The sequence below is a fragment of the Emys orbicularis genome, chromosome 22 (genome assembly GCF_028017835.1).
Source record: "Emys orbicularis isolate rEmyOrb1 chromosome 22, rEmyOrb1.hap1, whole genome shotgun sequence".
NCBI lineage: Eukaryota > Metazoa > Chordata > Testudines > Emydidae > Emys > Emys orbicularis.
This window is the reverse complement of record NC_088704.1, coordinates 17,724,792-17,867,336: the sequence shown is the minus strand read 5'-3', so window position 1 is coordinate 17,867,336 and position 142,545 is coordinate 17,724,792. Positions and strand designations below refer to the sequence as shown.

The following is a 142,545-nucleotide window of genomic DNA, read 5'->3' as shown; positions in this document are numbered from 1 at the left end:
GTGCAAAAAACATAACTAAACACCACGATCGAGTCCAATCTCAGGACACAGGGGGACACGTCCCTGGAGCAGCAACCAGTCCTGGGGCTGCTCGGAGTGAGATTAATGCACGTTTTAGCTGGAAAAAGCGTGGGTAAACTGCAGGAGTTTGTGTGTGTATGTGCAGCACGTTCCCTCCCCCTTCCTTCCCCCGCACCGCTCCCTGCACAACTCCAGGGGCAACAGCAGCAAGCGCCTGCCCTCTGCAGCACGGAGATTGGAGGAGGGAAATGAGCAGGGGGATCTAGCCCCGGCCGGGAACAAGGGGATTTTGCAGTTGCATGGGGCTTTAAACAAGTCACACACCGAAAGCACTAGCAAGAGCATGGGAGGCAGAGCCAGCGTTACACAAACTTCTTCCTCATCTCTGGCAGGGCTAGGAGGCTGCTTCCCTGAGATGAAACATGTTGGGTTACTACATCCATAGGCATGAAGCGTCTCTTAGAAGACTCCGGACCGTGATTGCCCCAGGGCTGAGCTCTCAGATGGCAAGAGCTCTCTAGGGTCATTGAAAGACACAGTTCAAACTGCTCCTGCAAACTCTTGGGGCCCCCTCTTTGCTATTAAAGGGGGTTGACCCAGTAGAGCAGTATGCTGGGGGGACATTGTCCAAGATGCAGTTGGGAAGTTTGGTCCTCACTGGCTCTCTTCTCAGGGCAAACTCGGATGTCAGGTATGAAAGTCCACGTTTTCTCTGCCGCACCTCTCCTCCGCTGGGCTGTTTGGCTGTCGGAAGAAGAGAAGAAACACTATGGAGGAAACGTTTTAAAGAACATGTATCGTTAAGCACTAGAAGGCAGGAAGGAACAGAATATCCAGATACTTTATTCCGATATTTTTCCAAACCGAAGGATGTACTGGGGAGAAGGTTTTTCTATATTCCTGCTTGTACCATTCAATACTAATATTTTATATAGAAAGCAAGAGAGGGAAGTAAAACAACAGCCCTGAAGGGACTGAGGAGAATATCTATCCATCCATCCATATGTGTCTGAAGTGTGTGTATAGATAAGTATTATATATTAAAATGAGCAAAGGAGGACATATGTAGGACTAACGTAGCTTTCGATTTTCTTTCTATTCCCCCCTCCCTCCCTACATTTGGATTGTCATTCTCTGCAGCTAATGCATACTGGGAAAGAAAACACCTAAATTTACACTCTAATGCTTAACTGTGTTGCTTTGGCTGCTTTTAAAAAGATCTTGAAAGCTGTTTATGATGGGGGGAGAAATCAAAACATTCTTTTATGTAATCTACAGGGTAAGATTTCGCATCAGTTAATACATCTGGGTATGGAATAAACACAGATTTACATCTTTCAGACGTTCCATTTTTCTATATTTTTCCTTGTCTTATATATGCTTGCCTACCTACCTGCATTTAGAACTCTTTAGATTCTGCTTCTCTCCAAGGCTAGACAGTTACCATCTACTTATTTTACTAGTAAAACAGGCACACAGTTACAATTATATCTCCTAAGAACACATCTGTTACAATATCAAAGAACAATAAATAAGTTATCTAGTAAAAATGCATACATGTGTAAGAAGATTATTGGCATCATGTTCTCTAAAAGGATAAATGCTGCTATGAACTGTTCTTTTAATAGACAATTTCCTGTATAAAACCTTAAAATACACAATAGAGAGGAGCCCTCTAAAGGAATCGTTGTTGAAAGAATAGAGTTGTGTTTCTTTGTGCACCAACTACACTCAGAACAGCTAACCCCTTTTGGGCACCCTCGACCCAGTTAAAATAAGCTTTGTTGACTGTGGTTGGGCCACTAATGGAAGTACAGCACTTACACATAGGAAATTGTTTACTTGTATCTCTTAATTCTTCTGGCTATTTCTTTTTCCCATTTCTCCTGCCTCCAAAATGCACCACTGTTGCAGCACCTTCATGACTCTATAGCCAAAACAGGAAGGGCCACATTAATCCCTGTCATAAACCACTGATCTCTCAATAGCTTCAATGGAGTTGCACCACGGATGTATTTGGCTACATCATTTCAGCGTTCAGGTCTTTTAAACCAAGCTCTAATGCTACAAACTGATCTCTAGGAGTGGACCCTTGCTTATGTTCAGAGCCCATTAATTGCATTTGGGATCTAGATGGGGGTAATGGTCCACTGGCAGAGATCAGAGTACAGGATGAGGGCTTTAAACTGTAGAACGTATCCTGTGTGTTTGCAAGCAGCTTACTAATATCACCCTGAATAAGTAAAATATTTTACAAGTGAGTAAGTGCTTTTATCATTAGAATAAGGCAATTAGATTTTGTGCCTGGGATGAAAAATTCTCATGACAAATTTTGCAAGGCTGATTTAGCAGCCAGTGTACGTCTATGCCTTGAAGAAGAAAAGTCCTGATCTAAGTCCCATTCCTGCAAAACTCTAAGCGCGTGCAAAACTTTATTCATGTGAGTAGTTTTAATTGAGTTAATGGGGCCTTGTACTTTGTATAACTATGATTTTGAAGAAGGGCAGATACCAGCTCATACAGACTGCTGTTTAGTCACAGTTCCACACAAATTCTTACTTAGGCAGATGAGATTTTTGAGTATATTTTTCCCCACTCAGCATTAATAATGCCTATTAGAAGTAGGGGAAGCATGGAAACTAGAATAATTATTTATAATACATTTTATTGCTACAATACCCAACACAATATCCTAGGCCCTTTACTGTTAATGACAGATTAAATGACTTAAAAGATAGAAGATTAAAACACATAAAATCAGCATAAAACCACAGTATAAAATAAAAGTAAGCCCCCAAATCTCTCTCATCTAATCCTCTAGAAAATAATTAAAGTTTTCTCTTAGCCACTGGGTTGGAGCTGTCACATATTCTTACAAAGATGGCCCATGACACAATCTTTTTTAAGCAGTTTTGTCACCCTACTAAATTGCTACCTCTTCTCAAACTCTGTGGCAGCAAGCACCAACTGTTATGATAATATCCATTGTATGGATTTGACCTTGTATGCAGAATTCAGATGGCTCAGAGATTGTATCAGATTAAGATATACTCCACCCAAACTGTGACTTCCAGTTTGGAGTCTCATAGGGCTCCCCTTTCATGGTTACTTGTTACTGTGTATGTAAAGCCACTTGAGAATTGATAGAAGAATTTAGTCTGAAATATTACTAGTATGTTGCTCATACCCAGAGCTACACTTCCATCCCATCAGGTGACTATTCTACTGCCTGATTGAGACTGCAGAATAGATGTGAGCTTGTTGGTTGAAGCTCAGCCCTTGTAAGAGTGATGTATTACATCTGGACACTCTTGGAAGAAACATCTGGATGATCTTGTTTATTTAGTGTCTGCTTTCTCTGAAGCAGGTGAACAGAGTTCACAACTTGGAAGCCATTTTTCACCAAAAGCTGAATGGGGAAAACCCATATTTCAGCAATGTTCATGATTTTTCATCTGCAAATTGCAGCCTTTTCCTGACCATAATGATCCATGCCTTTGGGACTGCTACTGTAAAGTGCGGAGTCTGTGCTCAAATAAAGGAGATGATATAGGAGAAATGCATCCAATAATCGTATAAGAAAATCATCATAGACCTCTATGATCTGAAAATTTCAAGAGTATATCTAGAAGAGGTCATGCTGTTTAAATTTTTTTAAGTTGCATCTGTATTATCATATACTCCTAATGGATCATTTTCAAAGAATGACAGGTGATTTTACTGCCATCACTCAGGCAGGCATGTCTAATTGTCTGATAAAATTTCTAGAGGCAAAAATGCACCACACAGATAATTAGTTTCATTCTCCCACGACTCTACATGAACAGCTAGTGAAAGACTCTGTTGTGGCAAGTCTCCAAATGTCTCTAGATATATAAAATTACACACACTCCTATTTTTATATATGAGGAGATATCAATAACAATCTCACAAGAGGAATATTTAGATCATTTTGGATGCTACACAGGGCTCATCCCTAATTCTGTAGTCAGGTCCCATCAACAATAATTCTGTATTCTATCTACCAGTACTTCAGCTACTATGGATGTTTCCTCCACCAGGAAGATGGGTGAGAAATCTTAAGAAATAAGCAATGTGGCAAGAGCCTGAACAATAGATGTTTTTTCTCTTTGAAAACAAGTGGTCAGGATATTGAATGATTAAACCAAAATGATTTCATTAGGTGAGGATTCTGCATGATGGAGCTATAAAGCTTATACCAAAATAATCAAGGATTAGATATAAAGGTATCTATCAGCTCTAAGTTGCTGAACTGTTGGCCCCTGCCTTCATTCTGTCAGCCTTGATTTCCTGCCTGTCCACTTCTCCCATACCATTCTCATGGCCTGGGAAAACTCCTTAACACAATTGTAGTTGTCATGTTATCCTCCTTAAAACCCACCTCTGCTGTGAGGCCTATAAATCACCATGTCTGCCTGGCTTGGTTAGGCAAGTGGGACACTAAAACTTTCATTGTCAAACCCTGTTTATTTTATTTCCTCCCTCTCCCACCATTTGTCCACCTGCGGCATCCTGTCTGACACCTAGACTGTAAGCTCTTGGGCAGGGTCTGTCATCTTTGTTGTTTGTCTGTACAGTGCCTTAACACAATGGGGTCCTGATCCTTGACTGGGGTTCTTAGAAGTTACAGTAATAAAATAATTAATAATAAAGATATCTTTTCCCACTGACATTATACATTGGGCTTGTTTCCCTGAAGAATACAACACAATTTCATTTTGTAAAGGATCAAACAAACTTCACCCTTAAACACTGTAGTTATCTTTGAAAAGAGACCTCTGTATTTAAGCTCCAAACTAGTTCCGAGGACCAAACTCATGGTCATGCAGGAAAAAGCAAGAGAAAGTTCAATATATAGGAGACTGGCTTGTGAGGTTGAGTGACATTTTCCTGCCGTGGAGTAATTCTCTATGTCCTTATGGCCTGCAGTAACAAAAGAAACTAGTGATGAGGATGACTTCTAGGAAGAAGAATGCAGAAAGTAAATGTCTGTCCCAGAAGAGTGGCAATAGGGTATCGAATCTTTCACTTCTAGGTCACCAGCTGGAACTGAACTCAGGCTGGTGAAGTCATTATCAACGGAAGGCTGTTTCGTGACCCATGTGTTGAACCCCACTGTATGCCCCCTTTCTAGCAGCCTCAGCAAAGAGGCCACTGCCAAGGAGTGAATGATTATGGGAGGGGCACACTAGCAGGTGGCAACATGTGGGAAGCTAGTACTGCCACTGCCCATGCTGAACCTGTTGTGTGGATAGCAGACTTCAGTCTTTAGGGCTTCGAATCCTGCACTTTTCTACAGTCTAAATTAATTAAAAACTTTTCACTGGGGACTGAACAGTGCATTGGGCAAGGCTGTCAAGGAGGAAGGGGGGGGGGGTACTGCCCCATTACTATTCCCCCAACTCCAGGGGGAATTGCCTAAATGTCAATATAGCTGGAGCTAGCTTAGCTTTCCTGCAGAGACCCTCCGTGCTGTGGTTATCCTCTATCCCCCTCACCTTTGGGATTCCAAAGGGACTGTGCTACCAGGGAAATAGAAGGGAGCAGAGAGCTCAGGAGCCAGTGTGGAAACCCAGGGATGATCTCTGCTCAAATAGCACCACTTCCAGAGAAACTTGGGGGACTGTAATGGAGTCAGCACCCACCTCTCGTGAGCACCCCCCTGGTCGAGTGCGTGTGCCTGCAGTTCCTCACTTTGTGGTAACGGGGTTGCAACTGCCTCTCGCAAGTGCCCACCCCCACCCCCTGGTCAATGCTTTCTTCAGCAGATCTTTAGTGACTGAGCCCTCCAGTCAAGTCAGACCCACAGTCTGTAGGTAGAACAAAAACCCCTTCTGGGCTATACAGTCTTTACTTTGTCCGGGCCCTGGTATGGGCCGTACCCCCAGGGCTTCCTCCCTGGAGACACTGTCTTCCTGCAGCCTTCCTTGGGCTTGCTCAGTCCCAGCAACCAGCCAGGAGCTCCTTCTTAGCTTCCTCAGTCCCTGCCTGCACTGAGCTGTCCATGGTCCTGCTGTTTTTTCAGCCAGTCAGGAACCCAGTCCTTTCTCTTCTAGCTAAAGGCAGCAACTGCCTGACTCTGGGCTTGTCTACACTTCCTAGGGGATCCACGAGCGGCGATCGATGCATCGGCGGTCGAACTAGTGACGACCCGCTAAATTGACCGCAGATCGCTCTCCCATCGACTCCTGTATTCTACCGGACAGAGAAGAGTAGGGGGGAGTCGATGGGAGAGCATCTCCTGTCGACATCACGTAGCGAGGACCCCGCAGTAAGTAGATCTAAGCTACATTGATTTGAGTTACGCTATTCACATAACTCAAATTGTGTAGCTTAGATCGAATTTTCCCTGTAGTGTAGGCAAGGCCTCAGCCTCTGCTCTGCTGCTCCTTTTTATATGGCCCTCCTTGCCCCTGACTGGCTGCTCCTGCAGCCCCTCTGATTGGCTGCTTCCCCTGTAGCCACTCTAGGCTGCTTGGGGGACTTCTCTTCTGACCCTCTCTAGGACAGGGTGTGGCAGGACCCTGAGGCCTCCAGCAAGGAGCCTCTGCACCTAGTCCATCCTGTCAGAAGGACCCATCACTTATGGCGGTAGAATCCCCTCCTTCTTTGATGGGAAAACAATCACTATATAAAAGTTTTTATCCACTGTGGAACAGTCACTGGTCCAGAGACAGAATGGGAATAATGATGAAGTCCAGTGGTTAGTGCACTTACCTGGGAGGTGGGAGATCGTGGGTCCATCCCCACACTCCCACCACTCTCTCACTATTTATCCACAATGGAACAGCTTCAACAGAAGAGACTGAGGGAGCCCCACATCAGAATATTCCATCTTTCAATGTTTAGGGCATGGTCCTGAGAGGTGTGGAAGACCCTTGTTCAAATCCTCTGGCACAGAGGGGGAATTTGAACAGAGGTATCCCACATCCAAGCTGAGTTCTCCAAACCACTAGGATAAAAGTTATTAAGTCACCAACATCTTCTCCTCCAGACAGATTTTGAATGGGACCGAATCTGGTAGGTGGCCTCTGAGCATGCCTACTGGACTGGGCCCCAGACATGACTTAGGTAGCTGAACACCTATCTTCCCTCGGTTTAAGAATCACTCAGGGTACATACACAGCAAAGAAAAGCCTGCAGCTGGCTCATGCCACCCCAACTTGGACTCGCAGGGCTTCAGCTGTGGGGCTGTTTCATTGCTATGTAAACTTCTGTGCTAGAGCCAGGACTCTAGGATTCTGCGGAGTGGGAGGGTCCAGAGCCTGGACTTCAGCCTGAGCCCTGAAATCCACACAGCAATGAAACAGCCCCACAGCTGAAGCCCTGCAAGCCAGAATTGTCTGGCACAAGCCAGCAGCGGATTTTTCCCTGCTGCGTAGACATACCTTCAGGGGCTTATGCATGAGATAGGCATCTGGACCCTCAAGGGAGGCAGCAGTGTGCATGCTCAGAGGCAGAAACTTAGGCACCGAGGGAACTTTTATCCTGAAAATGTAGGCACTGAGTCAGGGCCGGCTCCAGCATTTCTGCCGCCCCAAGCAAAAAAAAAAAAAAAAAAAAGCCGCGATCGGCGGTGGCAGTTCAGCAGCAGGTCCTTCGCTCCTAGAGGGAATGAGGGACCTGCCGCCCCCGAATTGCCGCAGGTGCCGCCCCTCTCTCTTGGCCGCCCCAAGCACCTGCTTGTTAAGCTGGTGCCTGGAGCCGGCCCTGCACTGAGTGAGTTTAGGTGCCTACAGTGTTTGGTGGGAGCTTTGTGGATCACAGCAGAGCCCAAAACTAGGACTTAGATGCCTAAACACACAATTTAGGCACCTAAGTATCTATGTGGATTGGGACCTTAATGCCTAAACCATGCAATACTGTTTTATAAGTGACAATACATAAATGGGGTTGAGGCAGGCATAATCTACTGAACATTTCTCTAACTTTATATATAGTTCCGTCCACAGATGTTTTTTACTTCATGCAATCAGAAGCATTAATACTTTACCTGATCTATGATCCTACTAGTACTTATCTGACTGTTTATAAATTCTCTGCCTTTCTTTCTAGAATCATCCCGTTTCTCCCTCATTTGAGATACATTTTCTGATAATAGTGATGAGTCTTTACATTGTGCCACTGTCTAGCTTTAAGAAATTTCCAAAGTTGATCCATATTACAGAACATGTGTGGTCTGGGATGCTGTTCTATCTAAGCTGACACCCACCACAATGCAAGAATCCAGACTCCTTCATTAGTGCCAAATCTTCCTGCCTAAAAGGTAGAAATCTCCACATGAGCGGCTGTCACCTTGGAAACATCCAGAAAAAAAAGCTATCCATATAAAAAAGCACATTATTTAGCCATGCAGCAAACTGCAATGTCAATTCTAATGAGTCAGAAATTCAGATGTTATGAGACAGGTCTCCCCTACATCTTAACCCCTTTTGTTTTGAGAATGTATCTTGTAGTAGATACATCTTCATACTGTAGGTGCCTAGCACACCTCTGAGTATGGTATAAATGATGATGATGATGATGTGTATAGACAACGGTAGACAAAATGGATAGGTCCCTGCTCTGAGGAAATTTATCTAAATTAGACACAATGCAATCAACGACAATAAAGAGTGAGGGGTTGGGCGGACAAGAATCCACGACAGCATCCTCCGGACCCTGTGTGCCATGCAGCCTCAGTCTCCTCAGCGTGCAGGGTCAGGGAGGCTGTTACTGGATAGAGGATGGCATGAAAAGAGGGCATAAAACACCTCTAGGAAGAAGAAACATAGGGAGCAGCAAGGTGAGCTGAATTTGCATAGCATAGAGTACCCGGGGAGCAGCAAGTACAGATGAGATGCAGGGGCAGAGCTGTGTGTGGCACTGGAAAGGATGAGCCTGAATTACAAGGGAGGATATTGGAAGGCAACAGAGGGTCCCAAGCACGGGGTGGAGAGTGGGCTGAAGTGATGGGGTGGTTTAGTGATTAGGGCAATGGTCTGGAACTCAGAAGACCCAGGTTCAATTCCCTATTGTCCAACAGACTCCTTGTGTGACCTTGGACAAGACACTTGGCCTCTCTGTGCATCAGGTCCCGCTCTGTAAAATGGGGATAATAGCACTTCCCTACCTGACAGGGCTGTTCTGATGATCAATACAGCAAAAAGACTCTGAGTCACTCAGAATGGGCTATATAAATATCTGAGATAGAGGGTTGAGGACCGTGACTTTAATGGCAGAGAAACCTGTGGGTGCAATGTGAGAACTCAAGATGCCAAATAGGAGGAGGTTTGAGTAATTAAGGAGAGATCTTGCTGCTCCACCACTTCCCTATGACTGCATGTGCCTGGAGAACTGAAAGAGATCTTTTAACAGACCTAATAAAACCCCTTCCCAACAGATGGAAAGCCATCTTCCCAGGTTCAATTATTCCTTCAATTATTTAAAAATCCAAGAGCTCTTCTAATAATAGACACACTTTCTAAAGCTCTTGGGAAATTTACTAACCTTAAATAACAATATGTATGTGCATTCTCCAACTTCTGCATCTTTCTTCTAAATTGTCTATTGTCTCTAATTAATGTTTCAGTTTGAGCCTGGAGAGTAGTAATTTTCTTTGTTGTCTTTTCTTCTCTGAGCTTTTCTGGTGGAGCTGTCACTTTTTCCTGTGCCTAAACTCTAGTTTCAGTTCAATGTGAATAGCATCTAGTTTATACTCCATTCTATTAAAGAAGCAAGCATAGTGTCTCTAATAAAGCTTCTCTAGGTTTAACATTAGAGCAAAGAGAATGGCAGGATCTCCTTGTATACACACACATGTCCTCCTCCAAAGTTGCCAAAGTGCAAGTCTCTATGGCCTCAATTCTGCAGCTATCCACATATTAACTGTTTGCAAGATCCAGAACCATATTACATATCTAATACCCAACATTCATAAGTTTCCTGCAACCAGGGACTAGAATGGGATCAGTGAAAAGACTCTATATCCATTACAACACCAAGAATTCTCAACTTGTGGGATCCCAGCACAACAGGACCAGAAGGGCCGCAACCACCTTCTCTTTTTTTATGTCCACATGTGAGAAGGTGCTACTGAAATTTTTTGTTGTTGTAATATGGGGTCATGATATGGAAAAGGTTGGGAAAAGCTATATCCCCATATCAATTTAACTGCTGCTGTAATCAATCCCGCTGCACTTTCCTTAAACCAGACACCTTATATATTCCCAAAACCATCATGTTTGAGGGCAAATATGATTTTTAATATCCAATATTAGTAGTTAATGGTTTGATTTCTAGATCTTTACTCACATTGAGTAGCAGCATGTTTTGGGAGTAGATCCATTGATTTCAGTAGTGCTACTCACTAAGTAGGAAGGCATGAGGTCAAGCAGAGGTTTACTAAATACATTTTATAGATAATTGTTTTAAGCTTGTAGGAAATACTTGTTGCTATGGGATGATGTTGGGGCAGCACCTATGTCTCAAAGGTGCCTGAGTGGAGGCTGCCTGAAAATACTGTCTTCGAAACAGGGGAATTAGCTGTTTGAAAATGCTCCACATATAAAGTTACAAAACACAGGTTACAGGTTTCAGAGTAGTAGCCGTGTTAGTCTCTATCAGCAAAAACAATGAGGAGTAATTGTGGCACCTTAGAGACTAACAAATTTATCTGGGCATAAGCTTTCGTGGGCTAAAACCCACTTCATCAGATGCATGGAGTGGAAAATACAGTAGGAAGATATATAAAACACAGGTTCTTCACCATGACAGAAGATAGCTCAAAGCAATCATCTGTAAAGGGGGTTTAGCACAGCACATGTACCAATATATTATCAAAACTCAAAATTTTGAAATATTTTGTGGAACAGAAATTCAGAAATTTTTTTATTTGGAAACAATGAAGTGACCTTATTGAATTGCTCCATCTCAATACTGTTGAAACATTATGATACAATAGAAAAATATAATACCTATTATATAAATGTAGAATAATAAAATCTACCGTTTATAATATACAAGTCTAAACAAAACAAGAAAATCAAACTGAAATACTCCATTTTGATTTCGTCATTTCAAACGTTTCCTTAAAAAAAAAAGTCACTGAAATTGACACATTCCCACAAAACATTTCAATTAAACTGCATTTTTTGACTTAAAACTTGGTGACAGAACAGTTTTCCACCAGCTCTAATGGTCTGGCTTTTTTAAAGTACCCTAATACTAGTCTATTAGTTCTGGAGAGCTCTGCTTTCTCACTAGGATGCAAAAAAAGATACCACACTCTGTCCCTGCTTTACAGCTGACCCATAGGCCACTACCCCCTACCACAACATGGGCTGGGCTGAACACAGTTCTCAGTACCCACTAACACTGCATCAGACTCAGCCCAAGGAATCTTTACAAATGTTACATGACTTTTTATTCCAATTCAGAATGAAAACAAATGTCTAAATATCTATATTTCCCATTGAATGGAAATTCCATTTTCTGACCAGCTCTAATCGTTACTCTTCTAGGGCTGCTCCAGGGATTGTGCAATAAAGCAATGCTCCTTTTTTAGAGCTTGTGGCAAAGTTATGATTCTGCCATTATTTTTGAGCAAGGACATGGTTAAATTTAAGGCCTTGAGCTCATGTTTCTTTACTGTTAAAAATACAAGTGGCCTCGTTATTTTCTTTTTTATTAAATATTAGATAACATTTGAAACTGGCCCTGAACAAATGCTTATAAAAAATACCTTGATAATTGCATCCAAGTGAAGAACTATATTACAATATGTATTACCATATAGACTTATTCTTCCTAATGTTTAATTGAGAAGAAACCTGCTTGGACATCTTTGCTGTATCAAAAGCAGCTTGTTCTGTCTTTCATCTGTACACCCTCTGATTAGTTCTGAGTCTGTGTAGCAAGACTCCTCTAACCTACTATCATGGTTGCTTATTACTAAGCTTTTATATGCCAGTCTTGAGTTGCTTAAAATACATACAAGAAGCAACATGCACAGAGTCATAGCAGTTCATAATTAACAAAATGTATAGATTCCTCTGTAGTTAATAGATCTCATCATAGAATACCCTGATCTTATACTCTGCAGATTTATGTATTTACTCAGCTTTATGCACTGCCAAGATTTCATAATATGTAAAATTAACCATATGCACAAGTCTTCAAAGGACTGGGGCCTATATCCTAAACTATAAGATCTTTGAGGCAGGGACCATGCCTGGTTTAGTGTTTATATATCACCTAACATACTCTAGGTGCTACTGGAAACAAATGCTATCATTAAGGTGTACATGTGAAGGGACTCAGTCCTTCTTGCCTGTCCTCAGGCTCATCAGATGCACGCTTGACCTTTAAGACCTTGCTCTCCTAGCCCTTCATTTCAGTTGCCACTGAAGTCTCTATATCATCTGCCTCCTGGGCCTGATAGCAGAAGACTAGAGAGTCCAGGCTTCCTCTAGCTGATGATTGCCAGAGAAGGTATACCTACTTCAGCAGGCAGGATCCCCACCCCCAGACAGGCTCACTCCAGTCCTCTAGGAATTTGTGGTCTTACTCCTTGAGTAACTTCCCACCCCTAAGCTGCTGAGACAAGGTAATCCTCAGCCTCTTTAGCAACCAACCCCTTCTGGTTGGGTTGCAGTCTCTTGTCAACAGTGGTGCTGGTCAGCCAATTAGCCACAGGTGGGGAGATAGCTACTCTATCCCTTAATCCTTAGCAGCTCTGACAGAATGGGTTTTATGCACCCTATCACAATATAACACCACCAGCAGCTGTAAAAACACTTGCAAATTGCCTTAAATAAATACTTGCAGTTGGATACTGCTTGCATATTACAAGCACTGAGGTTATTTCCTGTAATATGAATAGGGAACTACAAGGAAATATCGCATCCAGTGAGGTAACCGTATCAATTTATTTTAGGTAAATATAAGAAATTCAGCAGCAATCACTGTATGAAATAATGGGCCATATCTGCCCATCAATGTCTAAGCATAACTCCCTGTTTTATTTAAATGCAGAGTTGTGCTTAAAAATGACCCAATATTTTTATGTCTAAGTCAATTATAATGGAATGCCTTTGAATACCTATTAAAGACATAACTAAATACAAAAGTTTCAGCATGGTTTCTTTTTCCAGTTACCAAACAGGTCTGAGTACAGGCATGAAACATCTGTAAAGCTCCATTCCTTACACACCTGTAAATATTTGTTTCTGACACAAGTGAATCTGCAATTTCTGTGGGATTATATATTACTTGGGTTTCAAGCCAAAAATAATAGATATTTAGGGTGAGTTTAGATCTTAACTGTCTTTTACTTAGTTAACCTAATTTGATCATAGGCTCTTGCCATTTAGAGCTGGAAAGAATACATACCTCTTTGGTGGGCATAGCTAAATTCTCTCCACTGAATGTACAGTGACTGACAGATGTTCACAGATTCAGCAATACCTCCAGGAGACAAAGTATTCAGACACTGAGTGGCATTTTATGAAATGTAATGGCTTATTGTTATTACTTGCTTTGTTATTCAAATAACTAACATGTCATCTAATTACTTTTTTACTAACAATAATTTTGCTATGTTCTTGTCGCTATTGTTAAGGTGCTAGAAAGCACCTCAAAAATCTACAGTTTATGCTGAAAGGAGAGAAAGGATTTGCAATATAAGTGACATGTTATACTGGTTAGCATGATCAGCACTCATGATGTGCTGTAATAGCCTATCATTAGATATTAAGGGCAAAATCCTATTGTCAGATTTGCATATGCTTATCTCTGAAAACATAATAAAGATAACTACATAAAATACAATTAAGAGAGGTCTGTTCTGGGCTGGAGCTCTGGATTTTTTAGAACTTCAAAATGTGTATATTCTAAGCATGAATCTGCATGACTTCCGCACTGCAGAAAGGGATGTGCACTCCTCAGAACAAGGGTTTTTCATCATAAAGCCACCATTAAGTGGCTTAAATACTGCAAATTTATGGGAAGAATGAATGATAGAACCCATAGTAACACATATATGTACCAGGCACAACAGACAAATCACAGCATAACCTAGTTTCATACAAGCAGAACAAAATCTCACATGCCTAAATGACATTATAAATACACTGGACCAAATTCAGAGGTTAGGTATGAAAGGGGGGTAGATGGTGGTGTAAGTTACATATTGGTAAATGGGGTCTGAGTCTAACTTAGTGTAACTTACACGCTGAGGAGGCCAGAAGAAAGTATGCATTATACCAGTTCAGACTCACCACTGAATTTGGCCCCAAGGTCCCACTCCTGCAATCAGATTCAAGCAGGCTGACCATCGTACCCATGTAGCCCCCATTAACTTCATTAGGACTCCCCATAAGCACAAGGGAGTCCTGCCTGCACAGATCAGATTGCAGGATTGGGGCTTAAGGCCTTGATTTTCAAGAAAGCATGTACCACATTCTTAACTTTAAGCACACATTGGGACTTAAGCAAATGCTTAAAATTAAGCACAGATTTAAGTGCTTTCCTAAAGCCACTCCTAAATGAGTAGTCTGAGTGCAGAGGGAGTTTTAAATGGTGAAATATACGTGTTTGGGGAGCTGTCAGAGGTGTAAAGTACACCTGCTTTAGATTTCTCTAGACTAGACAGAGACTTACCTGAATTTGGCATATAAATACACGAGCACCATAGGTAGGACAATTCACTTTAAATAACATAGCAGGTGCCCAAACACCACACTGAACAAGTTGATACCAACTAGGCACATAGGACTCCCTTGTGCCTATAGGAAGGGGAAGTTAGATGCAGAAACTGCAGATTCACTTGTGTCAGAAACAAATATTTACAGGTGGTAAAGCCATACAAAGAGAAAAGAAGAAGTTTGCCAGTGCAGCCAGCTTATAAAGATAAGGCCATAGAGTTTGGTCTGCTACTCACGCTGTGCTGATGATCACAATCTTCAAGTGGACATATATCATTGATAGATGCCAATCTGAAATTGAGAGAGGAGCCCAGCGTGGGTCTTGATACAGAACTCTGACTATTTTATTAGTCTTTTGCTACTTTTCATATTCCTCTATATCATTAACTATCAAAATGTTATTATATGTTTATATTTTCTACAGTGCTCTTTACCATGTATCCAAAAGTTAGTTTAAGTAATTACCTATTGCCACAGAAACTGTGCAATATACGGAACAATACAGACCCTATACCATTTTCTAAGGGAAGGCAGGTAAATTATATCTAGTAGCATGTTAATAAACAGCCTGCATAAAGAAAGTAACTCGGATGTGAATGTATAAAGCATTGGGTCAGTATTTATAGATTAGCAATTTAATTAAGTTTTATAAAAGCACTTTATTTCACACCATATATGAACTAAATAGTACATTGTATAATTGTCTATGTATTTTTAAGTGGCAGTTTTTAGTGTTTTTTTTATATATATATAAATGCTAGAAAAATGTTCAATACCAATGAACATTTTGACATGGGAGCTTATATTTTAACTGACAATTTTTGGGACCAGAGCCTCAGATGATGCAAATCTATGTTGTCCACTGACATCAGAGCTATTCTGATTTATATCAGCTGAGTATCTGACCCACATTTTGTAATTCTGGGTTATTTATCTGGGTGCAAGTTAGAACCAAGGATTTATTTTGTGCTTTTCAGTGTAGGATACACATTGTGTGTATGTGTGTTACTGAATAAGATAAAATATACTGGAGAAATTATGCAATTTGATTATCTGTTGAGTATCCTCAGATGTGTCTGTTGAGAACACTTTAGCTACATCCATCTTAGTTGAGTTAACAGAAAGCTAAAAATAATTTGTTGGGAAAATTCCTAATGTTTTAATTTTAGTTTTAAACTGCTTTAGAAGCCCCATTAAGCTCTGGGTCCTAAAACAAGTGAGATCTTTAACCACACAAGTCCAGCAAGTATTTGCAGGTACCTCAGAAGACCATTTCAGTTTAAACTATAAAGAATAGTTTGAATATGGTGGTTAACTGTATGCGGACGTAAAACCTATTCTCACAAAGCTATTCCTATCGATTTGGGGGGGAGGGGAGGTAGGCGAGAAACACATTACCTATGATTGCTTTCAATTTGCTGTAATGACTGCATCCACGTATCTTTAGTAAACTGGGCTTTTAAATTGAAACAAGGCAGATAATGTATTGTGCAATGATTAAAACGGCACTTTAGGACAAGCACTCAGCCATGAATAAAACTGTCCCTCCATATTTTCGCAATCAATAAAATCCTGTAAATTGTTTGTTATGCCTTAAATTAAATACAATTTTGATAGTACACAAAGTCTCCATTCTTCTGAAGCACTGAACTAAATTCTCCTCTTAGTTACACTGGTACAACATTACTGAAGTGTAACTGTGAGCTGTGTCTGGACCATAGCTTTTTTAATTGTACTCAAGCAAAAAGAGTGAATGTTCTCTTGTTACAGGCAGATAAAATAAGCAGAGGATGTTAAGCTAAGGCCCTGATTCTGCAAATACTTATGCATGAAATCAGTGGGACTATTCATATGAATGAATTTACTCTCATGCACAGGTATTTGCAAAACAGCAGATCTACTTTTTTTTTATTTTTGTGTGCACAGCAACTCAGAGGTACAACCTGAAATAGAACTCAGGACTTCTGACTTCCAGTGCAGTGTCCTAATAGCTAGATCACATTGCTCCATCTCCAGGACTGCCAAACCAGCAACTTTCACCAGCACCAAATTAAATGTAGGGACATTTGTTAATATGAATATTATTGATACTGTTAATAATTTTGTGTTACCTGCTATGTTAGGAACTGATTTTTCAAAATATTCTTTTGAAAAACTAAATGTATTTGTATAATTTAAGTTTCTGTGGGCAGTATATTTTGTTATTGATTTAGAATCTTTAATCCGCTTTGCCTTTTTCAGTACAGAGTTACAAGGAGGAAGATGTGGGCTCCATGCACCTGATCATACTACATTCCTTTGGTATCCAAGATTCCCATTCAATTCAGTGGGAGTCTTGTTTGCCCAGTGAATATAAGATGAAGCCACATGTTTACAGGTGAAGATACAGATGTAATGGGCATTTCTATGGAGTCACCAGTATAAAAAGAATAATAATTATAACAATATTAAATAACACTTGGCTCTTCTTAAACCTTGAGGGTCTTAATTTTCAAAGTACTTTTACAAGCAATAATGATTTAAGCCTAATAAGACACTGGGAGGTGTGCAATTATTATCATAATTCCCATTTCACAGATGAACAATTTTAGGAGAGAGAGGTTCCAAGGTCAATGTCAGAAAAAAATCATATTTAAAACGCACCTTTTGTTACCATTAATATTTTTTAATTTATTATTTATACTTCACTAGCACCTACTGGAGCCCCACTACACACGCACTGTACTTTAGTGTGTGGGTGCTGGGGGGAGGTGGCTTGTGATGTACAGGAGGTCAGACTAGATGATCTGGTGGTCCCTTCTGGCCATATGACATAGTAAAAAACAGTCCCTGCCCTGAAGAACTTACAATAAGGCTCTGATCTTCATAGAAATCACAGAAATGTAGGGCTGGAAGGGAACTCAAGAGGTCGTCTAGTCCAGCCCCTTGTGCTAAGGCAGAATTCAGTATACACAGACCATTCCTCACAAGTATTTGTCTAACTGGTCTTAAAAACCTCCAGTGATGGGACTTCCACAACCTCCCTAGGTAACCGAGGTAATCTTGCAAACATATATAACTACAAGCATGTGAGTAGTTCCAGGGACTATTCACAATATTAATATAAGGAAGTTTGTAAAACTTTAATGGACCTGACCAACTCAATATATACTGCAAAGAACTTAGACTATTCAAAACTGCAATTTCTCTATACCTAGGGTGACCAGACAGCAAGTGTGAAAAATCGGGACAGGGGGTGGGGGGTACTAGGAGCCTATATAAGAAAAAGACCCAAAAATTGGGACTGTCCCTATAAAATCGGGACATCTGGTCACCCTATCTATACCTGTCCTATGAACAGCAATCAAATCAGTTTCACGTTTGCTTTACAATCAGTTTCAACTGTTGCTGCTTAATACTAGGAAGTTAAAATATAAACACTGCAGGGGATTTGTTTGCAATATAAACAACTGTCTCCCCTGGAAATTTTAAAAACAAATGTTTGGAAACATTTCTGTAGGATGTTTTGTAAAAGCTTGTGTTTGTTTTTTTCAAAATATACATTGTTAGGGTCAAATTTGAGTTGACAAATCCCAGGAATGCCATCTGCTGTGCTCTAACCATTGACACTGTTCTTCCTTCTTAGCTCAGAAACAAAAACCTGACTAGTAATGTGTAGGAAATGATGTTTTTTCCCCCTGAAAAAAAGACTTTTTTTTTTTGTTTTCATCCAAAAACATGAAAATCTGGAATTTTTTGATGAAAACTGATGTTTACTTAACCATTTTTCACTGAAAAAAAGTTTCAGTGGAAAATTTGAAGCAGCTCTACTCTTGACTCCCAGGCCCCCTGCTGCAACCACCACACCCACTCTCCACTGCTCTAACCAAATCTTAATCCCCACCCCTGAGCCAGGAAGAGAGCCCACTACTCCTGACCTTAAGACCCCAGTTGTAAACTCCCTTCCCAGAGCCAGGCCTCCTGTCTCCCTCTGTTGTAGACACTGGACCCCACTCTCCTCCCAGAGCCAAGACCACCTGACTTCCTATCCTCAGCTCTATCTGCACACTTACGCTGCCCCACTCCCATCCTGGGAGTTCTGGGGTAATCCCAATTTTATGCTCATGTAGGGATCAGCGTGCTGCCACACACAGATACTGCCACTTAGCTGTACTGCGGGGCCATCACACCACATGGTGTGGAGGTGGCAGTGGGGTATAGTGAATGCCATAGCAGAGACAGGTGGCTGCTAGTGGGAAGTGGGCAATGGAGGGTGCCTGCCTTGGGGCCTGACCTGTGGGGGCACTGAAAGGGGCCTGGCCTGGGGATGTGTGGGTTACTGAAGGGCGGGGGGGCTGACCTGTGAGGGGAGCACTGAAAGAGGCCTGACCTAGGGGTCACTGTGGGGGTCACTGAAGGGAGGGGGGCTGACCTGGGGGTCACTGTGGGGGGCACTGAAGAGGGGATGACCCGTGAGGGGGGCACTAAAAGGGGCCTGCCCGGGGGGGGTCTCTCTGGGGGACGGGCCCAGCTCAGGCTCTGGGAGGAAGAGGGGGGTCCCCTGAGCTGCATACCAGCCTCGGGCACTGTTGGAACGTACCATTTCCTGGGGGGGGGAGAGGAGAACACAGAAGCCCAAAGAAGGCAGGACTCCTCCCCAATTCAAGCAGCTGGTTAGCGCGCAGTGAGTCACAGCGAAGCGGGTTACGCGGCTGATGGACTTCATCTTTGAGGGGTTAAGGCTTTAACGTTTCTTCCTGCTCTCTCCCCCCTCCCCAGCTCTCCCAAAGTGGTTCGTTCCGTTGCCTTAGCGGCTCCTACAACAACGGGCGGGGGACGCGGCTTGGAGAGGTAGGTGGCGGAGTCGGTTGCTGCCGGCCGTTGGCGGCAGTTGAACCCCCGTCTCGGCGGGGTGGGGTGGTACCATTAGCGCAATGTGGGGGATCGCTGAGGTGCCGGCCTGCCCCTTTCTGCAGGGGGTTGCCCAAACTTAGCGCAGCCCAGCGTCTCCCTGACCCCTCATGCCTCGCCCGCTACCTGAAGGGAGGGAGCTTTGGGGCCCACACTGTGTCTGGGGCAGACACGCCTTTAAGGGGCTGAGACCCTCTCCCTTCCCCTGGCCTGCAAAATGGGGGACGAGCCCTGTCCCCCAAACCGATGTCCTGACCTGTCATGTCCTGGTGCGCTTGCATTACATCAAGGGGTGCGCTCTGCCCCTGTGTTCCGGGGTGGGTGTGATTTTAATGGGGGAGGGGGTGGCAGTTCTCCCTGCTTTTCCAACAGGGACGAGTCTGCTCCCCCAAATCACGGTCACAAGCCCTGCACTGTCATGCCATGTTGCGACTGGCAAGCCATGCCATGTTGCGACGTGTCGTGTCCTGATGCACTCACGTTACGGGGTGCGCTATGCCCCTATGTTCTGGGGCAGTCGTGATTTTAATGGGGCAAACAATTCTCCCTGCTTTGCCCTCCCCCAAATCACTGTCACGAGATATGCAATGTCGTGACGTGTTGTGTCCTGCCATGATTGTGTTATGTCACCGGGTGCGCTCCTATGTTCCAGGGCTGTCATGATTTTAATGGGGTAATTAGCTTTCCCTACCCTGCCAAAAGGGATAAGCCCCTTCCCCAAAATCATGCTCACAGGCTGCGAAACATAATGAGGCAGTGCACTGCAGCATGACAGCGTTGTGACGTGAGGATGGTATGTCAGGTTGCGGTATGGCAGTGTCATTCTTGGATGCAGGATTATTGCATCACACTCGCAATATTTGCACTGATGTTATGTCACACCATATCACAGTGATATTTTGATGCGACATGTTGTATGGTGACAGTTCGCCTCAGTCTCATTAGATATTTGCACCACCGTGGTGGCATTATGGCATTTTGACACAGCATGATGGATACAATTGTATTGTGTCATATTATTCATGACACTGTTGTGATACGCTGTAATATTTTTGATCCACTGTCATGTGTCAAGAGGGCATTTTGACATAGTGCGATGTTGTGATGCAAAATAGCTATTCTGCAGTATGATGAAACTTTTGATGCTACAGGACTTTCGCTGCCCATTTATTTATGATTTTCGTTAAAGAATAATCCTCCAAAATAGATTATACATAAAACAGACCAAAAACATTAGTAGAAAACCATATCACAATAAATTTTGACCCAATTCAATCACAGTTATGTTGCCATATTTCAAGAGAAATTAGACTTAATTAGTCTTAATTCTTGACAATGTGATGTTTTGTCAGAATGTATTCATATTGCCTCCCAATACAATGACATTTTGATACATTGTCGTGTTATGTTGTATGGTATGGTATTGTAATGTTTGCTGTACTGTTTTGACATCATGTTATTATCTGATGACCTTCTCATGTAATGTGATGCTCACAACTCAAGACTAGGTTGTAGCTTCAGTCTCTTTTGCCTCAGCTGATGCTTCATGGAAAACTGAAAAATGGTCTATTTAGAAACAATTTTGTTTCTGTATCAAGGTCTGTATTTTTTTTACTTGTGAGGACAATAGGATCTCAGTTTAATGTTGCAGGAAAACAAGTTCTTTGTTAAGCTTTGTAACACTTCACTCCCTCTGTCAAGTGCTCTGGGGTACTCAGATGAAGCGCAAAGCATATTATTAATTATTTTATTTGCTCCTGTTGCTCATCTGAAGGTTAAAATCAAAATGTATTTATGGCATATAGTTCATGCGGCAGTGACTGATGTCACAAATAGTGAGGTTTATGGGACAAATTCACCAATGGTGAGGAATACAGCCCTGTGAGTTCAAGGTGGAGTTAAAGCTGCAGAAATTTTTGAGCTGTTGAATAACCAAAAGCCTTTTTTCTTGCAAGTGATCTTAATAACAGAGAGAATGCAAGAAAGAAGAAAATATAGCCCATGGCAACAGAATGGTTTCTAAGTTAAATGTTTTTTCAAAGCTTTCCATGAAGTGTCAGTGACTCTTTAAACCTTCTGTACAAACATCATCATTTTTTGTGCATTATCCCCCTCCACGCAATGGTATAAAAATAGGTTATGCTAATTTTTTATAGTAAAGTGATGATACTGTTTTTAATCCTTATCCATGTTATTATTGTACTTATGGTGTATGTTAGGTCTCTCTTTGAAATAATTTCTTGTTGCTGCTCAGTTAGGACCTGATCCGATGCCAATTAAAGTTAATGGGAGACTTTCCATTATCCTTCATTGCCACATATAGCATAGTCTCCCATCTGGAAAGCACAAGTCTCTCTTTTCACAGAGGGTGAAATTTTCACAGCATCATTTGGTTTGGGCCATGGAAACTCCAGTACTTTCATTGTGTGAGAAGGTGGGGTGTTGTGAGTCGCTGCTCAGGGCGGAATTCCATAAACCATCCACGTGACACAGGTGGGCTCTTCATAGTCCATTGCAGAGGGATAGGGACATGATGTGGAATCCACAAAAGGACTGAGGCATTGCAGTGCTGAGTGTCATGGTGCCTAACTGTTAGGCACCTGGAAAATCACAGGAATCATACGGTGATCTACAAGGCTGAGTTAGGCTCCTAGGTTCCTTATAGATGAATGAGGTGAGATAGGTGCTGGGAAACACAATCCACAAGAGCCAGCAGACTAGGCAGCTCTCTGCCTAACCTAGCCAATGGGAGATGCTGATTAGCTAAGCCCTGCCCCTTTCTTAGAGGTAGGCACCTAGCTCTGCTAGTGATGCACAAATGGGAACCCCTCTCTTGGCTCTGGCACCTATGTAGTTTCTTGAGGGAAAGAGTGAGGTGCCTGCCTCGCTCCATTCAAAACGTCTAGAGGAGGAGGAGCTGGTGTTGCTACTGCCCACCTTATAACTTTTAGCTCAGTTGTTAGAGCATTTCTGTGGGATGTGGGAGAGACAGGTTCAATTACCCCTTCTCACCCCGGCAGAGAGGGAGGAAGGGTCTCCCACCTCTCAGGACAGTGCTCTAATCCCTGAACTATAGGATATTCTGATGTGGGGCTTCCTCTATCTCTCCTGTTGAAGCTCTTCCACTGTGGATAAAGAGTGATTGGAGGAGGGGGACTTGATCCAGGGTTTGCTGCCCCCCATTTGGGTGCCCCAACCACTGGACTACAAAGTCTTTCTCAATCTCTCTCATAAGAACATAAGAACATAAGAAAGGCTGTACTGGGTCAGACCAAAGGTCCATCTAGCCCAGTATCTGTCTACCGACAGTGGCCAATGCCAGGTGCCCCAGAGGGAGTGAACCTAACAGGCAATGATCAAGTGATCTCTCTCCTGCCATCCATCTCCATCCTCTGACGAACAGAGGCTAGGGACACCATTCTTACCCATTCTGGCTAATAGCCATTTATGGACTTAGCCACCATGAATTTATCCAGTCCCCTTTTAAACATTGTTATAGTCCTAGCCTTCACAGCCTCCTCAGGTAAGGAGTTCCACAAGTTGACTGTGCGCTGCGTGAAGAAGAACTTCCTTTTATTTGTTTTAAACCTGCTGCCTATTAATTTCTTTTGGTGACCCCTAGTTCTTGTATTATGGGAATAAGTAAATAACTTTTCCTTATCCACTTTCTCAACATCACTCATGATTTTATATACCTCTATCATGTCCCCCCTTAGTCTTCTCTTTTCCAAACTGAAGAGTCCTAGCCTCTTTAATCTTTCCTCATATGGGACCCTCTCTAAACCCTTAATCATTTTAGTTGCTCTTTTCTGAACCTTTTCTAGTGCTAGAATATCTTTTTTGAGGTGAGGAGACCACATCTGTACACAGTATTCGAGATGTGGGCGAACCATGGATTTATATAAGGGCAATAATATATTCTCAGTCTTATTCTCTATCCCCTTTTTAATGATTCCTAACATCCTGTTTGCTTTTTTGACCGCCTCTGCACACTGCGTGGACATCTTTAGAGAACTATCCACGATGACGCCAAGATCTTTTTCCTGACTCGTTGTAGCTAAATTAGCCCCCATCATGTTGTATGTATAGTTGGGGTTATTTTTTCCAATGTGCATTACTTTACATTTATCCACATTAAATTTCATTTGCCATTTTGTTGCCCAATCACTTAGTTTTGTGAGATCTTTTTGAAGTTCTTCACAATCTGCTTTGGTCTTAACTATCTTGAGTAGTTTAGTATCATCTGCAAACTTTGCCACCTCACTGTTTACCCCTTTCTCCAGATCATTTATGAATAAATTGAATAGGATAGGTCCTAGGACTGACCCTTGGGGAACACCACTAGTTACCCCTCTCTCACTCTGTGTCTGGCCCAGTCACTCTTTCTCTCTTGTTGAAACTCTTCCACTTAGATAAATAAAGAATATTAGATTAACCCATAGCTCCATGGTTAGAGCGCTCTCCTGAGAAGTGAGAGATCCCTGTTCAAATTCTTTCACCTTCTCTGCCAGGGAGGGGAGAATTGAATCTGGGTCTCTCACATCCCAGATGAATGATCTAACCACTGGGCTAAAAATTATAAGGTGGGCACCATGACCACCTCTTCTTCCACCTTGAATGTAGTGTGAGGGAGCAGTGTGCATGCCCAGGTGCCAAGCGAGATTGGGAGCCTACAGAGTTTGGTGGGAGTTTTGTGGATTGCAGTGGGGGATGCAGGCACCTAAATCTGGGTGTAGGCACCTAAGTAGCTTGGTGGATTCCACCCATACTCTCTGGCTGATGATTATATGGACCCAGAGGCTGTATGCCCAGCTGAAGGAGCAACCAGGGAGAGTGCCATTCCCCCACCCACTACCTCAGCATAGTTTCCCAGCACAAAGCCTGTTTAATAAGTCCTTGTCTACACACAAACTTCTACCACTTTTAACAAAAGGTATGCTTTAAACCAGTTCAATTATTTGGGTTTAACACTGGCTTATATAATAATAATATAATATATGGAGATATACCTATCTCATAGAACTGGAAGGGACCCCGAAAGGTCATTGAGTCCAGCCCCCTGCCTTCACTAGGCAGGACCAAGTACTAATTTTGCCCCAGATCCCTAAGTGGCCCCCTCAAGGATTGAACTCACAACCCTGGGTTTAGCAGGCCAATGCTCAAACCACTGAACTATCCCTCCCCCCATTGATTTAGCTCAAATTGATTTGAGTCCCAATCCTCCAAAGACTTAGGCACATACAGTTGAAGTCAATGGGGCTGCTTATGTGCATAAAATTAAGCATATAAGTCTTTGTGTGAGTAGAGTCTTAATGATGTACCATCTGGTAATAACGCCAAGTGAATGCCACAAGGCATTTACTGAATTTGGGTAAATTTAATCAACATTGGGGAAGTATTTTCTGGTAACAGTGAGAGAACTGCATCAAAAACAAAGGCTATGAGGAAGTGACTCAAGCTGAGCCTACTCTATTCTGGTAAAGTGTCACCAAGGTGGAAGGATTATTTTTGTCTTTGTACCAGAACCAGTGGGATAGGACTGTAATATTTATATGGATCCAGGGAAATTATAAAGCGTTCAGACAGCATGCTAACCACATGCCAAAACCTGTTGCAGCTGCTTTATATCTGTGAATAAATATGTCACACAGCAAATTCTGTATGTACGTTATTAAAATGTCACACACGTAGTATCTGTGTGACTAAACAGATCATATTGAACACTTACAGTGTCTCAGCTACTGTAGCTCCTTGACTAAACAAGTCACACTTGGCAGGAGTTTTTTTTGTTTTGTTTGTCATTGCATATGTAATAGTATTTTAGCTGAAGAAGGGTAGGTCTACACAGCCCATGGCAGCGAGTCTCCCAGCCCGGGTCAACAAACTCAGGTTCACTGGGCTTATGCTACCGCACTAAAAAGCTGTGTAGACAGAGCTTTGAAGTTGCAGCTCAGTCTCTGAAACCTGGGGAGGGAAGTGGGCTTCAGAGCCCAAGCTCCTGCCTGAGACGCAACATCTACACAGCTACTTTTAGCACTGTAGAGCAAGCCCAAGTCTGTCGATCCAGGTTGTGAGGCTCACTGCTGCAGGCTATGTAGACATACCCTAAAAGGGCTGTATTGAACAAGGCTGCAGACCTTTTGGTTCTAATACTATAGAAGTAGCATTGAGGCTTTTTCAAGTTACTTACTAGCACTAAGGGGTCAAATCCTTCTCAATGTATATGTATGCTTAAGTGCTTTTTGCTGGATTGGGGCCAGAGTGTTCAGCACCTTGATAAATTAAGCCATTGTTTAGTTTGGTATTAGTTTATATTATTATATATATTTCACCGTGAATTGTTCACCCTGACATTTTTATTGAATTTGGGTGCTGTTTTGTTGGGGTAACATTTTCAATAGCTCCAAGTCCCATTTTCAAATGTGACAAGCATTTAGGGCCAGATTTTTAAAGGTATTTAGGCACCTAACAATGCAGCTAGGCACCAAGTAAGATTTTCAATGGGAGTTAGGCACCTAATCTCTTTCTGCGCTTTCAAAATTCCCACTAGGCACCTCTATGCATCTTTAGATGTTTAAGTATCTTTATAAATCTGACCCTAAGTGCTTAAGTCACTTTTGAAAATGGGAACTTTTACCGTTGGTTCCCTCTTCGCCTCCATTTTGCTTCCTAAGGTTCAGTCACATGCATGATCAGAACTGGGAGTCTGACCCTCTTTCCCGCTTTCTTTCATATTTAATTCATAGACAAATTCAGTCAGCAAATATCAGCTCTTATACTGTGCAAACAGACTTTGCCCTCTCTGTGAAACAATGGGCCAGATTTGTTTTGTTTAAAAATCCACAACAATTGTGCTGTTGAATGTTAATTGTTGTTTTATTTTCAGATGTTAATATGCTGCATCCAAACAGTAATAAAATATCTGATTTTTTAAAAAACAATTTACACAGAGTGCTATAATACAAATAATAAAATAATAATAGACATACTTTTTACTGATGCCACTAATTAGACTGTTTTCTCTATTGGTTATGTAGTAATTCAAACACAAACTGTATTAAATCTGATGGACCTGATTCTTCTCCCATTTGCAGAGGTTTTAATTCTGATGGAATTGCTCCCTGGCTTACATTGGTGTGAGTCTGTTCAGAATGAGGCTTGCTATGTCTAAGATCCACAAAAGCAGGGAAATTTACAATTAAAGATTAAGTAACCAGTGTGTGGTATCTAGATGGTGCACTAGCATAAAACTAGTTTGTATATTTTAGGGTACAATTTTGTATATAAAAGGAGTTGGGTAAAATGACCGAATTGTTCTTTTTCAACTCTAGCCCCTGATTCTCAGCTGATGTAAATTGGCATAGCTCCATTGAAGACAATGGAGCTACACCAATTTACACTACCTGAGTTTCTGGCCCCTAGTTTCTCTCATAACATTAAAAATCTGATCCTTGCAATACTTGAGGACTGAAACTTCTCACTGACTTATAGGATGTTTTGGGTTCACAAAGATTGTAACACTGAACCTTAATTATCCATCCTATAGACGTTAGGTATTGGACACATGATAGATGCATGCCCTATGAATATCCCTGCTTTATTTCTGTTCATACCCATATATTTCTTTGGGAACTGGATTTGGCCCCTATAATACCTAAATGATGTGTTTGTTAGGTAAATGTCCATGTTTTTTAAACTGATTTATCTTGATACATTTTTTGTACATAATTTTGTTAAATGAAACAAACCTATGCTAAACATCTGTTTTCTTGTCAATTGTCATAAATAGCTTTCTGAGTGAAATTATATTTTTGAATATTAATAAAAATGAATTAATATAGAACACCTGACATTTCTCACAAAACTAGCAGTTTCAATCACTGGGTAAAAATGTGTTTGGAAGCACTACGTCATTGTTGACCTTATTATGATAGGAAAATACTCTGGAAATGGCCTAGTTTTCTCTTTAAGAGATCCATTAAAATCCAGACTCAAATTGTGCAGCTAGTAATTAAATGTTTAATTGTAGCCAATTATTTCACATATATGAAATATCTGCTTGATCAAATGTGATTAATTCATCTCAAAATATAGTCAGCATTTGTGTGTGAAGTGGGAATATTCATACACCAATTATTTTCTCTGGTAGCCGAATTCTATTAAAAGAATTGCCAGTATGGAAGATATTGAGTTCTTTGATATTTGTGAAAAGGAACAGACAGCTGCTACACCATTTTTGGAACAAGAAAAAGATGACGACGACAGTGTAACAGATCAGTTCTGGAATGTGGCGAACCAGGCAAACGGTAAAGGTGAAATATTTTGCTAATTTACAAATGCTGACATATTAATGTACTTACTCATTTGGCTCTTTGAGACAATACAATACAGTACAGTCCATTTAACAGATTTGGAGTCAAACTGAGATCTTAGTTATATTGGTATAAATCCAGAGTAATTCCATTGACTCCAATGAGGTTACTTCAGATTTATACCAGTGTACCTAATTAGAATCTAGTCTGTCACTGTGTATCCCCAGTACCTCTACTTCTCAAATCAAACAGTTGCTCACAGAGATACTGACTGCACTAATCAGGGTTTGACTGTGTAGTTCCTTCGTACTTACGCCATCTGATCTTAAACCGAACTTCACACCCCTTGATAATCTGTACGTTATTCCCTGTACCATTCACTTTTTTAAACATCATCTTAATGAAATTTTTAAAACTGTTCTTACACAAGGACAACATACAAATATTTTACTGGATGCAAGCTTCTTTTCTGTTTTTGTGCCCTATTACCCATTATTACTCAGAGCGCAGTGCTGATACTGACCTTAAAATGAAAAATTTCTTAGGCAAGCATTTTATTTTTTCATCATCATCCTGGTACATGGAGACCACATAAATATTTAGTGATAAATTATTCTATTATTGTTGCAGCAAGCTAGAAGAATGAAAAATATATAAAAGCATGCAGTGTAGAATAGGTTAGAATTTGGTGAACAGCATTTTATTATCCTGCCTGCCAAAACCTATCAATGATCCATAAATCCTGAATTCCATTTGGCTAATACAAACTTTCTTCGTATAGCACTTATGTTTGATTGTCAATGACAGCTCTGTAATGAAGGTGGAGAGCATTTGTCTGTTTTATTTCCCAGGTGTAAAATTGCTTTCACGTGTATTTTGTGATGAGAAGTTTTAGATTATACACAGCAATAAAGCTTTTAAGATGTCATCTCCATGCTGCTTGTCATATTTTGACTTGGCAGGAAATGTACATTTTAATGTCCAAAGTATCTTTATTAAACTGTTGTTTTTCTTTAATTTTTGTTAGGACACAAGATTGGAGAAGAGTCAGAGGAGAAGGATAAAATCAGAAGCAAGGAAGCTTCTGAAGGAGTTGGAGAGGACTCTGATTCTAGCGGGTGAGTAATTTGTATACTCAGTCATCAACTATGCTGGTAATTTCTTATATGGTATTAATTTGCTTTTTGTGGGAGAAGATTTATTTATTGCAACTTCAAGAATACACTGGATTTCTTTTTAGGAAGTAAGAATTGTAGGCCTTTCTGACAAAGCTGTTCTAGTAATGGAAAGCAGCAAGGCATAGACAGTAATGGTAAGATGCAGACAAACTTTGGGCCCTATTTATCATGTGGAACTTATTGGGATCTGCAAGTAAGTGAGACTTTTGTCTGTGTAAGAACACCAGGGTTGGGTCACATGTTGTTGAACAGATAGGCATCAGTATAATTGTACTAATGCTACTCTGGGTCTGCAAATAGGTGGTACAGCAGATTAATATACTACTAAAATCTCAGTAGACCACAGTTAAAAAAATCTAACAGGTCACAAGTGAAAATGAGTTTGGTGGTTTAAACATGGTCCAATGGGGGTGCTGCTTCACGTTGATCAAAGCAATCTTTGGCCCAGTTTTACAAGATTGTTAATCTCTGCCCAGGAGAGACCTGGCAAGAGGATAGCAGGAGTCATGAAGATCAGGGAATAAGGTTCATTAGCCTGTTTGCACGAGGAAACTTGCATATCACATATGCTTAGCTATAGCCAGACTTATACTGAAACTCAAAGTACATTGAAATAATTAAGAAAAAGAACCACCAGCCCCTTCTCTCTATACATTTCATGAAACCTGAATGACAACATGCGATAGTTTATTAATTCAGTGGGACATGAACCCCTTAATCTACTGCTTTAAATACATTTTAAAGAAGTCTGAAACGTCCCCTTGATGGCTTTGAATTACTGTCCAAGAATCTGGAATTTTACAGGCTCAGGCCAAAATTTTCAAATTTGGGGGCCTAAAAGTGCCTAAATAAATGTCTTGTTTTTTCAGAAGTGCTGAACACACACAGCTCCCACTGAAGTCAACTGGAGCTGTGTATGCTCAGTATCTTTGAACATCAGGTCACTTATTTAGTTCCCTAAATATGGATTTGTGCACCTAACATTAGCTACCCAAGTTTGAAGTTTGGCTCTGGTTTACATCTGCCAAACAAGGATTTTAGTGCTGATTTTGTTCATTTTTTGTTTGTTTTGTTTTTTATGCTCACTGTACATTCATACTCCTGATGGAAAATTAATTTTAAAAACTGAAGGAAAAAGAGTGTGTGTGTTCATATACCCCAAATAATTATTAAACGCCTCAACATTGTCACAGTGGTTAATCATTTGTCACAGTGGAAGTCTTTTTTTTTTTTCCCCCCCCAATCTAAAGGGAAATACAGGAGCGCCACATGAACAATGGTAATAACAATAATAATAAGACCATGAAGTATGCAGACAGAGTTCAGATATTAAACCTGCGCAGAAATCTCAACCAGCTTGACAACATAGCCAAAGAAAAGGATCTTACCATTGAAAAAGCAAGGTTAGTGTTTAGCCATGGGGTTCAGCTGTCACACCCGTATAGATATACCATAGTTTTGTTTTGTCCTCCCAAACAAAAATCAAATTCCAGGATATCATTCCTGATGTAACTATTGTTTGTCATAGTTTGTATTATTGTTTGGTGAAAGCTATATTTATCCCAACAACAGATATCAAGGATCGAGGCTGTAAGGACACTGTAGGATGCAAATATAGGTTCTGTTCTTCTTATGTTCTGTAAAACCTTGAAAGCAGTAACTCTATTGATGTAAATGCAGAAAGTTAATTTGAATATAATCCAGAATGAACATTACTAGTCTCTTTTCATAGTCCAGACTGAGAGACAAGTAAATTGGACATTAAAAATTCACTTTCAGTTCATAACTTGTAACACAGGTGAGGAAGGTTTTTTTTTTTTTTAAAAGGACTGTTAATCTGACAGCGTCCCTTTTTGCGAAGATAAATACATGTTACAGACTCAGTTATTATTCTCAATTTTTATTCCTCCATACTAAAGCATATAAATATTTCAAAAGAGACACTTGTTGATTTTACATATCAGGAATAAGAAATGGCAGCAATATGATATAAACTCAGGAACTCCCATGCTATAAGTCCATACTATAAATCCATTGTGTGATACTCAGGACATTAGTTGCATATACTAGCCATTGCTGCTATCTGTGCCAAATCCTGCCTTGATTTAAACCTCCATTAAAATCAACTGGAATTGCTGAGGAAATGGTGGGAAAAAAATAGCCTCCTCTAAGATCCTCAGCTAGTGTAAGCTGTCATAGCACCACTGATGTGAGTGGAATTATGACAATTTACATCATCTGAAGATTTGTCCCTTAAGTTTAATGTCAGAAACAGATGTACATTGGCAATGCTCTTTGAGGCCTATACATTAAATAACAACATTAATTCCTCCCTTTAAATGGATAAGGCTAAAAAAGAGTGCAGGGCTCATATGAGTTAAACAGGATACAAACAAATTGTGATGAATATTAATAAAATGAGGATTTCAATACAAGTGACTATGGACAGATGCTTCTCTAAGTTATTTCTAAGCAACCCCACTGACCCAACTGGCTGTTGGGAACATCAAGTAGATAAGTCAGAGTTTGGTGGTCTACTGAAACCTCTAAAATTAAGACTGCATTTTGCCTTCATATTTTACTAACAACATATTTTCAGGATTTCATTTAATATTCAAAACCACTAATGTGTTGCTGTTGTCTTTGTGGCTAAGCTGCCATGATTCTTTTAAACAAGCTCCCTGAGTTTACGATCACTTAGGGATTTTTAAACAGAATTAATCCTAATTTCCAATAAGCAGTAAAAATCCCTTTTTCTGAAACTGAACAAGACTTAATTGTTTGAGAAATTGCTTTTTCATATTGAAAATATTTTCCCATTGCTTTATGTTTTATTAGCAATCATGTACAATCAAATGTGGCCAGCTCATACTGTGTATGCACAATGTGTAATGCAACAAAAGGAATGAGAAAAAAAGGCAAGTTAATCACAAAAGCTATATTGGAGCTGCCAAGAAAAATTTCATCAGCAAGTTATATAGTGAGTTAGGAGTGTTTGGCACTGGGAATTAATGCCTAGGGACTGATAAGTGATCAGCAGAGATTATGAAAACTCAAAGAAGGAACCATTATTTCAGCTGTTCTGTTGTCTATTCTGATTGTTAATTCCTCCATTCTGCCCCTCAGGACTACATAGTTTAAATATCATGTTAATTTTTTTAAGTGAATGAAAACTGAGTTACTCTTAAAAAACTAAGAAATTGCAAAATAAAGCCGGTGGCTTGCTTTTTGGCAGTGCAATCAGGGCTGGCCTTACAGGTGGGTGATGTGGTCAGGCGGACACCGTGGTCAAGGAGTGGGACAGGCCTGGGGTGTGAGGCCGTAGAAGGGAGCTCGGAGCAATGGGGTGTGGGGGAGGCAGCGAGGCCCAAGGATGATGGGGGATGGGGAGTGTGGGGAAGCAGTGAGAGCCAGGGGGTATGGGTGGGGAGCCCAGGGAAGAAGTGGAAGCCTGGGGGGATGGATGGAGGGTCAGGGGAGGCAGCGGGGCCTAGGGGTGCCAAAATACAAGTTCACCCAGGGTGTTACCTGCACAAAATTCTCTATTACTCGCATACTCTAGGGGCACCACGTTTACCCAGTTCGTGGGGTTCTAGGTGGGGCTCCCTCTTAATTTAGACACCCACCCATACCCCATTCCTAGGGCTCAGGGCGTAACCTTACACTCTAGGGCACCCACCTTTACCCTTTCGTGGGCTCAAGGCGTAACCCTCTTAATTTAAGCACCACCCTTACCCTTCCATGGGCTCAGGGTGTAACCTTACACTCTGCGGGTTTGCGGGGTCTTTTATCAGTGAAAGAGCCTTACACAGTAATATCCTTAACCTCTATTTAACAACGATTACCAAAAAAAGAATGCACGCGCTAAGCATACAATGCTTACCCCTCCCAATAAGGGAGATGAACTTTTCTTGATGGCCAGTCAGGATCAGGTCATCTGGGGGACTCCAGCTTCTGCTCTGCATGGTGTGGTTGGCAGGGTGTTGAGGTCTGGCACCTCTGGTTTTGGGGCTGTCCTGGAGTTGGTTCCAAAGAACTTCCTTTTAACCCCCGTTTATATAGTGAAACTTGAGTCTTGCTTAGCTGTACCTTAACCAATCATTTTACTAAATTATTACTAAACAATTTTCTAACCAATCCTAACATATTGTAAAATAATTCTTTAACCAATCACACCCCACCATCTTAATTGATTTACACCTAGCAAAATTAATTATTTAACAGACAGAAACAATCAAAGAACCAGACAGAGACCATACAGATAAACAATAGAGAAGTGGGAACCATAAAGGCAAAACAATAAAGAAGTAGGGATTTTACAACCACAACTTGTTGATACGTGATTTCTTGCCAGACAGAATACCATCAAACAAAGTTTTCTTTAACCATCTTAAGATTTGTTTCTTTATCTGGTGATGACGGGTACTATTAGGACAGAATCGCCTTCTTAACAGCCCGATATTATATTGTTTTAATGTAATTTAGATGAAATGTGAGGATGTGACTTTCTGCTTCTTGGTTAATGGCTGATGCTGGTCTAATATGGCTGCAGACAAAGGGCATAGGCCTTACAATTTGGCTACAGGAAAAGGCCTTATCCTTACAAGAGCGCCATTTTCCCTAACACTGGCCCTGAGTGTAATGCCAGTACAATGTAATCTTAGAGTTGAAAGACCTTGCAAAAGAAAACTTGACTCTGTGGTCTGGATCTGCAAAGTTACTTAGGTGTTGCAGTGCTCAGTCACTATAAGTGATTCTCAGTCTCTTTCTCTGGCCCAGTTAATATTTTATTAAAGTGGAATGGCTTCAACAAGAGAGACTGAGAGCAACCCATATCAGAATATCCCATAGTCCTGTGGTTAGGGACTTACCTGAGAGGTGGTGCACCCCTGTTCAACTCCTTCTCCTCAGGCAGAGGGGGGAAATTGAACAGGGGTCTCCCACATCAGTACCCTAAGCACTGGGCAGGGTTATAAGGTAGGCTGCCTCTACTTCCTGGTGTTTTGTGTGGAGTTAGGCAGCTTCTGAGCACACTAATGGTTTGGGTCCTGCAAGCAAGATAGGCAGAGGAGCTCCTCTCTTCCCCCGGTTCGTTGATCACACTGGGGCTCAGGCATGAGATAGGTGACTGGACACCTAGAATGAGGCAGCAGTGCTCATGCTCAGAGGCAGACATTTAGGCACCTAGGGGACTTTTACTGCAAAAATTTAGGCGCAAAGAGAGAGTTTAGGCACCTAAAGGTTTAGGTGGCGGTCAAGCAAGGGTTTTGCAGATTGCATACAGCTGGGACTTGGCACCTAAATCTGGGTTTTGGACATCTAAGTCACTTTGTGGATCTGGCCCTTTGTTTCCGGACTACTGGCCATATGTTTCCCTGGAGTTGAACACTGCAGCATGTTGGCAATTTTAGCAGAACCTTCAAATGCTCAAGTAGTATTTATTATTAATTATTATGAGTATTACTGTAGCAATTAGGAGCCCTAGTCACGGATAAGGACTCTATTGTGCCAGGTGCTGTACAAATACAGAACAAAAGAGACAGTCCCTGCCCCAAAGAACTTACAATCTACGTATAAAACAAGAGACAAGAGATTAATACAGGTAGATGAGGGAGTACAAGGAATGAGACAGTATTGGTCAGCATTATAAGCAGTGGTTTTAGCACATTAGCAGCCTAATCATTGCCAATCTTTTGTAGGAATCAAGGCAAAAGAGAATTTTAAGGAAGGATTTGAAGGACGATAACGTGTTATTTTTGTGGATGTGTATGGGGAGTACGCCCAAAACATGAGGGCAGCATGAGAAACAATACAAACGTACTTGTTTGAAAATTTAACAAGGGGCGATGGAGGCTGGCATCATTAGCCGATCGCAGCCGAGGATCAACATCTCAATAGGGAATCAGAGATAATAGGTGGGGTGGGGATAGGCTACAAAGAGCCTTGAAGTGAATACAGGCAGCTTATGTTTGATGCAACACAGAAGGGGAAGATGGTAGAGGGAGGCAAAGAACAAGTGACATGGTCAAAGCAACAGTCTAGAACAGCAGTTCTCAACCAGGGGTTCGGGTCCCCTTGGGGGCTGTGAACAGGTTTCAGGGAATCTGCCAAAATAAACCAGAGAGCAGGGCCAGCACTAGACTCACTGGGGCCCAGGGCAGAAAGCTGAATCCTGAGCCCCGCTGCCAGGGGCTGAAACCAAAGCCTGAGCAACTTAGCTTCACAGGGCCCCTTGTGGTGTGGGGCGCTGGGCAGTTGCTCTACTTGCTACCCCCTAATGCTGGCCCTGGCTATTAAGCTACTGAAAAACAGCTGTTGTGGCACAGGTGGGCCATGGAATTTTTATAGCATGTGGGGAGGCTCAGAAAGAAAAAGGTTGAGAACCCTTAGTCTAGAAGATGATTTTTGCAGCAGCATTCTGAATAGATCTGAGTGGGGCAAGTTTGCATTTGTCAAGTCCAAAGAGAAGGATTTTGCAGTAATCAAGATGCACAATGATGAGAGCTTGGCCAAGATTTTTAGGTGTGTGGATGGATAGGAAAGACTGTATTCTTAGTGATTTAGACGTAATCTGGATGTGAGGATTTAGACAGAGGTCTGATTCAAAGATAACGTCCAAGTTACAGGCGTGAGTGACAAGCAGAAAACCAAAGCCTCTGACATGGTATGTGACTAATTACAACTAAAAGAGATACTGTGCAGAAGATCTTCAGAACTCAAAAAATGGAAGTGTGGTGAGTGGCAGGAATAAAATACAAGCCAGTGGAAAAGATTGTATTATCTTTTTCTGGAAATCTCAGCAGCACTCAGCAGGAAAGGTGTGCTCATCCATATCTGCCCAGTCTCCTCCTTTCTCATAGCAGACCCTGCACCCATGGAGTGCACTCCAAGGGGTTTCAAAAGAGAGGGAGATGAAACTTTGGCAGCAGTTGATATTTCCTTTCACACAGGCCCGGGAGAGCCAGGCATGGAGGGTCCAATTCACCCATGGATCAGGAGTGGGGGAACAATCCCACCTGGGGATTTGACGCAGTAATTATTGTATTTCAATTGACTATTCCAAATTATTAGAATAAAAGAAGTTATTAGTTTCAGATTCTGTAACGTTATGCTGAAATGAACAAATTATAATAAAAAGGTAATGAGGAAATTTTGGTTCTGAGTATCATTGATGAACTATTGCTATGTAACTGAGAGGAGAAAGTTTTTAAATGAACTGTTTCTGTGAATTTATAAACAAATGGTGCTCTTGAATAGTGAGATGGTGTAATTTAGTATTATGGTTTTCAGCTTTTATTTTCTGTTATATTTCAGGGAACTTTTTTGGAAAATAAATATAAATCTGCAAAGCTCAATATTTCTAGACATTTCCTGCCATTTAGTCATTATCCTCCCAATGTGTGCACTCAAGATGTCAACTCATGTCCTTCCCAATTGTGCAATCATCTTGGAGTGGCAGGAAGTTGATGGCTGGAAGTAGAGAGGCCACCAGCTGTTTGCAACATTTTTTCATCATAAACAAAAACTAATAATTATCACTGCATCTTCCTTGAAAAGGGGCTTTTATTGGTAAATATCCATGCAATTTTTAAACTGGAAGTGCCATTTACAACTGCACTTGAAGCTCAACTGCATATGACCTACTTTACAGTGACATGCTGTGAAAGATTTCCCTTGTCAATTACTATTATTTTGCAGAGCAAGGATAACAATCTTTGTACTTCATTATCAAACATAATTCTATTAACAGTTACAAATATCTGGGTGACTGGGTAGCTTAGATTTATAAAGGCATATGGAGTCTTTTAACTTTGAGTCACTGGTTCAAAAGTGACCAAAAGTCAACCATCTGATGACTATTTGGTAGCCTGAACTGGTCTCTCTAGTTCCTAGTGGGCTTCTGTCTACTCATCAACTAAAATCACTGTCATAACTGCAGCAGATTAGACCCCCTTTATTGGCAATCTTAGCACAATGGGGCCAAAGACTAAACTGGTCAGACACACTGAATTTCCTCCTTATTGCTCAAGGGGGTCCCTCCAGAATTTAAGGCAGATTGCCACGGTATCATACAGAAATCTGCACTGTTTCTTCTTGTGCTATACTTGAATAAATAAAAGACTTCGGGTCTTGTGCTGTCAATATAACAATTTATGAGTCTGTTCCAAAGCCCATAGAAATCAATAGAAAGAATTCCATTGATCTCAGTGGACTCTGGATCAGGCCCCATATATGGAGCATAACATCACTTACCTTTAATTACATAGGTAGTTTCACTGAAGTGAGTGGGACTACTCGTGTACTTAAAGTTAAGCACTCATCTTAAATGTTTCATTGCACGAAGGCCAAAAAGTATAAAAACCAAATTACAAATATGCTGGAGGAGGCTAAATTTTAAAAATACTCTTTATCATCATTGGTAGATGCTACTAGAGCTTTGAATGAAACCAGAATTAATTAAGAGGTTATTTTTTTTTTCTAAATTCCTGGTACAAATACTTTAAAGTTAACAAATGCCTCTAAAGAAACTCTTGATAGGATCCAGCTATGATCCTAAAGAGCAGAAATCCTTCAAGAGAAGGAATGGGAAACGTACCCAATATAAAGAAGGATATTTTGTTTGTTTCAGAGAGGAGCTCAGTGCCTGCCAGCTGCGGATCGAAATGTTAACAAAAGAACGAGAGTGCACAGAGACCAAAATAGAAGAAGAGAAAGAGGCTGGAAATACGTAGGTAGAGGGTATTTCTGGTTGTCACAGATTATTGACATGCTCTGTGTTTACACATGGGGAGGAGAAGGTAATGAGATAAACTTTGTGACCTTTTCCCTCTTCTTGTTATTGCTGAAAATGTTTGATAACATTATTAAACATGTTCTTGAATCTATCAAATGACACCTAATAGGTCAGTATTTAAAAGTCATTGCCATTATCAGGATAAAAAAACAAGCTGTATTATCTCAGTGGGCCATGCCATCTGGCAAGGAGCATTGCACTGTCATACTGTGCTTGGAGAACCGATCAGATAGGTTAGGTCCCAAGTTGGTGAAGACTTAAGTGATGCAATTACTCTCCAGGCAGCTTATTATTCACACCAACAGTACCTTCCACTTGCTATACAGAGCAGCAGTGCAGTAGCTTGGGAAAGGCTCATCTGTGCAGTTTCCTGTCCAGAGGTAAGATGCTACTAGGGCAATTGCCGTGGAGAAAGAAGTGAGGATTGGGGGTTAAACATGACAGCAGATATTTATGAGCTAGTCCTTTGCATTTGGACAACACTGACAAGGTAGAATGACCAAATGCAGTATTTCCTAGTAGCTAGAGCAGGGAACTAGGTGTCAGAACTCATGAATTTTTTACTTTGTTCTGTCACTGACTTGTGTGACCTCAAGCGGGTCACTCTGCCTCCATTTACTCATCTATAAAATGGGAGTGATAACTCTTTAGTTATCTACACCAGTTATTTGTTAGTTATTTGAAATCTGGTCTTGAGAGATCCCATAAGAACGGCCATAGTGGGTCAGACCAAAGATCCATCTAGCCCAGTATCCTGTCTTCTGACAGTGGCCAATGCCAGGTGCCCCAGAGGGAATGAACAGAACAGGTAATCATCAAGTGATCCATTCCCTGTCAATCTCATGAGGAGCTCAAAGTACTTTACAAACATTAAACACTCCAGGAAACTGTAAAAAGGTGAAGTGTGAGACAAGTTAAATTCTGAATCTAGCACTGTGTCCTGCAAGTACACATTCAGATCCAGATTCTAATCCAAAATTTTCCAAAAATTTAAGTGTGTGGTATTGTGGGTGTTGGACTCAGAGTTGTGGGTCGGGACCATATTGAATTATGGTAATATCCTAATATTATATATAGGATTTATTGTTCCAGTGGTAAATATGGTAAAAACATTTTGCTTCTGATTTCTGTGTTATTCTCATGCCCCTTATCCCAAACATGTTTTATTTTAGTAGACAAACATATTTTCTGCTCATCTTTAAAAAGTAATAGTAACCCCATCAACTAAAATGTCCTAAAATTATTATTAAACTACAATGCTCCACCACAAAACAGATTGCAATAAGGAATTGCTTACCATAACTAAGTCATGCTAATTAGGAGTGGGTTAGTTGACACTGTTCTTCAGCCATACCTTTGCTCATAGGATTAATTAAAGTTCACAGTGTTCTTTCAGAAATAATTAGGTTGTTCACAATGCCATTAACAATTACAACAAACGGAAGAGGAGTAACAGATACAGCTAGTATCCTGTCACATGAAATATCCTCAGACTCATTCTGTCTCCTCTTCAACAAAGAGGCCCAAATTCTGTCCTCATTTACGTTGATATAAATCTGGAGGACCTTCATTGGTTTCCAGGCAGTTACTCTGTATTTATACGTGTTATTATTGAGGGCAGTGGTTAGTCCGGAATCTGCCTCTTTCCTCATATTTCCATTTATTTTTGACTGATGCACATTAAAAATATGTATGTGCACTAACCTAATTTAAAATACTTTAAAAAAGAAATACTGTACCTAAAAGCTATGCACAAATTATGATAAAAAACAAAACAAATGATGGCCATCAGATTAGTCATTTTGTGAGAGATAATAGTGTCCCAAGGACTTATGGAAACTTACCTTGTGATTCCTTTAAGAATCACAGGTATTACTGGGAATACAAACATGCCTCACTTGGAGAATCAACCCATGACAACCTATTGCTGTCATCATTTTATCAGTGATATATACAATGTACCTGACAGTCTCACTGATGAATATCATATATACTTTACCAATTTGTTTTTTATGTTTGCCTTATACAGATACAGCCTGTGGAGTTTTATGATGTAGTCCACAGATGCACTAAATTTTAGTTTGGATGTGTAGCCTTGTAAATTACTAATCCCAGGATGCAATGCACTGTCTTAATCAGAGTCACCGTCTCATATCAAGACAGAGCATTGCATGCTGAGACCTGTAGTCCATATAGATGCACCTTAATATTGAAAGATGAATTCCAAAAAGAAGGTATCTGCATTTTGTTCATTTTATGCAAGTTTGTCATTGTAGCACTCAGCTGGGCAAAAACCGAGTGCCATTGACACAAGGTCCACAACAAAAATATGATAATCTGAAAGAGAATTTAATGACATTTGTATACCTTTAACATTGGTTGACTCTTCCAACTCCCAGGAAAGCCCCTTGATCATGTTCATCATTTTACATGAGGGCGGACTCTCTCATTTTTAGCCTTACGCAAGCCTGGGATAATTAAAATGTAGATTTAAGAAATGTATGTACTATAGTACTGTAGTGAGCCAGTGTGGCACCCCTCCGTCTCCGACAGGGCCGACCTTCCTCCAATCCCAGCGTGGGCGGAGCCACCGGGGCCCGCCCCTCCGAGGTCACGGCCCCGACCCGGAAGTATAAAAGCCCGCCAGCAGAACTCAGTGAGGCCCAGACCGCCAGAGAGAGCAGACGTCCCGGGCCGAGCTCCCGCTTGGGAGACCGCCGCAGGCCGCCTGCTACACCTGGGTCAGGGCGGGGCACAAACAGTCACAGCTCAAGCCCTTTTGGGGCTGGGGTTGAGCAAACAAACAGTTAAGGGGCCCAGGTTCCTACCTGAGCGTTGGGTAAGGGGGAAGCCTGCCACCCGTGAGTGCGGGTGGCAGGGGGGGACGCAGGCCCACCCACTCCACTGCGTCCCAGCCCGGGGCCCTAGCAGCGGCTACTGTCGCTGCCGGTCAGTGGGGTATCCTGACCGAAACACACTGACATCGGCTCACAGGCCTCTGCAGCCTGACCGGGGTCGGCTACCCCCGGGCTACTTCCATGTTCCCCCTCGGGGCCTACCTCCTTGGCGATGCCGGGTTCGGGCCAGTCCAGGAGCATCGGTTCCTCGGGTGCGGGGCTTGGGGGCCGGGCCAGCAGCTCTCCCCCAGGGTAGCTGGCCCGGGGCAGGCTTGACTCCTCCTCGGGGCAGCTGGTCCGGGGCAAGCTTGGCCAGTCTTCCTCAGGGTAGCTGGCACGCGGCAGGCTGGGCCAGTCCTCCTCGGGGTAACGGCTCCGGGGCAGGCTGGGCCAGTCCTCCTCGGGGTACCTGGCGAGAGGTAGGCTTGACCGGCGCGGGGGTGTAGCAGGCGGCTCGCGGCCTGCGGCGGTCTCCCAAGCGGGAGCTCGGCCCGGGACGTCTGCTCTCTCTGGCGGTCTGGGCCTCACTGAGTTCTGCTGGCGGGCTTTTATACTTCCGGGTCGGGGCCGTGACCTCGGAGGGGCGGGCCCCGGACCCGGTGGCTCCGCCCACGCTGGGATTGGAGGAAGGTCGGCCCTGTCGGAGACGGAGGGGTGCCACACCGGCTCACTACAAGTACAAATAAAGTCATCTTAACATATATAGATAGTTTGGTTTACATTTATCATTCCTTCCACCCACCATTCATTTAATCATCTGGTTAATATGGATCAACTGACATCAGAAGTATGCTATGTCATTTTGAGTTTTGCTACGCTGATGCCTGTTATGACAAGGAACTGGTACTTATATATTCTATTTCTCAGTGTCATATGTTTGAGAAATGCACAAATGCAATATAATACAACAGCAGCTACTGAGCTACTCTGCTGTGAAGTGGGAGGGAATTTACTGGACTTTTCCAATTTGTTTAAATTGAAAGCAGTGGGTGGTTTGTGTGCTAGTATCCAATGTATTATGAACCAGCTTTGCAGCTGCCACTGTGCCTGTACTATTCTTCAGGTTAATAAAATGTCTCAATGAATAACAAACTAATAAAGGTAACTTAATTGCCAAAACAGAATGGCTAATAATCAAAAACAATAGACTGAGTGGTGACACGTGCCTAAATGTTTAAGGAAAATTAATTCCTGTGTAGTAGACACTACTCCCTAATATATAGTTTGAGTGTGATTGAATTTCAGATTCTTTGGGCAAGTAAACATAAGAATTTTTAAAAAGAAAATTATTAAAAAAAATGTAGTTTGGTTGTCTGAAGACTCCAGGGAGTGGAGTTTGCAGTATAATCGGGTGAAATAGCTGAATTAAATCTTTTTCTGTCTTTTGCACAGAAATGTACCGTCTCCAATAACAATGTCCTGTTTGGTCTAGAGTTAATTTCCATAGTTCTTCCTCTCAGGAAGTCTTTATGGAGTAGTTTTGAGACACTTTATCCTCATGTAATTTATTGTAGAAGAAATATGCTCAGTATCAGATGCCCTATAATTTAAATAATCATTAAACTAATACTAAGAAGAGCAACATAACTTTTATACTTATGCCAGGCCAAGGTCTAATCTGCAGATATGCAACTATGTAGCAGTTAGTATAGCAACTCTCATAATGGTCCATTACAGATACACCTCTACCCCGATATAATGCTGTCCTCGGGAGCCAAAAAATCTTACAATATTATAGGTGAAACCGCGTTATATTGAACTTGCTTTGATCCACCGGAGCGCGCAGCCCTGCCTGGAGCGCTGCTTTACCATGTTATATCCAAATTCGTGTTATACCGGGTCGCATTATATCAGGGTAGAGGTGTATTTGCTTAATAATGGAGTAGGAAGATATACCAAATTCCTGGTTTAAAGACTTAAATAGCATGACATTTTAACAGTTGTTAAAATATGAATTATCATTAACTTAGCATTATTGATACCTATGCAGTGAAATTTGGACTCAAGTTAATGACAATGTTAAATTATGCTGGAGATGCAAATGATAAATGTGTTTTCTATTTAGTCAGGTTCAAGTTACTATTCAATAATCCTGAAATAATACAGTACTTTAGGTTATGGCTACAAGTGAGTTTGTGCCCTGTACTGCATATTACAATGCACTGGTTTTGTTTTTAAGTTGTAGGGCTTCTGTGACCAATGGCAGAATTAGTCACTTCACCACTTTGGGCCTCTGTGTCAGGGCCAGGTAGCGGGTGGCCTGTGTGTATGGGTCACTTACCATGTTGTGGTCAGGAGATGAGCACCAGAGTCAGCGTCAAGCTGGGTCACATTACCAGGAAGTCTGGCACCGAGTTACAGGCAGGTGGCAGGGACGAACTGGGATCAGAAAGTGGAGTATGGGGTTCACAGCAAGGCAAGGTCTGGGACAGACCCAAGCAAGCAGTCTGCATCATTGCTCAGGCAGCTCTCTGCAATGGCTTCCTGGCTTATATATCACCATGGGCCAATCAGTGGACTGCAGGGGGCCACCACCCAGGTCCAGCTGGGCAGTATGTGCTGCAGTGTCTAGGGTCGCCCAGCAGAAACATGGCCTCAGCTTCCAGTGATGTTATGGAAATGTCAGCAGCCTGGAACCCCTGTACAATAGAACCTCAGAGTTACGAACAGAGTTACGAACTGACCAGTCAACCACACACCTCATTTGGAACTGGTAGTACACAATCAGGCAGCAACTGAGACACACACACACACACACACACACACACACACACACACACACACACACACACACACACAGAGCAAATAAAGTACAGTACTGTGTTAAATGTAAAGTACTAAAAAAGGGAAAGCAGCATTTTTCTTCTGCATAGTAAATGCATAAGTGATATTTATCAGCATTAGAAATTACAAATCACTTTAAAATATGGCCGAATGTTGGTAAAATGCTCTCATCTTGATTTTCAATTAACCAGAAGATAGTAGTTTAATGAGATTGTGCCTTTCAGAAGAGAATGGACACTTTAGGAGCCATAATTGAAAGACATTACATTAATATAAATTAGTGGAATTCTAAAACAAATGTCTCAGCCTTATGGCACCTTAATTGTTTCTGGAATTTTTTACTTTAAAAGGTTTTAACATGCATTATTTCATTTTTTTTTTCTTTTTAAATTTAACAGTGCTGCCATATTCCGCCTACAGGCAATGCACAGACGACTGTGTGCTGAACTGGGGAACGAAAAGGACCTTGAGTCGAAAATTGCTTTGATGCTGAAAGAAAATGTGTAAGTTAAGAAGTGAGAAAGAATTGAAGAGACTGATCTTCATTACAGTTTTTATTATAGCAATTTAGCCCAAAGTCCTAAACCAACTTATTGATTAATTCACAGTTTGAAAGGGAGTGAACATAAAGCATGCAAATATGTAACAGCTGATATTTAAAGTGATCAAAAACTTAGAGGCAGCAAAGCTTGTGACAAAGTTTAAAGGACATAGTCGTCATTTTCTTCCCATCCTACACCATTTGCAATACTGTCTTAGAAGCTTGAAAATAACATCTCTCTGTATTCATTATGTAGTTTTTGTGGTGAACATTTGTGTGTGTGTGTGTGTGTGTGTGTTCTGAAAGGAGCTGAAATGCAGACAGTTATTTTAGCAACTACTACTCCTTCAGTGTATAGAACAGGTGCCTTTATCAGGCTTAAACAGCATCATCAGAAATGTGAGCACAGCTGTAGGAATTGCAGGCCAAATTCTCTGCTGGTGTAAATAGGTGTATTGGTGACCTTGAGCTGAAGCAGTTTAACCCTTGCAGCCTGAGCAGAAAGACACACATCTGAAAAGCAAAGACTTCAGAAATTGACCTTTGATACTATCCTACTACACCAGCAATATTCCTTTTGCATAACAAGTCACTGGAGTTGTGCCCATGTAGATAAACAGAGAATTTGACCTAGAATTTGGTTCATTGCAGTCATAGTGGAAAGAAAAATATTGTCTCTTTGTAGATCCCACTAAATAGCATTTATTGCTTTTTCAAATTTTAATGTTTTTGAGTTCATATTTTAATTTTGTCTGTGGCAAAGGTGTAGTGGATTTAATAAAATCTCAGGTAGACATTCTGAATCCTTTATTTGTCAGGTTAAAAACAGTTTCAAAGTAGATTTTATTTTTGGGCTAACCTACTAGAGAGCACAACATCAAAGAATCAGTAAAATCAACAGCAATGCTTCCATTCACTTCTGTGGGATTGGGATTTGACTACTGATATTGGGGCTGTTTAGTGAGACTATTGCATCCTAGCTCTGAAATACACAGTGAACTTGTATCTTTTACTTAGTGTCTCTTATCAATTTGCGTGTTTGTTTCCCATAGCAACTTATTGATAAAGGAATTTTTACGGAGAAATTTTTTTAAGAAGTGCTTCACTTTCATAGCATCTCCAGTCAAGGATACAATTAAATTCAGGGAAATGTCATCACTCTACTTCCATTATAAAGATACATAAAGGCACCAGGATAGGGCAGGTATCTGCATCTCATCATCAGTTTGCAAAGAGCTGCTGTTTTCTAGTGTACCAGTGAATTTTCAAAAGGCATTGCGAGGTTAATCTTGAAGGGACAATGTGACAGTTGTCACCATTGTGGATCAGTTGAAGGACAGTCAGTTCTTTCTGTCTTTCAAAATGAAAGAGGCCTTATAAAACACTGGTGCATATGGCCAGAGATTTGACAAGAGGCTGCCCCGCTCTGGTGACCTTGAGATGAAGCAACTTGACCCCCTGGAGCATGTTTGCACTATAGTTGGGATTATTTCTCTCAGTCCAGGTGGACAGCCACATGATAGCTCTGCTTGAGCTAGCGCACTAAAAATAGCAGTGTGGATGTTGTGGCATGGGTGGCACCATGCCTAGCTACCTGAGTATGGACCAAAGGGATCAGATAGGCTTGTACACACATGGCTAGGGTGTGCTGCAACATCCACACTGCTATTTTTAGCATGCAGTCTGTCTACCAAGGGCAAGCGTCCAGCTGCAGTGAAGACATACCTCAGAGTCTGAGCAAAAAGAAACATCTGAAAAGCAAAGGCTTCAGAACCAGACCCTGGATATTTTTGCCACCACATTAGCAGTGTTACTTTTGCAGAACAAGCACTCTGCATATTTATGTGAGGGAAGTGTATTCTATTTTTGTCAAGCTCTCCATCCTGCAGATGCCACAGTTTAAACTTGAATAGAGTCATTCCTTGGCTGTTACATAAAAGTTTTCCATCAACTTTGTGCTGATGTTGGGGCCACATGGGAAATTGAGTAAATATCTGTCAGATTCAGCATAGTGAGCAAGAATTTTGAAAGACACCTGGACACTGAAGGTTAATTTATATGAGTTATATTCTTTGCTGTCTTTTGGAGAAACCAAATGCTTAATATAGAAGGACCACAGAGTGTGTCTCTGTACGTTAGGTATTTCATGACTGCAACTTCTCTAACTTGCTCTGACTCACAAGATGTCTAAAAAATCTCTTGCAGATGTCAGAATTGATTCTTGTTTACAAAAGAAAGTGCTGCCTGTCCTACTGTTCCACCATTTCAAGCACATACCTACTCACTCTTTTGACTTGCTCTCCAGCAATCCTTCTCTTTCTTTTACAGATGTGAGAAAAACACTAGGGACTTTTCCAAAAATCTCCTAACGTCAGCATTCATAGATTAACTTGGGTTTCTATTTCTCCCCTATTTCCTTAGCATCCACCATGTACTATCCACTGAATGAGTACGATGCCGCTTGCCAAAACATTAATGTCTCCAAATGTTGATTTTATATAAATTGCTATATAATATTTTGGAGTAATTTACATAAGCTTCCACATAAAGCAAGGGCTTTTGAGAGTAGTGCTTGACCTCACACATACCCATGCAGTTCCGTGTTTTGGAAATGATTTGTGAGCCAGATCCTTAGTTGCTGTAAATCAATATAGCTCTGTTGATTACAGTAGAACTATGGTGATTTACACCAGCTAGGGACATATAGGTCCTTGTCTCATTTTGAAGTAGGAAGAAAGATGGAGTGAAGTAGACATTTCTCCCTGTGATCCTTAATAGGAAGATTCTAACTTCTATCTTTTAATGTATTCTTACTGAATACATTATAATGACATTCCCCAGGGTGCAGTCTGGACTGTTGAACAGCTGTGTCCCCTCAATTTTCCAACCTGGGGTGCCTTCTATACTGCTTCGCTGTTAGAGCAAGCACTCCTGGTCTGTTCACAGACAACCTCTAGCATGGAAATTACTCCCAGCTATACTGTCCGAATGCTATGATCAGCCACCCTTGAATTACACTGCAGAGCAACACCAGCAAATTCCCAGTCCCAGACTTTCTCCCAGAAATATGCATCTTGTACTGCCCATCCCTCTCCTGGACAACACAAGCCCACTGGTGTAGATAAAACAACAAAACAAGTTTATTAACTACAAAAAGATAGATTTTACGTGATTACAGGTAATGAAGCATAAAAGTCAGAACTGGTTACAAAGAAATAAAAGGTAAAACACAACACCTAACTTTACAAGCTAAAGTGAATTCAAAGCAAAAGTCTCTCTCACCACATGTTCTAGCAATATTACTGGTTGAATTCTTTTCAGACAGGATATCTCCCTCAGTCCAATTATGCTTCCTTTGTCCTTCAAGTGTTGTCGATGCCGTAAGTAGAGAGGAAGGGAGAGAGAACTTGGGGTGTCTGTTCTCCATTTGTATGCTTTTTCCTCTTCTTTGAGAATCATCTCCAGCTGGGGTTCAGGAGACAGAAAGTCTGTGGGGACGGGAACCTCCAGCTTATTTCTTTGACAAGATGTAAATTCCTTGCTCACACCCTTTTTCCTGCCAAAGAATGGCCACTTAACCAGGTGATAATCCATTTGATTTCATTGACACCTGGCTGAGGTGCCAATTTCCCTTTTATCTCAGAGGAACTGGTTTGTGGCTGCTTCCCCAGATTTGGAATATGTTTTAGTAACATCATATAGTAGAATATTATAACTTTACATACAATGTTGCCACACATATTTTACCAGGATAATAATGATGCATCTTGTACTGCCCATCCCTCTCCTGGACAACACATGAATTTTCAGATAGCTTACAAGGCATAGTTTATATCATAGCCTTGAAAAAGGGGTGGACGTAGGAATGCAGATGGTCACAATTATGCACTGAATAATATATAAAGAATTGTATCTATGCATATATTTACTTAGTTTCTAGTTCTTAAAAGGAGATGAAGGGGAAGCAACCATAGAAAACTGATGCTGATGAGTGTTTGTAACAACATAGGTAGCATGTATCAAAAAGTGATCGTCTCAAGTGTGCAGGTCACTTAGGATAATTAACTCTCCCTGTATCCCATTTGGAACCATTCTTAGTTTGAATATAACTGTGTTGTGTTATTAGCTGCGGTCTCCCAGACACCCCTTAGAGAACTATAATACCAAAATAATAGAGACAGTATAGCAGCATTCTGTATTTTTCTGCTAAATTAACATCTCATGCTCTTAGTTGATGCATCACACTTACAAAATTATTCAGATGATAAAAAAATAAAATTATATCTTTGCAGAAGGTAGCAGGCAAACCCCTTTATATTTTTGCACCAGCAGTTCAAATACTAATGCAGTCATATCAAAGCACAAGTGCCAGCAGGAGCTTATAGACATGCTTTGCCAAATGATTAGCCAGAAAGTAGTATATCCTACTTCAGAATTACATAATAGCTTTAAAAAGCTTCTTTGATGCTTTCGTTTGGTGTGTGATTTGCACACCTAAAAAAAACCCTAAAAAAAAAATGTTGTTAAAGATTGTGACAGCCAAACAAGCCAAACAGATAAAAACACTTCCTGAAACAAGGCAAAGAAGTGCTAGTTAAGTTGTGCTTTTTAATTCCTGATTTCATCTGAAAGCATTAGAATGTCCTAAGACTTTCACTTTTGCCGAGAATAGTTCTCTCCCCATTCTGTGTCTGCCTCAGTCATATCCCTTTGTAACATGATGGGTAAAAATTTCAAGAGCACCAAAGTGACTTAGGAGCCTACATCCCATTTAGGCACTTAGGCCCTGATCCTCAAAGGCAGTGGTTTTCAACCTGTGGTCCGTGGACCCCTGGGGGTCCGCAGACTATGTCAAAGATTTCCAAAGGGGTCCACACCTCCATTTGAAATTTTTTAGGGGTCTGCAAATGGAAAAAGGTTAAGAACCACTGATCAAAAGTATTTAGGGATTTAACTCCCATTGATTTCATAGATCTGGGCCTTCGGAGCATAAGTTCTATTGAGTTTTAATGAGACTTAGGCTCCTAAATGCCTATGTCACTTTTGAAAATGGGACTTCAGGGCTAATTTTAAAGGATGTGAATATTACAATGTCCAGGTCTGGCAGGTTCACATATAACAGGATCCCACACATTTTTCAGTCTCATGCAGTTCTAGGGCTCCATATTGTCTGTGATCTGCACACAGGTTTCCCAGAGACTTCAATAGGATTTTACCCTAACACCTTGTCTCTGATCTTCATGGATGTGAGGGCATGGATATTTACACTTTAACTCAGATTTAATGTCCTGTATCAATCTTAAGCATCCTTAATGCACCCCTCACCATGGTATCTAGGCACCTTGGTCAAAACTCAGAATAGTCAACTCTAAGGACCATCACTGAAAAAGCTTACAAACAAACTAGGTGGTTTTGAATAAAGAAAGCATTAAAAGCATTCTTTACTGTCTAGTAAACATTCTGCCTTTCCTTTTATTGGGTAAATACCAGCGTGAGGAAAAAGAGGAGTTTGAAGAGAAATATAAGTGACCTCTCTAAAAATCAGAAGTATTATTAATACTAGCACTATCAGGATTTTTAGCTATAATGTCCTTTGAAACTAGCAGGGCATAGAGTAAAACATGGCTGAACTTCTTTTTTCACTATGGAGCTGGTAGCACTGAATATATGTAATTAATTGATCTGCCTTTCTTTCCCCAACTATCTTTGCCCATTTCATTTGTGTCCCTTTAATGAAAAACACCTCACCCTGTGCTTAAAAGGTATGAGATGTGGCAGATTGAAATTGAGCAGGGGAAATTTGGAAGCCTCCGGGAGCAACTTGAGCAGGATGAGGAGGAACTAGAGAGACAGTGCAAAGAGCGGGCAGAACAGAGGATTCAGAAAGAAAAGACTGCAGCCCAGCTGGCAGAACGAAAACAACAGGTTGGAAAAAAGTAAGCACAATAACTGATAATCCACTTTCCTTTCCCCAACTATCTTAGCCCATTTCATTTGGATATTAGAAAGGTTTGCTAACTCAAAGGATGCTAGTTATGAAGGCTCTTCATGTAGGTACTTACCACAGAATATTTACACAGGGAAATGCAATTAAAGGGGCAACATAAACCAATGGCAACAGTCCACAATCCTGCAGCCCTTGGGCAAGCAGAGGACCCCTTGACTTTAGTGGGAGCTGTTTGTACATCAAGACAGTAGGACTATACCCAGTAGGTTTTTATTTGTGTTTTGCAGAAAAGAAATGGAAGCCTGGGAGGCGTATGAGAGAAGACATCAAAAAGTAGTCGAAGATGCACACGGGAATCATGAGAAAGCGGTCCAGTTTTTGAAAAAATCTATGTCAAGGTTCCTTTAGCTTTCCCCCTTGCTAGTGTCATAACACATCATCTGAAATGTGATACCTGATCCTCAGCCTTTAAGAGTAAAAATTTTACAGCTAGATTACATTGTGACACTTTGCCCTTGTCTACACTACAAATTTATGTCAATATAACTACATCGCTTAGGGATGTGGATTTTCCACACCCCAAGTGACAGTTATACTGACCTAACCCCTGGTGTAGAAAGTGCTAGGTCAACAGGAGGGACATAGCTACCACCTCTCAAAGAGGTGGACTACCTATGCCGATGAGAGAAGCTCTCCCATTGATAAAGGTAGCATCTTCACTACGTGCTACAGCGGCATAACAAGTGTAGACAAGCCTTTAGAAATCTCCAGCCATACCACCTAGTGCTGTGATCCTGCAAGGTCTCACAAGCTAAGCAGGGACTTGAATAAGAGGCCTTGGAGGAAAATCCAGGTGGCTTGTGAAGTAATGTGCGTGAATCAGTAGTTGGGATCCTTCCTTTTGAGTCTGTTGTGACAATGTCACTCTATGGTCTTAGGGGGCACTGTATTGCTGGAGGAGTTGAGTTTTGAGTTAGATGTACAATCCTGGACATTTGTAGGCTCGTCGTTCCCTTGACACTTTTTAACCGGGGAAGAACCGAATTCCAAATCAGATGATTACATATCTAAATTACCTCTGAAGTTTCAAATGGATATGGTAGTTTTCACTGTGTCTACTAAAACTGCTGCACAGTGTTTCTTTGCACTGTTTCTGTTACATCTCTGCATTGTACTTCAGTGGTAAATGAGATGAGCTCACTGTGTGTTGCTTTATGTTTTTGTAAATAACTATTGTTAGTTTTTATTTTTATGCCAGAAACTCTCTACAAAATATTTGTAAATCAGCTTTGTGTGTATATTAGAACCTTATACATTGAAAAGGTAATTGTATATTTTCCCTATTATTCTTTAGTTTTTTCTTTGGCAATATGGACAAGGTGCCAGCAATTAAGACCAGTGAATTCATTACTTGACTGTTCTTGCTGAATCTTATATCTCAAGCAAAATATATTGCATCTACTAGAATGGAATCTAGGATCATAGTAGTTAGAGATGGAAAAGACCAACTGGTTAAAAAATGAACCAAATGTATTTTTCTTTATTATTAATATTTAAATTCATGTTAATAGTTATGGGATTTTCTCAGGCTTGATTTGGGTGATACCATGCATGAAAAAGCCCATATTTAGGGGTATATTTGTAATCTGTAAACAGTAGAACAACTTATGCAAGCATTAGCCTTTGATTGTTTTAGTAAATGTCATTGTATGTCTTGGTTACATAACCAATACCTGAATTTTAACTATATTTTAGTGGCTAGGCGTTGATCTCGATATGGAACACACCTACTGATAGATACTCAAAGTTTAAGAAAATACATTGTTGAGCAAACTATCTGAAAGACTTTGTGGCCCTTTGAAACTTAAGTGGTTCTAAGTAGAAGACTCTTCCAACTGTTCTATTTTACTGGATCCATTATCATAGCAAACACAGTGTAACCTACAGGAGGAAGGTTTGGCAACGTTAACAATTACTGTTTGCCAGGTTAGCCGTTTTAATGCTGAATGCTTCACAGCAGGACACGAACCTGAAAGGCTTTATTCTACCAACAGAATTCGTCAGAAAGAAGCAAAGGAAGAACTGAAAACTCAGGAGCATATGGAAAAAAGGATGCAAGCTGTGCTGTCCCTGAAAAATAACATAACTTCCAATAGGGTACCTCTACGACTGCTAAGATTAGTAGTGATGCAATTGATTCTCTGGAGTGACTGATTTTAATGAAAACCATTTCAATGTTCAGCATGCCCCTGGTATGACATGACCTAGGAGTCTAGCCACTAAAGGTTACAGAGTCAGACTCAGGGCCAAATTCAAATACCCTCACTCTCATTGAGTAAGTACCTTATTCCATGATCAGTTCACTTACTTCAGTGGCACCACACCTAGAATATGGTATTCCATGAGTAAGGGGGTCAGAATCTGGCCTATAGGGTGGTTGATTGTCTTGCTCTTAATACAGAAATGCTTTATATTAAAATAAAACAGTTAACATAACATTTAAAATAAGTTAAACCAACAGGAAAATGAAGAAATTCAGATTAAAGGCTATCATAATTTTGTTTTACCTGTTTGAATCTATGTATTCCAGAGTCTGAAAAGATGGTCTTAACTATCTTTAACTAGCCACTGATTGTATTATAACCACCAATGCCTTCCACACATTGTTGCATAGAGTAACTTGTTTCAGGGGGCGGCCCTGGAGAAGGAGGTTGGTGGTCAAGAGACATGGTTCATGCATTTAGTCCTGACCCAGTCACAGCTCTTTGCCAGGAGCAGGAGTAATCTGTGTGAGCTGGGGGTGCAATTGACTCAACTATTGCAAATAAAATCAGGTACAATTAAAGGATTTTCAAAAACCAAACGAACCCAAAGGCAAGTTCAACTATTAAAAAGAATAAAGCAACCTCTTGGTAGAAAAATCCACCATGAATTTATAAATAGAGAAAGGGACTAAAATCAGATTCTGTATGTTGTATTCCATATTGTGTGAGTAAAATATGTAACTGTTATTTGCATGATTTTGTAGGAAACCCTTCGAACCCTCCAGGTGAGGGACAAAGCAAAGGCTCTTGAGGCAAAAAAGCAAGAGATGAAGATGAGAGGGGCTATTCTGGCAGGAGGAGGCAACGTCACCAAGGAGATTTTTCTCCATAAACAGCATGTTGAGTTAGAAAGGCAGAAGCAGTAAGCAGTCATTTCTTTGTGTACTTTTTACTCCAGGTCGATACTCATACAGGAGTGAATCTCCACCTCGCTCCACTCAGAAACTGAAAACATGAAATCTATATTGCTGTTAGCCTTGCTACCCCAGGGAACTGAACTGATTCTTGGAATCTTGTGTAGATAGAAACTATCAATCCAAATCCTCAGATCATATGAATTGGCAAAGCTTTATTGACTCAAAGAAGCTAGGTTGATTTATATCAGTTGAGTATTTGGCTCAACTGTTTTTCCTTATAGTTTAAAAAAGTGTGAAGGAGTCACTGGTTCAAATCCAAACCATGACCCCAACCTACCACTGCAGCTGTGGAGGTATAACTTACCACGCATAAAGAGACCCATTGAAGTCAGTGGAGCGCTGCATGGGAGTCAATCCACATGGATTGAATTGCAGGACCAGGGCCTTTGTTAAGACCAAAGTTGTTGCCATCTAAGCATGACTAGATGGCCCACATGAATAGGTCTGAAGTTTTGTCCATTCTCTGTCCAGGTGTCCATGTCATGAAAACCTAGCAGATGGAAGTGGAACTCTTATTGACAGATGCACCAGTGAGGCTATGGATGACTAGCCAGGGAGACTGAATTTAGAAGTGATCTTCTAGGTTAGGATTGAAGCAGATTGAGGAAGCAGTGTGGGGACTAATCACTAATGCACTTGATATCCGTAGAAACAGAAGACTTCAGTCTTTGGAGCTGTGAACCAGCCACTTTCGCTAGCGCTAAATGCACATTAAAAAAATTAATGAATAAACATTCTGCAGGAGTTATGGATACTCTGTCCTTGAAAAGACTGCCTTATTTTTTTAGGTTTAATCCTTCACTATTTCCCCTTGTAATTTACATAGCAGTCCCAGTGTGGATCACATGTTCTGCTAGACTTGCTATTGGCTATACATGACAGTATGCTCCTCACTGCAGTTTCTTTCTAATTTCAGCTATTACTCTGCTAACCTCCTATTTCTCGAGTGCCTTTGTTTTTCTCTTAGTCCTTTCTTCCCATAACAGAGATGATCTGTCCTCTATCTCTATCTGAGTCTCAACCTGAGTATATGTCCCTGTATTATTTGCAGAATAATTAATTCTTTAACCATTAGAATCTGTAATTTAATTTGTGCTGTTCAATTTCAAAAAGATAGCAAAATTACACATAAAATGTGATTTAGGGCTAATATGATGTTCTGTTATTAAACTTTCTGTAGACTGCAAAGTAAACTCATGAACTAATTGTAGGGAAGAAAGATGGTCTTTAGGTAAGGCACAGCACTGGGAGTCAAGCATCCTCTGTCATTTCTGGGACTGCTACTTTCTGTGCCTTAGTTTCCCCAAATGTAAACTGGAGGTTACGCCACATAACTGCTTCACAGGAGTGTTGCAAGGCTAAATTAACTGTTAATAAAGCAATTTGCGATATAACGATCAATATATAAGTGCAAAAGAGAATGTCCTGCCTATATTTAGAATCAACAATCATTTACAAACAAATCAGTTGAAAATGTAAACCTCAGAAGCTAATTGAATCTTTACTATAAATAATTTCTGTTTCTGAAAATTATACAGAACCTAAAGGAATATAGATAAAAGAAATAGAAATAGCAATTTTTCCTGTGGATTCTGTTAATTCCCTTCTCAACAGAATGGCCCTACCAACACACTCATTTTGTTAGCTTAGCGTAATCACCCTAGACTGCTAGCTAAAGTCTGTACTTTAAAGAGATATGGCTTCAAAATCAGATAATTTCAGACAGAAGTGTGTTTTCTATTGCTACAAGTAACATTTAAGATTACTATAACTGAAAGAGAATAGAGAAAAAATTTCTTCCTGCTTTTTCAGTTTGTTTACTTTGTGCGTTGACTACACTTTGGTTATAGTCAGTTTCAACAATATTTGAGTTAGTCCTTGATACAGCACAGGGAAGAGAAAGAACATTTTAAAATATAAGAAAATGTTATTGCAAAAATCACAGAAATTGTCAGAGGGATTTAGGGGTAGAAAGGATCTCAAATGACTTCTCTATTTTTAAGGTACTTATATGGTCTCCATTACCCTGGTATCTGAGCGCCTCAAACTTTGTACTGTATTTATCCTCACAACACTGCTGTGAGGCAGAGATGTACTAGAACTACTAAAAGCACTAGAACTGCTAGTATTGGAACTGAGGCATAGAGAGACTGAGGGCTTGTTTACATAGCATGGCAAATGCACATTACAGGGGTGTGATTTCTAAAGCACACTAACGTGTTGTATACTAATTGTTCAATGTAGAGCCTGCTGGTGTGCACTAAAAATTACCTACTGAGCTTTAACATAGTATTGTTGGGTACTTTTAGTATGCATCAGCACAATCTACAAGGACCAATTAGTGTGCTTTAGAAATCACACCTCTGTAGTGTGCAATGATATACTGTGTAGACGTGCCATAAGTGAATCACTCAAGGTCACACAAAGTCTGTGGCAGAGCAGAGACTTGAATCTATGTCTACCAAGTCCCAGGCTAGTGGCCTAGCCACTAGACAGTCCTTCTTTGAGTTCTTTTATTATAAACTGACGAGATCGCAAGTTTACAATATCCCATTAAAGGATAACGCCTAAGTGAGTCGAGAACATTACAGTTTGAAAATCTTACGTCACTTTCAGCCTTGGGAAATGGGCCCTGATATCCTTCCCAAATAAGTCTTTTTAAAAAGTCATAATTGAAAATATTTAGTCTGTAGAAATAAGTAGAAATCATAAAAATCCCATGGTATCTTGATATACACAGATAATCACTGCAGTATAGCTTAAAGGCTCAAAAAATCTGGACCCTTTGGTAGTATTGTTAGTGCACAACAATGGCTTCTTTCTTACTTTCTTTCTGATTTCTGTTCATTTTTTTAATTCTTTAATACAGAGAATTTACAGAACATCAGAAATCTAGAAAAATTGAGATTGTAGCTCGGATTTTGCAAGAGGAAGCATATGTAGAGAAGCAGAAAAAACATCAAGCTCGGGCAGAGGCACTTAGGAGTCAGGGTAAACTTCTCGATTCTTTACAGTGGAGAATCAAAACATGGCAGTATATTGAGAATGCCTGTGAAGATCCAGCTGCAGCAGTACTGCAGGTAAGCAACGCTATTATACCTAACAACCGTTAGAGAATTGGTGAAATGTTTTAGGGCTGCTGTTATCAGAGTGGCAGGGAAATAGTATTTTTTCACCCCTGAAAATTAATAGTTTGAGTTGGTGGTTGTGAAATAGCATCTGCATTGGCTAGAGCCTGGTGCTGTACAGTACAATGTGAGCAGGCAATGGGCTAGTTTCCCCATCAGATCTCTCAATAGTCATCAGTCTCAGTCTGCTAGTCCAGTTCTGACACTCTCTTGAGATGGAACACTTCCTTATTTAACTCAGAAGTAAAATGTAGTTGTAGACTTAATTTCAGATTAGCTTGTCACAAGTGACAAACACAGCTCTGTTTGGAGCCTCTCCACCCAGCTTTTACACTAGGTAAGTGGGGTAGTTCTTTCAAGACTTGTGATCCTCCTAACCAGTGCCTACAAGTATTTTACCTCCATAATATTCCAGGCTTCTGCTGGTTCAGAGAGGAGGAGGGTGGAGTTTTGTCCCCAGCTTAGATCCTCCCATGTGACTTCTGGTCTGGTGTAAGTCTTTGTTATTTAAAAGAAAGAAAAGAAAGGAAAAGTGTATCTGCCAGTAAAAATAGGCACAATACAACAGTTGTTAAAAACAACATATGAAATTGGGCTGCATCATTTATTAGAGGTTGAAGCAGCTTCCTGGCAGTACACATTAATGAATAACCTTATGCCTGAACATTAGTTTCCAATCTACTAACTCCTGCAATTGACATGATGTGATTTCTTGTAACATACAGTTTTCACTGTGCACAATGTCTTAGAGATTAATTAGCATAAAACAGTCCCAGACATCCATATTTCATAGCGTATTAAAACATTATTAAGTGTCTGTTCTTAAGGTATTGCTGCTGGAGTAAAACAATAGTTTCAATAGTTCCTTGGAATTTTGCTTCTGTCTCATTGTAGAAGTCTTGGCGCACTCCATCAGCTTGTTCCTTAGTTGATGACAAATCTAGTTCTGTGGTGGATTTTTCTGAAAAAGCATTGCAAGATACGATCCATGAAAATGATGATGAAGAGGCGAATGAGACTCTAGCTGAGCCAGAGTTTACAGGACTTTGGAGTCAAGAATGTAACCTATACAAGGTAAAACTTTTAATTTCTCATTTTATCCCCTGCATTTTTCCCACTGTTAGTTTCCTAGAAATTGGCCTTCTCACTGCCTTTAGAAGTTTTCCGACTCTTGCTATCACTGTGTGAATGTGCACTCAAAGTCTTGCATGAAGAATTCATTTGAAAGTTTTGTTTTAAAGAAGGTACCTGCACATGCAAATCTTAACAGAACCACTAATGTGTTAAAATACTTATCAGTCAAAGCAGTTGAAGTTTGCCACTATATTCTCAAAGTGTTTGTTCCCTTATATAGAGAAAATTAACTGGCTTAGTTTTAGTTCCAAGATTTGTGGAGACATATATCACTTCATGTTTGCTGGTTTGTTTGACTTTTAAAACTGAACATGACATTCTGTTGAGCTGGTAATGAAGATCATTTCATGTGGAAAACATTTTTTTTCACTCAGTGCTTGGCATAGAAAGCACATCTTTCAGTATAGCAAAGTAACAACATTTAGGGCTCCGATCAGAAATAAATAATGTACATATGCAAAGTGGAAACTGATGTTTTCATAATGCCGCCAAGCACTTGCACATTTTCCTAAGGCACATACCTTCCATAGATCTCCTTTTTAAGTCACACGTGACCTTGAGAGTAGACTTTAGCATCAAAGGGCACTATCAGTAAAAATGTATTCTCTTTCCATAGAAAAAATAAATTGGCATCAAAGCTGAGATGGCTATAAAATTAGTTGACTTTGTTGAGCAGTCAGTCACTCAGGAAGTTCAGAAAAAGACTCACTTTAAGTGGGGAAGAGGCAGTATTGCTGTATACAAAAGTCAGACCATAGTGTTGCCCAGGTGCAAAATACAAAACAAGTGGAAGGTTGGAATATCTTCATACAGAAGTTGGGAGGCTGAGTTCCAGCTGAAGAGAAGTCACAAAGAAAGACGCCAAACAGGGTTGACAAGATTCCAGTCACAGGCTCCTCTACCAACTATGGCTTTCTTCTCTTACAAAATATCCTTTATAAACACCTCCGATCAGTTATTTATAGCCCCCGAAGTCCTTGCTTGTTGAAGTCAAGAGAGTTGCACATCAGGGATAAATTTGGCTCACAGTGTTTCTTTCAGATGAACCAGTATGTATAATAAGAGCTTAGCACCGCCTTAACCCAGTAAGCTTAATTCAGCTCCAAAGCTTAGTCTTAGCACAATAGGTTTGCTGGAAAGACATCCCAATATTTTGCAGTGTTTGTAAATTTCTTTAGATGACTAAATCTTTGCATTCGCAATTCCAATTAAATCATTATTTTGTTTAATTGATTGATGGATGTTGGTCTCTCTGTAATGCTAGCCAGTTGGCAAGTAAACAACATGGAGACAACATAGGCCAGTGTAAAAGTGCTGAAGCAGTTTCTCATTCAGTGGCAAAAGTACGTACTTCTCTCATATTTCCATTAAGCCAATCCTACTGTTCATACTCAGGGTCAGGTTTTGCTTTTAGTTATATCAGTGTAAACCTGAAGTAACTCCACTGACTACAATTTACTGTTAAAATAAATCCTTTTCCAAGCTTCCCTCTGTTGAGATCATTTTTCCCCAAGGTGCTTTGAGAGCCTTGGCTAACAGGCATCATGAAGTGCAAAATATTCCATTATTGATTCTAATTTCTATGTATACCCTGCACTGTCTATCATGTGACCAATTAAACACAATATGCAGTCACCCTGGAAAGCAGTACAGACCCACACCATGAAATGGACATGCTTAACAACAGGAACCATTCTTGAACTTAATGGAGCCACTCCAGATTCATACTGATATAGGGGATGGCAGTGTCTGTCCCTCTGTCTCATTGACACAAGTAAGGGTGTTTTGCCTGGTTGCGGGCTGTGTAAGGTCTTCTGGATTTGCCCTTGTATTTTCTGAGCGTCTAACCTCTTTGCAGTGGTAAAGAGATTTTCACGTCCAGATGCTGATAACCCAGAATCTCTCATTCACTCTTTACACTATGTTAAACCCAGAGAGTGAGAGGCGGGTGTGCAGCTGTCAACATTTTGTTGCTTTTTGGCTGGTAAGCAGCTGGGTTTCTGACTCCCTCCTGCTCAGAGACTGGATTTATTTATTTATTTTTCACTATATAAAATGTGTTTATAGTGTTGTGACATTACCCAGGGTACAATCTGGACCGATGAACAGCTGTCCTCCCCCAGATCTCCAACCTGGGGTGCCTTTTACAACTGCTTGGCTATGAGAGCTATCACTCCTGGTCTGCTCTCACACACCTTCCAGCACATAAATTACTCCCAGATTTACTGCAAGACTGCTATGGCCAGCCACTCTTGAATTACACTGCAGAGCATCACCAGCAAATTCCCAGACCCAGATTTCCCCCCCGAAATGTGTGTCTTGTACTGTCCAGCTTTTTCCTGGACAATAAAAGTTCATATAAAGTCTATTGTTTTATTAATAGAAAATGATATGCACAAATCTTGTTATCCCAAATGGAGGTTCCCAAACACTTCAATCCAAACATACTGGGCTAGATAAAACAATAAAACAAGTTTATTAACTTCAGAAAGATAGATTTTAAGTGATTACAAGTAATGAAGCATAAAAGTCATAATTGGTTACAAGTAAATAAAGAGTAAAATGCTGCTATAACTAACTTAACAAGCTAAATGAATTCAAAGCAAAGGCTTCTCTCACCATATGTTCTAACAATCCTACTGTCTGAATTCTTTCAGTCAGGATCCCTCCCCCAGTCCAAAGCTGTTTCCTTTGTTCTTCAGGTGTTGTGGAAACCTTGGGTAGAGAGAAGGGAGGAATACTTTGGGGTGCCTTCTATCTCTTCTTATAGTCCTTTCTTTTCTTCGAGAATCATTTCCAGCTGAGGTTCAGGAGACAAAAGTCTGTGTGGACAGGAACCCCCAGCTGTTTCTTTTGTCAAGATGTAGATTTTTGACCACATCCTCTTTCCTGCCAAAGAATGGCCACTTTACCAGGTGATGGTCCATTAGATTTTGTTGACACTTGGCTGAGATGTTGGCTAACCTTTTGTCTCTGGGGATCTGGTTTGTGACTCTTCCTCAGACTCAGAACATGTCTTTAGTAATATCATAAGTAGAATCCTGTAGCTTTACATAATGTGTTGCCACACATATTTTACTAGGACAATAACGAACAGTAAATTATGAGTTTTCAAGTGATATCTCCAAAGGCATACTTTGTATGAAATTTATCATAGTCTTGTAAAAAGGGATGAACATAGAGGTATAGGCTGTCACAAGTGTCTAACATATTAAGCACATGTACACAAAGACTATTATCAGTAAGTACACTGCTCAGATGCTCTCTCCCACCCAAAATTCCAGACCTCCCCGACCCCCTCCAAAAACATATTTTTGCAACTTGTTCTGGTTAGTCATCTCTAAAAAGCTCTAGCAGGAATAGAAGGGATTCTGTGACAAAAACGTTTAGAGCAGAGGTGAGCAAACTACGGCCCACGGGCCACATCCGGCCCACGGGACCATTCTCCCCGGCCCCTGAGCTCCTGGCCCGGGAGGCTAGCCCTGGCCCCTCCCCCGCTGTTCCCCCTCCCCTGCAGCCTCAGCTCACTGCACCGCCGGCGCAACACTCTGGGCAGCAGGGCGGCAAGCTCCTGGGGCAGCGCAGCTGCAGAGCCCGGCCTGACCCGGTGCTCTGTGCTGCACGGTATGTGGCTGGCTCCAGCTGGGCGGCGCGGCTGCCTGTCATGGTGCAGCCACGCCGCCAGCCACTGGTGCTTCAGGCAGCATGGTAAGGGGGCAGGGAGCGGGGGTGGGGGATTGGATAGAGGGCAAGGAAGTTTGAGGGGTGGTCAGGGGCCGCGGGTGTGGATAGGGGTCGGGGCAGTCAGTGCGCAGGGAACAGGGGGGTTGAATGGGGGCAGGGGTTCCGGGGGCGATCAGGGAGACGGGATGGTTGGATGGGGCAGGGGTTCTGGGGGGGGCAGTCAGGAATGAGAGGAGGGGTTGGATGGGGCAGCTGGGGGCAGTCAGGGGACAGGGAGAAGGGGTGGTAGGATGGGGCAGTGTAGTGAGTCGGTGTGGCTCCCCTCCTGTCCTGAAGAGGGAGCCCCGGCGCAAACACCCAAGTGGGCGGAGCCACCGCCACCTGTCCCCGCCCCCCGGAAGTCAAGGGGCGGGACAGGAAGTATAAAGGCCAGCAGCCAGAGCTCAGTCAGGCGCCGGCCACCGCAGGGAGCAGACGTGCGGTCGGGAGCTCCCCGCCAGGATACCTCGGAAGCCCGAGGTGGATGCCCTAGCTGGCCGGAGCTGCCCCGAGCCCATTACGAAGAGGAGCCGCCGGAGCCCGTCCGCTCCCGTCGCTGGGAGGCGCCCGTGGAACTTCCCCACAGCAACCCTGAAGGGGAGGCCCCGCCAGAATCCTTCCCGCCCTGTTGTTATCCGGAGGAACCGCCCGAGGATCAGTGGCCGGATTTCCCTACAGAACTACCAGACCTGCCGCCAAGCCCCGGCCGAGAGGAGTCCCCACTGATGGACTGGACCGCAGCCGATGCCACAGACGAGGTAGGCCCTGAGGGGGAAAATGGAAGTAGCCCGGGGGTAGCCGACCCCAGTCAGGCTACAGAGGCCTATGAGCCCATGGCAGTGTGTTTCGGTCAGGATACCCCACTGACCGGCAGCGACACTAATCGCTGCTAGGGCCCCGGGCTGGGACACAGTGGAGTGGGTGGGCCTGTGTCCCCCCCTGCCACCCCTACACACGGGTGGCAGGCTTCCCCCTCACCCAACGCAGGTAGGAACCTGAGCCCCTTACCTGCCTAGGCCAATTGCCTGTTTGTGCTCCGCCCTGACCCAGGGCCAGAGCTCCTAAACTGCCTGTGTGCTCAGCCCCTGCTACAGAGGCCTGAGCTTATTGACTGCTTGTGCTCAGCCCCTGCTGCAGAGGGCCTGAGCTAAATGAACTATTGTGCTCCGCCCTGACCCAGGGCCAGAGCTCCTAAACTGCCTGTGTGCTCAGCCCCTGCTACAGAGGCCTGAGCTTATTGATTGCTTGTGCTCAGCCCCTGCTGCAGAGGGCCCGAGCTAAATTAACTATTGGTGCTCCGCCCTGACCCAGGGCCAGAGCTAAGGGACTACTGGTCTGCTCAGCCCCTGCTACAGAGGGCCTGAGCTTATTGACTGCTTGTGCTCAGCCCCTGCTCCAGAGGACCTGAGCTAAATTGACTATTTGTGCTCCGCCCTGCCTCCAAGGGCCAGAGCTTATAGACTGTGTGTGCTCAGCCCCTGCTGAAAAGGGCCTGAGCTTATTGACTGCTTGTGCTCCGCCCCTGCTCCAGAGGGCCTGAGCTAAATTGACTATCTGTGCTCCGCCCTGCCTCCAAGGGCCAGAGCTTATTGACTGTGTGTGCTCAGCCCCTGCTACCGAGGGCCTGAGCTAGATTGAATGTTTGTGCTCAGCCCTGCATCCAAGGGCCTGAGCTTAGTGACTGCCTGCCTGCCCAGCCCCTGTTCCAGAGGGCCTGGGTTCTTGACTGTGGTTTCCTCAGCCCCCTGGACCAGAGGGGCTGAGTCCTGAGCTAACGGACTATTTAATTCGTGCAGTAGGGAGTCGGTGTGGCTCCCCTCCTGTCCTGAAGGGTCGAGCCCCGGCGCAAACCCTTTTACAGGCAGTCAGGAAGGAGTGTGGGTGTTTGATGGGGCAGTTAGGGGTGAAGGGAAGTTAGGGGCGGCGGGTCCGGGGACGGTCAGGGAGAAGGGGTGGTTGGATGGGGCAGGGGTCCTGGGGGGCAGTCAGGAAGGAGAGGGGGGGTTGGATGGGGCAGCAGGGAGCAGTTAGGGGCGGGGTGTCCAGGGGTGGTCAGAGGACAGGGAGCAGGGGGGTGGATGGGGCAGAGGTCCAGGGGGGCCATCAGGGAAAAGGGTGGTTGGATGAGGCAGGAGTCCCGGGGGGCCATCAGGGGGTGAGAAGCAGGGGGGGTTGGATGGGGGCGGGGGCCGGGCCACGCCTGCCTGTTTGGGGAGGCACAGCCCTCCCCTAACCAGCCCTCCATACAATTTCTGAACCCCGATGCGGCCCTCAGGCCAAAAAGTTTGCCCACCCCTGGTTTAGAGGCATGGAAAAAAGAGGAAGAGTTGTTGAAAAGATTGAGACTGTTTAGTTTAGAGAGGAGACAAATAGGAGGGTATGATAGAGGTATATAAAATAATAAATGGTATGTTAGGGAAGTCAGGTGCTTGAGTTTATTCTTGTGTGTTATACAAGAGCCTGGGGACATTCAATGAAAGAGAAAGACAACACATCTAAAACTGATCAAAGGAAACTTCTATACAGCACACACCTAGGCCCACTGGGAGGTTTCTTTCCCTTACTGATGTTTACATGAAACATAAAATGTCTTGATTCCTTTTCAGCTGGCTGAAACCCTGAAGGCACAATTTCTGTCTTTTTGATTTGCATAAACTGATGGACAGAATTTATCCTCCAGCTTCTGGTCCCTACAATGAGGCAATAGTAAAACTGATGTGATTCTTTATCATGATACTCAAGTATTTTGATTATTAATTGCATCATTTTTGACTATTTTCCACTTGCTTAAACTGCAGGCTGTAGTTTGGTAACCAGCGACAAACTGCCATTTGGGCTGTTAGCTCAGTTCGGAATTGAAACAAGGGTGGAGAGGATCAGAAACGGTACATAAAATTCCTCCTGAGGAGATTGTCCCGTAATGATTATCATTATGTGAATGGAACTTTTGGAAGAATGCTAGTAATCAGAAAGAGAGTTTAAAATGAGAGGGTTGAATGCCTAAATATCTAATCTAACACTTTCTATCTATTCAGTTCACTGCCACTTTACCTCTTATACAGACAACAGTTTTCAGTACTTGTATTCAGCTGTTCCTCTCCTTGACTCTTTAAATGTAAAAAGAGAAAAACCTGAATTATCTAGAGTAAGTGAGAAATGGCCAAACCACACACTTCCTTGTTGTGCAATATATTGGAATTACACACGTGTTCAAAACTGTGCAGGCACATTTTCTTCATGCTTTTGAAAAATTGGGCCTATAGTCTTTTTCTTTTAAATGATAGCTTCTTCAGCTTTTCCTAAAAGGGCCAAATTCTACTTTCTGTATCGTTTTCTCTTCTTACTGTCTAGTCTAGAGAATACATTGAGCCTGATTTTCAAGAGGCCTCAGATTAGCCTTTAATTTTGAATGCATAACCATTTGTCTGTCTACATGCTGCATTTGCACATACAAATCAACTGGTTATATACCCAGCTATCCAATCAGTGCCTGCTAATTAAAATATGAAAATTGAGTTTTCTGGAACAGATTTAAGGCACAAATTTGTAAACTCAAAATTGGGGTTCTGTTCTGAAAATTTGGTGGAATACAAGCATGTACAAAAAAATCTGTGAAATATGGTTTATCATCAATAAATTACCATTTTTATTGGCTTCAATTATTAGATGCCAAAAGATGAAACAGATCCAAAGCCACTAGGTGCAAGTAAAATGGAAAGAAAGATTTTCACTGAAAACTTGGAGAAACTTCGAAGTGGAATTATTCGCAAACAAGTTCTGTCCGGTCATGAATTTAAGGGGTGTCCTTTTTATAGCAAACCAAGTTTTATTCACTTCAAGGTTGGTGCACATTTTGCATTGTGGCTTTGTGTATTTACTGTATGTACAAACCAGTGTCTCAGTCAAAAGCACATTGCAATCAAAGGCAAGACTCCCATCGACTTAAATGGGCTTTCAGACTTTAAGGAATTAAAACAGTCAGAAAGGTCAGCACATAATCTGAAGCTGCCTGAGGAGATACAATTATGTGGTTCTTGTTAGGCTATGTTCCATGCTAATCAATTAAAAATAAATTCCTTAACGTAATAACTGTTTCAAGAGTATGTGGCATAAATACAATATTAATGTAATAAAAAGCTGCTTAAAGAAAGTCTTGTATCCCACTGTCAAATATAATTTAATTATGAACAGGAACAAAAGCTTTCTAGTATTCAACACAATGTCACATTCTCCTCCCCTGTCCCCCCAGCCTCCACCATGCGCTGTCACCTCTTACAGAGCCAGTTTCTGGGCCATTGTGAAATGTTCCCCAAATAGGCACACTTTAATGACTATTTCGTAGCATCAAATATGAACTCAACTTTTCGGCCAGCCACATCCCTATTCATGGTCAGTGCGCCAAAGTTTATTCCTTCAAGGGACATGGGTAAGCCACATGGTGTGTATATAACTGATATACAGACCATACTTCCCAAGCTGTCTGCCCTGGAATACCTCCTAGTATGGAGTACTGGGCTCTCATTGGGTGTAGAGGAATGGCAGAATTGGGGTGGAAATATCCTCCCTTATGCAGCCTTTCATAGAATCATAGAATATCCGGGTTGGAAGGGACCTCAGGAGGTCATCTAGTCCAACCCCCTGCTCAAAGCAGGACCAATCCCCAGACAGATTTTTGCCCCAGATCCCTAAATGGCCACCTCAAGGATTGAACACTCAACCCTGGGTTTAGCAGGTCAATGCTCAAACCACTGAGCTATCCCTCCCCCACGCTCCTGTGGCTTTTCATATACATGGGAGGAAACACATAGTAGGGTAGGGCTGGTTCTAGTCCTAGCTCTTCTTCATATTTCCTGTGTGATCTTTGGCAAATTACTTCACTTCCTTAATGCTACAGTTTCTTTATCTGCAAAAGGAAGATAATACTTCTTCACAGATACCATATATGCTGGCTTCTTGCTTCAGGGTGTTAACTCCTTAGCAAACTTTTCTAGCTCTTAGGTATTTTTATGCTTGAGGGCAGGTAGAGCATGTTCCAAGCCCCCTATTGTCCCCTGGTATTATAGCTATTTTATTTTGCCAGTTCATTGCAATGCTTCCTTTCTCAGTTTTTTTGAGAACTAAATATGTTTTACTTAAAGATTCTGATATCCCTTATGAAGCTTTGAACTGGTGGCTTTTCAGCAGTGAATTTCTGAAATTTCAGAAAGCGTTTTGCCGTATTGGACAGTACCATTTCCCCATTTAAAAACATGCTAGAAAAGTAAAGTGGCTGTATCGAAGCAGACACACAACTCTCTGAAAGTATCAAACTGAAGTCAAGGTTCAGGCAAGATGTGAGAAGTCTTTTTAAATCTTAAAGTGCATTATCAACAAGACTGAAAACTCTGCCTTTATGTGCCCTGTCCTTTGGCAAACACTCCAGTGATCATTTCATATTTCTTTTCAAATGGAAGTAAACAAAGGATGACAGCCTCATAAACAGATGAGGGCCAGAGAAAGAAATCTTACCTTTTCCTGTTGTGGCTGAAGTTTCATACACAATTTTAGTAATAAATTATAAGCTCATTCCAAAAATATGGTTGGAGTGAAGTTCCTATTACTTCAGAAAGGTTCACATGGCCCAATTTTCACCCAGTAGCTTCCACTGGTGGGTATGCAGCCCATTTGAAAATCCAGTCACTTCACATGCCTAAATGCAGCTGAGCTTTAAAAAAAATCTTATTCTAATTGTGGGAGCTGAGCACTTTAAAAAAATCTGACCATTAGATTACATGTGAGATTTAAAAGTATCCCCATGTTTAAAATGACCAGCAGATCAGCTGTTAACTCTTTTGTAGTTTCCCCTATTCCATTGTTACCTCTCTTTTTACTTGCAGAATAATTCCTATTTCCTTTACTGTGACTGCAGGCACACTGACTGACTGGGAGCCCCCTTCTTAGGCGTCCCAGATGAATCAGTGAATTACTACTATGCTATCTGCACCTATGATGATGTATAATAGATGGTATTCATATTTGTAAACAATTTGCAAATAGTGTTAATCTACTGTTGGGTAATTATTTAGCTTTCCTTGTTAATAATATGTAATTCATTGATGACAATGCGCCTATAAAATACAATTCTAAAAGGCAGTAAATAATACCTAACACTTGCATAGCATTTATAATTTTCACAATTCCATTTGAAGTCAGTGGGAACTGTAGCTACACGATCCCACCTTTAGAACTGGGACCCTTAGACCTGGTGTGTACTGGGGAAGGGTATGCACTGGGAAAATTTCCTCTAAATCCTAACCAGTTTTTAAAAACTAGCTGGAGCCATAGTGTAGACTATAGTTTAATGACTGATTTCAAAATGGCCTTGGAGTTTCTGGTTCTCAGTCCTGTGCTCAGAGTACTAGACCCTGAATCAAACATTAATGTAATAATATTCTTATATGCATTCACTGCAGGCTACAAATAAAATGGCTTGGAAACTTCAAGTTATACACACAGCTGGCTAACGCTACCACATGATCCTATTACTAGTTCCCACCTCCTCCTTGCTGTTTGTTGCCCAGATGTGTCTCTTGTCTTAAATTGGATTGTTTGGGGCAGAAAAGCGTCCTAAATGTTTTTGTACAGCACTTAGCATAAAGGGCCATGATCCTCATAGGGACCTTCGGATGCTACTGCAGTACACGTTAAAAAAAAAAAATCATTATCACATGTGAAAATGCTACCAGCTCCATGGAGGTGTGATTTAATCTGTGTGCTATTTCTAGGATTTTGATGTTGGTAAAACCTACAAAAAGAAGATAATTTTGATAAATGCATCCTACAGTGTTAACTTCTGCAAGCTGGTGGGAGTCAGTGAGCATCTCAAGGATTTCATCAATATTCAGTAAGTAAAGAGGCTCAAAATCCAAGAGGATGATTTATTGCACCCTTAAAATCAGAACAATCTGATAAAGTTACAATCAGGAAGCTCTTGTATTTATTGCATTTATATTTTATTCTCAGTAGAGTCAGTTCTGTTAAATAGAGCTGTAAAAAATTACCTTCCAAAACAAATCTCATCTCCCTTTGCTATTCCTTCTTCCTTTTCCCATCTCTCATTTATGTCATGTACAGTATGAAAGCATAGCATCAAGGTCATTAGATCTCTTACCTCTACCCTTGTGCTTTAAAATGTGCTAATGGGATTTTGTTTACTACCATCCGCTCCAAAACGTAAATTGCAGCAGACATAACATCACTGCTGAGACTTGGGAAAAAAAATTAGGCATCTAAATCCAAATGTAAGCACTTAAACGAGGCCTGGTTTGCAATAGTTCTGAGAAACATTCATTTAGGTGCCTGGACACAGAATTAGGAGCCTCACTTCAGGCATCTTTTTTTAAAATCTTGGCCTGTGCTCTTTGGCAAGGTGACCTGTCAGTTGTTGACCCTTTTCACAGAAATGTGTTGAATAAAATCACTGTACCCAAGCTGTTCAAAATACCAGGACCCCACTGACAGTGGTACCTTTGGTCATTTATTCCGATCCTGCAGAGGCCTCATGCATTCTACTTTATGAAATGAGGCTCAAAGAGCTTGGCTTGTTTAGCCTAAACAAAAGAAGGCTGAAGGGAGATATGATTGCGCTCTATAAATACATCAGAGTGATAAATACCAGGGAGAGAGATGGGTTATTTAAGTTTAGCACCAAGGTGGATATAAGAACAAATGGATATAAACTGGCCATCAAACAATTTAGGCTCGAAATTAGGCGAAGGTTTCTAACCATCAGAGGAATGAAGTTCTGGAACAGCCTTCCAAGGGGAGCAGTTGGGGCAAGAAAACTAACTGGCTTTAAGACTGAGCTTGATAAGTTTATGGAGGGACACCATCCCTGCCCATCCTGGCTAATAGCCATTGATGGACCTAGCCTCCATGAATTTATCGTGTTCTTTTTTGAACCCTGTTATAGTCTTGGCCTTCACAACATCCTCTGGCAAGGAGTTCCACAGGTTGACTGTGCATTGTGTGAAAAAATACTTCCTTTTGTTTGTTTTAAACCCGCTGCCTATTAATTTCGTTTGGTGATCCCTAGTTCTTATGTTATGAGAAGGCATAAATAACACTTCCTTATTTACTTTCTCTACACCAGTCATGATTTTATAGAGCTCTATCATATCCCCCCTTAGTCATCTCTTTTTCAAGCTGAAAAGTCCCAGTTTTATTAATCTCTCCTTATATGGCAGCCGTTTCATACCCCTAATCATTTTTGTTGCTCTTTTCTGAACCTTTTCCAATTCCAATATATCTTTTTTGAGATGGGGCGACCACATCTGCACGCAGTATTCAAGATGTGGGCGTACCATGGATTTATATAGAGGCAATATGATATTTTCTGTCTTATCCCTTTCTTAATAATTCCCAACATTTTGTTCGCTATTTTGACTGCCGCTGCACATTGAGTGGATGTTTTCAGAGAACTATCCACAATGACTCCAAGATCTTTCTTGAGTGGGAACAGCTAATTTAGACCCCATCATTTTATATGTATAGTTTTCCAATGTGCATTGTTTTGCATTTATCAACATTGAATTTCATCTGCCATTTTGTTGCCCAGTCACCCAGTTTTGTGAGATCCTTTTGTAAGCTCTTCAGAGTCTGCCTGGGACTTAACTATCTTGAGTAGTTTTGTATCATCTGCAAATTTTGCCACCTCACTGTTTACCCCTTTTTCCAAATCATTTATGAATATGTTAAATAGGACTGGGCTCAGTACAAGCCCCTGGGGGACACCACTATTTACATCTCTCCGTTCTGAAAACTGACTATTTATTCCTACCCTTTGTTTCCTAATTCCTACCCTTTGTTTCTGATAATTACATGAAGGTCTTTAGACAAGATAGAATTTAATTTCACATAGTTCCTTCCATATTCTAGCTGTTTGAAAATCCCAGCCTTAACTCATTTCTTTTTAAAGACACCTAAGGAAGTTAGATGCCCACTTTCCACTCACACATTGGTGACAAGACAATTTGTTATAAATTAACTGCACAGAAAAGCACTGGAGTGTATAGACATGCACCAGAATTTTCAAAAGGGCTCAGCAGCCACAACTGAGACCAGATTTTAAGATCCCAATTAGGCACCTAAATAACTGGTCAGATTTTCAAAGGAGCCTGGCGTCCAGCAAACTGAGCACTTTGGAGAATCTATTTACTTAAGTGCCTACAGGGGAGTTGATTTTTGTTCTGAAAATCTGGTTCCAGTTGTGGGTGCTGAGCATTTGAGAATCTGGCCGATGTAGGATAACTGATTCCTGCTCCAAATATCTTGCAATCTAAATAAACAGACAAAAGAGTGAGGAGGGATGGGGCATGAGAATTATCTGACTTTTTCTTTTATCTAAAATCATTAATATTCCATGCCAGTGTGAAGGGAAAAATTACTTGGTCTTGCAAAATGAGGATTAAGAGAATATTAGTAAATCTAACATGCCCATCTCTGTAGTATCTAAGTGATAGTGAACAAGGGGCTGATCCAAAGCTCACTGAAGTCAATGGAAAGACTCCTATTCACTTCAGTGGGCTTTGGTTCAAGCCCTGAATGAATACTTCTATTGTTTTTTACTTAGGGTACGTGGCGGGTAGTGATCGATCTATCGGGGATCGATTTATCGCGTCTAGCGTAGATGCGATAAAATCAATCCCCGATTGCTCTGCCGTCGACTCCGGAACTCCACCGTGGCGAGAGGCGGAAGCGCAGTCGACGGGGGAGCGGCAGCAGTCGACTCGCCGCTGTCCTCACGGCTAGGTAAATCGACCTAAGATAAGCCTACTTCAGCTACACTATTCGCGTAGCTGAAGTTGTGTATCTTAGGTCGATCCCCCTCCCCTAGTGTAGACCTAGCCTTAATGTATCAGGCACTTTGAAAAAGGCAAAGAACCACCCTGGTAATTAGAGAAAAGGGACCTGAGTTTCTGTCTGGGCCACTAAAAGGGATTTTACATTAACCTAGAAATTGTTTTGCCTATCAGCTGCCCTCCACTGTAGTATGGGTCAGGTTAACTTCCTGATTATTGGTAGTTCATATGAAGGCTAAGATGAAAAGAGCTGATTAAATAAAGGAATAGAAATCTTTATGACAAAGATCATTTAAATGGAAATTTCTAGGGATGTCTACATCAATTCTTTAACATACTATTGACAATAGATTATGTAGCAAAATATTTTGTCCCGTTGGGACAGATTCCAATAAATGACTATATTGATAAATTATGAATCAGCAAATGAGAGCATCCCTGGTCTGTTTCTTTTTAAGCATTCTGCATGGGCTAATCTTAGGGTATGTCTACACTACAAGAGTAGTTCGATTTTACTTAAATCGAATATGTGGAATCGATATTACAAAGTCGAACGTGTGTGTCCACACTAAGGACAGTAATTCGACTTTGTGAGTCCACACTAATGGGGCAAGCGTCGACATTGGAAGCGGTGCCCTGTGGGCAGCTATCCCACAGTTCCCGCATTCCCCGCTGCCCATTGGAATTCTGGGTCGAGCCCCCAATGCCTTCTGGGGAAAAAAATGTGTCGAGGGTGGTTTTGGGTAACTGTCGTCATCCAACCGTCACCACCGCCCTCCCTCCCTGAAAGCGCCGGCGGGAAATCAGTTCACGCACTTTTCTGGTCAGTGACAGCCCGAACGCCACAGCACTGTGAGCATGGAGCCCGCTGCGACCATCACTGCAGTTATGGCCGTTGTCAACACCTCGCAGCTTATCATCCACCTTTCCCAGAGGTAGATGCTGAGAAATCGGGCGAGGAGGCTACGGCAGCGCGGTGAGGACCTGAAGTCTGAGAGTGGCACAAACCTGTCACAAAGCACGGGACCCCACGCCGAGGACATCATGGTGGCAATGGGTCATGTTGATGTTGTGGAACGGCGATTCTGGGCCCGGGAAACAAGCATGGACTGGTGGGACCACATAGTGCTGCAGGTTTGGGATGAATCACAGTGGCTGCGAAACTTTCGCATGCGTAAGGGAACTTTCCTTGAACTTTGTGAGTTGCTGTCCCCTGCCCTGAAGCGCAAGGACACCCGGATGCGAGCAGCCCTGACTGTCCAGAAGCGAGTGGCCATAGCCCTCTGGAAGCTTGCAACGCCGGACAGCTACCGGTCAGTCGCGAACCACTTTGGCGTGGGCAAATCTACCGTGGGGGTTGTTGTGATGCAAGTAGCCAACGCAATCGTTGAGCTACTGCTCTCAAAGGTAGTGACCCTGGGAAACGTGGAGGTCATCATAGATGGCTTCGCCGCGATGGGATTCCCAAACTGCGGTAGGGCTATAGATGGAACTCACATCCCTATCCTGGGACCGGACCACCAGGCCAGCCAGTACATTAACCGAAAGGGCTACTTTTCAATGGTGCTGCAAGCACTGGTGGACCATAGGGGACATTTTACAAACATCAACGTCGGATGGCCGGGCAAGGTTCATGACGCTCGTGTTTTCAGGAACTCAGGTCTGTTTAGACGGCTGCAGGAAGGTATTTACTTCCCGGACCACAAAATAACTCTTGGGGATGTGGAGATGCCTATAGTCATCCTCGGGGACCCAGCCTACCCGCTAATGCCCTGGCTCATGAAGCCCTATACAGGCGCCCTGGACACTGAAAAAGAACTCTTCAACTACCGGCTGAGCAAGTGCAGAATGGTGGTGGAGTGTGCTTTTGGACGTCTCAAGGGGAGATGGAGAACCTTACTGACTCGCTCTGATCTCAGCGAAACCAATATCCCCATTGTTATTGCAGCTTGCTGTGTGCGCCACAATCTCTGTGAGAGCAAGGGGGAGACCTTTATGGCGGGGTGGGAGGTTGAGGCAAATAGCCTGGCTGCTGATTACGCCCAGCCAGACAGCCGGGCGATTAGAAGAGCCCAGCGGGACGCACTGTGCATCCGGGAGGCTTTGAAAGCTAGGTTCCTGAGTGAGCAGGGTAACCTGTGACTTAAGTTTGTTTACAGAGAAGCTGAACCTGCCCCCGTTTCTTTACCCAGTAAATGTTCACTATCCTCTCCAGTTACATACCCCGTTCACCCCGTTCCCCCCCTTCCAACACACGTTTAAAAATACAATCACTTGAAATTTGTTAATGAACACCGTTTTCTTTATTACTGTTTTCGCGGGAAAGTGTTGAACCTGGGACGCAGACTGTGGTGGGGAGCGGGTGTAGTGTAGTGATGCAAAGGACGCTTCTAAACTCCAGGAATGACAGGCTCCGCACTGGTGGACTAGTTGTTTCAACGGAGCCTGCCACCCCTCCTGTTCGGGACTTTGTGTGTGGGGGCTATGTGACTTTGTGGCAGGGGGAGGACGGTTACAGATCCCCTGCTGTGTGGCTCTGTGATCCAGGATAAGGACCGCTGCATAAGATCTCTAACCGCCCTCCCCCGCCACAAAGTCACATAGCCCCCCCCCCACAGAACATGAAAACCACCTCCCAGACTGACCAGGGTAACTAGTGAATGCAATGTGTGTGTGCCCTGCTGCTGAACCTGCCCCCGCGTCTGTACCCTGGTAAAGGTGACTGTCCTGTCCAATTACCAACCCCCTTCCCCCCTCTTCAAACAGACTCTCCTCTAAAAGAACATGATGGAAACAGTAATTAACAGAAACGTATTTTTTATTAGCAACTACACATGAAACTGGGGGATGAAACTGGGACGGGGGCTTGGGTGAGGCGGGAAGGAAAGGACTTATCAAATTTTGGGGAATGAGAGCCTTCTGGTACTTGAGCAGTCTGCAGGGGTGGAGTGAGAGTTTTCACGGACTCTGCCGCCCCTCCTCCTTGGGACTTTGGGTGAGGGGGGTATGGGACTTTGTGGCGGGGGAGGGCGGTTAGAGATAGACTGCAGTGGGGCTCTGTCCTCCTGCCTCCGGTCCTGCAGAACATCCACAAGGCGCCGGAGCGTGTCCGTTTGCTCCCTCATTAGTCCAAGCAGCGTTTGAGTTGCCTGCTGGTCTTCCTGCCGCCACCTCTCCTCCCGTTCCATGTGTGATCGGTGCATTTGGGACAAGTTCTCCCTCCACTGGGTCTGCTGGGCTGCCTGGGCTCGGGAGCAGCCCATAAGTTCCGAGAACATGTCCTCCCGTGTCCTCTTCTTCCTACGCCTAATCTGCGCTAGCCTCTGGGACTGTGATGCCAGGGTATTTCGGGAGACAGTCGCAGCTGTGGGATGGGAAAAAGGGAGTGAATTCCTCAGAAAGATAAATTTTTGGTTCAACAAAGAACATAGTCTTTCTCTGTGAACAAGACCATGCACAGCACCTATCACATGCGCACTCAGGACAAGGTCAAATTTTCGGCCTTCGCATTCAGTGCCTGGGGTCTTGCAGTGCAGATCAGACAAGCGGGACAGGACAGCGGAATTTGGGTAACAGGCTGACATGGTAAGCCGTAGACTTGTGGCTGCTTAAAACTTTAATAATAGCACTGGCCTCCTTTCACGTTCAAAGCAATGCCAGTCCCTGCTGCCAGCAATCCGGCAAGCATGAACTCTGCCCCGTCCCACCCCCTCGTGGCTGTCCCAGGGAAAGATCCCTGTATGCTGCTCCTCTCCCGCCTCCACCGCGTGGCTCTAAACCGCCGGTTACAGTTCTGTAAAGGAACAGGCAAGCAGTCCCAATACTAACATTCCCCTACCTAATTCAAAGCAGGTCACCATGAGCGACATCACTCTGATGAGGATTTCAGAGACGGAGAAAGAACGGATGCTTCGGGAAAGCCTGCAAAGACCAGGGCCGTATGCCGCCATGCTCTGCAAGGCTATGATCCCCGAGTACTTGCTTGTCTCCTGGCGCGGAAATGTTTCCTACCACGGAGGACCCAATAAGGCCGCTCTCCCCAGGAACCTGATGCAAAGGCTTTCCAATTACCTCCAGGAGAGCTTTGTGGAGATGTCCCAGGAGGATTTCTGCTCTATCCCCGGACATATAGACCGGATTTTACTGTAGCTGCACTGGCAGGGACTAAACAGTAGAGCGCCTAGGGCAAAACAATCATGCTAAACCGGACATTGTTAGATTTTTTTTCAGTAGTTGCACTGCCAAGGACTGAAACGTGAAGCGCCTAGGGCAAAGTAATCATGAAAAACCCATTGTTAATATTGTTAATATTCCTGTTCTGTTAAAAATAAATGTTTACATGTTTAAAACACTTACTGACTGATCCTTCCCCTGATTCTGTATCCGGGTTAACGCCTGGGGACGGTTGGTAGGGGATCTCTGTAAGGGTGATAAAGAGATCCTGGCTGTCGGGGAAATCAGTGTTGTAAGCGCTGTCGACTGCCTCGTCCTCCTCATCTCCTTCCTCATCTTCCCCGTCCGCTAACATGTCCGAGGAACCGGCCGTCGACAATATCCCATCCTCCGAGTCCACGGTCAGTGGTGGGGTAGTGGTGGCGGCTGCACCTAGGATGGAATGCAGTGCCTCGTAGAAACGGGATGTCTGGGGCTGGGATCCGGAGCGTCCGTTTGCCTCTTTGGTCTTCTGGTAGCCTTGTCTCAGCTCCTTGATTTTCACGCGGCACTGCGTTGCATCCCGGCTGTATCCTCTCTCTGCCATGGCTTTAGAGATCTTCTCGTAGATCTTTGCATTCCGTCTTTTCAATCGCAGCTCGGAAAGCACGGACTCATCGCCCCACATAGCGATCAGATCCAAGACTTCCCGATCAGTCCATGCTGGGGCCCTCTTTCTATTTTGGGATTGCACGGCCATCTCTGCTGGAGAGCTCTGCATCATTGCCAGTGCTGCTGAGCTCGCCACGATGTCCAAACAGGAAATGAGATTCAAACTGCCCAGACAGGAAAAGGAATTCAAATTTTCCCGGGGCTTTTCCTGTGTGGCTGGTCAGAGCATCCGAGCTCGGACTGCTGTCCAGAGCGTCAACAGAGTGGTGCACTGTGGGATAGCTCCCGGAGCTATTACCGTCGATTTCCATCCACACCTAGCCTAATTCGACATGGCCATGTCGAATTTAGCGCTACTCCCCTCGTTGGGGAGGAGTACAGAAGTCGAATTTAAGAGACCTCTATGTCGAACTAAATAGCTTCGTGGTGTGGACGGGTGCAGAGTTAATTCGATGCAACGGTGCTAAATTCGACAAACTCCTAGTGTAGACCAGGCCTTAGATTGAGATGTTCTGAACCCACAAAAATATCAATTATTCCCCCAAGAATTCACTGTAACTTTAATTTTAAAAAAATACCAAGGAAATATCACATTTATTTGGAACTCTGTTAAACCAAACAAAAGACCAATTATGATCAGGCTTAAAAGTGAAAAAAGCCAGCATTGTGTGTGTAAATGCTATTTATTAACACATGAAACAGCTTGAACCAAACTTGCTTGCTCTGCATGTAATTGAAATTAAAAGTTGCCAATTCTTCAGGCTAACCTGAGGAAATAGTTTCTGACATTGATGTTTCTGTTGTACCCCAGTGAAGTGACACAATATATTGCACACTGAAATGAACAAGTCATGTTACTACAATAACTGATTTCATACTCGAGAGATTCTATTTTACAGCTCACTGCCCTCTGCCACTTTGTAGTGATAGGATGTGCTTTGAATTTCTAGCCACCTCAATAAGATAAGTCATGGTGCTTAACAAGATCTGGATGACCTTGTAAACTGGAGTAATAGGATGAAATTTAATAGTGAAAAGTGCCAGGTCATGTATTTAGGGATTATTTTTTGGGATTATTGTTATAATCTGGGGACTCATCAGTTGGAAGTAACAGGAGGAGGAGAAGGAACTCGGAGTATTGGTTGATCACAGGATGACTATGAGCCGCCAATGTGATATGGAGGTGAAAAAAGCTAATGTGATCTTGGGATGCATCAGGCGAGGTATTTCCAGTAGAGATAAGGAGGTTTTAGTACCATTATACAAGGCACTGGTGAGACGTCATCTGGAATACTGTGTGTAGCTCTGGTCTCCCATGTTTAAGAAGGATGAATTCAAACTGGAACAGGTACAGAGATGGACTACTAGGATGATCCGAGGAATGGAAAACCTGTCTTATGAAAGGAGACTCAAAGAGCTTGGCTTGTTTAGCCTAACCAAAAAAAGGCTGAGGGGAGATACAATTGCTCTCTATAAATATATCAGAGGGATAAATACCAGGGAGGGAGAGGAATTATTTAAACTCAGTACCAATGTGGACACAAGAACAAATGGATATAAACTGGCCATCAGGAAATTTAGACTTGAAATTAGATGAAGGTTTCTAACCATCAGAGGAGTGAAGTTCTGGAACAGCCTTCCAAGGGGAGCAGTGGGGGCAAAAGACATATCTGGCTTCAAGACTAAGCTTGATAAGTTTATGGAGGGGATGGTATGATGGGATAGCCTAATTTTGGCAATTAATTGATCTTTGATTATTAGCGCTAAATATGCCCAGTGGCCTGTGATGGGATATTAGATGGGGTGGGATCTGAGTTACTACAGAGAATTCTTTCCTGGGTGTCTGGCTGGTGAGTCTTGCCCACATGCTCAGGGTTTAGCTGACGGCCATATTTGGGGTCGGGAAGGAATTTTCCTCCAGGGCAGATTGGCAGAGGTCTTGGAGTTTTTTTGCCTTCCTCTGCAGTGTGGGGCACGGGTCACTTGCTGGAGGATTCTCTGCACTTTGAAGTCTTTAAACCATGATTTGAGGACTTCAATAGCTCAGACATAGATTAGGGGTTTATTACAGGAGTGGGTGGGTGAGATTCTGTGGCCTGCGTTGTGCAGGAGGTCAGACTAGACCAGGGGTAGGCAACCTATGGCACGTGTGCCAAAGGCGCCATACGAGCTGATTTTCAGTGGCACTCACACTGCCTGGGTCCTGGCCACCAGCCTGGGGGTCTCTGCACTTTAATTTAATTTTAAATGAAGTTTCTTAAATATTATAAAAACCTTATTTACTTTACATACAACAATAGTTTAGTTATATATTATAGACTTATAGAAAGAGATCTTCTAAAAATGTTAAAATGTATTACTGGCACACGAAACCTTAAATTAGAATGAATAAACGAAGACATGACACACCACTTCTGAATTTTGCCGACCTCTGGACTAGACGATTATGATGGTCCCTTCTGACCTTAAAGTCTAAACCAACCCCCACCCTTTCAGTCCCTACAACAGTGTATTGGAATATGAACAAGATACAGTTACTGACTGAGCACAACCTCCTTGAGAGCTACAAGTTCTGAATTCAATCGGCTGTAGAAGCTCTTGTTAAATTTTACCTCTTGCTTTCAAATATCCTTCTCAGTGCAGCCTTTCATGGCCCTTTGCAGTTTTAATTTAACACATTTTGAATTAGAAATAGGACATTTGACTCTATTGACTAGTTTAAGCTATTACAGTATCTTGAATATGGTCACATTCATTGTTAAAGGGGAAGAGGTTGGATGCTGAACAATTTAGTCACAGACACACAGAGAAAGAGATGCAAATCTGACCCCAGTTCAAGAAAGCACATGCTTAATTTTAAACATGCTTAAGTGCTTTTCTGAATAGGCATCTAACTTTACACCAGTTTTGGAGTCCACTGTACATTGATCTAAAATTTGAACCAATGATTTTAACTATTAAGACTTCTTAGTTAAAATTAAATGAATACACTTTTTTATGGATTAGGAAAGCCATTTTCTTACACATCTTTGGATGCTTGTGAGGATTGGTTAATTTTGTCTTCATTTAGCATGTTCATTGAATTGCATATTTAATTCGACATCCCTGATATGTGATTGAAATATAAATTACAACTTGCTAAAAATCCTAAATCTTACCTTGGTATAATAGGTTTGTCAAAGTACCTTCCAATTATAAATTAAGCTTCAGGTACTGTGAGCAAAGTACATTAATGCAGTTTTTGTGAAACTGCATGGAAAAATATGTCTGAATTAATTTAGGTTTCAAAAACTAAATTATACTCTTTCCCCTTACATTTACCAAGTAGCTAGCTGGAAATTTTATCTATATATCTTTTTTCCAATAAGACTGTATAAGATAGTATGCTAATTGCTTGTACAGCACATATCAGATTTGTATATATAAGGCTGTGTAATGCTTTACCTCATCTCAAGTAGAAAGCCATACATTGACAATTTATTACTCCAACCAATTTTTGCCAAGCATTCGGAAATTACAAATCAAAGCTGTCTTAATATCTGACTTACCTACCTTCCCTTAAGAGAGTCACACATGTGGATTTTCTTGCACCCTTAGAATTTTTTCATAAGGCAGGTAGTTATATACTTTGTGTTTTAAAAGTAATACTAGTGATAGAGAGTATTTCCACCAAAGAACAACTATGTTCTCATGCTAATGAACATACTGCACTGCACATGGGAGTCATCAGTCAATGAGCAAGTTCAAAACAAACCCGTTTATAACTAGAATATGTGTTCCAATTATATGCGTTGTATGCATGCACACATGGCCCATGGCAGCATGGAGTGTCTCCCTCACTGCTACTTCTAGCTATTGCCAGGTCAAACTGCCTCAGACAGTTGCTGCTCCCTCATGTGCAGATCTGAGGGCCAGTGGATCCAAGGAGTTCACAGACCCCTGACCCACCACTGAGAGTCCTCACCCCTCTACACGTTCCCACAGAGTAGGCTGCCCAGGAGCTCAGCACACAAAGGGTAGCTCTGGAGTCATCCTTGACTTGATCCTGCACCAACCAAGTTAATGGGAGTTTTTTCATTGACTCAAATAGAAGCAGACAAACCCCCATGCAGGGGCGGCTCTAGCTTTTTTGCTGCCCCAAACACAGCAGTCATGCCGCCAAAGGCAGCCTGACTGCTGCCCTCAGAGCGAACGGCAGGCCACCCCCCTGCGGCTTGCCGCCCCAGGCACGCACTTGGTGCGCTGGTGCCTGGAGCCGCCGCTGCCCCCATGTAGCCACCTGTATGGGAAAGGGCTGTAGAACTCAATATGGATGTAACCAACATGGTTCCTTAGATATTACTCTAAAAGCCTCTAGAATGTAACAGTCTTAAAGAGAGACATTCTGTAGAATTCTATAGCAGGGATAGAATTCTCTATTAAGTTCTATAGGACCATTCAGACCCCCAGTTTGAAAGGATCTCAATTTCTATCCTGTAGGAATTTTCCATAAAGGACGCCATAGCCGTCCACACTACTCTCCCCCCATCACATACACACAGGAACTGCAATAATGCAGACGTGTTTAGGGGTGCAAGGAGATACAGTGTGAATGAATGTACGTAATATGGTGAAGTAGTACATGCATCTGACGAAGTGGGTATTCACCCACGAAAGCTTATGCTCCAATACGTCTGTTAGTCTATAAGGTACCACAGGACTCTTTGTCGCTAGTAAACATTGGAGATGTTCAGACCTTGATGTTGATTACTCTCCAATGAAAGCTCATCATCTTTGCCATTTCCAGGCTGCACTGGCTGAATTTAGGCTACCTTTGTGGTTGAGAGTCCTTGCTTAGAGTGAAGATTAGTCCAGCAAACTTTCTCCAGACTGTAAGCATGTTTCAACCCCAGAACCTTGAATGGTGTTCCCTTTTTCCAAATGCGATTGGAGGAGGATTTTTGTAAAATGCTCCTTTAATAAGATTAGTTTTTCTTATGATTTAAGGTGTGTTTCTAACAGCTCCAAGATAGTCCAGTTTGCCTGGGAATTCCCCTGGCTAATAATATGCAGTTATTTCATTTGCTTAGTTTCCATCTTCTCTGCCATGCAGCCAGAACAGACCCTCAGCTGTGACTCACTAGCAGTACTTAGAACGCAGCACCTAGATTTCTTGTCTCACAAATCCTGTTTCAGTCACAATTGAAAAGAAGTTTAATGGTCTCACTGAAGTCCCTGGTGGACTTTTTGTTCACATCACAAAGACCGTAAAATATGGCACAATTTGAAACGACTGGCAGCTTCTACTCAGAGGATAAGATATAAATGTTGCTGTTTGTACAATTTGCAACAGACAGCACATACTGTAATATTGTGTAGTCAGCTTGCAACTGCATGGTTCTTTTAAATTTATCTTTTTTCCTTGCTCTGGAACTTGATTAGCAGAGGTATTACAGGTCAGGATTCTCAACAGACACATGTAGATATTGGGAGAAGCTGTGTCCTAGTAGCTAAATCAGGGGACTGAAGTCAAAAGACTTAGGTTCTATTCTTGACACTGCTACTGGCACTTTGTGTGATCTTGGGCTAGTCACTTCACCCCTCAATGCCTCAGTTTCCCCATCTGTAAAATGGGCACAATAACGCTCGCCTTTTTAAAGCACTTTGAGATTTTCCAATGAAAAGCTCTATACAAGTACAAAGTGTGATTATTTATTATTTCTCAATATTTGCACAGCCTTTCACTGGCCCCACTCTTTCTGCTTGTATGTAATAAATTCACCCAAGTAAAAATATGTAATTTTCCTGTGAATTTTGGGAGCTGGATTTTGAAATATAACTCAGTGCCATACATTTATGATCTGCACAGCTTTGATCCACCTGGCCAGATGTCTGCTGGAATGTCATGTGAAGTGGTGGTAACATTTAAACCAATGGTAAGTGCACTTTATGCAGCAATTATAATACAAATATGTTAGTTACAGGAGGATGTGAATAATAGTGTTATCCATCCACCTAATTTGATAATAGTATCATTAGTCCAATTTTGTTAATTGTTAGAAAGGAAACAAAGGTAATTACAACCTTAAAAATAATATTCTAATTTAAGTATCTTGCACACCACACACTGGCATTTTCTAGTACAATATTTTATTATAACTTCAAGCATTAAGTATATCTGTAGCATGTATTGTCAGGCTGAAAATTGCTCCAAACTGGAACATGTTAGATGTTACCTTCCTGAAATAAGTTAGGTAATTAGCAAAAAAAAAAGTTGCAGTTACATAGAAACCTAGACACACTAAAATTATGTTACCGTATCTAACCTTAACAATGTATTTATTTCTTCTTTACTGTAATTTATAAGTTGATTAACTTTTTCAGATGGCTAAAGATTTAATGCTTAATCTGTTTAGATGCATCATTAATTTTTTTAAATTATTTTGTTTAGATAAATGAAATTCTTGAAGGAAAAGTCACATTTTTGGCTCAGAGTGGTTCCTTTTCCATTCCATTGAAATGTACAACCAAGAGATGTGTTGTAAGTCAATTTTTTTTTAAACTTTAAATACATTGGATGAGAGAATCCAGTGTAAGAGCAAAATGAATATAAATATTAGTGAGAATACTTAGAAATGTATGCACTTTTCACTTTCTTATTCCTCTCTGTCTCAAGTACTCTCTTGCCATAATGATTCATTCCTGAATAGATTCTTCTATGAAAGTGCAGCACTACTATCAGCATATTTCATAAAGATTTGTTTATAGCTTGTAAGGTTCTTTATAAGCATGTTAGTAAACAATGTCCAACATTTCATAGATTCATAGATTCTAGGACTGGAAGGGACCTCGAGAGGTCATTGAGTCCAGTCCCCTGCCCGCATGGCAGGACCAAATACTGTCTAGACCATCCTTGATAGACATTTATCTAACCTACTCTTAAATATCTCCAGAGATGGAGATTCCACAACCTCCCTAGGCAATTTATTCCAGTGTTTAACCACCCTGACAGTTAGGAACTTTTTCCTAATGTCCAACCTAGACCTCCCTTGCTGCAGTTTAAGCCCATTGCTTCTTGTTCTATCCTTAGAGGCTAAGGTGAACAAGTTTTCTCCCTCCTCCTTATGACACCCTTTTAGATACCTGAAAACTGCTATCATGTCCCCTTTCAGTCTTCTCTTTTCCAAACTAAACAAACCCAATTCTTTCAGCCTTTCTTCATAGGTCATGTTCTCAAGACCTTTAATCATTCTTGTTGCTCTTCTCTGGACCCTCTCCAATTTCTCCACATCTTTCTTGAAATGCGGTGCCCAGAACTGGACACAATACTCCAGCTGAGGCCTAACCAGCGCAGAGTAGAGCGGAAGAATGACTTCTCGTGTCTTGCTCACAACACACCTGTTAATACATCCCAGAATCATGTTTGCTTTTTTTGCAACAGCATCACACTGTTGACTCATATTTAGCTTGTGGTCCACTATAACCCCTAGATCCCTTTCTGCCGTACTCCTTCCTAGACAGTCTCTTCCCATTCTGTATGTGTGAAACTGATTGTTCCTTCCTAAGTGGAGCACTTTGCATTTGTCTTTGTTAAACTTCATCCTGTTTACCTCAGACCATTTCTCCAATTTGTCCAAATCATTTTGAATTATGACCCTGTCCTCCAAAGCAGTTACAATCCCTCCCAGTTTGGTATCATCCGCAAACTTAATAAGCGTACTTTCTATGCCAATATCTAAGTCGTTAATGAAGATATTGAACAGAGCCGGTCCCAAAACAGACCCCTGCGGAACCCCACTTGTTATGCCTTTCCAGCAGGATTGGGAACCATTAATAACAACTCTGAGTACGGTTATCCAGCCAGTTATGCACCCACCTTATAGTAGCCCCATCTAAATTGTATTTGCCTAATTTATCCATAAGAATATCATGCGAGACCGTATCAAATGCCTTACTAAAGTCTAGGTATACCACATCCACAGCTTCTCCCTTATCCACAAGACTCGTTATCCTATCGAAGAAAGCTATCAGATTGGTTTGACACGATTTGTTCTTTACAAATCCATGCTGGCTATTCCCTATCACCTTACCACCTTCCAAGTGTTTGCAGAGGATTTCCTTAATTACTTGCTCCATTATCTTCCCTGGCACAGAAGTTAAACTAACTGGTCTGTAATTTCCTGGGTTGTTTTTATTTCCCTTTTTATAGATGGGCACTATATTTGCTCTTTTCCAGTCTTCTGGAATCTCTCCCGTCTCCCATGATTTTCCAAAGATAATAGCTAGAGGCTCAGATACCTCCTCTATTAGCTCCTTGAGTATTCTAGGATGCATTTCATCAGGCCCTGGTGACTTGCAGGCATCTAACTTTTCTAAGTGATTTTTAACTTGTTCTTTTTTTATTTTATCTGCTAAACCTACCCCCTTCCCATTAGCATTCACTATGTTAGGCATTCCTTCAGACTTCTCGGTGAAGACCGAAACAAAGAAGTCATTAAGCATCTCTGCCATTTCCAAGTTTCCTGTTACTGTTTCTCCCTCTTCACTGAGCAGTGGGCCTACCCTGTCTTTGGTCTTCCTCTTGCTTCTAATGTATTGATAAAAAGTCGTCTTGTTTCCCTTTATTCCTGTAGCTAGTTTGAGCTCATTTTGTGCCTTTGCCTTTCTAATCTCGCCCCTGCATTCCTGTGTTGTTTGCCTATATTCGTCCTAGTTTCCATTTTTTATATGACTCCTTTTTATTTTTTAGATCATGCAAGATCTCGTGGTTAAGCCAAGGTGGTCTTTTGCCACATTTTCTATTTTTCCTAACCAGCGGAATAGCTTGCTTTTGGGCCCTTAATAGTGTCCCTTTGAAAAACTGCCAACTCTCCTCAGTTGTTTTTCCCCTCAGTCTTGATTCCCATGGGACCTTACCTATCAGCTCTCTGAGCTTACCAAAATCCACCTTCCTGAAATCCATTGTCTCTATTTTGCTGTTCTCCCTTCTACCCTTCCTTAGAATTGCAAACTATGATTTCATGATCACTTTCACCCAAGCTGCCTTCTACTTTCAAATTCTCAACGAGTTCCTCCCTATTTGTTAAAATCAAGTCTAGAACAGCTTCCCCCCAGTAGCTTTTTCAACCTTCTGAAATAAAAAGTTGTCTGCAATGCAGTCCAAGAATTTGTTGGATAGTCTGTGCCCCGCTGTGTTATTTTCCCAACATATATTTGGATAGTTGAAATCCCCCATCACTACCAAATCTTGGGCTTTGGATGATTTTGTTAGTTGTTTAAAAAAAAGCCTCATCCACCTGGTTAGGTGGCCTGTAGTAGACTCCTAGCATGACATCACCCTTGTTTTTTACCCCTACCCAGAGACTCTCAACACTTCCGTCTCCTATGTCCATCTCCACCTCAGTCCAAGTGTGTACATTTTTAATATATAGGGCAACACCTCTTCCCTTTTTCCCCTGTCTATCCTTCCTGAGCAAGCTGTACCCATCCACACCAACATTCCAATCATGTGTATTATCCCACCAAGTTTCAGTGATGCCAACAATGTCATAGTTGTATTTATTTATTAGCACTTCCAGTTCTTCCTGCTTATTACCCATACTTCCCGCATTTGTATATAGGCATCTAAGATACTGGTTTGATCTTGCCTCCCAGTTTTGTCCTGACCCTCCTTTCTCTCTGCCAATATAGCCCACACTCCCTCTTGTTTCCAACCCATCTCCCAGGTCTCCATGTTCCCCACTTAGCTGTGGGCTTTGCTCACCTGTCCCCGTTGAACCTAGTTTAAAGCCCTCCTCACTAGGTTAGCTAGTCTGTGTCCAAATAGGGTCTTTCCCCTCCTCGAAAGGTGAACGCCATCTCTGCCTAGCAGTCCTTCCTCGAATAGCATCCCGTGGTCGAGGAAGCCAAAGCCCTCCTGGCGACACCATCTTCACAGCCAGGCATTCACCTCCATGACGCATCTGTCTCTGCCCGGGCCCCTACCTTTGACAGGAAGAATCGAAGAGAATACCACCTGCGCTCCAAACTCCTTCACCCGTACTCCCAGAGCCCTGTAGTCACTCTTGATCCGCTCAGTGTCACCTCGCAGTATAATTAGTGCCCACATGGATGGATTTCTGCCTAGTAGATGCATTGTTATATTTTGAGTTAAACAAGAAATGCTGTTTAAGGTCTCAGGCCCCAAACTCTACAGAGATTTATGCATGTGCTTATCTTTAAGCATGTGAGTACTCAAACTGGAGTCAGTGGGACTCTTACTACTATTTATTAATTATGTGCAATACAGAAGTGCCTAGGTCCCCTAGTCATGCACAAGGATCCCATTGCACTAGGGGCTGTACAGAAACAGAACAAACAGATGTTCTGCCCCCAAGGACCTTACAAGGTACTCATGTGCTTATAGTTAAAATCTGTTAAAATTATAGTTAAGGCTTTATCATTTGGGTCCTCTAATTAACATGCAAAAAAAGAGTAGGTAAATGCATGGTACATGTAGCCAACACCCATTACTTTTCCTTCTCATTTTATTTTGAACATAACATTACAAAATGTATTTCATATTTTATTGGAGGTGAAAATAACTTATTGTATGAGAAGACATGCTATCTTACACACAAATGCTTGAGGGTTTCACCGAGACATTTACAAAATCACTTTAACGTATACAGCTCACCATGAGCCGTGACCTTAACTTCCAGTGGAAACCAGTTGGGAGTTATGTTTAAAAAATTGTGGCACAATATGACAGGAGAGTGGGGAAAGATGTTCAAAGTCACAAATAGAAGTTGCGTACCTTACTTCCTTATGTTTCTTTGAAAATCTAGCCTGTGTCTCAGGGAATTTGTTCATAAGCTTAGCTTTCCATATAAACAAAAAATCATAACACATCTTTAGATCCCTCCATCTATTCATAATAAAACTTATAAATCATCTCTCCTTATGCAAAGTATCAGCCTTTAGAGAATTTTTAAACCTGGTTTTAAATGAGGAATGTACACCTATTATATTTAAGCTATGACACACAGTATTTTCACAGGAGGCACTAGTTTTTCTTAAGTAGGGGCATTTGATTTCTCATGGGCTACTTTGAAGAATGTACTTTGGCAGAGCAACCGCTCTTTTGAAACTTCCTTATCAGATACGTGAAGATATATCAGTCACAAGATTGCATCAGAGACCAAATGAGATGGGATAAACAATGTGTGCCTACAGACTGACACTAAACAAATCTAGACACTGGATGGAAATGGGTATGCAGGATGATTTTTCCAATATAGCAGTCACTAAGGAATCAGGCTAGCAAATAGAAAATTTGGAGTATTACTAGTAGTCCTACTAGCAGCACAAACAGGTATAAAAAGGATTTAGACACAGGAGAGCTACCCTGGAGTAGAACTGGGCAAATTATAGATTTTTCAGTTCATTGACAAGTCTAAAAATAAATAAATAAATAAAATTAATTAATTTAAAGTTGTGTCAGATCAAACCAAAAATGAATTTTTTCAAACATTTTCCATGAATCAGAGAGTTGAAAAAAAATCATTTCAAGTTGAACAAAATGTTTCATTTTGGTTTAACATTTTTTTAAAGTTTATTTTTAAAAATAAAATTAAAGGACATTTCAAAACGAAAAATGATTTTGAACCAAAAAATGTAAACATTTCATTTTGAAAATATCAAAATGAAATGCTTTGATTTGAGGGGGATTTTTTTTTTTTTAAATTTTTTTTTTTCTTGACTTAAAATATTAGGCAAAAACAATGTGAATTTGCAAAATGTTTCCATGTTTTCGAATCTGCATTTTTTGCTGAAAAAACTTTCAATCAAAAAAATTTGTTTTGCTCTAGCTTGGAATTTTTATTGTTCTTTATTGCATTGCACATTGAGAGCTCAGCAGACAGCAAGTTTTACTCATAGATAGATAGTGAAACAAAGCAAAAATAATCAAATACACAGAAGAGGAAAAATAAGAAAATAGAAACTGTGAAAGGAAATTCAGTGTATTACTCAGGAAGTCCCCAATCTATTAAACCACTTAAGCGTGTACTTAAATTTAAACACATGAGAAGTCATTTTGACTTCAGTAGGATTATTTGATACTTAAAGTGGAGCATGTACTTAAATGATTTACTGGGTTGGGGTCTAAAGACAATAAACATGAGTGTTGCACCACACTCTAAGAGAGCCAGCAAATTAGGGATTTGACAGACTGTCAGAAGGAAAAACTCCTATCACCTGGGGGATCCAATCCACTATGTTGAGCAATTTATGCATAAAGCTGTGGAACAGACTATCTGCTTAGGGAACCTTGATTTGTACAAACTAACTAAGTCCATCATTTTTCTTCAACAAAAGGTGCTTCTTCTAATCATCCCTCTGTTCCCTACAAGTCAAGGTAAAAAAAGTCAGCCCTTGAAATGAGCAACTTTTTGTTGATTTCCCATAGCCATGAACATAGATGCTGTCTTTGTGAGTTGCCAGGGGGTGCTTGACCCCTGCTCCACTCCAGGTCCCGCGCCCACTCCATCCCTTCCCCCAAACCCCCACCCCCACCTCTTCTTGCCCCACCCCTGCCCCATTCCACCCCTTCCCCCAAGCACACCCCACCCTTGCTCCTCCTCCTCCCCCCAGCACCTCCTGCATGCCACTGAACAGCTGATCTGTGGTGGGCGGGAGGGGGAGGAGCTGATGGGGGGGCTGTTAGTGGGTGCAGAACACCCACTATTTTTTTCCATGGGTGCTCCAGCCCCGGAGCACCCACGAGTCGGTGCTTATGGCCATGAATACTGGTATTAAATATCACCGTAGTGCCTGATTCAGAAATTCACCCCTGACTTGGCAGCAAATTACCAGTAAATAAATTGCCTAATAAATCAGCTGCTCTAATATCTATTTGCTACTAAATGTGAAATTTAGCTGCACAGCAAACCCATAAGAAAATATCCAAGTGATCGTAAAGCCTTTGAGCTGTGTATATGGATTTGAAAGAGCAGATGGCCAATTCTCTGCTATCATGGATTCAATGATTTTCCAGGCCATTACAGTTATATACATTCTCTATTTCACATTACTACAGTCCTTGTCAACCAAAGCAACTTACCTATGTCTTTGCTTCAGTTAAGGTTGCCTCTTATAAAATGGATTTGTTTTCCATCCCTTTCAACAGGGATAACACTTTCTATGGGAAAGGGTCAGTGGAAGTTTTAAAGAAAGATAGGGAGAGGGGAAAGTTCTGAACTACAGCAACTTTAAAATTTTACAAATTGAAGTGTATATTGTATAAAGAAACATTCTGTATGCTTTAAAAGTTTGTGGGAATTCAGCCCACCGTGGTCTGCTAGCAGATTGAAGCTTAACAAGTTTTACAAAAGAAAGACTCATTCTCTTCAGCCACTTGATGCTTGAAACAATTTCATATGTCTCTTCCATAAACGTAATTACAAGATCAATGAAAATTCCACCTCTACTAATGAGTCACTATGAGGTTAAAGCGGTTATAGACCTAACAAGCTAGAATGTGTCACAAATTGATCGCCAATCAATACAACACATTGGATGCTCTTCTTTTCCAGCATGGTACCAGCAAGATGATTCTACCTAACTGAGATATAAAAAGAACAATGGGGCCAAATTCTGCCCTGCAAACCAATGTATAAATACAGAATAACTCCCTTGATTCGATGGGAGTTACCACAGGTTTATGCAATGATGTAACTAATCACAGAATCTGGCCAACTGTTTCCAGCATCATTTAATGGAGTGAAAGGAAAGTTGTTCACTTTAATATGACTTCGTTGTTCAGATGGGTTGGCTTCTACACAAAAGACAGAAGAGTGCCCATAATTTGTGTCATTATTTGACATTGTCTTTGAAGAGGTAATAAGGACTTTAAAGTCTTATGCTCAAAATGGTAGATGTTCATTTAATTGACATTACTGACTATCTAGGACAGCAGTAATTATGGTTTTTCTCCTTAAAGCTGGCACTAGATAAAGAGCTCATTGACTTTGGCACTCACGTGGTGGGGGAGACAATTTCACGGACGATCATCCTAACAAACCGTGGCGCTTTGGGAACAAGATTTAAACTTCAGACATCAGCGGGTGACAATGGCACGTGCACAACAGCGAAATCTTCCCTCGAAAGAATGGTGGGTCCAAGGGCATTTCATCAGACTGATTTAGACACTCCAACCAGTAGAGCTTGTTAGATTTGAAAAACAGTTATGCGACATTGCCAACTGCAAGCATTCAAAAATAGAGTCTGGGCCTCCCAATATATCATGGAATTAGTTTAAAAATTATAAAAATTTTAAAAAATAATAATACATTTTGGGTTTTCTGAGCATTTCGGGTATACACAGGTCACATTTTCATGCTTTCCTCTGCAGCCACAAAGTTAGAAGCTTACTTTAAAAAAAAAAAAAAAAAAAAAATGAAAGCTGAGATAATTAGTTGATTCCAGGATGGCATTTCCAGAGAATCTGTTTGTTTTTTTTCTCCAGTGCGGTTTTAAAAAAATCATACCATCAATCAAATCATGCTCTGTAACTGCTGTCTTGATTAACAATATTGTTATAATGTAACTTTTTTTGTTGTTGTTAAGTCCCACAGTAAATTAATGGGACAATTTGAGGATATTTCATCTGATTTTTTTTTTTAAATCAGCCCAATCTTTAGCTTCTTTTTATATATTAGAGTTTAATTGGCTCCAAGGTATTTCAAAACTAATCTCTTTTTTAATTTTTAAGAAAGTGATAGACCTGTTATAAGAGAGACCGTCAAACAATGTACAATAAAACTGCTGAGCTGACTCTTCACCGTGGTTTTCAACTCTAATTCTATCATATTAAAGTGTTATTCATATAAGGAAATTGACTATTGAGAAATTACATCTTCTGAATTCACAACTCCTTGTCTATATTCTCTTTCATATCCACTTTCTTTGCTACCTAAAACAAAGTTTTATCACTCTTTATTCCAATTAACAGTGCAAACCCAGAACACCTTAACAAGTAATATGGATTCTATTCTGGCTATGCATCAGCAGCAGACTTGCCCAGTTTCAAATGCAGAGTTTTTATCACTGGTAACAAGTCTCACTGAAAGAAGTCAAGCTATGCTTGACTCAGATCCAAGGCTGAATTTTCAGCTTTGGCAGTTAAAGAAAAGCACCTGTTTACTTGTGTGTTTTAGGAAATTCGTTATGAAGTCCTTGAGAACCAATACGAAATGTCAATTTTCCTGAGTCATTTTTCTGAACACAGTCACTCAATGTTCTAGTGAATTGTGCTCACTATATCAATTCCATTTCTGAGGAGCAATAATTGCATCCTACCACCAATAAAACTGTAGTATAAAAAAGTGTGCACAGTGCATTTTCTCCACACACAATATAGAATGTAGTTAGATAATAAGGCTACTTCCTTTCGAAAAGTGGCAGATGGAATGGAGCTAGGTGCAATTAAGTTACATCTTGATATGTTTTATGTTTTAAAATCTTTTCTATAAATCATCTAATTAGGTTAGTCCAGCTTTGGATGGCATCACCTCTAAAGAGAAAGCCAGCAGCAGTCCTGTGGAATCATCTATATATGAAAACAAGGAACAAGTTTCTCCTGTCCATGCTGAAGAAGTTAGGCAGACTTACATGTTGGGTGAGAGCCAGAAGACTGAAAACAACATGGGCAGCAGTCATGTAGGTAAGACTATGGTTTTAGAAAATTGACCTTCTGCAATTTCTGAGGCTAAACATTCTCCTAACAGTTTCATTCGTTCACGTAAGAGACTGGAGCTAAGATGCTTAGCAAACCTGCTCAATAAATGAAACAATGACCGTTCCAGTAATAATATATGTTTTTGTTTGTATGCTGTCCCAACAGAGAGGCTTCTGGGCACCACACAAAAGTGACTAAAAATAATGCACTAGCACCATTGCATATACTAAAAGCAGTGGAGAATGTGCCCAACCTCACTCCTTATCAAGTACTAACCTCAGATAAACACACAAAATCCAACTGGATTTTCCTATAGAGACTACAAAATTGTTATCATTGTTCTTGTCTCATCAACTGAACACCCACCTTTCACAAGAGAACCACATGACAAGTTTATTTTTATAACCTATAATTTTAGGAACAAAGTGACATACAGATGAACCTCCTCAGACATTTTTCCTTTCATCTTTATTTTGTGCTTTATAAGATTGGGGGGGGGGGAAGAGACTTACATCCATTAATACAGATATTGAAGAAGCTAAGTGTTCCCAGTCATTCTGATCATTTTATCATTCTGATCAAAAGACACTGTAAAATCATATTACGATTTCTCTTTTTTTAATTAAAATATGGATTTTGTGTTTTGAACCTAAAAGATTCAGTAACAGTTCTTTAGATTGTTTTGTTACAATTACAGTGTTCTCTCTACAACATACAATATCTGTATGCTGTCTTTCAGGTGAGATCAAACATTAAGATCTTCTCTGTTCTCCAGGCACATTAAAGATCCCATGACATACTGAGCATGGATTTGCTGAGTTGGCCAAAATTACCCCTCTTCCTCCAGTTATGATGAAGTATGTGTAACCCACACACCTCCTGGGTGTGGTGTACTGTCCCATGTAGTGGCACCGAGAGAGAGAGAGAGAGAGAGAGAGAGATTAATGTGTCTACAGCCTTAACTAACAGCCATATGGCTTTTAGCTCATGCAGTAGAGGTTCATGCATTTAGCTCCAGAGGTCCCAGATTCGATCCCGCCCGTCGATGACCAGGGTCTGTTGGCATTACATATGCAGTCACCAGCTGGTTACTGCCCCCACTCCAGAACTTTTCTTTGGTGCAATATGAATATAGTTTGAGGCACTGTAGAATCCTTTAGGAGGGTAGGTGCTATAATCAATCTAAAGTATTCATTATTAAGGGAAGAAGGAGAATCCGGGGAACTACAGACCAGTCAGCCTAGCCTCAGTCCCTGGAAAAATCATGGAGCAGATCCTCAAGGAATCCATTTTGAAACACTTGGAGGAGAGGAAGATGATCAGGAACAGTCAATATGGATTCACCAAGGGCAAGTCATGCCCGATCAACCTGATTGCCTTCTATGATGAGATAACTGGCTCTGTGGATATGGGGAAAGCAGTGGACATGATATATTTTGACTTTAGCAAAGCTTTTGATACGGTCTCCCACTGTATTCTTGCCAGCAAGTTAAAAAGGTATGGATTGGATGAATGGACTATAAGGTGGATAGAAAGCTGGCTAGATTGTCGGATTCAGCAGGTAGTGATCATGGCTCGCTGTCTAGTTGGCAGTCGGTATCAAGTGGAGTGCCCCAGGGTCAGCCCTGGGCCCGGTTTTGTTCAGCATCTTCATTAATGATCTGGATGATGGGATGGATTGCACCCTCAGCAAGTTCACGGATGACGCTAAGCTTGGGGGAGAGGTAGATATGCTGGAGAGTAGGGATAGGGTCCCGAGTGACCTAGACAAATTGGAGGATTGAGCCAAAAGAAATCTATGAGGTTCAACAAGGACAAGTGCAGAGTCCTGCACTTAGGACAGAAGAATCCCATGCACTGCTACAGGCTGGGGACTGACTGGTTAAGTGGCAGTTCTACAGAAAAGGACCTGGGGATTACAGTGGACGAGAAGCTGGATAGGAGTCAACAGTGTGCCCTTGTTGCCAAGAAGGCTAACGGCATTTTGGGCTGTATAAGTAGGAGCATTGCCAGCAGATCGAGGGAAGTTATTATTTCCCTCTATTCATCACGGGTGAGGCCACATCTGGAGTGGTCCAGTTTTCGGTCCCACACTACAGAAAGGATGTGGACAAATTGGAGAGAGTCCACTGTAGGCAACGAAAATTATTAGGGGGCTGGGGCACATGACTTACGAGGAGAGGTTGAGGGAACTGGGCTTAATTAGTCTGCAGAAGAGAAGGGGGGGGGGATTTGATAGCAGCCTTCAACTAGCTGAAGGGGGGATCCAAAGAGGATGGAGCTAGACTGTTCTTAGTGGTGGCAGATGATAGAACAAAAAGCAATGGTCTCAAGTTGCAGTGGGGGAGGTCTAGGTTGGATATTAGGAAAAACTATTTCACTAGGAGGGTGATGAAGTACTGGAATGGGTTACCTAGGGAGGTGGTGGAATTTCCATCCTTAGAGGTTTTTAAGGCCTGGCTTGACAAAAGCCCTGGCTGAGATGATTTAGTTGGTGTTGGTCCTGCTTTGAGCAGGGGGTTGGACTAGATGACCTCCTGAGGTCTCTTCCAACCCTAATCTTCTATGATTCTATGGTTATATCTGGGCTGATTAAGAATCAGCTAATGGTCCAAATGCAGCAGCACATCCTGCTTGCAACACAGGTCTTCCTGAAAACATCACACTGATATTCTGCTCTCTGCACTCCCTATTGGATCCCCATTGGATCAAGTCCAATTCAAGCTCTCTGTGATTTGGGGCCCTTCATGGGATTGGTCCCAGCTCCCTCTGGGATGACCCTGGCCACCTATCACAGCTACATTCCACTAGACCAATGAAACTCACCCAGTAGTGGGAGGCTCATAAGCGGGGAAGACCATGGTTTCACATGACTAGAGCAAACTGTGGACTGTGAACTCACTCTCACAGGAGGATGTGTTAAGAATAACTACAGGTCTTGCTGCATTCTGAACATTTACAGTATGTCTTTAACAATTAAATTGTACCTTCTTCTCTCATGATCATTCATATGAACAAAGAGAAATCATTCTCTAGATCCCCCATAAATCCCCTCCTCAAAAGCTTGAGAGAAGATATGGGCCTTGTATTATTCCCCAAAACTCAACGAACATGGGCTCTGATGCTTTTAACACAGAGTTAGTTACCCAGGCCCAACATCCGGTTTGTCTTTTAGAACAACTTAGTCAAGATGCATTAATCACCAAGGCAGATCTAGAGGCAGAAAATGCACAAAGCCCAGCGGAACCACCGCCTGAAGAACCCCCCATTGAAATTACACTGGGCAAGGTAATGTATTTACTGAAATATGTACAGGCATTCAGCTAGTCCAATTCTTGAGCTAGGGAAACTGACCATGAACCAAATCCTGCATTCTTTATTCAAGCAAAACTTGCTTTGGCTTCAGTGTGAGCACTGACAAACCCATAAGGTTTCATCATATCACATCACAGTTAGTGTGGTTGTATTTTAGGCATTTTATTTGTACAGTAGAACCTCAGAATTATGAACACCAGAGTTATGAACTGACCAGTCAACCACACCCCTCATTCGGAACCGAAAGCACACAGTCAGGCAGCAGAGATGGGGGGGAAAGCAAATACTGCAAAGTACAGTACTGTGTTAAACAAACTACTAAGAAAAAAAATAAAGGGAAAGTTCTAAAAAAAGATTTGACAAAGGAAGGAAACTTTTTCTGTGCTTGTATCATTTAAATTAAGATGGTTAAAAGCAGTATTTTTCTTCTGCATAGTAGTTTCAGAGTTGTATTAAGTCAATGTTCAACCGTAAACTTTTGAAAGAACCACCATAATGTTGCCGGCTCAAAGGGCCCGAGGGGGGCAACAGCAGGGTTCGTTGCCCGGTGTGCACCGCACCAATAGACACACCAGGGGTGGAGAAGCAAACCAACTTTATTCAAGAGCTCTGAATAGGCACTAGGAGACCAGCATGTCTCAAATCAAGCGCAGCACATATAAGCAAGTTTTTCCCTTTTATATTCCAAGCTGTTTCTGTGCAGGCTTTGTCTGTTTCTCCCCCACTACCCCTCCCTTCCCTCCCTCCTTGAGCAGTTACAGTTAGAAAAATTCCCATTCGTCTGCTATCTTTGGCCTTCACAGGCTAAGATGTAGAGGCTTCTCCCTCCTCCTTCCTTTCCCCCGCTCTTATCTCTACTGTGTTTGTGAGCGAAACTACAGCTGTCTGCTAGAAAAGCTGACCATCACATTTTCTGCTACAGCATGTAAGCAGTTAGCATAGAAGTAGGTGAAAGTTCACAAGATGGAGTTCTGTGGTTCACTTAGACCCAGAGCAAGGGAATTTCATTGGCACTTATGGCCTTCCACTCCCCCGAGTTACCTGGTAGCTATGCCTAGTGACACCAACAATAACATTTTGTTCAGAGTTACAAACATTTCAGAGTTCTGAACACCACCATTCTCGAGGTGTTCATAACGGAGGTTCTACTGTATTGGCACTCTGCAGTTTGACCTATCTTACACCGCCTTTTTCTGCCTAAAATGTACCATAGCCAGCTGTCAGGAAAGAGTTTACGCCTATTTTATATTTGGCACCATTTCAGTCTTGGGTTCAGCTACTCTGTGTCTTCTTTGCCTTTTAAAAATGTATGTTTTATGTAAAATTAAACCAAAGCATATTGTAGTCAAACTGGGGAATTTTCATTGAATTTCATCCCCTTTCATAGATTCACCATTATTTCATGGAATTTGGAAACATTTCCATAACTGTATGGCATGTAAAGTCTCATGCTTTCACTGAAATCAGGCCATAGTTTGCTGCTTTTATTATTATTCATTATATTGTAGTAGCACTCAAAATGCTCTAGGCCTTGCACGGGCTTAGCAAGACACAATGCCTGCCTTAAAGAGCTTGCTATCTAGAAAGATTTGGGGCGGGGGGAAGGAGGGGAAATTCACCCAGAGAGAGAGGATATAGATAGATATCTCTGGCCAGAGACAAGGTTTCAGATTAGAGTGAATATGATGGCAGGAGGCTACCCAGGCTCCTCTCAACTGATGATGCATCCTATGTGAGATGGGGGAAAGACAGGCCAAGGGGTCCTTGGCAGCTGCCTCTGAATCTACTCAGAGAGAGGCTGGAAGGCCCTGACTTATCCCTGCACTCTCAGCAGTAACTGGTGTTGGCTGCTTTGGAGCAGGATCTCCACATGTCCTGGGCTTTACAAAACCCATCATAGGCTGCAAGCTTCTGTTGGCTTCTGCTGTTCCCCTTGTGGAGGGGAGTAGGAGAGGTTGTTGAGCCTGCTGCTGTTGAATTCAGTGGATGGAGGAACAGGCCCTTGAGTGGTAGCACAAAAAAGCATTGCTTCATGTATCACTTATACACCAGCCCAGACAGTGGGTATTCTACCCTCCTTCCATCAGAGGAGATGGCAAAACACATAACTCAGATGTCACACTTAGAGTCCATGGCTGAGCAACTTTTCTGCAAGATGCTGAGCACCCTCTGGAAATTGAAGGCACTCCGTGACTCAGATGAGGTGCTCAGTTTTTCGAAGGATCAAGCTCTTTAAGGTATTATTGATACACTTTTCTACTGTGTCCCGCATAGTGCGTTCAGTCTGACAATGGGCAGAACTATGTAACTGTATAGATCAATATAACATATGTATATTGATATATCAATATGTACAAAGGTCCAGTAATTCAGTACAGGCTCAGATACTACCATAATGAGCACAGCATAAGGTCCTATATAGAATAGAATAATACAGCCAGATTTTAAATGAAAGTTAGTAACACTTTTTTTGCATCATGTTTAGGTTACAGAAGGTGAAATTGGACCCTTCAGCTCAATTAAACTTCAGATTATTTTTACCCCCTCCATCCCTGGGGATGTACGTGCAGAATTTGAGATTACATTTGACAACCCAAACTGCAAACCAGTGAGTGTTTCTAAGTGCCAGGGTCTGATCCAACACACTGAAGAAAAGCAAGTTTGACATCCTTCTATGTGTAACAAGAACTACAAGGGGTTGGGAGGTGGGGTTGAAGCTGTGGGAGAGGTTAGAGAAAAATAAGTTTATAGTCATCCTGAGAAAGGAAAGTGAAACCGCCCATAGAATGCATGATAACTGGGACAGGTGACAACTCTAATTACCACTACAACGTATTTTAATGCTACACTTTTATTTCAGGCCACACACTGCCGTGGTGTTGATCTTAGTAGTTTGGCAGAAAATCTATACTTAGCAGGAGGCTGTCTGCCCCAAACCTGGCTCTCCCCAAAATCCACAAAGCAGCAGCTCCACAAAGAGCTGCAGAGGAGTAGTCCAGACCCTCATGACTTTGTGGATACACTTCTTTGGAAGGAAGGAGTATTCCCGCTAGGACTGGGCTGAGTCCTTTGGTGGTGGTGGTGGGGGGGTGTCACTGTGAGAGCAGCTTGCACTGTGCTGACCATTATATAACTGTTTATCCCACAAACAGACCGCAGTATCCAGGGTTATTAAACTTGTAGTGCTAAATTAAAAAAAAAATCCTATATTTTAAGAAAAAGTTTAAAATATTAGCCAGTATGACACATGTATGCCTTCTATAATGTTTGGACAAAAACTACTGTAGTTTGTGTTTTATACTGATAAGTGAAAGCTGCAACGTTTTAATTTATAAAGGATATTTTCTTCATTGTGTTTACTTAAAATGTCTTTAATATTAATAATAGGATATATGATTCTGCTGTTTATCAGCACAAACCTAGTTTTCCTTTATCCTGATTTGTTAGAAATGTTCAACGGCTCTGGAAAGTAGTAACCATTATTGATTTGTATATTCAAATATATAGCTACACTTTTCTGTCATTGGAGTCTCTGTTGATGTTCCTGTTTGGGTGCCCAATCCGAATGTCGATCTAAAGATCTGTATGTATGACCGGCTCTATCAAGACTGTATCATTATTCAAAGCAGGTAAGCTATCCCATAATACAGTCATGATTATCTAGTTATTTTAATTAGCCAGGGAGATCATAAGGAATGACTTGTCTGAGAAGGGGGAAAAAAATCAAAGGATCATACTAATAGGCAGTGAACTACACTAATATAGTGACCAGTAGTATTTTAATAATTTTTGTTTTAATAAAAGCCTCATAACACCTAATTAGGCCTTCAAAATTTTCTTGGTACTAGCTTGAATAGACTGAAAGTCTTTCTCCATTACCATCTGTTTGTTTTTCGATCATCTCCATTCAGGTAGGCACATAACCACAAATACCACTAAATGGGTCCCATATTGGCTATGTCAGCAGAGAAGCCAAGCACTCAGCAGGCATGAAGAGTTAATTACTCCATCATTTAAAGAGCTAGCCACTTCATTTCAGGATTAAAAATAAAAATAAATAAAATTAATGGAGATATCCCATCTCCTAGAACTGGAAGGGACCTTGAAAGGTCATCGAGTCCAGCCCCCTGCCTTCACTAGCAGGACCAATTTTGATTTTGCCCCAGATCCTTAAGTGGCAAGGATTGAACTCACAACCCTGGGTTTAGCAGGCCAATGCTCAAACCACTGAGCTATCCCTCACTGCTGCTGCCTGTGTTGTACCTGGATGGAAGACTTCAGTCTCTAAGGCAGACACCCAGCATCTTTTGCCAGCACTATATATTTTAGGGAGGGAAGAATGTTAAGCTTATTATTTCATTATACATAAATACACTTAGTCAGCCTGGGATAGCCTACAAAGTGCCTTGTATTTTTCATTGTTATTCTTCCTCTGGCTTTCCCCTGTAGTTAAAATCAATGTCAAAACTAGAAGCCAGCCTCAGGCCAGTTCTGCCTCATAAGCTCTATAGGGCAGCCACCAAGGAGGTTAAGCTTACCTTTAAACAGATACTATAGTACCTCTGTATAGTATACACGTGGCATGATTCATGGGTCAATGTTCAGAGCTGTTGTGGAGCATTCTAGGCATATTTTGGGAATATCTACACTGGGGGAAAAAAAAATCCATAGCAGCGAGTCTCAGAGCCCAGGTCAACTGACTCAGACTCACGGGGCTTGGGCTACAGGACAAAAAGATAGCAGTATAGACATTCTTGCTTGGGCTGGAGCAAGAACCCCTCGTAGGGTTTCAGAGCCCAGCCCAAAATGTCTACACTGCTCCTTTTAGCCCCATAGCCCAATCCTGAGTCAGTTGATCCAAGCTGTGAGACTCTCTGCCATGAGTTTTGGTTTTTTTGGTGGTGTAGATATAGCCTTTGTTTCCTAGATACTTTACATACCTAGCATGACATCTCGTGGCTAAGGCAGTGGCCTGGAACTTGGGAGACCTTCGCTCTAGTCACAGCTCTCCAACAGACTTCCTGTGTGATGTTGGGCAAGTCTTTTTTTGCTTTAGTTCCCCATCTGTAAAATGGGGATAATAAAACTTTCCCCAACTCACACAAATGTACATTCATTAATGATTGGAAGATGCTCAGATGCTGTGGTGCTAGGTCCCATATAAATACATAGATGGACCAAATCCTTATTTCAGAGGATGCTGAATTTTTGTCCAGGTACTTATATGGCCCTCACCACTGTAATAGCTGTGCATTGTCCCATGGTGTCAGAACATACTGCAGTGTAAAGGTAGTGCTGCAGATTGTTAGTTTCCTAGAGATCTGTGCAGTGACTCTTACCTTTAGAGAATGGTTATGTGAGCTACTCTGTTAATTGACTTCCATGTGCTGTTTTTTTTCTGTCTAATGCAGTTATTGGCTGCTAGATGCTGAGTGTTCCTATTTTAACAATCCCCATATTTTAGATTCTTTTTAAATGCATGCTAATAGGATTGGTGGTTGTTGTTTTTTTTAAAACACTATTTCTGTTAGAAGACGCATATTCTAAACTTCTTACCAGAATTAGACACTGCAGAGATTCTTCACAGTTGGAAAGAAATAGTAGAGCTGTTATCTCAGAAATTCAGCTCACAAATGTGACAAGCACAAGTTATGTAAGAGATTTACTTGGTCTAAAATAACCCACTCCCAGGGACGAGATTATAAATGCAGAGGCAGAAAACTTTTGTCAGTTAAAAGTGATTAACTCTCTCAGTGCAAATCCCAGGTTCTTGTTTTACGAAACTGTCAAGTAGCTTAGGCCAAAATTTGGCCAACCAAGGGGAGAAGTCCTGCAAGATGTTCAGCCTTCCAATTCACATGGAGTTTAGGGTTCTCAGTATAGTGCAGCCTGTCCTCAGCATCTTGGAGGATCAGGTGCTTGACTTAGCCTCCCAGTGCTAGAGAGAATACCTGTGTTGTTTAAGCATCAGATCTGAAACCCTAGTACCATATACTCAGACATTGGCAGTGTTGGCTCAGCCTTTCAGCCTGCTGAAGCAGACACATTTGGTTTACTGTGTGGAGATCTTTCAGACGAAGCCCGGACCCTTGCCGCCCTCCATGGTCATTAAAGATTCTGTGCATGTGGTGTTGAAGGAAGGATTTACTACTGGTGTCCATTGCTATACAGTGCACCTCACACCACTGATCCAGAAGAATGCATGAGAAACAAGCAGAAAGGACTAATCAGTCTAACTGATTTGATCAGCAACAGCATTAGAAAAGCCCTGGGAAGAAAGCAAATGACTAATTAACAAATGGCTAATTTTGATGCTTTCATTCATATGCACCAACCACTTCCAGATTCATTCCTCTCTTATTCCCTCGTTCACACAGGAGACAATCTCTGCCTTGCAGTGCTGCAGGTGTAACGCTGACAGACCCCAGTCATCGGCGGGCGGGATCGAACCGGGGACCTCTAGCTCTTAGTGCATGAGCCTCTACTGCATGAGCTAAAAGCCAACCGGTTCTTAGCTAAGACTGTAGAGCAGACTCATTTAACTAACTAACTCTCTCTCTCTCTCTCTCTCTCTCTCTCTCTCTCTCTCTCAGTGGTCTCAGTGCCACTAGATGGGACACAAGACCACACTCAGGTGGTGTGTGGGTTACACAGGCATCCAGGCTCAGGGGATTGCTGGGCTTTGACTCATGAGTTAATATTGGGGTTAATACTTGTTTACATTTGTTTGGTCCCACCCATGCCAGATTACTTAGCAACGCACAGGCCCAACATTGTAGCAAGGCTGTCCCTTCACCTCTGAATGGGTTCCACCTGGAACAGAGTCCATGTGTCTCTGGAGCTGTTGATTCAGGAAGGAAAAATGTGTGATAAGTACAAACTGCTTTTATTCTGCAACATTTTGGCTTTGAAGCAGGGTGAACTCAAATATAGAAACCCAGATTTGGAAGCATTGTAGCCTGATAGATAACATAACTGTGTGATTTTGCTTTAACAATTCTATGTGCTCAGTGTAGTCTCCTTCGCTTGCAAAGAAAGCTTGGAATATTTCCAAGTGCAACATACAAAACTGAGCTGCAGTGGGAAAAGAGAGCTAAAGCATTGAGTAAAGTGTAGCTGTTGAGCTGGCAGCACAAACCCACTCAGGTCTGTCTGATCTGTTTGCAGAGCAAAAGCCGCTCTACGCTTGAAGTTTGAAGTATGCAAAGAACTGAGTAACCACATGGAGCTTCTTCCAAAAACAGGTTACATTCAAGCCCAGTCATCCTTCAGTGTGCAGCTGAAGTTCCTGCCCAGGTGAATGAATGGTATTAATCACCTCTCTGTTTAGTATTTAATATATTAATTTAGAGAGCCTGTCTGCGAAAAGTCAGAGCAGGCCAATTTTTTCCTCTTACGCCCACAGACTGCAATGGCTGGACTTCACACTATTGATTTCAGTGCGATTGCATAGCTATACTGAACTTGGCCCTTTCAAGCACTCTCCCCCTTCTCTCCTCCTCCTCTATTCTTCTGAGATGTAAAAGTCTAAGGAGGAAATTGACTTGGATCACATTCCTACGTGGTAATACTTTCCCTGTGGTGACAGCAACAGTGTGAAAATCTTAGCAGTTGCAGTCCTAGTAGGTTACTTCTGTCACGGTGGGGGAAGCTACTCTTTCAGAACAGTGAGACACATCAGTGTCACATGGTTGAAAAGGTATTTCACTGTCTCATGGGTGTGCTTTCTAGTCAAAGATCACTAATTAGTTAACCCCTGAACAAGTGGCTACAGAGCAAATGCAGAATAGCCAAACCTGCTGCTGCATACCCACTGTATCCCCAGAGAGGTTATAAAGGTTTTCATCTCTCATTCTGGGATTCTTTTCTAAATTTAAAATAACACCTTCTAGTCTCAAAAATGTCAAAAGTCTTATCCCAGCATGATTCTCTGCCACCATTTCACAAGAAGGCTGTGTATATAAACAGAAGAGAACAGCTACATAAATCAAGAGATCCATTTGGCTATTTAGATGACATGGTCTTTTACTGACCATGCTCTGACTATGGCTATAATCACTTTTTAAAACAGAATTTAGTGAGTCATTTCCTGTTCAAGTGTAAATTGATTAGTTAGGTTCTGATTCTGCTGTCACATCCCTTTGAATCGGTTGTAAAACCAGTTGTATCATGAAATTACTCCCGATTTACAGCAGTGATAGAGTAGAATCAGACTTTTAAGTCTGATTTCCAGTGGTGCTGAGCATCTGCCTTTTCCATTGACTTCGTCTGGAGTTGTGAGGTAAAAATTCTAGTCTCATTGATTTCAGTAGGGTCAGATTTTCACCCATTTGCCCTCAGCCTCTCCAAAAATTAGACCCTCAGCTCTAAAATCAGACGCCAAAGCTTTTATCAGCATAATTTTCAAAGAAAATATAAACGTTACAATTCCTCCTACACATCCAATTCTGTCCCATTACAACAATAGTTATCACTATTATGACAGTTTCCAGTTCCTAAACGTCAGATCCTGTGAAACACTATTACATTTGCTGAATGGATAGAAGCACAACATGGATTAAAAATGTTAATCTGCATTTGAAAAATGGGAAAGCTTAAAAAAAAAAAGATTTGATGAGATTAAGGTGGTTCTGACTCATGGAATAAGTACCAGGCTGCTTCAGTCCTTTCAAACTGATCTGTATGGTACAGCATGGGAGGTGGGGTATTTTTATGGTACAAGCTTGATGTATAATGCTGAGCTAGTGACATTTGTGCAAATACGTCATTGGTTCAGCACTACAAACTCAGTCTCCTCAAAAGAAGGAATAGACTTTTTTTTAAATTAAGCCTTAAATGTGTCGAGCAGGAATGATAAGTGTGCAGACAGAAGGGCTGGTAGGACTTGGGGAGCTCTCAGTCTTCAGTGCACATCCCAATACTTAGTCATAGCACACGTACTGTAACTGTACTCCTGCTTGCGACAAAGTCATGATTTCAGCCTATTTAAAAGCAAGATTTCTCATTTACCAACTGCCAGAATTCCCCAAGTATTCTGCTTCTTGGTTTCTGGGAAGTTGGAACAGATTCCATGGACACTGGCAGCCTAATGTCTACACTGTAAAAAACAAAACAAAAACATGGCAGTGGGTCTATAGACTCAGGGTTGCGCTACAGCACTAAAAATAGCAGCATAGACATTCTTGCTGGGGCTGGTGCTTGGGCTCTGAAATCTGGTGAGGGGAGTGGGTCTCGGAGCCTGAGCTCCAACCCAAACAGGAACATATACACTGCTGGGTTTAGCACCATAGCATGAGCCCTGTGTGGCCCAGTCTGTAGACCAAGACTCAGATTTGCTGCCATGGGGTTTGGTTGGTTGGGTTTTTTGGCCATGTAGATGTATCCTCAGAGCCCAAGCAGGAATGTCTACACTGCTATTTTTAGCACCATAGCACAACCAAGTGTGTAGACCTAAGTTCTGAGACTTGCTGCCATGTTTGTTTTGTTTTTTTGCAGTTTAGACATACCTTTGTGACTTGGCCTGGTGATAGCTTGCAGACCACCTTGCATAAAAAGTAAAATAGAACTATGTATTGCAGAAATGTTAGAAACAATGCATGTATTTTAAAGTCACTCCATATTAATAAAAAGGTAAATATCATCAAGCATACCGCACTCCACTAGAAACAGATCTCATGAGGTTGCCTCTTCAACAGTTTGAAGTGGTTGCCTTTACTGAACATTGTGGGACACAGACACTAACTTCTCCATTAGAAGATTTCGGAATACAAAAGAAGAATATTCCAGGAATGTGTATCTATGGAAAATTTGTTTTTGCAAAAACATTTAAAATCTTCAACTCTAAATATCAGAATATATACCTAACCTTTACAGATTGAAAAGTAAATGCCAATATAAACTAAAGGAAAATACCAGCACTACATCACACTTCTGTTTATGACAAGCAATCTCATTTGCTCATTAACTAGTCTTTAAGGATACAAACAATAAATGTCATTTTTGACTGCCTCCATAAACATATTTATAAATGACCCAAGGTTTCACAAAGATTGTGGAATAACCTCATTGGCATTGGATTAACTTTCTGTTCTTCGAGTGATTGCTCATATCGATTCCAATTAGGTGTGTGCGTGCGCCGCGTGCACAGTCGTCAGAAAGTTTTCCCTTAGCACAGAGGTGAGTAAACTACGGCCCACAGGACCCTCCTGCCTGGCCTCTGAGCTCATGGCCTGGGAGGCTAGTCCCCAGCCCCTCCCCCGCTGCCTCAGCTCACTGCGCCGCCGGTGCAATGCTCTGGGAAGCCAGGCAGTGCAGCTGCAGAGCCGTGGCCTGACCCAGTGCTCTGTGCTGTGCGGTGGCGTGGCTGGCTCCAGCCGGGCAGCGTGGCTGCCTGTCCTGGTGCTCTGGGCAGCATGGCTGTAGCGCTGCCAGCCACCAGTGCTCCAGGCAGCGCGGTAAGGGGGCGGGGACTGGGAGGGGTTGGATAGAGGGCAGGGGAGTTTGGAGGGGTTGGATAGAGGGCATGGCGGTCAGAGGGTGGGGAACAGGGGGGTTGCATGGGGGCAGGGGTCCTGGGGGGATAGTCAGGAATGGGAGGAGGGGTTGGATGGGGCAAGCGGGGGGCAGTGAGCAGGGGGTGGTGGATGGTGCAGGAGTCCCGATGGGGCCGTCAGGGGACAGGGAATGGAGGGGTTGGATGGGGCAGGAGTCCCGGGGGGGCCAACAGGGGGCGAGAAGTGGGGGGGGGGGTCAGATAGGGGGTGGGGGGCGGGCCACACGTGGCTGTTTGGGGAGACACAGCCTCCCCTAACTGGATCCCATACAATTTTGGAAACCTGATGTGGCCCTCAGGCCAAAAAGTTTGCCCGCCCTTGCCTTAGCAGTTCCTGTCGGGTCGACTGTGGAGCCCCCAGAGTGGCGCCTTCATGGCGCTAAATATATGCCTCTGCCGGCCCGGCCCCTCCTCAGTTCCTTCTTACCGTCAGTGACCGTCATTGGAACTGCGGTCACTTGTGTAGAAAGTGCTTCCCTTAGCGTATCTTCTAGTTTGTAGTTGTAGTTTCCAGTTCACAGTTAGTGATAGTTGTATATAGTTGATAGATAAGGTTTGGTAGTGGAGTTTTTCCCCAATCCCCGACCCTTCCCTTGGGTTCATGGCATGCCTCGGTCCCAAGGGTTTAAGCCCTGCAGAACCTGCAGCAAGCCTCTACCAACAGGCAACCCCTGCGACTCGTGCCTGAAGTGTCTGGGGGAGGCACACCAGACAGAGAGGTGCAAAATCTGCAGAGCTTTCCGCCCCAGGACAAAGAAGGAGCGAGATTTCCATCGTAAACACCTGGAAGCATTCTATCTCCCAGGTTCCCAGAACAAGTTGGCAGACCACCTCAGCAGATCCTTCCGCAATCACCAGTAGTCCATCCGCCCAGATGTCATACACTCCATCTTCCAAGGGTGGGGGTGTTCCCAGGTCGACCTGTTCGCCACCTGGAGCAACAGAAAGTGCCCAATGTTCTGCTCCTTCCAGAAACACAGCCCAGGCTCGATCACAGACATGTTCCTCCTACCCTGGGGAGGCCACCTGTTGTATGCCTTTCCTCCGATCTCCCTTGTGCACAAGGTCCTACTCAAGGTCCACAGAGACAGGGCAGAGTTAATTCTGGTGGCACCAGCGTGACCTTGCCAATATTGTTACATCACGCTCCTGGAGCGGTCAGTGGATGCCCTGGTCATGTTGCCACTCCTCCTTGACCTGGTCACTCACGACCATGTTTGTCTTCATCACCCCAACCTCCAGTCCCTCCATCTCACAACCTCACTTCCAACCCCCCCTACACGGTTTTCCATAAGGACAAGGTACAACTCAGACCTCATCCGGCCTTCCTTCCAAAGTTGGTGTCACATTTTCACACCAACCAGGACATTTTTCTGCCTGTCTTCTTCCCTAAGCTTCACGCTAATGTCCGAGAACAGAGACTCCACTCACTGGATGTTCGGCGGGCGCTAGCTTTTTACATTGAGCACATGAAGCTGTTCAGGAAGTCGAACCAGCTGTTTGTGGTGGTTGCAGACCGGATGACAGGGCTCCTGGTCTCATCTCAGAGGATCTCATCGTGGATCACATCCTGCATCCGGACGTGCTACGGGCTAGCCACGGTTCCAGCCCCGGCCCTTATGGCACACTCCACAAGGGCGCAGGTGTATTCAGCGGCGTTCCTGGCCCAGATTCCGATACAAGAGATCTGCAGGGTGGCAACATGGTCCTCAGTACATACGTTCACCTTATTATGCCATCATCCAGCATGCCAGGGATGATACACCATTCGGCAGAGCGGTGCTCCAGTCAGCGATTCCATAACTCCGACCCCACCGCCTAGGTAGGGTTTGAGAGTCAATTAGAATCTATATGAGCCATCACTCAAAGAAAAACAGTTATTCACCTTCTTGTAACTGTTGTTCTTCGAGATAAGTTGCTGATGTCCATTCCAATACCCACCCCCCTTCCCCTCTGTCGGAGTAGCCGGCAAGAAGGAACTGAGGAGGGGCCGAGTCAGCAGGGGCATATATTCAGTGCCATGAAGGCACCACTCCAGGGGCCTCCACAACTGACCCGACAGGAGCTGCTAAGGGAAAACTTTCCAATGACTGTGCACGCGGTGTGCGCACACCTAATTGAAATGTATACGAGCAACACATCCCAAAGAACAGTTACGAGAACGTGAGTAACCATTTTTTTTATTGGGATTTCTCCATTCTTGCTAATTTGGTTGCCTCTAGTTCTAAGAAACTATACTTAGTGTTCTTAAAGGCAAGCATTTAAGTAAACAGGAAAAAGTAAGAGTTGAAGCTTATTTGTTTCTGTAAGCAGTGATTATTGGTGGGAGAGGACAAGCACAGGAATTATTTAATGTGCTACATGGATGTTTAACTAGGAATAACGTGGTGAAAGAAAATTTAGGCTGAATATCAGGAAATCCTTCCTGACCACAAGTTCTTTTAGACGGTGCACTAGTCTCTCCAGAATAGTGGTGAATGCCCATTACTTGGGACTTAAGACTAGATTGGACAGAAAACTAGAGAATATATTGTTGGGAGCAATCCTGAATTGGCAAGAATAGGATCAATGAGGGAAAGGGGCACAAACTAAAGAAGGAAGACAAATGAACACCACTATCTTTAAAGAGTAGATATGCAATTGCCGTGACGGTTAACAGGGGCCTAAACATTTCTTTGTGAAAAACGTCTTTTTGCCTCACTGTTCTGCAACCAGTGGTGTTTGTGGAGGAAACCTACCTAGAGAGCTGGTAGCAGAAATAGTATCACTGTGGAGACTTAAGAATGGGAAACTATTCACTCCAATGCTGTAAGGGTCCCGGTATTATAAATAGGCACATAGATCTAAAAATAATAGAGCTTTTTTACTGACTTGGCTTGAAAGCTCTGAAATTGGGCTGTACGAGAGTGAGAAGTTTCAGCAACTGAAGCCCACACATTCCCTGTTAATGACAAATCTGGTATGTAATCAGACAAACGGCTGTTGGTCTTCATGTTTGTATCACTTCTGCAGCCTGTCTTTATTTATGTCTTTCCGTTGTATTGTGATCCCATTGATACTGACTCAGAGGGACTGGTAATTAATTAACATCAATGTCAACAGGAACAGATTGCCTAGGTTGGTTTACTCATGTACTCATGATTGCGGCCAGAATGCAGGAGGCTTAGATACTGATTACAAAGCAAGTTTTAATTCCTATTTGTAGCCATAAAGGTTTTGCTAGTAGAAAAATAAAAGGGCAGTTTTGGTAATACTTTACTAAAATGCCTGTAAATAAAACCCTGCTGTATAATCAGCTCCTTTAGTAATACAGGCAAAACACCCTTATGGGTGATCCTTTTCATGTCCAGCTTTTTAGTTCCAGCATAACATTTAAATACAAATAAAACAGTAGGAAATAGCCTGGACTGGTAACATTTACACTGTTCATTTGTTCGAATAAATTGCTCCCTTTCCAGCAGAGAATTTACTCTTACATCCAGGCACGCTAAAAGTTTGGAGAATTTGGGGTTCTGGAACCAACCTTGGTGGCTATGGCCCATGCCTGAGTGAAAGATTTGTCTTTATGCTTGTTCTAATTTTCCCCGCATTTCCTAGCTAAATGCAAACAAGGTAGTAGCCATGAAGAAAGATCATTGAAACACTAAACCTTTTCTGTAGTGTTTTGTCACATGTTTCAAACAGACATTAACCATGTTATTATGGTCTTTTCAACAGTTTGAAATATTTAACAACTAATTTTTATTAGAACAATATTGAATTAATTGGGAGCTGATGGGTGTTCCTTACTTTTAAAAATCAGGCCTCTCAAATGCCTAAATATGAACTTAAAGCTGGGAGTTTCAAAGGGGCCTCTGGAGATGGGGATGGCATTTTCAAAAGCACCTAATGTTCCTTACAAGGACAAGTTCCATTGAGTAATAATGCCCATAGGCTCCTAATCTGGGATTTTTAAAAGGAGCTTGTTTTTGGAAAATTGGGCCTTAGTCAGATCTATTAATACGAACACCACATTGCTAATTATCCTCATAAAAGCTGATTTATAGCTTGGACAGCGCCTACCTGCATAGTGAGGGATGATCTTCCTATATGAAATCTATGACAAGTCTGCTGTACCTCTGACAACTGCATTTTCTGTCTGTTGGACAGAGGAAAATTCTCCTAGGTTATCATTTTTTGGTTGGAAACTCCCTCCATGCTCTTCCCCAGCATCGGCATATTCAAATTTATACAAAGACTTTAATTTAGGCCCCAATCCAGTGAAGCATGTAAGCACCTGAGTGGTCTATTTGAATTCAAGTGCTTTGCTGGATTAGAGTGTTGATGAAAATACCTTTTGGATCTTAACTAAACTCAGTTGTCTTAGACTTGTACTTGATTCAAAATATAGGCACTGAAGACCCAATTATTCCTCCTTAGCTAGAAAACATTTAGGTTGTCCTTAAGGAAAAAAAATGCATTTTTCTATTTCAGGCACTCTCTCCCAGAAGATGCAGGAAAATATTTTGACACAGAAACCAGGGTTCTGGAAGTTCCAATGACGATAATGATTGCTGATAAGGTTAGTGCTATTGTGTATTGCAAGTAGTAGAAGATTTAAATTTTAACAGGAGCTCCACAGTCCAAGCAGCCTCGAATTACAAAGTGTGGAAATCACAATAATTCTGTGCTGCTTCAGGGCCGGATTCTGACACCTTATAGACAGTGAGTTACTCAGTGAGCCATCCTTTTGAAATCAAATCAGTAGGACAACTGATAAAGTATTAATCCTTCCTTTCACTGATGATTCTAATTGAAAAATCAACTCAACCGGGCTACTCATGGAGTCAACTACTCCTCCAAATGAGTAAGGGTGGCAGAATCTAGTCCTCAGTGATCCAGAGCATAGCTCTAGTACTGATACTAGATACTCTTTGGGCCAAATTCACACCTGATGTCAGCAGGTGCAATTCCATTGACTTCAGTAGAGTTGCACTTGGTGATACCAAATCTCAGTTTGAACCTTTGTGTATTAGTGGAAGTCTGTGATTAAATTAATTAAAAGATGCTCAAAATGGTATAATAGATGGTGAGTTGTGTAAAGTCATTTTCTATCAAGCATCTTCAAAATGCAAACCCTAGACTTAATTCTTAATGAAGGTGCTCACTTATTCACAGAGGTATTCTTATGTTCCAGACAGCTTTTAGATACCACAGCATACAGTTTTATTCTGAAAATATAAAACATTGTACAGCAAATGTACATGCATCTTAGGATTCATATTTCATACAAATGCAGGTATGGCTACATTCCAGCATATGGGATCTGAAATACCTAGTGATTCTTTTGGCAGTTTTAGTTATAAAATAGGCACGTTTCAATTGCTTGTTGTTAAGAACCATGATAAACTCAAGTTCAAAATAAGAATGTTACTTAAATTGCTGTCGAGGAATAGAATAGAATATCTTAATTCACAATGTCTTTTTGGAAATCTTTTCACATAAATCATATACCCTAGTTCTTGCCCAATGCTGCAGTTCTTACTCAGTACTTTCAATCTTGTTTCAGACTAAGCCAATTGAATTTATTGTCCATGCAATTGTTACTACCTCTGATTTGGAAATCAGTCCAGCTGAAGTGAATTTTGGTTACTGCACTATCTATGAAGCTGTTCAGACAACCATAACTCTAACAAACAAATCCATCCTGCCACAAGAGTTTGGATTTGTTGGACTCCCTGAGGTACATGGCTGGGTTTTCCCCCCCTTTCTCTGTTTTAAATATATTTTATTCTGTTGAAATGTTGAGTGCAAATGAAGCTTGTGACTTACTGTCATGGATCTTGGACAGGGTTACTGACCTAGTGGATAGAGGGGAAGCAGTAGACATATCATCTTTATTTTAGTAAGACTTTTAAGACAGTTGGAGCTCCTGGTTATCATGTCTTAGTGATTCCAGATCAAATTTGCTCAGTTTACAAGGGACCATGTTTTTCTGACTTCCAGCTCTGCAAACAACCTGGGCTCTGAGAGTCTGACTGTGTTCTTTCTGGTTCATGCATTATCACCAGCATTAAAAATTCTGCAGGACAAACTCTGGCCTCAATTATACCTGCTCAACTCAAATTACCCTTCAACTCCCAGTTATCCTCTGCAACCTGGCTGAATGCTAATAGGACTGTGCAGGTCTCAGTGAGGGTATAATTTGCCCTGCAAAATTTTTAATACCAAAGTAATAGTGATGTTGGAGCAGGAGCACACCAGCTTGACACTCAGACCCCTGGTGAGTTTATGATGTGGCAATTAAAGCAAACCCTACATCTTTTAAAAGCTGTCTAACCACACAAATCCAAGATGGGGTCCCCAAAAGACACAGGACCCCTACAGTGCCACTTCCATGAAGTGTCTCTTCAGAGCAGAAAATCTACTTCAAATATTGAACTGTGTAAGACTGTTAAGGCTGACTTGACAGACAGCTGCTGGTGCTGCTGATCAAGCTAACATGTACGCTGCAGGCATGCAACAAATCAATCCCTTATTAGCAAGAAAGGTGTCTAACTTAACAAGAGTGAGGAGAATTTTAATTCTAAATGGTCATTTAAGCTAAAGCAAACACTGGAGACCACAGGGTCCTGAGGGCTAAGACTTTTGGGGCCTTTGTGGAAATCAACTACTCAAGCATCAGGGTCAAACTAAAGTGCCTGCTGAATGAAGCCTCCAGGGCACAGCAGGTTGGGCTGAAGCCTCATTAAGTGCTAGGGAGAACCTGGCAACTTGGGGAGGCGACTCCCTCTCCAGCCTTTTCAGAGAATGAAAACCAAAGAGGCTGCTGACATAAGATGTCAGGATCAGTTGCATCAGAGCTTCATTTCTCAGATATGCAGCTGGGGCTGAAGCTTAAGCTGTCATTTATAGCAGAAGCACTGAAGATCTCAGACTCCTTGGAATCCAGACTCATACAGCACTGCGTATTCATTTTTAAAAGGATTCATGCAGGAAAAATTGGCATGCAATCTATTTTAATGGCTGCATACAAACAGTACAGGCCACTCATATGGCTTTTAAACAAGTAGCCATTGTCATAGCAGTCTAATGAAATCTTCCTTCCTTAATCAAACCAGCACACTCCAGGAAGAAGTGTTGTGAGAGCTATATGCAGTATATTGAGCCTCATCTATCTGAGCACCTCACAAGCATTAATGGATTTATCCTCACAACTCCCTAGTGAGGTAGGAAAGGTAGTTGATAGCTTTCTCGCATCTCATTCAGTCTTGCATGAGGATAGCTATTAGGGCTGTCAAGTGATTAAAAAAAATTAATCACAATTGCACTGTTATTTCAATAAATGGTATTCTATTGTTTGTTTGTTTTTGGGAGGTTTTCCAAATTTTCAAATATATTGATTTCAATTTCAACACAGAATACAAAGTGTACAGTGCTCATTTTATATTTATTTTTTATTATAAATATTTGCACTGTAAAAATAAAAAATAGTATTTTTCAATTCACCTAATACAAGTTCTGAAGTGCAATCTCTTTATCATGAAAGTTGAACTTACAAATTTAGAATTATGCACACAAAAATAACTGCATTCAAAAATAAAGTAATGTCATACTTTGGAGCCTACAAGTCTACTCGGTCCTACTTCTTGTTCAGCCAATCGCTCAGACAAACAAGTTTGTTTACATTTGCAGGAGACAGTGCTTCCCTCTTGCTTATAATGTCACCTGAAAGTGAGAACAGGCGTTCGCATGGCACTGTTGTAGCCGGCATTGCAAAATATTTACATGCCAGATGCGCTAAAGAGTCATATGTCCCTTTATGCTTCAGCCACCATTCCAGAGGACATGCGTTCATTCTGATGATGGGTTCTGACTCAATAATGATCCAAAGCAGGGCAGACCGACGCATGTTCATTTTCATCATCTGAGTCAGATACCACCAGCAAAAGGTTGATTTTCTTTTTTGGTGGTTCAGGTTCTGTAGTTTCTGCATTGGAGTGTTGCTCTTTTAAGACTTCTGAAAGCATGCTCCACACCTCGTCCCTCTCAGATTTTGGAAGGCACTTCAGATATTTAAACCTTGGGTCGAGTGCTGTAGCTATCTTTAGAAATTTCACATTAGTACCTTCTTTGCATTTTGTAAAGTCTGCAATGAAAGTGTTCTTAAAACGAACAACATGCTGGGTCATCATCCGAGACTGCTATAACATGAAATATATGGCAGAATGCAGGTAAAACAGAACAGGAGACATACAATTCTCCCCCAAGGAGGTCAGTCACAAATTTAATTGATACATTATTTTTTTAACGAGTGTCATCAGCATGGAAGCATGTCCTCCAGAATGGTAGCCAAAGCATGAAGGGGCATACGAATGTTTAGCATATCTGGCATGTAAATACCTTGCAATGCCAGTTACAAAAGTCCCATGCGAATGTCTGTTCTCACTTTCAGGTGACATTGTAAATAAGAAGCAGGCAGCATTATCTCCCGTAAATGTAAACAAACTTGTTTGTCTTAGGGATTGGCTGAACAAGAAGTAGGACTGAGTGGACTCGTAGGCTCTAAAGTTTTACATTGTTTTGTTTTTGAGTGCAGTTATGTAACAACAAAAAAATCTGCATTCGTAAGTTGCACTTTCACGATAAAGAGATTGCACTACAGTACTTGTATGAGGTAAATTGAAAAATACTATTTCTTTTATCATTTTTACAGTGCAAATACTTGTAAAAAATAATATAAAGTGAGCACTGTACACTTTGTATTCTGTGTTGTAATTTAAATCAATATATTTGAAAATGTAGAAAAGCATCCAAAATGTGTAATACATTTAAATTGGTATTCTATTGTTTAACAGTGCAATTAAAACTGAAATTAATCGCGATTAATTTTTTTGAGTTAATTGTGTGAGTTAACCTAATTAAAAATTGACAGCCCTAATAGCTACATAAGAATAATATGGTTACCATGGACAATAAGTCAGCAGAAAGCCCGAAAGGAAGTCCTTTCTCAAATGTCAACTCCATTGAAATCTGAGGTGATAGACTTTTACTGCATGGTCACATGTTGTCCAAGATGAGAAATCAATTGCAGCAGAAAAGGCAAATTGAAATTGCAGCCTTTCAAATGATTCTAGAACTAGAAGTCTGCACAGAATTCTAGTCACCCAGACACACACACTATTCCTCAGGTGAGTGTCTTGGGCTGAAGTTCCTCAGGCATGTGTTTCTGGTGCCCTGACCCTTTGTTACATTGTAACACACGAGATTTCTTTGTCATTTTGAAGTTTGTAGAAATTCAACCAAGTGATGGATTTGGAACTCTCCTCCCCCTGGAAAGCCTGAACCTGGACATAATCTTCAAAGCCAACAAGGCAAAGGAATACAGTTTTGAGCTGATCTGCAAGTCAGAGATTAATAGGTATGTTAAGAATCTGGAAACACAAATGAGTAAAGGTAGAAGTGTTACTCTGAATCAATGGTGGAGTTCTAGAGTCAAGATCAGAATCTGATAATTAAGTCCCAGAGTCTAGGTTGTCTGTACATTGGCAGAGGCAGGAGCTTTGCATCGTACGAGAGGTGCTCAGTGCCTGCCTGCCAGGTTCAAGTCTTTACTGAGTTCATTTGTTGCCTTTTTGCTGACTCTCCTCCTGCCTCACCCAAGTCCATCGATATCGTATGCCTCCAGCTATAAATTTGCCTCTTTTCTTTACCTGCAACTTCCTCTCAACCCCATTTCTTGTTGGAATTATTGAAGCTTTACATTGGTTATGTGTATGTTTCTTCTGAAGATGCTCATCATCTGTGCCAGATGCTGCTGCTATAATAGTGAAGGCATACGGCACAAATTTTCAGATTGCATCTCATTGCATTTTTATTCAGAGAGATAATTCAGGTACAGCCTCTCTAGGGAGTTGCACATTTTAAAACAAATACCATATTTGCCTCATTGTGCCATCTTAGGCAAAATTGCCATTGCAATCGATAGGAATCCTGCTTGAATAAGAGCTGCAGAATCAGGTCCCCAGGCTTCTGTGCTGTTAAGATGCTCTGTTTGTGCTGAGACAATGTATGGTGTGTTTATTTTTAGACAATTCAAGCTGTCATGCAAAGCAGTTGGAGTCCACCCACCTCTTGAGTTGTCTCATTCCTTAGTCAAGTTTGCAGCAACAGCTTTAAATGATGTATCTACAGCAACACTGTATGTGATAAATGCACATGTGAGCCTCAACCGCTTTACTCATGCTGTCCCAAGGATCGGCAAAGGGGAAATTGCCCCTGTTGGACCCACTTCCTTTGAATTCCTTGTGCCAGAAGATTCTCCTGTGACAATTATGCCTTCTGTTGGGACCGTTTTACCAGGGAAGGTAAATTCATTCTGAGTATGTCAAGTATTTGAATACAAAAGATAAAATCCTATGATGATCTCTATCCTTACAAATTTAGTACCTTGTAATTAAAGTCCCAAAATATATGGTACCAGTCCTATAATTAATTCATTTTTGTACACTGAGCTTAAAAGAATACTTTTAATGGAAATCTAGAGCTCAGTGATGCAAACAAGTACACATGTAACTTTACTCATGGACGAATTTGCATCAATGTTATAGCATGATTTATTTAGCTGAAAGGCACTTAAATGTAGAAAAATTGGTGGTAATTAACACTGTTGCAGCATTGTGGACTTTTTAAAAACACAGCTACTATTAGCCCTTTTCTTTAATTCACCTGGCTCCCTTACAAAAAAGGGCCAAGGTATCCAGGGTCAAAATCTGCTCTCAAACTCATGCTCTCAGCTTCTATTGATTTTGGTGGGAGTTACAAATAAGCAAGGGCCAAGTTCTGCCCTTAGCCACTGATGTTAATTTGCAGTCCAATGTCATTCATTGTGTGCAATCTTTCTACCCCAGAAATGCTTGATACAAGTGTACTTCAGACCAGTGTTGTCAGAGCAGCTAATCAGAGAAGAGGCAGTTCAGATGCTGTGCAGGGAAGATGCACAAAGGACGATGTTGAAGAAGATTCATGAATCAGAAATGCAAGTAAGAACAGTTAAAAATCAATGCGCTCACTCTCAAAGGAAAATCAAGCTCATTTCTACAGCATTACTTATTTAGCATAAAATTATTTGCAATTAAAAATACAATAAATGAAGCCAAGAATCTTCTACCAGAGATTAGCAGTACAAAGTGGCAGTTAACACAATCAGCGGACTGGATTAATAAATAAATATAGGGTAACGTTTTTGAAAGTACCTGACTGGCTTTTGAAAATGGACTTTGGTTCATAAGTACATTAGGAGTTCCTAAGTGCGTAAAAGGGACTTCTGAAAATGGGACATGCACCTAAGTGACTTAGGCACTTTTGAAAATGGGGTCAGATTCCCAATTCCCTAGTGTAAATTAATAAAATTCCATTGAAGTCAATAGAGCTGCATTTATTTTCTCCAGCAGACGATTTGTCCTCTGAGCTTGAATTGTCTAATTTCACTTTATTTTATTTGAACACTGTATCCATTGCTTGTTGCCCTAAATCATAATTGTATCGCTGTTATCTTATGGTTTTGGTTACAGACATCTGTCACCTCTTTTTATATATTTAGATTGGGAGTTCTCTGGGGCAGAGACTGTCTTTTTGCTGTATGTTTACACCGGCATTCACACAGTGGAGCCATGATCCCTGACTGGAGCATCTCCACAGAATAATCTAGAACAGCAGTTCTCAAACTGTGGGCCAGGACCCCAAAGTGGGTCTGGGGCCTGGTGCTGAAGACAAAGCCGAGTCCCACCGCCCAGGGCCGAAGCCTGAGGGCTTTAGCCCTGTGTAGCGAGGCTCAGCTTACAGGCCCCCCACCTGGGGCTGAAGCCCTGGAGCTTGGGCTTTGGCACCCCCGCCCAGGGCCTGGGGCTTGGGCCCCCACCCCTCCTGGGGCGGCAGGGCTTGGGCAGCCTCAGGCTTGGTCCCACTCCTGGGATTGTGTAGTAATTTTTATTGGCAGAAGGGGGTTGCAGTGCAATGAAGTTTGAGAACCTCTGATCTATACTAATTTGTAGCCACCTATGGGATTTTAATAGGAATTGGATGTCCAAATTACTTAGGCAGCTTTGAAGTATCACGTGCATGTTATATTTATATATACACATTTATAGAAGAGAAAAGACGAAACTGTGGCAGGAAAGAAGGATGGAAAGAAACCAAGTTTTGCCGCTTTCAGACAGCCTTTGAGGGTCAGAAGCAGTAAATATGCAGCTGCTAGCAGTGGCTTTGAGCCACCAAAACCAGAAGAAATAAAAACCAAGTAAGTCGGTAGCAGCAGCTTCTACTGGGTAGCGAACGAATGCCATTTGCCACATTGGTTTCATTAATCCCTGTGTGTGAGCGAGCAATCTAACTTTAGGGGAGAACTGGCCTTTTTCTTTATTACAAAGGTTATTTCCAAAATTAGCAATGCTTCTAATCTACACTGTCATAACCTCTCCTGCAAGGCAGAGAATCCCTCATTATAGATCAAATAGCAGAGCTGCGGGCTTGAAAGAATGTACCATATAGCATTAAACGTGGCTGTACTATAACTCAGCTGAACCAACCACAATACCAATTTAAAGGGCAATTGGCCCGTTTTTCAGGTAGGAGGCTGATTAAACATTTTAACAACAGAAACTGACAGTAAATGATTCACCTCTTCCAAATAAATTAGTTGCATTTGTATTGAGTAAAATTCACCCCAGACAGCACAAGGCTCATGCCCACTGCCCAAGACCCACCAACGCCTTAATTTGGCAGTTAAATGGCCTATAGTCTAGAGAACCACCACTAGGACAGGGCGAAATTCACCCATTGGGAAATATAACAGTGCTTTAATTTATAGCTTCCAGGTAGTCATTTTGCAGCATGCAGGTCAGCTGACAGAGAATTAACATTTATTTCATGTGGTACCTAGCAGTTTATTTATTTAGTGTTATACCATCTAATAAGAAAGTCCAGTGCTTGAGGGCCCTGATCCAACAAAGCATTTAAGCATGTGCTTAACTTTAAGTAAATAAGTAGTCCCAAGTATCTGAGTACTATACTGGCACTAGAAAAGGTTCAGAGAAGGGCAACTAAAATGATTAGGGGTTTGGAACGGGTCCCATATGAGGAGATTAAAGAGGCTAGGACTTTTCAGCTTGGAAAGGAGGAGACTAAGGGGGGATATGATAGAGGTATATAAAATCATGAGTGATGTGGAGAAAGTAGATAAGGAAAAGTTATTTACTTATTCCCATAATACGAGAACTAGGGGCCACCAAATGAAATTAATGGGCAGCAGGTTTAAAACAAAAGGAAGTTCTTCTTTACACTGCGCACAGTCAACTTGTGGAACTCCTTGCCTGAGGAGGTTGTGAAGGCTAGGACTATAACAGCATTTAAAAGAGAACTGGATAAATTCATGGATGTTAAGTCCATTCATGGCTATTAGTCAGGATGGGTAAGGAATGGTGTCCCTAGCCTCTGTTTGTCAGAGGTTGGAGATGGATGGCAGGAGAGAGATCACTTGATCATTACCTGTTAGGTTCACTCCCTCTGGGGCACCTGGCATTGGCCACTGTCAGTAGACAGGATACTGGGCTAGATGGACCTTTGGTCTGACCCAGTACGGCCGTTCTTATGTTCTTAGTAGTCCCACTGAAGTCAATAGAACCACTCATATGTTAAAGTTAGACACATGCTTAAGTGCTTTGCTGAATTGGGCCCTACATGCTTTGGACAAGAATTACATATTTAGTGCAATCCATTAATTATTAGCATATAATAAACTTATATTTTTAAACATGAATTGTTTGAGTATACTGTAACTACACAATTCATTCCAAAGGAAATGCATATTTGAGAATTCGGAGGCTTTGCCAGACATACTCTATCATAGAAATATGTAATTTAGGAATATAAAAAGATGCAATGAAAATGTTTGCAAAATGGATTTTCACTAGAAAATCCAGCATTGGAGAATCACATTAAAAAGTGTTTTGTCTTCTCTAGTGTGACATTAAGTATCTGAGTTCATAATTTTTGTTCTTCATGACATGAGCAGAAAAGCAAACTACTTATTCAACACCACCCTCTGTTGAGCAGATCCATTGCTTTGTAACAAATGAGCACACAGCTTTACTGCTAAAGTCCACTTTTAAACAATTAAGATCAATAAATAGTAAATGCAAATGCTTAGTAGGTCAGGTCTGCAATGTAATATTCTGCTTGCTGGCATTAGTACTAGACTGCTGTGTTACTACATGATTTTTTGCTTTCTTCTTCTTATGACCATATTCTTGTACTCTCTAGCTCTGAAGAATATATTGCAGCTCAGTATTCCCTGATTAGGAATTTCACAGGAAAGTTTGAGAGATACATCATACCTTGCTTTGTTGCAAGTGGAGATATTGATGAAAAGATAGGATCTGAAAATCTAAAGTACAGGTACTGTATAAATGAGCAGCATGAAACCATATGAATGCAATTTATGGTGGACCAGAAAGGTCAGAAGAAAGTTGGGGCACATGTTGAAAAAGTATTCATTCGTTTTTTGGGGAAAAGGCCAGATTCTGATCTTAATTGCCCTGTAAATCAGTGGAATAACTTAGAATGTACACCAGCATAGATCAGAATCGAGCCTGCTAATATCAAAGCACCTTAGAGAATATTTACTATGTAAAGTTTATGTGCCAGATTCAGTCCACCTCTTCTGCCTATGCAGATACAAGAAAAGAAGCCAAGAATTATACACTCTCTTTAACACTGACATAATTAATGCTTTTCCCCTTCCTGCATAGAGTAAGAGCAGATTTCAAATACCAGATTTTATGATCTAACACCAAACATTTTTTTCCATCTCCCCAGTCCTTATAACACCTTGTACCTAGAGTTGCACTGTCCTGCTGTAGCACCATCTGTTGTGATCACTTCAAATAATGGAAAAAACATCGTCAACTTTGGGGAGGTCGCAGTAGGTACGAAGTTAGAATTCAACTTTTGAGGTTTTTCTGTCTGGCTTTAATTCCTTTTAAATGTAGATTTGTTATTTTCTTACTTGCTGTAGGATCAATTTTCAAACATAGGTGTCTAAATTAGGCCAGATGTAGTCATACAAATGGGTAATTAGGAGCCCAGATAACCATTTAAGGTTCTTAAGAGCCCATTTGATGCCCAGAGATGTAATTAGTAGCCCTAATGGAGACCACCTGTGTTCGTTCACTGTACACCAGCCCCAGAAATGCAGTGAACATTTAGCGGAGGGAAACATGGGAGTGAACTGTAGCTCTCATATGAACAGTCATGCATGGAGATCTGATGCAGCAGAACATTACTCAAACTACTCCTAACAATTCTTCTTTGAGGTTTTATGGTCTTTTGTAACAACCTCTGTTAAAAACAAATCCACTAGTAAAATGGGTTGTGAAGATGCATTTTTCCCTCCTGGATATAATTTCCTAGCCAAGTAGTGTTTGGAGAATACAACGTGGTCATTGACAGGTCTAGCCTCTGCAGGGCAGCCTTCTAATACATGGAACCTTCATCACAACCAGGCTGGCTGTAAAATGTTGATTTATAAATACCACATTTAGGAAATCCCAGTAAAGTAAAAACACAGTAGATGGAGTGAAAAGTCTCATATCTTGAAAATGCTTTTAAACAGCCACCTGAATGGTATCTGACCTTTTTCCTTGAAAGACTGGGAGACACTAGAAGTGTCACATTTGTTGCTTTCTGTCTTGAAAGAAAGGATCAGTCTGCCACTAACTTCAGAACTTTTTTCTGGCTCATTCTTGGAGTTAACATTGGTGGTTTTATTTCCTGGCCATTCTTTCTCACACTGGAGTGCAATGAATACTGTGACACCATAACTAAAGATGGCCCTAGGCAGCATTGGAGTTGAAAACTGGAGTGTCCAATTTAGTGGTCTCTCGTACTGGTTGATTACAGTAACATTTCTGAAAGTGTTGTTTTCATACATTTTAGGCCACAGAATAATCCAACGGATTACAATACAGAACATCTCCCAGGAGCAGCTAGCAGTATCCTTGACTGGAGTGTTCACTCCCCACAATCCGCTATTCAGTCACTGTTGAGTTTGGGCCTATTTCTGCAAGAATTGTTCATCATTAGGATTGTAAAAGCACCTTTAATGGAAACTGTAGTTCAGATGTGGTGCCCATCTTTCACAGCTAGATAGATTGTAAAAATCTATTCTGCGGCGCTGGAAGAAATGAACTTTAAAGACCCCTTCCAATCTAAATGCTTTTGCAAAATTCTCACTATGCACTTTTCTGCTGGTAAATCTCTATTTAAAAACCAGACTTGAGAGGCTCTTCCTGCTCATGCTTCAGCCCTTTCTAAAAGAGCAAAAGCTACTAGCAATGCAGCCAACTCCAGCACCAACATGACACACACACAGAGCCAAAACCCAAGTTTTTACTCAACACTTCTCCCAACTTCTGGAAATCTTCAGTTAGAAAAGGCTGTTCTCTAGGCTTCCAGTATTGCCAAGTCTAAACAGGGCCAGAAAAATCTGAGAGAACATCATCTCTCATATGCTGGTTTAATTTGCGTGCTTCCCACCCCAGGCAAAACCTAGGGACAGAGCTGCAGGGAAGGTATTACAAGTTTTTCTAACTGAAAAAAACCCTGTTTCAGACATTTGAGTTTTGGACAAAGAATTGGGTTGGTTTTTATTTTCTTTGGTCTAGCTCACTAGCCCTAAAAAAGCTAATAGACAACAGGTTGGTTTGAATTATCTTTAAATCCTGCTCTTGTACCCTCAGTTTGTCACCTATAAACTTGCATTTCCTTGAGTTGCAACATTTCAGCTAGGATTCTCCATCCTCAACCCCAATGGGCCCTTCCTATTGGTCAGTCCAGTTGGCACTCTTGAGCCAGGGGAAAACCAGTTTCTCTTCATCTCTTTTTGTCCAAATGAGAGTAAATTGGTGAGTAAATATTTTATATATATGAGAAAATATTTTACACATGGGGAGACACATGGATGATAATAAGCAATCAGAAGCATTTAGAAATACAAGACTTGCCCAAAAATATACTTTTAAAATAATGTCAATACTGGTGCACAAATAATAAAATCAAGAATTTTCATGCTGAAGGAGTTCTGGGACACATTTTTGACTGGTTAAGGCCTGATTTTAACATTTTTTCCCAGGGGGAATTATATTCATTTATGGAATGTCTTTCCTAGCAAAGGATCTCATAATGCTTTGCAAACTACACAGACAGGCCATCCCACAATGCTTTGCAAACTACACAGACAGCCCCTCTCCACTTCTGGGTGGAGAAAGTAGGCAGCTGATGCACAGCATAGTGCACAACAGTGCGGTCTAAAGACATATGTAGTGGGCTCTCTGTTGTCTGTCGGGAATGCGTGTGGCTCTATAGGAGCCTACCCTTATCAGAACATTGACAGCAGCTTAACATTGTTCTAATAATGGGCAGTCAGATAAGCTGTGTTCTTTAGCACATTGGTATCACAGTGAGGTCATTCTCCCTGGGAGAGTACATTATAGATCAGGGGTCGGCAACCTTTCAGAAGTGGTGTGCCAAGTCTTCATGTATTCACTCTAACTTAAGATTTCGCGTGCCAGTAATACATTCTAACGTTTTTAGAAGGTCTCTTTCTATAAGTCTATAATATATAAGTAAACTATTGTTGTATGTAAAGTAAATAAGGTTTTTAAAATGTTTAAGAGGCTTCATTTAAAATTAAATTAAAATGCAAAGCCCCTTGGACTGGTGGCCAGGACCTGGCAGTGAGAGTGCCACTGAAAAAAATCAGCTGGCGTGCCGCCTTCGGCACGCGTGCCGCAGGTTGCCTACCCCTGTCATAGATCCAGGGCTGGATGCTCAGAAAGAGGTAGGCTCCAAACTTCTATTTAGCCTCCTAACTTCCACTGATTTCACTCCTAACTCCTTTTGAGCATCCAGCCTCTCGTCCCTCGAGATTTCTTAGACAAGGAAATATAAGCACCTTCAGAATCAAAAGAAGAAAGTAGGGCCAAATTCTGGCTTGCTGTTTAAGTGCCCTCAAGCCCAGACACTCACATACAGTACTTCAAATCCAGCTCCAGTGTGAACCAGCCCTAGCCCCACCTCTAACCCAGCACAGGCAGAATGCCACATCTGTGGGCATGCCCATTGACTAAGGCTATGTCTACACTAATGGGGGGGGAGGGGAAGATAGATTTCAGATACGCAAAGTCAGCTACGAGAATAGCGTAGCTGAATTCGACGTATCTGATCCGACTTGCCCCGCTGTGAGGACGGCAGCAAATCGACCGCCGCGGCTCCCCCGTCAACGGCGCTTACTCCTACCTGGGCTGGTGGAGTACGCGCGTCGATTCGGGGATCGATTATCACGTCCCGACGAGACGCAATAAATCAATCCCCGAGAGATCGATTTCTACCCGCCGATCCGGGCGGGTAGTGAAGTCCAGCCCTAAGTGACCCGATGGCCACTAAGACCTGGAACTATCTTCTCTGTGGATACTTCCACAAAGGACCTGGGATGTGATTATGAGGAGCTAGGACTGGGGCATTCCCATTCCATCCCTGTTGCCAGGTGCCTATGCACAGCACCCAGCTGGCATTTAGCCCTGGCTTTGTATTGTACCCTGAAATTCTAAAGCCAGTGTCTGTTACAGTTGACTGATAGGAATATCCTTCTTTGCAGTTCTTTGAAACTCTGGATATCAGGAGCATAAAAGCCACCCTGACCCTCAGTATTATTGGCCATGGGGTGGCTCCTTCAATTGCTTGTTCTGTGGAAGGAGAAGTGCTCGATATGGGATATGTCATAGCCAAAGAGAAGGTCACTTCCACATTCAAGGTAAATCCTGACCTAATGGAAACTCCCTTGTGTTGAGTTAAAACTTAAAGACCTGATTAGTAGTGGGTCAGGACCATTCCTAGTTGGTCAGAAGCATGTAAGAGGGTTTCCCGACAGGATGTTATGCTGAGCAGTAAGTTGCTTCATTAAACATTTTAGCTTTTAAGCCTGTGATGAACACCCGTGACAAACTGGTAGTTCAGTGAGGTCATTAGAAGCAGAGAGTCTTAAGGGCCAACGGTACTTCTACCTGGCAGGGGGCTGAGCTGACTCTGCACTGCTTGTGGGAATTCTGCCTACAGAGGCACTGGGGAGGGGGGAGGGTCTTACTGCACATTTAAAAAGCACCTCTTGAATGCTCTTCTCCCTGGTTCTGTCCAGTACACACAAGGGTGAGGGAGGCCAGAAATGGCCCCTCAAGCATCAGCAGCAGAGTTACTTGCCCTTCCCTCCCAGGTGCTCCCTTTTGTAGCCACCCTGATTGTGTCTGCCTCCTGTCTCCATGGGAGGGGGATGTGCCCTGCTAGGGACTACCGGGGTAGGCTGGAGAACAGTTTAATTGATTCATTCATCTGCTGTAGATTTCCACACCTCTAATCCCAAATCTAGTGAACAGGCCAAGTGCTAGAAGCAAACTGTTAGTCTATAAAATCTTTCACTGTGCAGGCATCACAAAGCTTTGATGGGAAGCAACTAGTGTGTATTTCCTGCAGATGGGTTCCAAGAGTGGAAAACGCTCTGTGTTGTTTGGCAGGAAGAACGAACTGTGGATAATAGTAACCCATATGTACCATGTATGGCACCTGGGCATGCAATAAACAATTTCAGCCCATTTGCACAATACACAGCCTATAAGGTTTTTAATCAGTTCCCCTATTAAAATGCTGTTGTATCAATGACTCCCTCCAGATACAGAACACTTCCACTCTGCCCCTGAGATACTCCATCAAACTAGAGTCACTCTCACAAACAAGGGACAAAGAGCAGCAGAGACTTCCCTTCTTCATCACGTCTCCCCCAGGACGGACAGATTTTGTTGGTAAATAGTTTTTCCATCTCACTAATCAAGTACATAATAGGAGCCAAATTCTGCCTTGTGTTTGGTCCATTCAACTTCACTGAAGCCTTACAGTGGTGGGGGGGTCACAACACTGTAACTAAGGACAGTATTTGCTTCACTAATATCAAATATGTTAATAATTAATTCCTGGTTGGTACAAGTTTACATAGCTTAAGAGAACGTTCCCAAGTAAGAAGGCTCTATTGTTGAAATCTGGTTAAACCCACTCAGTATATTACCCATCAAGAAGCAAGATCAATCTATGTGTAATTAATACTAGAAAGAAAGAAAGAATGGTTTAATGGCACTTCTCCAATTCCTCCAGGGAAATGGGTATTTTGAAAAACCTCACGGGTGGTTCCAGGTAGGCTTTTTAAAACCCAGATTTCCAACTTTGCTTCATAAACATGCACCAGAAATTTTACTCATTTACCATTGGGACAAAAAGGATGTGAGATTGAAATATAAAAAGAGTGGTAGAACAGAGCTTTCCTTCTGTCATCCTCATATTTCTGTTTTTTGCTCTTCCAGGTACACAGAACTACAGTGGTTTAAGTGTGTTCAACATATTTCCAGTAGAGGGCGTAATTGAGCCTGGGAAGAGTCAGGATTTCACTGTTACCTTCAGTCCAGACCATGAAAGTTTGTATTATTCTGACTGCCTCAAGGTTGTGCTCTTTGGCAAGGTAAGGCAACCTCAGGGCATCTGGATTGTTAAATCTAAAGCTGCCATATGACAAACTGAATTTATCAGCATGGGCATTGAGATTCTATCAGGAGTGGAAATAATTGTATTTTGTTATTAATTCACAATGACTTGGAAAAAGATCCCTCTTCTCCCTACATAACCCCACTTCGCAGCTGGGCAAATTGTGGGGAGCGAGCACATACCCTTGTGAATTGCTGAGCACAACTTCATCAGATTCTCTGCATTGGGAACCTATGTGAAGGGACTGGTATAGTGGATTGTTTCCTGCAGAGCCCATGCTCCAAAAGCCCTTCCTAAACAGAGGCTGCTCTTTCTACTGTGAAACTGCTCTGCTGTTCCTCTGCATGGGGAAGGAGTGGTCCATCTGTGGAGCAGGGACTGAGCTTAGACAGAAGCCAGAATCAGAGTGCACAGATGAGCAACATCGGGGTGATATTCCCACACTCCCAGGAGAGGCTAGCCAACAGTTAGCAAGGAGTGCCACCTAGTGGCTGCTATCAGGACTGCAAGTAAAGAGGTGACTGCAAACATTTCAGGGGAGTTTGCATTCCCAGAGTTTCGGGTAGGGATAAAGCCAGATATCTAATTTTGGCTGAGCTGAGTTGTGCATGGTTTCCACACTCAAAAACCATGAAATCAGTGATGAGTTCCTGAAATCTGGCCCAGCTTCACAAATCTCAGACAGGTCGTATTTGATACCAGGTAAGTTTTGCCTATCTTGGGGGTCTAGGATGAATGGTTTTCCCCATTATCACAGAGGCACTCTGCCACAGAATGAAAAAAGACGGAGTAAAATACATGTCCCCCACCAAGTCAACAGCTGATTACAAAATGAAGATGACAAAGATCTCTTGCATCATGGGTTATAATTGCATACATAAAGGAGAGACTAAAGCTCAGTGGCCAGTGTGCCCGCTAACAATTGAGACAGATTATACAATTGTTTCTAGACAGCTAGTATAGTTGTGTCGAGATTACTATTACATCAAGACCTGGGCTGTAACCTGCATCTGCTGAGTTCTTGTCCTACATAGGAAATAGCTCGTGAGATCTGGCTGAAGGGTGCTGCAAGAAACCATATGATGTTTGTGGAAGGAGGGGATCCATTGGATGTTCCCTTGGAGTCTTTGGCTATAACATCACCCATGTCTGAAGAAGCAGCAAAAGGAGGTAACAACCTGCCTTTTCTATTTTTATTCTAACCCGGGAGAATGATATCTATGTAGATTTGTCTGTCTCTATTTGTATTAAAAAAAGTTCACAGGCGATAGCACCTCCAGCATGCGGGTACCAGAGTCAAATGCCAAAGAAGGGCAGAATCTTATGGAAGGAGTTTGACTCAATATAAAAATGGCAGAAAAAATGTGTTATCGGGAGAAGAATTTTCTCTAAATCTAATACAGTAGAATTTCTCATCCACGTGAATGGCGGGCTTTACCTCATGGGGATTAGACAGTTTTTCAGTTTAGTATGTGAAAAAGGATAAACTAATAGTACAGCACAAATGTATTTTAGCTGCATTTCTGTAAATGGCATGTGAAGGTTTACTTTAAAATGCTTATAAAATTCTCACATGTATGCACCCTCAGCATTACTCTAATTACAGGATTCCCAAGTTCAGAGACAAAGACCTTAGGAGTAGCTAATACAGAAACTAAACGGGAGGGTTGAATGTAAGAGAGGGGTTTAAATTCAGAGGAGTTATGTAAACTACACCCATTTAAAGATGCAAAGGAATATGAGTGAGTGTAACTTACATGCTAAGGGGCCCAAATAGAAGGATGAAACAGAAAAAGCAAAGAACGTGTAAGATGACACAAATTAACCAGACCTCACCTTTCTTTAAATTCATTCTTCCTTCCAACCCGATGGTATGCAAGTCAAAATGTGGTAGGAACTGTTCAGACACTCTTGTTGGTGGACTTTCCTACTACTGCCCTCTCTGCTGGTGCCTTCTGGTGTAATTTACACCATCTTAGACCAACTGATCAATAAGTCATTTATGCCTGACTTGGGACCAACATTCATTGGCTGTTCCAAAGTTAACTTGATCCATGTCTGTTTAGAGCTGGAAGAACCAGCGAAGTCCCTCCTCCTGAGCCTGGAGTACATCCAGGCAGAGACCTCTGGGACTCCGGCAGTGAGGGAGCTGAAAATCGGGGCTATACGGACAGCTCAGTTTGCATCGAAGAAGGTAAACAAAATGAAAAATTCACTTTTATGTGTAACTCAGCTCAGAAATTGAGTCAGTACTTGCAAATGGCTACCAACTGCTCTTGAGAATCCAGAGCCAGCAGAGATCCCACATTAAATGAGTTTCTGGATCTCCATTAAGCCTGACACCATATTATAAAAGCATTAGTATTGTTTGAAAGGATAGAGGTTTATTTTTCAAGGGGAGACGAGGAATTAGCAGGAGGATATTAGAAGAGGATAATACAATTAGTTGAATACATTTCTCCCCTAATTCTTAAATACATAATAAAAGTATGAATATAGACCAAATTAGCAGCTTTCACGTTAACAGCAAAGTGCTACAGGCAACTGTTTATAAAAACAACATTCTGAACTTACACTGAGCTGCAGCTTTCACGGTTTGTTTGTTGAATGATGAAAGACTGTGGTCCCCACAAATGAGACTTCAAGAGAACAAATTAGTTTAATTTCATGAAAAATCCCTAGACACACTCTTTTTAGCCAGAGTGTGTTTCATGACAACCAAGCACATTAAATTCACTGCTTGTTTTCATGTCTCAGGAGCAAAAGCACAAGAGGTTTAGCAGGTGGGAGGCACAGTTCTATAGGTTAGGGTGATGTAGCCTGTAAGCAAAGGCCTTTTGTACCCAGAAGCTGAGCTGGCTGTAACTAACAGCATGTGTTCTACTTCACTAACTGTGCTTGTTGTTGCTGCAGAACGTCGAGTTCAGTTTGGATAGCCTACCAGTCCTGCAGCAGAAGGGATTTACCATCGAGCCTGTTAAAGGAACAGTTGATCGTGGTCAAATCAAATGCATCAGTGTTTCTTGGGTGCCACCTGCTGACTTTGATGTACGTTAACATTTCCAAAGCATGTTTGTTGAAATGATTGTAGACTGGAGGGAACAGAGCACAGTCTCACTAGCTTTCAGGATCAGCTCAGAAGCAAGTCTTTGAGTCATCATCAGTGCAGCTCACTTTGGACAGAAGTTATAACAATAGACCTGCTAAACTTAGTGTCTGATTTGTATGAAAACAGGACAAAGGGTCTAGTAGTTAGAGAACAGAAGCCAGGGACTGGCTGTGTCACCTTGGGAGCTTGCTACATAACTTCTGTGCCTCAGTTGATCCATCTATGAGATGAGAATGAAGGGCATAATCATGCATACCTTATATGAGGCATTAAGATCTTTACACTTACATAGCACCTTTCAGCCAAAAGTTTATTAGTATTAAATTAAAGTCACTGCTTTGCTCAGATTGCTTAAGGGGCAGTCATTTGATAAGCTCTCTCACACTAGATTTCAACACAGAAAAGATTTTCTGCTGCCCCGATCATATGAAAGCACAGACAAATTTAAACACATGATGCTGCAGTACCCAGGCTGTGGTAGCCCTGGATTCCTGTCTCTTTCATGGAATCATAGAAATGCAGGGCTGGAAGGGACCTCAAGAGGCCATCTCGCCCATCCCCCCATGCCGAGGCAGGACCAAGTATACCTGGGCCATCGCTGACAGGTGTTTGTCCAACCTATTCTTAAAATCCTTCAATGACGGTGACTCTACAACCTCCCTAGATAGTAGTGCTTAATTATCCTTAGAGTTATCAATTTTTTTTGTCATATCTAATCTAAATCTCCCTTACTGCAAACAAAGCCCGTTAATTCTTGTGGCGCTCACTACTTACTTGAGTCTGTTTTGTGACCCACCATAGGTACCAGGGTTTGCCTTGGTTCCTTCTACAGGGCCTTGGTATATGTTCACAACACTGTCCCTACAAACAGATTTTCCTCCATGCCTCATCTTCACGTGTTTCTTATTCCTTCTCTCAGTCTCCCTCTGTCCACAGGGATCCCTGTGGGGGTGGCAGCATGACTAGCATCTTCCAAAATTAGAAGGTTGCTGTCATTCTGTGCAAAAGGAACTAGGGTTCATGGTATGAGGCCCTGATATTGACTCAGGGCTTCCTGGTGACCAGAGCTGGCTCTTACACAACTCATGGATGAAGGATCTCCATTTCCTTCCCAAACCCACAGTACAGCACAGTATGCCACAGCCACACCCAGCTCGGTGTCATGGCTGTAACCGGATGATGTCATGCCTCCCACTAGGGAAGGAGTACCCTGTTATTCCCAGCTTTCATTAGGCTAGCGCAGTTATTAAGAGAGATTCTCTATACCCATAACTGGCACATCTGATAACTTCAAGATATTAAAAGGCATAATTTACAAAATCTGATCAGACTTTTGGCTCTAGGTGCCAGATGAAGAGGACTGCTTATACTTACATATTCTTTGTTTGTAGCCGGATCACCCTTTGATGGTGGCAGCTGTACTCACCTTAAAAGGAGACATTAAAGAATCTTACAAAGTCCTCTTCATAGCCAGAGTTGTGTGCACATGAACTCCCACCAAGTGAAGAATCCAAGCTAAACCTTGCGAAGAATCACTGAGGATTGCTCAGGCTGGTAACTCATTATTAGATCTCAGAATGTAAGGAGCTGGTGCAAGAGACTTCAGAGATCATTTTAGTTTGTACATGCAAAGATGTGATGGCTGCAGAAACTTTTCTGCTTTTGTATGAACTCTAAGAATGATGGCTTTCAAGCTGAATTTCTTCAAAGAACTGCTTTGTAGAGTGTGTAGAAGAGACCTTGTGAACACAGAAAAGATGGCTGATAGTGTATTATCCTAGTTATGGGCCAAATCCGGAGAGATACCATGCATTTACAACTGCCCTGAACTTCAGTGTCAGCTCAGACCCAGATTTTTAAAGATATTAGGCATTGCTGTGCTCAGCATTGCAGTGCCTAACTGATTAGGAGCCTAAACTCATTTTCAAAAGGAATTTAGGCACTTAAAAGTCTAAATCCCATCCATTGTTAATGCAATTTTGGCTCCTACGTACTTAAATCCCTTTGGGAAATGAGACTTAGGCATTCCAACGATGAATGTAGCAACCCCTAAATACCTTTATAAAGCTGGGCCTCAGGGTGGGGGTGTTTTCCTGTCAGTGTGTGTACGTTTGTAAATATATTTTTCCAGCTGATCCTATGTTTTTGGTAATAGTTTTAATAAATATACAAAACAAGCAATAAACACACAAGACTTTTTCTTGTCTAAGACTGGAATTAAACCTTCCATAGAAATCTTTCCCTCTGCTCCCAACCCAGTGGAAATCAGTTCCCATGGTACAGTTTAAACTCCTTGCTGTTCTGTACGATCAGAAAAAGAGGGATCTCTGCCCCGTGCTATTGACTGCATCACAGGATCTGGTTACTTGGACCCCCGTCTTAGATCCACTCAGGTAATTTCATATTATACATTCATGTTCCCTAGAACTTTTACTTATAAAAGTGTTGATTTCTCCTCATTACCAAGGAGCTAGGTTGATCTGCATGTAGAAGGGAGCTCTGCTTCAATGGGGCTTGGCGCCAGCAACCATTACAGAGAAAGCCAGGGTTGACAGGGGAACCAAGGCGAGCATTAGGAAGCCAGGAGACACAGAACCTCTCTTCACAGGTGACCCTGTACCTCCCACACACACTCCCCAAGACACCGGGGTGTGGCAGTATCCACTGCCCCTTTTTTTCAGGGCTTTTTGTCATTTGCCCCAATTTTATTTCACATTAACCATTTTGCTGCTGGTTTTCTGCTGTACCTTCTGTATTACAGACCATTCATTAACTTTTCATTGGACTCTGGGGTAGGAAGTGCTATACCTGGTATGTTCAGCAGCACAGGTGAGCATAAAGGAGACATACCCAGAACAGAAAGAGGAAGAAGAGCCATGATTAAAAGTCTAACTATAGTCCTGGCCCTTTAAGACTCTTCCCGTCCCGCAGTAAGGGAGTCTTATTTTCCTCTTTAAGTCAAGAACTCAGTGTTATGCAATGGAACTCACGCTGCAGCCCAGGAGATATTTTAAAGGGCTGGGATCATCTTGGTCTGTAATAAACACCATCAGTCTATTTAGATGGATCACCTCCTCCTCCCCTGCGGCACAGCCTGTCCTCTTCTGCTGCCATTAGTGAGCATCAGATGGAGCGTGTCAATAGCCCTGATTATGCAACACATAAAACATGGCATAACACTAAGTCTGTGGTTTGCTAGTTATAGAACTTCACCAGGTGGAGGTAGACACCTGACAGTATCTTTTGCCAGCTCATTTAAATGAGGCCTATGTGATCCCTTCTAGCTCAGAAAGGAAGTAACAAGCGCAGATACAAGGATGTTGTTTATTATGTTCAGAAGTTAGAAATTAACTAGGACCTCATATTTACATGTGATACCCATGAAACATGCATGTGTTGCATCCAGACACCATACATCTATTGACTACATGACTTGGATTCTGCCATTTAGCTGTCACTTAGTGCTGTTGTTTCCCATTACTTATTCATGTTGCTAAGGTATATTCTCAGTTAGAAAGAACAGCTTCCTTTTTATTGCTTCCCATCATGACTTGCTTGTTTCATGATTTTGGATTTCACTTCAGGTGGGGTGCAGAACCACAGCTGGTATAGAGAGACCTAATAATAGGAATATTTTCTAAAGAGGTAACTTGTGAGGGGGGTGGGGTTCTGAAGTCTTACAAGGGGACTAATTTCTAATATTTAAAATAGTAGTAAGTCTATTAGGGAACAGTTCATGCTTGGAGAACCCCCACTCTCTTTCTGCATCTAGGTTATGATAAGGGCATCTTTAGCAGGAAAGACCATCAAAATAATTAGCAGATTTATCTACAGCATACTTCTCAGGGGCAGGTCCCAAACTCTGGAATGAACTCCCACAGGAACTAAAGACCATCACAAATCTCACCTCTTTCCACGCTAAAGGACAGGTGCATTTCTTTGACCTGCCTTCTCTAACATGTAGGAATATATGTATATATATTTTTAAAATCCCAAACAAAACACTCCAGTGCATACACTTCTCCCCCATGGGGAGAGGATGAAAGAGCAAGCACATGACATATGTTAGGTTGCTTAAAGTACTAATGGAAGATGCTCAGATACTAGAATAATGAGCAGGACATAAGCCTATATAGGGTAGAATATTGGTCTTGATCCTTTGCTGATGTAGTTTCATGGACTTCAGTGGAACTGGAGTGATTTATACCAGCTAAGAATCTGACCCCGTATTTCTACATATATTCGGACACATCTCTTTCAACTATTTCACGTATAGAGGGAGATAAATCTCTACCCCACTTCAGTCTCACCTCTGATTCACAGACGCCACCTCCCCAATCCAAATTCCCACAGTGCTTATGCTGTGATCTCAGTAGATGATTATTTGGCTAATCCTGGATTTAATCCCCAAAATTATTTTGCCAACATGACAGAGGGTCAGGAAATGAACAATCCGAGAAGTGACATTAAAAAAAAAACAACCACCTCGTAGCTTGTATGCTAATTCTATCAAGAGACTGTCTCTGTAGCTTAAACTGGATCTGCAGAGTTTTCACAGAGATTAATTTACCATTTCAGGATTCCAAGACCTACTGCACAGTAAAGACACTGATAGTGTTGTGGAAACACAACCAGAGAGAACAGAGCAGATCTTAAAGACCCAAAACACAAATGTTCCCTTCAGTCATACTCCAAACATACACAGACCTGTTGACACAGGAACATATTGACTGACTAGAGTGCAGACTGTTAATGTGAGAGAAGGAACCTCTCCCTTTCCAGTCACATCAGTGGCTGCATGTCCTCCGCTCCGGTCAGTGGGAACTGAGTGCACATGTAACCCACACACCTCCTGGGTGTGGTGCTATGTCCCATCTAGTGGCACGGAGACCAAGAGAGAGAGACAGAGAGAAAACGAGTCTGCTCTACAGCCTTAGCTAACAGCCAACTGGCTGTTGGCTCATGCACCAAGCTTCAGAGGTCCCCGGTTCGATCCCACCCGCCGACGAGATATCTCCTTATAAAGTATATTTGATTGCACGATACCGCTGCAGGGTTCCCCATAAAAGGAAAAATGCTCTGTGTTGTTTGTATTTGCAGTGCCTAGAGGCTCTGATTGGGGATCAGAGCCCCACTTTGCTATGTGCTGTACACACACAAGGAATAAAGAGACATGGCTTGTAAACTTTTAGGCAGCAACTGCCACAGGATTTTCATTTACTATGATATATTCTATACTTAGGTATGTGTACACTGTAACTGTGCTGCTGGAGTGCCGGAGGGCAGACTCTTCCTACATCGACGGAAGGGGGTTTTCCATCGATGTAGTTAACCCACCTCCCCCAGAGGTGGTAGGTTAGGTTGATGGAAGAATTGGCTTAACTACGTTGTTCAGGGATATGGATTTTTCACACCCGAGCGATGTAGCTGAGTCAACCTAACTTTTTAACACAGACCAGGCCCAGAATGTGCAATTTATCACAGCCCTGAGTGACATAGCTAGGTTGATCTAATTTTTAAGTCTATGCCAGGTCTTAGTTTAGGCAACAGCACAGCACCGTGCAGCCTGGTCTTCACTTAAAACTTATACCGGTGTCGCTCTGTTGGTCAGGGATGTGAAAACACCACAGCACTAGCTGACATAGCTGCTGACGAAGCCCCCAGTGTAGACATAAATATGCAACAGAACAGTGCTTCTGCTGACCTAGCTGGTGTTGTTGGGAAGGTGCTACTCCTATACCAGCAGGAAAACTCCTGTCAGCACACACTGCGCTTATTTAGGGGGCAGTGCTGACATAGGCTCTGTGGTGTAGACATAGCCATAGCCTAAGCATTGATACTTCAGTAGTGACTCCTGCGGTACTTAGTGTTTCTCTAGTGCCTTTGTCAGAGGATCCCAACATTTCACAAACACCAGCTGAGGTTATCCAGGAATGTTGTACAGAACCGTCAATCACGGGGAAAGTCCAATAATTATTATTTATCTGTGTTGGCCAGTCAGTGAGCTCACTCAGCTGGCAAAACATTCCAATCTCTCTGCTGAGGCCAGCTCTTCAGGTTGACAATGGCCCACCAACGGAGGTGCAATACTACAATACTGTAAAAAACTAATTAGACCACAGCATTCTACACAGCTGATTTACCATCTATTTATGCAAATGGCAGATAACTATATGTTACACTCTGTGTAGGTTACACAGGACCCATATTGTAGTGCAATCCATATGCATTATTACAATGCATCTAGATTATATCAGTGGGGGCCTGACTCTGACCTCACTTAGGCTGGTATAACTTAGAATAACCCCTTGACTTCAAGTTACATCAGCGTAAGTGAAATCAGAATCAGGCCCTGTAGTGCGGATTTGATAGGCCAGGGTGAAAGAGGATACGGTGAGCATCTTCCAGGGAAAATGACAGAGTGTAGAGAATTGATTAGTGCTTGAGACATGAGGGTCTGATCAGGGCTGGCTCTGGCTTTTTGTAGACCGCCCCAAGCAAAAAAAAAAAAAAAAAAAACGGGGCGGACAGAACAGCAAAGCAAAAAAAGAAAGAAAAACAAACCCTGTGGTGCAGCCAGAGCGTGGGTGCAGGGGGACCGGCTTGGGGGGGGGGGGGGGGGGGGAGAGGGAGCAGGCGGGAGAGAGAGAGAGAAGGGGCGGCCAGGGCTACAGCAGGGGCGCTGCCACACGGCCCCTCCCGCTGCGCCACCTCCTGCCGCCTGCCGCGAGGGCTCCGCTCCGGTCGGCGGGAAGGGAAGGAAGAGGACTGCCCTGCAGGGCGCTCTGGTTCTCTGCACCGCCGCCCCCTACAGGGTGGCCGGAGCGGAACAAGAACAAAAATCGGCCGTGCCGCCCTAGGATTGGCAGAATGTCGCCTCCAACAATCTGCCGCTCCAAGCACCAGCTTGCTCAAATGGTGCCTGGAGCCGGCCCTGGGTCTGATCCTGCTGGGGACTTCACTGGCAGCTGAGGTTCCATAGCACTTTGCACAACTGGGTACTAAGAAAGCAATCTTTGCAGTGTTTATATTGCAGGCCCTTGGGGAGATGCAGAGTGAAATGGCGCAAAGAGCAATCGTCTACTCAGCTCTAGCTGTGCAGGAACTGGAATTTCCATTTCACAGGAAATTTCCACGATTTCAAAATCTGGTTTTGTTCCAAATCAAAACAAAACCAAAACATTCCAAAATGTCCCCCACTTTTTTTAAAAAGAACATTCATTTGGGGTCAATCCATATGTTCCATTGTGAAGAAATTGAAACACTTCATTCAGATCTTGACCTTTTTATGTTATAATTATATAATAAATAACATTTTGAAATGAAAAATTATTTTCAAATGTAAAAATGAAATCATTTCAATTTTTTTTCCAAAGCAACATTTCATTGAAATCAACATGCTCCTGTGAAACATTTTGATTTCAGTGAAACAGCATTTTCCCAACAGAGAAATGTTCCATTGGAAAATTGTCAACCAGCAGTGAGACTAACCTTCTGTTCAGATCAATGTTTCTCCTGTAGGAGACAATCTTGCTTTCTGCCCAGGCCACAAACTTTAAAGCTGGGAAGGTCAATTTAATGTCCAATACATCATCTGGGTGGGTGGACTGTATGAGAGATGGATCTTCTCTAGTTCTGTGGACTCTGAAGGCAGCAAAAAAAACAAGCTCAGCTGGTCTTTATTTGCCTCAAGAAACAATGGAAATGCTGCCTATGGCTTTACTAGAACAGGTGTGTGGCTGTGCATGCGTGTGAGAAGAACCATAAATCCTGGATTTGCTATAATTACTAGGTTTTATGGTCTGTCTACCCCAAAGGTGTTTCAGTGTCTGGAGTTTTACTATGACAAATTATGGATAGGGCCCTGCCCCTGGGCTTTTTCTTCCTAAGCAAAAGGAAAAAGCATCAACTCCTCACAATTACTCACTTGAACAATCAGTCACTAAAATACTTCTTGCCCTGTCAACCATTTGTCCTGGCTATAATGTAGAGCTGGCCCTGGTCAATATTGAGAATGGCTTACGGCCACACCATTTATAGATTATTGCATTTGCCGAAGAACAAACGATGAAGGTTCTAAGAGCAGAAATGGTAAACGCCTTTCACATTTCTGACTTATCAATCCTACAGAACAAGAACTCCATGCAAATACAAGTCAAACCTCCAACCTCTCCAGAGCTCAGACTCTATTACTACTGTGAAATAGCCTTGTGAATGGATTCTGGTTACTGACATGAAAACAAGCACATCAGGACAGACGGGTAACAGTGAGCCTGTTTCAACTTCTTTGGATACAGCACAAGTTATCAACCTTTAGCCTAAAACTCGGCAGCAGTCGGGGAAGCAAACTTAAGATCCACCTTGTGACACCCTGGCACCCCAATATTCACCATCATGTAATTAGGATATGTTTTGTACAAAGTATGCCTCGTGAGGTGGTATTTTAAAAGTCTTGATCTGCTAGACATTAATATCACATTGGATTGTATGTGCTATCGTCGTATGTGAAGTTTGGCTATGTACGTGTTACTGAAACATGTCGTGAGGTTGAAAAACACCCACAAGGATCCTTTCAGGTACAACAGTAAAAAGGCCAAACAATGTTAATGGCTTCTTGAGGAAATGCACACAAGCACAAGGATTACCCCAGGAACTGTGTACAATAGAAACCTCTCCGAGATAGCACTACACAATGGGAACTGTTTGACCCAGGTCACAGCAAAAGAGCTTTCCAACATGGGAGAAGAAGATATAAAAGGGGGGAAATGATATCATGGGGGACCTCACTCTCCCTACAACAACACACCTGGAAACACCCAAGGAATAAAGACTGAACGGGGGGAAGTGATAGTCCCAGGCTAAGGGATTGCTAGCCCGTGTATGAACATCTGGGAAAGCCAAGCTGCAAAGCCAAGGCAGCTTGTGCCTTAAGAATCTGCCAGCCTGTTTATCACTCAGGGTGAGAATTTGCTAATTCATGTCCTACCTACCTAGTATGTTAAGCTCAGTTTGCAGTTATTTATTTATTTACTAGGTAATCTGCTTTGATCTGTTTGCTATCACAATCCCTTAAAATCCATCTTTTTTAGTTAATAAACTTGTTTTTGTTTTGTCTAAAACCAGGTGTGTGGACATCATAACTGGGGGGCAAAAAGCTGTTGCATATTTTCCTCCACATTGAGGTAGGGGGTGAATGTCATGAGCTTACGCTGTACAGTTCTCCGTGCAGCATAAAACGGTATAATTTTGGGTTTACACTCCAGAGGGGGGTGCATGCCTTAGGAACTGGGAGGTGCCTTAGCTGAGCCTTCCCATGCAGAGCTGATCTCAGCATCTGTGCGTAGCTGCAGCTGGGTATGTCCCTACCTGTATGTGTCTGGAGGGGGCTTAAGGGCTTGTCACAGCACTACAGTGTAAAGGGAGCCCAGGCTGGTGAGTCAGGCTGGTTCAGTGGTACCCCAGTTCCATGTGGCACCCCAGGGGGAACCTGTCACACACCCATTTCTAATCAGCTTGTATGATCCCTCTGTAAGAAACAAATCCAAGATTCAAGGTTTTTCTTCCTCTACACAGCTATAGTCAGCAGCATGCTGCTAACGTGGGGCTCTCATAAAAATGATCTCCATTAGTCTGTGATGTCCCCATGTACCAGAGGGCTGCTCATGACTGCAGAGAAGCAGCCAGCATTAAAATGCTCTCTGAGCACACCCAGAGAAAGAGGCAGCACCCAGATGATGAACAGACTTCTGTTCAAGTACATCTACCTGGAAATGGGTGGTTCTTGAAAAATACTACATCATCACTAGAACGCAGAGTACCTGACTTGCGTGGTTTGAAATGGGGATTTGGCCAGTGGCCAGGGCAGATGAACTCATGATATCTTCCACAGGAAATTGTTTTGAAATTACATGACATTTAAGGTCTGATCTAACACTAGCTGACATCAATTAAAAAGACCTCCTTTTACGTCAGTGGACGCTGGATTAGCTCCTTAATGCAAAACGGTACATTGTCATTTAGGATTTTGAAGTGTGTTCACCAATTGAGTCCTGCTTCCTTCTCTGGCTGTGCTCAAAGAGCGCTTCAGCGTGGACTCTATTTCCACGTGCCTCAAATATATGGGGCTGACCACTTTGAAAACAGCACACTGAAGGAGACGGGCCAAGGGTGTGATTCAATAGGGCACTTGCTATGTCCCTATTCCAAAGGCAAATATTTCCTCTTCAGAAGAAACGTTATGAGCCTTAGGGATAAGCTCTTTCTAGCAGAAGGGATTTATTAGGATCCAGGCGTGGAGGGCGAGGTAGAGATGAGTCCATCAGAGGCAAGGAACCTGCCCCAACCTTCCTTTCAGTTTGGTGGTAAAATTTTAACCGGCATCCTCCATTCAGCATGTCACTGGTACGTTTCCTAAAACTAAATCTCAGTTGTAACTAAACATTAGCTCAACAAACTATAGCAAACAAAGAATCAGACAAGCAATAAGAGGTGAGCTGTGACCAGGGCCGGCTCCAGGCACCAGCGCAGCAAGCAGGTGCTTGGGGCAGCCAACGGAAAGGGGCGGCACGTCCGGCTCTTTGGTGGCAATTAGGCAGAAGAACGAAGTGGCGCGGTGGAGCTGCCACCGAAGTGCCGCCGATCGCTGCTTTCCCCCCCCCCCCCGCCGCTTGGGGCGGCAGAAACACTGGAGCCGGCCCTGGCTGTGACCCAGAGATTTGGGCTTTGTGAGATGAGCTTTTTCCCAAGCACATAAGTACATTAATTCAGCTGTCCACAAAACACACCTGAGTAAGATGAGTGGAGAGAAGTTTTGGTTAGACACATATTGCTAAATTCTCTGCTGGGGTAAATCAGTGAAACTCCACTGAAGCCAATGGACCAGCACCCATTTACACTACTACAGAATTTGGCCCTGTGAGTGGCTAGCTGTTTCCATCTGAAATGGGCTGAGATAAAGATGATGGTCAAAGGTCAAAGATATTACCGAGAGGGTTGATAAGAGAATTGGGGGTGAGACACTTGTTTGAACAGACAAGTGATCAAGGATGCTGTAGTGCAGATGCTGGGGCCTTATCTGGACTTGCAGCGAAATGGGATATAAAACTGGCATGCATTTCCTGATCTCTTACCAGTTGGTAACAGAAATGATGAGCAGAACAAGGATGAGGGGGGAAATATTAAAAGACGGGCAGCTATCCAGGATGTTTAAGATTTTGGTAACAGGCGCTAACTTCCTCAGTTCCCAGGGGGTGCTCGACCCCTGCTCCGCCCCAGACCCTGCCTCCACTCCCTCCCTTCCCCCAAGCCCCGCCCTGCCTCTTCCCGCCCTGTTCCACCCCCTCCCCTGCCTCTTCCTGCCCCTGCTCCTCCCCCCAGTGCCTCCTTCACACTGCTGAACAGCTGATCTGCAGCGGGCGGGAGGCGCTGGGAGGGAGGAGTAGGAGCTGATTCGCGGGGCTGCCAGCCAGTGGGTGCTGAGCACCCACTATTTTTTTTTCCCATGGGTGCTCTAGGGCTGGAGTCTGCGCCTATGTTTGGTAGGTAATGTATTCAAGCACCCATGATAGGGTTAATTTTTATAAGGCAATGGTACCAACACAGCTAGCAGCAGTGTCACATTACAAAGGAGTGATGAGCTAATGAGAGTTTGTTCTGATGATGTAGGGCAGATCTTCAGCTGTTGCAAGCAGTGCTCCATTAAGGAAATAAAGCACACAGTTTTGACCGCAAGGGTAATTAATCACTGGAACAATTTACCAAGGGTCATGTGCATTCACCATTGCTGATGATTTTAATATCAAGATCTTTTTGCGGATACAGACTAACACGGCTGCTACTCTGAAAAATATCAAGATTGGATGTTTTTCGAAAAGATCTGGACTAGGAATTAGTTTGGGGAAGTTCTCTGGCTGGTGCTATACAGAAGATCACACTAGATCACGGTGGTCTCTTCTGGCCTTTAATCTGTGAATGGCCAGTTGATTTATACCAACGGAAAGTCTAGCCCATAAATGTTTGTAGCACGATATTATCCCAGTACATAGGCAGTTTCTCTGAAATCAGACAAGATGGAAATTCTCCCCCTGCCATCATGCACCTCCAGTTTCAACTGAGCTTTCTTAAGGTTACACAGCGCTGCACAAGACCCAACCCCACATCCCAAAGCATTTACTTTACAATCAGTTTATTTTTCTAGTTTGCTTCCAGACGCTAGCACTCTCCCTTCTAATATCAAAACAGGGAGAGAGAAAATGGTAAAGGCAAATGGCTGCATCTCACCTTCAATGAAGCAAAGAGTCTGGCTGTTTACATGGCAAGCTACTTGGCTGCTGATTTAGAATACAGAGATGGAAACAAGAGGCAGTTTGCAAATATCAACCACTCAGAACTTACGAGAAGGTGGCAAAGGAACAACAGAGGAAAACATTTAACTCTCACCCTTGCACTGAGAGCCTACATAACATTGATGAACCAGAGTTACAAGGATTTAAAGGGTGTTGCATTCATCTATGTCTATTCTCTTTTAATAACAGATCAAATGACTGAGGATTTAGCATACCAACGTGACAAGGAGCCACTGCAGGGGGAGGGCTGGCTGTTCTAAGGAGAGGGCGCGGCCTGTGCAGAGAGAGGCACTAATGTTTTCACCGACACAGAGACAGTTTGGATTGCGGTTAAGGACAATGAAGGTGCATGTTTATACAATTCTCCTATAGTCCTTTAAACAATTAAAGAAAGTAGATTAAAAATGATGCATCAAAAGGAAAAGCAGCCACAAATGTGATTGCATGGGTGATGGTTACTTACTGACTGAGGTGTTTGCAAAAAGCAAGGATGGGCACAAGCTGTTAGAAAGAAGGCAAATTGATTTCCTAGGCAATAAACTCAGGTTCTTTTGGATTTAATCATTGGAAGTGAGAAATGATGGCTGATAAGAAAAAAGGGATACTGTGTCTACTCCGACCTCTTGTAACCATATAAAATATTAAAAATACACACAAGGCTACATACCAGAAGGCAAAACACCCAGTTTAGGAATCTTCCTTCTGGAAGAAGCCAAAATACCTTGAACTGTGACTCCGATGGGAAAGTGTCCAGTGGACTAAGGGAAATGATTGCAAGAATATTTAGGAAGGCTGCAAATATGTGAAAAGGTGGTGGAGGCCACATGCTTGGAATGGGATAAGACAGAATAAAAGCAATACACAGAAAGAACGTGGCCTATTCAAGGACTGGGAGCTACAGAAAACAGAAAAACAGCAGCACTTTAGGGGAATTACAGGAGCAAAAGGGAAATA

The 142,545-nt window shown here is 42.1% G+C and overlaps 1 protein-coding gene across 1 annotated transcript; it reads left to right on the top strand.

Annotated features, from left to right (window-relative positions):
* Window positions 1-27,792: 27,792 nt before the first annotated feature.
* CFAP74 (cilia and flagella associated protein 74) lies at window positions 27,793-130,737 on the top strand. Its single transcript, XM_065421394.1, has 38 exons — window positions 27,793-27,928; window positions 28,956-29,046; window positions 30,357-30,509; window positions 37,736-37,834; window positions 43,980-44,084; window positions 49,885-50,058; window positions 50,357-50,467; window positions 52,124-52,226; window positions 53,098-53,255; window positions 56,180-56,390; window positions 57,333-57,512; window positions 64,962-65,135; window positions 68,060-68,178; window positions 81,807-81,873; window positions 82,389-82,478; window positions 89,919-90,089; window positions 91,463-91,640; window positions 94,831-94,943; window positions 97,456-97,578; window positions 98,478-98,599; window positions 102,138-102,266; window positions 109,996-110,083; window positions 111,071-111,244; window positions 114,789-114,922; window positions 115,592-115,868; window positions 116,412-116,543; window positions 117,651-117,799; window positions 119,821-119,955; window positions 120,376-120,485; window positions 121,495-121,550; window positions 122,343-122,462; window positions 124,214-124,369; window positions 125,279-125,408; window positions 125,961-126,115; window positions 127,173-127,308; window positions 128,205-128,332; window positions 129,052-129,186; window positions 130,639-130,737. Exons 1-38 carry the CDS (start codon window positions 27,793-27,795, stop codon window positions 130,735-130,737), a joined length of 5,121 nt encoding a protein of 1,706 aa, XP_065277466.1.
* Window positions 130,738-142,545: the final 11,808 nt, after the last annotated feature.

Coding starts and splice junctions, on each gene's coding strand:
- CFAP74 (XM_065421394.1), top strand. CDS start 27,793: ATGGAAGATATTGAGTTCTTTGATATTTGTGAAAAGGAACAGACAGCT. Junction 29,047..30,356: donor GAGGACTCTGATTCTAGCGG/GTGAGTAATTTG, acceptor CCCAATCTAAAG/GGAAATACAGGAGCGCCACA. Junction 37,835..43,979: donor GAGAAAGAGGCTGGAAATAC/GTAGGTAGAGGG, acceptor TAAATTTAACAG/TGCTGCCATATTCCGCCTAC.